Source organism: Pempheris klunzingeri, chromosome 22, assembly GCF_042242105.1.
Source record: "Pempheris klunzingeri isolate RE-2024b chromosome 22, fPemKlu1.hap1, whole genome shotgun sequence".
Taxonomy (NCBI): Eukaryota; Metazoa; Chordata; class Actinopteri; order Acropomatiformes; family Pempheridae; genus Pempheris; species Pempheris klunzingeri.
The window spans coordinates 14823991-14957077 of record NC_092033.1 but is presented as its reverse complement, the minus strand read 5'-3'; the positions used below and the strand labels follow the sequence as shown (position 1 = coordinate 14957077).

The 133087-nt window shown below is 41.8% G+C and overlaps 6 protein-coding genes across 12 annotated transcripts; 3 read left to right on the top strand and 3 right to left on the bottom strand.

Annotated features, from left to right (window-relative positions):
• Positions 1 to 21925: 21925 nt before the first annotated feature.
• sfmbt2 (Scm like with four mbt domains 2) lies at positions 21926 to 68252 on the bottom strand. 5 transcript variants are annotated; one of them, XM_070853681.1, is made up of 21 exons: positions 68079 to 68252; positions 61072 to 61252; positions 59510 to 59604; positions 52231 to 52471; positions 49633 to 49653; positions 40361 to 40449; positions 39908 to 40157; positions 39121 to 39218; positions 37458 to 37559; positions 36372 to 36602; positions 34878 to 35004; positions 34566 to 34679; positions 34430 to 34472; positions 32664 to 32731; positions 29248 to 29381; positions 28679 to 28788; positions 27192 to 27367; positions 26865 to 27034; positions 24289 to 24609; positions 23513 to 23635; positions 21926 to 22910 (listed from the first exon to the last, which is right to left on the bottom strand). In XM_070853681.1, the coding sequence occupies exons 2-21, from the start codon at positions 61160 to 61162 to the stop codon at positions 22770 to 22772; spliced, it is 2745 nt and encodes a 914-aa protein (XP_070709782.1). In that variant the 5' UTR covers positions 61163 to 61252; positions 68079 to 68252; the 3' UTR covers positions 21926 to 22769. The 5 variants fall into 5 exon arrangements, with proteins under 5 accessions (XP_070709782.1, XP_070709785.1, XP_070709783.1 ...); XM_070853684.1 differs by having other exon boundaries at positions 24337 to 24609; XM_070853682.1 differs by lacking the exon at positions 68079 to 68252 and adding an exon at positions 66625 to 66643.
• A 4554-nt stretch (positions 68253 to 72806) lies between these two features.
• tmem110l (transmembrane protein 110, like) lies at positions 72807 to 82827 on the top strand. Its single transcript, XM_070854042.1, has 8 exons — positions 72807 to 73020; positions 75697 to 75745; positions 76040 to 76135; positions 76220 to 76341; positions 77819 to 77931; positions 79049 to 79132; positions 79269 to 79400; positions 82117 to 82827. Exons 1-8 carry the CDS (start codon positions 72831 to 72833, stop codon positions 82234 to 82236), a joined length of 906 nt encoding a protein of 301 aa, XP_070710143.1. The 5' UTR covers positions 72807 to 72830; the 3' UTR covers positions 82237 to 82827.
• A 1785-nt stretch (positions 82828 to 84612) lies between these two features.
• Positions 84613 to 98456, bottom strand: itih5 (inter-alpha-trypsin inhibitor heavy chain 5). The gene is made up of 14 exons (XM_070854174.1): positions 98273 to 98456; positions 98154 to 98198; positions 97313 to 97476; positions 96254 to 96355; positions 94164 to 94444; positions 93739 to 93908; positions 93355 to 93471; positions 91611 to 91782; positions 90961 to 91270; positions 88201 to 88883; positions 87359 to 87412; positions 85840 to 85956; positions 85350 to 85727; positions 84613 to 85068 (listed from the first exon to the last, which is right to left on the bottom strand). Exons 1-14 carry the CDS (start codon positions 98384 to 98386, stop codon positions 84809 to 84811), a joined length of 2967 nt encoding a protein of 988 aa, XP_070710275.1. The 5' UTR covers positions 98387 to 98456; the 3' UTR covers positions 84613 to 84808.
• Positions 98457 to 99612: 1156 nt separating this feature from the next.
• Positions 99613 to 107897, top strand: itih2 (inter-alpha-trypsin inhibitor heavy chain 2). 2 transcript variants are annotated; one of them, XM_070853708.1, is made up of 21 exons: positions 99613 to 99708; positions 100502 to 100534; positions 100834 to 100872; positions 101942 to 102114; positions 102194 to 102298; positions 102377 to 102539; positions 102622 to 102729; positions 103392 to 103520; positions 103603 to 103719; positions 103846 to 104014; positions 104120 to 104245; positions 104397 to 104578; positions 104804 to 104989; positions 105213 to 105352; positions 105581 to 105753; positions 106232 to 106372; positions 106488 to 106601; positions 106940 to 107138; positions 107246 to 107418; positions 107550 to 107661; positions 107750 to 107897. In XM_070853708.1, exons 1-21 carry the CDS (start codon positions 99613 to 99615, stop codon positions 107895 to 107897), a joined length of 2826 nt encoding a protein of 941 aa, XP_070709809.1. The 2 variants fall into 2 exon arrangements, with proteins under 2 accessions (XP_070709809.1, XP_070709808.1); XM_070853707.1 differs by having other exon boundaries at positions 106223 to 106372.
• Positions 107898 to 108134: 237 nt separating this feature from the next.
• On the bottom strand, positions 108135 to 111810 carry kin (Kin17 DNA and RNA binding protein). The gene is made up of 12 exons (XM_070853790.1): positions 111602 to 111810; positions 111418 to 111512; positions 111207 to 111250; positions 110991 to 111113; positions 110352 to 110536; positions 110216 to 110264; positions 110084 to 110135; positions 109870 to 109996; positions 109653 to 109781; positions 109450 to 109549; positions 108844 to 108944; positions 108135 to 108444 (listed from the first exon to the last, which is right to left on the bottom strand). The coding sequence occupies exons 1-12, from the start codon at positions 111713 to 111715 to the stop codon at positions 108385 to 108387; spliced, it is 1179 nt and encodes a 392-aa protein (XP_070709891.1). The 5' UTR covers positions 111716 to 111810; the 3' UTR covers positions 108135 to 108384.
• Positions 111811 to 113014: 1204 nt separating this feature from the next.
• Positions 113015 to 117157, top strand: atp5f1c (ATP synthase F1 subunit gamma). 2 transcript variants are annotated; one of them, XM_070853627.1, is made up of 9 exons: positions 113015 to 113096; positions 113614 to 113648; positions 114190 to 114321; positions 114413 to 114620; positions 115344 to 115487; positions 115605 to 115669; positions 115756 to 115911; positions 116451 to 116547; positions 117018 to 117157. In XM_070853627.1, exons 1-9 carry the CDS (start codon positions 113056 to 113058, stop codon positions 117019 to 117021), a joined length of 882 nt encoding a protein of 293 aa, XP_070709728.1. In that variant the 5' UTR covers positions 113015 to 113055; the 3' UTR covers positions 117022 to 117157. The 2 variants fall into 2 exon arrangements, with proteins under 2 accessions (XP_070709728.1, XP_070709729.1); XM_070853628.1 differs by lacking the exon at positions 117018 to 117157 and having other exon boundaries at positions 116451 to 116551.
• Positions 117158 to 133087: the final 15930 nt, after the last annotated feature.

The window sequence follows — 133087 nt, the reverse complement described above, 5'->3', positions numbered from 1 at the left end:
CAGAAAACACACATTTGTGACTCATTAGATAACAAAATGAACAACACAGTAACAGTAACACTTTATAATATGGCGCAAAAAGTACAAAAAACAGCCTCAAAAATGACTTGCATCACACACAAATGTGGCATCATTCACTACAACAAGGTGCTTTTATTGCAGTGAAGTGCAGTAAATAACTGCATGTCCAGCCCCTGCAGTCTACACATAATTTAGTAATGCAAACTGTGGGAAGTTTCTTTAAGAATCCAGTATCTGCCGTAGGCAAACAATACTGAAAAATGTTTTTTAGTCCTGTATTTAGTCTTTTTCATCATTAAAATGCAAAATCAAAGAGAAATTAGGTTTTTTTAAGACAGGTTTTTGCGCTAAATTCAAGAAAATGCAAATTGATTTCAGAAAATAATTGAAACAAGCAAGTGAAAAAACCCCAATTAGGATTAAAAACTGGTAAAATCATGAATCAGAAATGAATGTTTTGTATTTTCCCCACCAGGAGGTGCCAGTGTTCATGTAATGGCCTTTGGGTTTGCAGGCAGATACAGTGTCGGGGGGGTGGCGTTGAGGACCACACTGAGTGCCACAAAGTTATGCTTGGACCTCATCCAGAAATGAAATGTTCCAGATCTAATCGTAGTTAGAAATAAAAGTAATATACATTTCATTTGTGTTCATAATAAGACTCATCGCCTTTATCTTGAGCGCAATTAAAGGCCCAGATCTAGTTTCCCATCCCTCCATCTATCCATGTATTCACCCATCCATCCATCCTGTTCAGAGGCAGGAGGAGCGGCCCGCTCTCACAGCCAATCACAGTGCAGGAGATTAGATACCTCGATAACACCGCAGCAGCTGTCTGCCGCGCTCACCCAAACTCCTCTTTTAAGATGTTTGCCTGGGCGTCACATCAATCATGTGTGTCAGGCACTAAGTAACGGAGGTTGATTCAAATTTTCAATGCAGAGCAGTGCATGAAGGCCTTTGTGTGCAGTGAACATGTTGATGTGGTCACACTTCCCCTTCCTTTAACTATATATATAATAGCTGCGTGTTAAGCACCTTTTAGTCCTGCTCACACACACACACACACACACTAATTACAGTTCCTACAGAGAAGAATTAAGTGTGTGTAATGTGGTATTTACTCTAGCGTGCACATGCTGATAGTGCTGAACTGTTCCTTGTGCTTACAGTGCTGTATCATCCTTTCCTGTGCTTCTTTGTATTGTAGAGCCTTTTACTGCGCCCTCCTTAACTGCGCTGCCCCCTACTACAGCGTCCACCCTGTGTCTTGGCACCCCCTCGAGGGGTCGCGAGATAAATCTGAGGCCTTCATGAGAAGATTAACGACATAGGAGAAAAAAAAAAATAATTTCTGCTACAAAATTGCTTTTCTCCTCGCTGATATTTCTCTAATCTTTTCTTTGAGGTGATTAGCAAAATGGAGAAAAAGAAAAAGAACGTTTGTGCAAGGCAAAGTGTATCTGTCGTTCTGTCTTCTACTGTCCTTTACTATCTTTTACTCATCTGCCTTGTACTATCCTCTGCTTCAATGTAACGTCCTGCAGTTTTCTGTGCTGTATTCTATTGTGCCGTCTCTCTAAGTGCTGCACTGCCTTTTATTGTGTTCTCCCGTCCTCTACTGTCCTGTACAGAGCTCAGCTGTACTATACTGCTGTGTACTGTATTAATGTCCTGGACATTATTGTTTGTATTGTATTATTGAGTCCTATGCTGTTATGTTCTGCCCTATATCCTCCTCTAATGATCTGTACTGTCCTCCACTGCCCTCTATTGTCCTCTGCTCTACCATGATGTCCTCCACTGCCCTCTATTGTCCTCTGCTCTACCATGATGTCCTCCACTGCCCTCTATTGTCCTCTGCTCTACCATGATGTCCTGTGCTGTCCTATATGGCCCTCTCCTGCCCTCTACTGTGCTGTCACCAGCGGCTTAACAGCGGTGTCTCGTGGGAGCTATATTTACCTGTTCAGAACAGAACAGTAGTTCCTCAAACAGCCAAATATTATTCTTGGCTTGTAGCCCGTCATGTACTAGATGTTGTGAAACTGCTTTGAATTTCAAAACCTCAGCTTGGAGCCCAAAGAAACATCTTTTGGGATTAGAATACTTTTGAATATATCTTAAATAATGTTTCTGTTAGTGGTTTTATTCATATGCAGATATTATACTGCAGGAAAAACCATCTGGATAATGTTGGCAGTGGATGGACCGCAGATATTTACTGTGCAACATGAAGGCTCTGGCTGATGTTTGAAGAAAAATCTAGGTGCTGGCAGTGTGACATTTCCCCAAAGCAAAATAGATATAGACATGAATATAATACAGTCTCTCCAAACAGGAAATGAACAGCCAGCCGGTACACTTCTTCACCTCCTCATTCTTTCTTGTCATTCTGTGAAGGAAGACAATCACACAACAGCGTGTTTTCTCAATTTTTAATTCCCTCCAATTTAGACCAAAAACTCTGCAGGTGCTCGGTTTGTTTGCAAAGATCAGCTCCCTCCTTTTTTTCACGTCTGTAACGTGAAGCAATCCATCAGGTTTCCTGCCAAAACCAACCTGCTGCATGTGGTGCAGAGGTCGCTCAGGGCTGACAGTCTTCACAACATTGGTCTCATTCATTTAACTCTTCTAGATTTAAACCTGTATTCTATCCAGCACTTACAAAAACATGTTGGGATGCCAGTTAATCATACAGAACAATTAACTTGCCAATCAGCAAAAAGAAAAATACAGAACACATTTAATACTTTTAGTTTTTGCCCTACATTCAGTACATTCACAGTTAGATACATTCCTTCCTCCTCACAAAGACACACTCCCAATTTAATTCAACTTTAAATGTATTTTGCTTAATTTTATACATATTTTTTTGACTTTCCTATGTTTTTCTTTGTAAAAGATTTCTACATTTAAGTTCTGTGTTTCTGAACAAAGCTTTTCTGTGTAGTTTTTAATGCAGAACATGTTGACACCATCAAACTGTCTGACGACATTAAACTGGCTGCAGGTCTGAGGGTGACTCCATGTCACTTCCTTGTGGAGTCCCTCTGTAGGTGGTTTTTCGAAAACACTGAACTATTTTTGCGAGCAGAACCACAAGAGTTCTTCAGTGGGTTTCCCCGTGCGTAACACTAAATTCATCCTCCTGCACGAGCTGATTTTGAGCAGCAGCAAATCCAGGACGAGGCTTTTCCTTTCTCAGATCAGTTTCTGTGGAGAGTGAGAATTTAGATGAGATCAGTCGAAGAAATCTCCTTATTCTGACACACTGATTTAGACTGATGAGAGTCTGCATATTGTCTATTAATAAAATGCATATTTTAATACCCCCATTTTCCGTTAAATATGTTTTAAAAGAAAACAATTGATATAAATCGCTCTCAGTTTGAGTTAAGATTAATGACAGACAGAAGGAAGCAGAGAGAGCGGAGGGCATGTAATTGTAAAACGTTATTCTTTTGTATAGAGCATCAATACGGGACTGAGGGACGGAGCCTGTACTCTTTTTACACACGTTGCCATGGAAACCAGCCCAGCAGCCAACCAGCTGCTGCAACAATCCAGAGGAACCCCCCCCCTCCCCCCTCCACCTCCATCCTCCTCCTCCTCCACCATCCAGCCATCTTTTACACACACGACCCCCGCCTTCTTTTCACATTCATATTACATACCAGCACACGGATTATTATAAGCTCAGCGTTTTTTTACTGTTGGAAAAAAAAAAAACTACAAATGAAACTGAGGAAACACACACAGCTTCTACCTAATTACAATACACACGCCTGTGCACACACTTGCGGTGCACAGAGCCAGTGCATAACTAGACTGTGACATGGCTGTGCAGCGGTTGGTGATACAGAATGGAGACACAACAGGAAATGAGTCAGCTATTTGAGAGCAACATTTAAACACAGGTGAAGTTTAATCTGCCAGAGTGTCAGGTTTTTTTAGTTTTGAGTGAAACTACGTGAAAAACAGGCCACAAAATACGCCCTACCCACACACACACTCACACACACACACACACAGTGAATGCCTAGGCTGTATGAGAACACGTGCACACAAATAGAGCATGATAATTGCAATGCCTCGCCTTAAACATCTGGGCAGTCTTCAGCGCGCAGAGTACAGTACAGTACAGCACAATTCAAGTGGACAACTGGTGGTATAAAAAGAGAAGAGTGTGGACGGGCGAACAAAAGAGGGACATTTAAGCGAAAGAGAGAAAATGAGGGAGAAAAAAAAACGAGGGAGAGAAAAATCAGAAAGAATGATGCATGAATAACTTTTAGTCTACATGCACATCACTGCATGCAGTGGTGAGAGGAGCAGTGAGACCCTTTTACTGGAGTTAAAGTCCTGAACGTATCAAAAGTATAAAAAGTCTCATTATGCAGAATACATCATATACAGTATATTACATTTTGTGTACTTTTATGGATTCTTCCTATTGAAATCTGTCCTAACCACAGCTGCCACAGAAATGTAGTGGAGTGAAAAGAATAATATTTTCCTCTGAGATGTAGTGAAGTAGAACACGTATTTGTACTCCTGTTAGGTTCTTGTACCTTATTACAGAGTCAATGTACTTTGTTACTTTTCACGAGTGTCTGTGTGATACCATATGACTATCTAACACAGTATGTTTTTCTTTAAATGTTTTCTGTCTTGTATTTGTGAAAAATACTCTAAAACAGTATTTAGATCACTACATTGGTAGTTGGTGCTTAGTTACTCTGCTCATAATGTGTATGATGTTCTAGTTGGTGCTGAAACGATCAGTTATTGGTGTCATGTAGTGGGGAACACTGCTAGGCACACTGTGGTTCCAGCATCACGAGGATTTGCTGCCAATTTTAAATTTGTTTAATTGATTTAATATTTTTGGGCTTTTGGCCTCTTGGTCGGACCAGACAAGTAGCTCCAATAAGTCAGTTCAGGCTCCGGGAATCCTGGGAAGCATTTGTAGTTTTTTTTTTTTTTAATATGATATGACACTTAAAAATCTCCAATTAAAACCTGTTATTAATTACATTCAGCTTTTTCCTCAAAGTCCAGGAACGTCTGAGAGATACAGTGTCAACTGAGTTAAATCACAATCTGGTGCAAAGAAAAAAAAAAAAGGCCCTCGCAGGTTCAACGAGGTATTTTTTTGCGGTTTTTATTCAGAGAGAAACTTTCGTGTCATCAGAAGTTGATGACACTGACGGTCTGATATCTGATCTTGAATAGAAAAGTCAGAGATCAGCCAGTTATGTTAGCCCAGTCTTAGTTTGTTATGCATGCTAATGTGACTCCTGCAAGGTTTTAAATTTCCCTGACGCAGCGAGGAGGAGGAGAGCTGTGTTTCATCGACCTTCCAGAGACGGACCCCCCGACCATCAACACGGGCCTGGTCTCACATTACTGACAGCCCTGCCCCTCAGGGCCGACACACACACACACACACACTCACACTCACACACAGCTAAGCCCCCTCTAAAGCGACTGTAACAGGACAACATGACATTACCATCTCTAATAGTCCACTCATGTTCTTAAAAACCAGTGAAGTGAAGTCAAACTGTGACTTTGTGTTGGTTTGGTATTTGTTGAGGTCCAGAGGTGCGAAGTAGCGATGAGTACATTTACCAGGAACAGTTTGAGCTCCTGCACTGCACTCTAGTACTTTCACTCAGGGAGACTTTATAATAGACCCTTAATATATAATATAATTGTATAATATAATAGTGTATCAGTACGTTTTACCCTGCTAAAATGATGTGACTGCTTTAGTTCCTGCTATAGTTTTCATTTACATTTTTAATGATCTTGTTTAGTTGTTTTAGCTCGATGGCAGGGTGACTTTTGAATATTATCTAAAGACTTTTAGAGTTTTTTTTCATCTTGTAGAGGAATATGTGATCCTTCAACCAAAAACTTAAACTTCCAATTATGTCGTTTTTATTTTCACGACGTATCTTCAGTTATAGCAGGATTGTCATGATATCATCAGTGTTATTGGTGCGTTAACAGGTGCATGTTAAAGTACGGCTTTCTGACATTCAACTGAATGATTTTACTTCTTTTATTTTACTTAAGTACATTTTAAAATGAAAGATTTGCACTGAAGTATTTTTACGTTCTTGAGTGTCTAATTTTACTACTTGCTGTGTAGAAAAAGAAGGAGGTCAGATTCAGAATGTCAATTCAGAGAGACAAAAATATCGTAGATCAATTTTCGTCTCTGACTACCAATCTGGTAGTGTGTCAGTCAGTGTCATGCCTCTCCGATATGATATGAGGATATGAGGCAGTTTGATTGATGATCATACAGATCAATATCACACTGGAAGGCAAAAGAAAAACCTTAACCTGGAGTCAGTTTCTTTTAAAAAACACAGAGGATGATCTAAGATCGGTGGTAGAATTTGCATTTACATACTGATTATTGTCACGCACTTATGTCATCAGCTGCCATTAAAGCCAATCCACAGTGGATTAAAGGGATAGTTGGGATTATTTGAGGTGGAGTTGCATGAGGTACTTATCTATAGTTAGTGTATTATTTACAGTAGATGACGGCACATCACCAGTTTGGAGAAGCAGACAGGAGCCCTGACAGAAACATTTATTTTAGTTATCTAAAAAACAATTCCTTAAAAAGAATCTATATCTATATCAGTGTATGCTATATTAAGAATATTTTAGCCACTTTACATTTCATCAGACAGCACTTTTCATCAGGTAACTGAAGCCGTTGCATTACTAAAATGCTCTCTTTAAAGCTGCCAGACCTCATTGACAAAAACCGTAATTTAACCTCACAGAACACAGGAGTTGCCGGGCTGATGCTGCCTCAAACAGATAGTTTGCTTGTGTTATTGTGCGTCTTTGGTGTTTTTAAATAGTTAGTACGGATCCTAACTAACATGTTAGTTTGTTGACGGATGTAGCAGCATTCCAGCAACTCCCAATGCTCTGCGTGGTAAAATCGCTGGTTTTGCTAACTGGGTCTGGCAAAGAGCATTCTTGCCATACAATGACTTCAGTCCCCTGACGGAAAGGACTGAAAATACTGTAAAAACAGCATATAATTAAACTTGATGTTTATTTATCTGTTTGTTTGTTTAGGGGGCCCTTTTTTCAGGTGTTTTGCTGCTTACTCCCTCCACAGCAATACATTTGTCAGCTTCTGTGCTGGTGCTCCTGTGTGCTTGGCATTCTGACCACTATCTGCTGTCGGTAAAACACCGACTATGGTACCGCATACAACCCCACCTAAAAAAAAAATCCCAACTATCCCTTTAAGATGCATGTTTTCCCAGCGGCTTCCTCTCCTCAGACCTGAATGTGGATGCGACCTTAGTGACATGAGCAAGGAGGCTGGAGAGAAAAGCTGCGGGGGTGCTATCTCAGCAGAGGGATGGGTGCTTAGGCAGAAGAGGAGGCAGTTATTATAATCTTTATTTTTTACATATCCTTAAGCGCTTCTGTAGAATTCAGTGTCCCATGTTTTGAGACAGTGAAGTAAGTTCACTTAAATACTTTCTATACTGTTTTTATGCCTCAGGAAGCTGTCAAGCTGTCACTGGAATCTTATCATGGTTTCACTTTTACCTTTTACATTTTACAGAGCGTGGAGGGAAAAAGTAAATGTATTTCCAAACAAAAATTATATCAAGCAGTCAAATCCCAGTTCTATCTACATATCCAGCAGCTCTCTGTTGAGAAACTCCAGTGAAAATTTTGTTAATCAAGCAGAAGTATCAAATTCTGCAGGAACACTGAAACTTGCTGGTTACTGGTTTTCTAGTTTTTGCATGAATATATTAAACTTGCACTCCCTGAAAATAGGCACAAAGTAGTGGTCGTTATGTTCCACTATTTAATGTCTTGATAAAGTTTTGACCTTTTTTGTCTACTGTGATAAAGGTGTTAATAAAACAGTGAATGATTAATAAAGCTAACATTGAAATTGCAAAAAAGAGAAAACTTCTCTGATTCTTTTTATATCATTTCCTGTGTCAAATTATTCAATGTGAATTACAATGTAGGCAGACTGCTTGGCCAACTCCTAATTATACATTTCTTTTCCTTTTTTTTTTTTAAATTCCCTCCCCTGCCACCCACCCGCAGCACTCAAACACACTTCTTTCTTCCCACACCAGTCCTGTAGTGTCCCAGTACTCTGCTGTCTCTGTTCAAAGCAGCAATTTATTTCCAGTTTTATCATTTCATCCATTCCCCCAATGATAGCATCAACGAATGCATTACCTTTTGAAGGAGAGATGAAGGGAGCAAAAAGAGATGAGTTTACACCTCCCTCTGCTTCCCTCTCTCACTCCCTCTCCACATATCAGATGTATGCCTCGCTTGGTCGAGCCAGGCATATGGAAATGGAGCCGTAGCAGATGGGAGGGAGTCCCACAGGCAGTCCAGATGACTAATGAATAATGAACAATAGAGAGGAAAGTGCTCTGTCGTATAAACAGAGGTGTGATGTTCAAGATAGGCCACCGTTCAGCCCCCGCTAAACATTAATCAATAGTGAATCGTGTCTCTCTGTCTGAATCACATGCACGCGGCATCAATTTGCCTCCACTCAGACGTTTATTAGCTTATCAAAAGCTCAGGGAGCGCATAATTTATGAGACATGCCTTGCAAGATTGAGATTGTGATCTGTGGATGCAGGGGATACATGCATCCCTCAGTGCAATTCATTAGAAATAAAGACGGATTATTCCCAGGGGATAGGATTGTGGAGAAGTTTGGACTCAGTCTGTAGGAGCAGAAATTAGCCGTGCAGAGCAGACTGCACTTTGAATTTCTGGGAGCCATTTTTTAAAGTTGTTGGTGGGTGTGTGTGTGTGTGTGTGTGTGTGTGTTTTGTATTCATGTGGATACAGGCCGTATGTAAAGGACTGCATGGAGAGATTTCCATTGGAGCTACTGAATAATGCAGTTTGTTCACAAGCTGCTGTATAACAGCAGTAAATTTGAGGTTTTACTGTCCGTCCCAGAGTGGAAAATGGTGAGGGGTTCCTTCTTGAGCTGCATTCTTGAGCACATATACATGTTACAGATGTGCAGAGATACTGGTGTGAAAAGTGATGACACAAGACTGCAATAAAATGTAAGTTCTACACTTGATCCCTTAACATCCAGTTTCCTTTTATTTTTACCTTTGTGTTTGTAAAAAAGAAGTCACATGATATATTATTTAATGCTATCTGACAGTATCATTTATTCTTTATCAGATTGTTCCTACACTTTGTTGAAGCTATATGATGTCTATAATATTTAAACCCAAGACAAGACATGTTTTTTCAAGGAAATATTCCAGTTATCAGGCATCTTTTTATACACATTCTCACAGTCTAACCGGATATATATTTGGTATGTTGGACACTTGGATTTCCTCTAGAATTTAAAATAATGTTCCAGTGGGCTTGAACAATGTCTGGCTGCAGGAGTTTGTACTGACTGGCGCGCTATTGGTACAGTTGGAAGAGGATTAAAGAATTAACTCACATGATTTCACCTGAGCCAGCTCCATTTACTTAACCAGGAGATGCAGACAAAGAGCTGTTTTTGCAAATTTCTGTAAAATAAGACATAAAGTCATTGCATGTGCCCATCAAGTACAGTTATAGAGTTGTGTTTAAGAGAGCCTGACAAGATTACATTATTCAAATTAATCAAACATTACAACTACCACAAAACAGCTCATCTTCTTTATTTTTGGGGCTTTCTGGTACAGAAATGTGTTTTTATGAGCCTTTTGTTTTTTTATATGACAACTTTTCCACCTCAAGTAAGCATAAAACGCAATATTTGTGCTATTTTTTGTCAAATATATGTTAATTCTCAGGCTTTTTTATGTACAAATATAAGCAAGCGAATGGAAACGTACCTACTCACTCACATACTGAATCTGCTTTTCGGGCTGGTTCACCATCATCCAGACTAGGGGCCCTTAAAACAAGCAAATTACAAATTGTCCCGTTCATTTTTCTGTTTCTATTTTATGTATTGATTCAAGTAGTATGTTTGTACCGTTTTTATTTTTGTACTCTCTACAAGCGAACAAATCTGTTTCCGTGACTATCATTCCTGCAGCACTTATTTGTGAGACCAACTTTCCAGGCTTCAATGTAAATATCAAACGTGTTTCAGATATTGTCGACAAATGAAATGCCACTCCTTGATCTTCACACATTCTTTCATTTCATCTTCAACTCTGACTCACTTCAGCTTAGTCTGATCAGATTCCATTCTTAAAGTGATACATACAATACTGTATCGTCAGCATAATGATCACGCTTGATAGAGACAACAGCGACTTTTTCTCAGCTAGAGAAGCTCTGCTGTCTCTTTGTCTGCTCAGACTTCTAACACAGCTGACTGCAACAAGTTCACACATTTACTGTCTTTAGAGAAACTGGCTACAACAGCAAAGAGCGTTGCAACACCTCATCAAAGAACAACTTGTGAGAGGCTGCGAGCGCTGAAACACTGATTAAATCTTACAGTGTTTTTAAAGGCAGTGGATTTCTGCTTTAAGGTTTTGGTGAACAGTCTGAAGTCGTTCAGTGGTGAGCTGACAGATCGAGCCTCGTCTTCTTCACATTTGATTGTTCTCTCTCTCTGTCTGTCGAGCCTTTAAATGCTCTGTGTGTGTGTGTGTACCATGACCTAGATTTCAAGCCTGCAGTGCAATGCAAGTGATGGTTTGTGTGCGAGTGTGTGTGTGTGTGCGAGTGTGTGAGAAAGAGACAGAGAGCTCAGTCTATGGTTAACCATACACCTCGCCTTCCCCCACATCTACTCACCTACATACACACACAGACGCACAGACAGTCACACACTGAAATTACCTTCATCCAGCTGTGCCCTGTCACACACTCAGGGTTTGAGTGTAAATTGTGTTTAGTCTGTTCTCAATACAGGTTTGATATCTCTTTGATTGTGAACAATGGTGGGTCTGAATTTGTTTTGACCTTTTTTTTCAATGTTGTTTTCATGATTTCCAGCTCCCTTTTCCCTCTATAGGCAGTCATTACTGACTTAATCTTTCACCTCTGGATTGGATTGATATAACAGTGATTGATTATTGTAGATTTGTGGATTGGTAAAATGAATTTGGACTTGGTTACTGTCAGATTTCTCTCCTTGGTGAATTTCTTGCCACTATGTGTACTGTTTTATTGTGCACCCACTATTTCTTTGTTTTTTGCATTCTGTGGATCTAGTGATATGTTTGTTTCATTTTATGGGTGAACTGTGCCAAATTTGATTATTTGTCTCAGTTGTTTGTGATTTTCCTCCTTATAGTACAAAGATATATTTTTGGCCATTTTGACTCAAAATAAGGGGCAAGAGGGATGGGTAACAACGCACAGCAAAGGTCTGTGGATGTTTGTGGTCATTTTGCTTAGTTAAGTGTGATCATTGAAACAGCTGGTAATGTTGTGTGAACTGTAAAAATATTGTCGCTATGGCTATCCACAGTTTATTACACCATGCAAACTGATTTAGAACTGTTGTCCTGTGTGTTTTCTGTGGCTACAGTTAACAGGCTAACAGATTCTAGCAGGGTTTTTTTTTTTAACACATTTCACTGGATTAAATGTTGAATTTGAGCAGATAGGTGCTGAATATAATATAATTGATATGGTAGACTCTTCATCTTTCCACATTCTGGCAGGGGCTATTTCAGACAGCATACTGTCTGAAATAAAGGAAAATCATAAAAATATGTCTTTAGATTCAGTACATACGGCAAAGTTTTGTGTTTGCTATTGTGGCATATTTAATTATAGTGTGACATATCGCCCAGCTTGACTCTGATCTATAGTAGACCTGTGTATGCACTCATTATTGCATAAAGCAACAGTAACATAATGTCCTGAGTACCTTGTAGAGTTTATTTTCATAGAGGATGGAAGATACCAGAGTGCTGGATCTGATGCCTGACATGTTGATGATAAGATTACTTGATTACTTGTCTGGCATCTCACCAACATGTCTGCAAAACATTTGTAATCAATCAAAATACTTTATATGCACCATATTACAGATGGACAGCACTGAGTGGATGTGTTATCAAATATAAATATGTTGAGCCTGATACTTCACTTGTGACGAATCAGCTGCCAACAAAACAATCTCAAATCAAAGTTCACCGACTTGCCCATTCAGTCTTGTAGTCTTTTAGTGTGAAGCTTTTTTCAGACGTAGAATATTTCATCTATCTTTGATTTCATCTTTGTTTTTCAGACATAAGTGACTTACAGCTTGATTCACACATGAAACGTCTTCTACAGAAAGTGTTCGCATACTATTTGGCACCAGACAGACGCTCCCCTCCTCCTCACACAGCAAATCCACTAATAGATTTTCAAATCAATTTCAACATTTAGGTTAAAGAGTGAATCCTGCTGCCTGATTTATAATATATGACTGGGTGCACTCATCATATGATTACGCTGGCAGTACTCTTATTTGCTCACATGCTGTACGTAAGCAGTTTGTTAGATAATTATTCATCCATGCAGTTGGCATTAACACAAATTTAGTATATCAGATGTATGAGAGACTATTTTTAAGGCTCAGTAAATAACGAGGTTTGAACCCAGCTGAATGACTCGGAGCAGGTTAGGAAAAAGTTCCTGTTTTCTCTCAGACGGAAACAAGCAAATATCAAATCCAGGCAGACAAATGAAAACTGGCAAAACACACCCGAACAGGGGTCAGGCAGAGGATCATGTGGGTTAGGGCAAGAGATGATTCCATCACAGATACTCAGGAGGATTATATCAAACAAAAAGCCCTCCATGTACCTCTCTGCCCTTCAGGTAGCTGCTCTGGATCGTAAGTGCTCCAATACAAATACAAGGTTTAGACGGAGATCACGTGTGTTGTTGATGTTGACTTATTGTTTCTTACGCAGACCCCCAACTGAGCTTAAATAAAATCTAAGAGGCAACCAATTAAAATAATACCAATAATATGATTGTAGAACGTGTTTGATATTTATTCACCGGTGCCTAAAATCCACTAATATCATCTACAGACGTGTGTTTTCAAAAAACTTGTAGTAGGAGTTCTGGCCCATGGACAACTTAGTAGCCTGTCCTCTAAATAATTATAACTTGCCTTAGCTAATTAATTAATATCCAACTAAAATCAACAGAGTAGAAGCCAAGTCACATTATTATTTTTTAGCTAAGCATAACTCTATGCCAAGAATGTAAATAATACTAAATCAGATCATCTAAAATTAGTGTTGAACACAAGCCCATGAAGACATAGCTTTGCCTGAGCAACACTTCAGCGGTGACTTGGCGTCCATTTAGCTGGTCACGCTTGGCTGTTTCGCAGCTTTGTTGCTTGTAGTGTGAACACAGCATAAGCTGTAAACACAATAGACAATCTGGCAAGGCATGAGAGGAACCTGCCTGGTATATAGCATGTACTGCAGGGCTGATGAGGGAAAGCAGGAGCAGGTTTTATCACCTGTTTTCGCTATGCTGGCACCGCGAGGGGAGGAATAGTTTTTAAAGACTCCACAACACAAAATGAGCCCTTTCATCATTTATCAAACTAGCTGTATACTCTTTGTGCACAAGAGATGGAGATAGAGATGATACATTTATTAAAGTGATCTGAGAGGCCGCTGCAAAATGCACATTTCTGTCCCTGCACGTTCATCTGTGCTGCTGAAGACTTCACATTAATCACATTCAGTTCTTCCTCGTGCTGCTGAGTTGAAAGCGATGCGGGAAAGTCGCAAAGTCCGACCCAGTCATATGGCCGCCAATTGTAAGTGGATTTCCCACAAACTAACTTGGGCGCCGATTCAGATATGAGACAAACAGTTGCCACCAGATTAAAGTAAAGCGGTGCTTGCCTGAAAGGAAAGAGCATGTGGTAGGTATTAAATCTCCACCACAAGCAAGCAACCAAACTCTGAGCTGAAACCAATGACGACTGGGTCCTGCAGGTCAAACTGGGCCTCGGGACCCGAGTGCCTTCACAGTATGGAAAAGTATGGAATTTGATTTTAGTCATTTGCAGGTTTAGGATAAGTATAGAAAAAAAGAAAAGAGAATGTGGAAAAATATTTTTCTTTCCAGATCTATTGCTCCTTTTCTGTTTCCTAACATATAAAACTCAGTTTCTACAATCGAACTGATCCTACAAGCAGAGTGTTTTTCATGGCATGTGAAGCAGGCAGCCAGCGCAGCCAAAATGTTTCCCGCTGTGTGAGAAAGCGCGGGCCAGAGCGAGAGCGATGTTATCCAAAGCAAGGCAAGAAGTGTGGCGTACAACTGAACGCACACTCCCCCAGAGAGCCGCCTGTACGTCACAGCCAAAACGGCTTTTTCCCACTTTCCTTCTAACGGTACCAAAGCAGCATTCGCCACCAAATTAGTCTGACAGAAAATGTATCAGTGTCTTGGGGCCTCATATTTACACAGCATCACAAATAACCACATTATTAAGCTTGTCTGAACATTTCTTGAGTTGTGCAGTGATGTTATCAGAGAAGTCTGCATATGGAACACGTACCTTTTATGGGCTGCATCCATCTTTGTTTCCATGGACACGGTGAACAAATGAGGCTGCATGTCCATACCACACATACATACATAATACATTCAGTCAGAATGTAGCATGCATGTTAAAGGCTGGATTTTAAAACCGTTCATTTACATAATGAACATCTACCTGCTTGTATTCGCTCTTCAGATATGGTCTGAAAAGTCTACAAAGTCTGGAAATTTGAATTTGGAGCCCTGGCTGTGTGGGGACTTCAGAGTGTAAGATATAGATATGATTATGGACTTCTGGTGCTTTCCATTTTACAGAAAAGAAAAATAAAACATGATACAGATTGAATGAAAACATATATTTTCAATATGAATAACAAAACTTACAACAACTCAGCTTAGAGGCGCCTTCATCAAATATTGTGGACGTCTCCAGGTCTCACATGTGGCAACGATCATTAAAGCTGAGTTTTATCAAAGTCTTACGGAAAACTAGCAATTACATTCACACTCTCATATTCCAGAATAAAAGTTACTATGTTTTATTAATGAGACAAGTCCAAAAATCTAAAGGAAAAAGTTTTTCTTAGTGTGTTTTGGTAACAACTGAACTGAGATCAGATCATTTTTAATAGCAGGGCAGCATCAACCTCATGCTCAGTATCTCCAAACTGATGGATCAGTAAACATTCTCTGTATCGGTCTCCTTTCCAACCACCAGACCTCAGCTCGGCTGCTAGCTTTCCCTCCCCCTCACTCGTCCTCCGGCGCCCTCCTCTCCTTCTTGAACCTCTGCCTCCCACCTTTTTTCCTCTCAGACTCACCCACAGCAGAGTCCTTGATGCTCTTCACTGAGTCGCTCCAGGATAATGACCCGATGGCAGCTCTGCTATGGAGCGTGATGAGTTAGTGCAGTAAAAAAAAAAAGAAGGCACTTTTACTACCAGTGTGATCCCCACACAGAATTGTATTCAAAATAAATACATTTTAACAGTGGAATCCTTAGTACTTTTCTCTTCAACCACTCAGTATTTCATATTCAGTCTGTGAGTTGCTACATTACCCAGAGTGACTCTGACAGCCCACAGAGAGAGAGAGAGAGAGAGATAGGGGGAGAAAGGGGGAGTGATGGGGCACAAGCTTGTTCCATTCAGCTGTGGGTTCACTATGTAGGAGGAGAGAGCGATATAAATATTTTTCCAGTCAAGAAAAAGAAAACGTGTCACACATACCACATACTCCAACTAAAAAAAGGTCAACGTGCCCTCCGACTGCAGTGCATTCTGGTCATTGCATTCTGGTCATTGCATTCTTGGGCAGTTTGGTCTCTGTCTTTAACCACAGAGGTCTGATCCTAACATTTGGATTCAAGTTATTATAGATTCAATAATATTTTATGATAAATCTTTTCTCTTTTAGCTCTGTTTTTGGTCTCTACCAACTCCTGACGAAAATATCTTGTTCCTCAGCTGCTAAATACTGCACTGTGTCCACCAGCTAGTCACTAAGTGTGTGTATTGGCTCTTTATGCAGTTGTGTTTTAGAGCTTTTTGCTGAAAATCACAAAAACACCATAAAGCTCAGTGAAGCCAAGATTCAGGTGATAAATGTCTGTAGGTGAGCGACACCTCTCATAGTTAAGCATTGTTTGCATTAGCATTTGTCATCGAGACAAATCGAGAATCGTTTTAAAGAATCATGCCCAAGATAAAGACTGAGTGGGATATTTTACAGTTAAAAATTCACTTCCAATAGAGACACTCTCCAACATATCTTTGGCTTTTGTGGTGCAAAAACACTGTGCTGTGCAGGAGTCAGTGAGAGTGTAAATCTGAGAATTAGAATATTTCTATATTAAAATAGCCAGCCAACGATGGATCACATATACCTGCTGAACTGTGTCTCATTGACAAACTGCTCCTTTAACAAAGACAAAGACGGGCTTTGATCAGTCAGCCTGGGAGCATGACTGACAACATATGTGATCCCCTGTCAATATTGTTGGGCCGCTGCATCTGTCGCCACCTTTATAACAGAAAGTATTAGAGCCACAGCAGCTGAATATGAAACATGAAGTCCCTGTCTGCTCTCATTCAGGGCTTCCCGTTAAATCAAACGTCTGTTTACTCCTCTGCTGTCATGACTTAGTCTGAATTCACATACAACAGGGGGAAAATCATGCAAAGCAGACGTTTGATATGTGGTTGCCAGGCAACAGTATAAGGTAGCAGCTTTTCAGAGTGACTCAATACAAAGTGTCAGTGTTGGGGAAGTGTGTGTGTTTGTGTTTGTGTGTGTGTGTGTGTGTGTGTGTGTGAGAAAGAGAGAGAGAGAGAGAAAGCTATTAAATTAATTCAACTGCACCCATACAGAGAGCCGGCGAGGCACGACACATCGCGCTGCTGAATACACTCTGAATGTGAATCACCGCCTTTATGAATTTCCATTGGCTAATGTTACACAGGGAACAGTGCAAATGAATCAGCATATCAGGCCATGTGCTGCATGCATGACTAACGCAGCATTACCTCCAATTATGTTGCTGCATGAAACAGCTATCATCGCCACATAGGGGGTCTTTTTTTTTTATTTTTTATTTTGCCACCAGCAACCGTTCCACCAATAAAGCGCCGCCCTAATGGCTCTGTCATCTCACACGCGGAGTTTTAATGCTGCTGCTGACAGCGGCTCACTTTGTTTTGATAAACTGCAGCCTGTCCAAGTCACCACCGTAATGTAATTGTCTTTCCTCGCTTTTGCCCCGAGATCGCTTCTAATAAGATTAGCATGACTGTCAGTGAGGTGTAGCACTCTGAGTTTACACTGTACACAGTTAGTTCATAGTTAGGATTAAAAACTGGTCAACATGTATTAGGCCTGTCTGTCTACAGCAGGGCGTTCTTTCTCCCAAAGGTAAAAATCTGTGTGCCTTCATTGCATAGTGAGTGAAATTTATGAAAGGTAAAGTTTATGCTGAAAAGTCGGCCATTCGTGACTGAATTAATGTTGATTTATGGTGACGATAACGAAGAAACCGCATTTAATCGCTCAGTGTGCTTACAGGCATAATGGGCCTACAGACAATCCCTACTACTAAGAAAGTGGTTCCCAACATGGAGGCCAGCACCATCCCACGGGGTCAAGAGATAAACCTGATGGGATGCAAGATGATTAACAGGACGTGAAGAGGCAAAATACTTGCTGCTCCAAGAAACTATGATTATTTTGATTTCCTCTAATCTTTAATCTGGCTTTGATGATTGGGTGATGCTCAGATGAGGGTATCGAACCTAGAAAATGTGTCTGCTGAGTATCAGACGCTGCCAAGTACTGACAGCAGGCATCAAACGTCTGGTCAGGCTCACGATTTTGTTCATGGTAAGAGTTTAGGGTTCTGTGAGTTAGACTAAATAGCTGCTAATTTTGATGAAATATTTTGGCAATTAAGGAAAGTGTAGAGGAAAGATTTTGGATCGGTGCCAAAACTCAGGTACTCAAACCAAAACTGACTGAGTGTGGTCGCGCATTCTTGACCTTAAAACTAGTTTTAAGCGCCAGATGGTCTGTTCCTCAGAACGTCCTCAGAAGGTGTGTGTTAAGGGGCTGGCACGTTCAAAAAATAAAATACTTGGCAGGTGATTGGATGAACCATCTGTCTATGTCGCCTAACATAGGCCACCTCCAGCCAATCAGATCAATGAACTATATAAAGTAGTTAAAGTCTTGCCAAAGCCGGTCAGGAGAGGTGAGGAAACACTCCTCAGTTCAGACGTGACTGATGCTTCAGCAGCGTCTGTGCTAACCTCTTTAGGAGCAGCCATTGTTATGTTCTAACCAACGCTTGCTTAACCCCGCCCATGCCTCATGCTGATTGGTCCCAACCACCGCGGTGCGGCCACAAACTCATAACTCAGAGCCTGGCGAGATGGACATTTGTGTGATTGTGATCTCGCAAATGCAGTTGCCTCGCAAAGGTAAAAAAAAAAAAAAAAAAAAGTTTAGAAAATAAACTTGGCTAAAGGTCTACTTACTCGCTTTTTCCAGACCTTTCTACCACATCTCAAATCTCACACTAGCTGCGTCAGGGAAACTTCCTCTGCTGACGAAAACAATGCAGTCAAAAAGCGAGTAAGTAGTCTTAGTCAAGATTATTTGTTCAAACTGGTTTGTGTGGTCAGTCTTGTTACTGTTTATTTAACAGGGTGTTGCTGTGCAGTAGCAGCCTGTCAGCCGGCCGGCCTGCCCTGGAAATAAAGCTTAAATAAACAGCAGTAAATCTAGAAAACACTTGTTTGTAGCGTTTGAGCGAAGCTTTGTTCACATAATTTAATGTGTGTGTGTGTGTGTGTGTGTGTGTGTGTGTGGAGAAAAGGGCTTGTATCGATACCCTTTCTATGAAAAGACGTTTCATTTCAAAGAATAGAGAAAAATTACAGCGTTTGTTTTTACACTTCAGTGTCTATTTTTACACCCGGTGGCATTTTGCTTTGTTTTGTTGGGAAAACAGTTTCATTTCATGTGTAATTGCACTGTCTGGTTTTTGTGGAATACATTAGTGTCTGTCAAGTCTGTTTTTTTATTTTTTTTGGGGGGGGGGTGGGGGTTGTATCACAGAATAAGTTAAGAGAAGTAATTTCACGAAGCTCCATGATTTATATTATTCAGCGTCCTACTGTTACCCAGCTGGTGTCCTGAAATAGACTTCTATTTGTTTATGTCTCAAACTGCAGTGATGTTATTGCCAAGCTTGTGACTTGGGTCTTTGATCCACCTCCATATATTGGTCAGTAATTACCAGATATGCTTCTATTATAAGAAAAGAAACTTTACACAGTAACTGAGTTACACACTGCACCTCCCCAAAGTTTTTGTCTGATGTATCACAGCTTTCAGATTTTAACTCGCTGACTGTCCTGACCAGTCATCCCTCAGTTGTTTGGTGACGTTTCTCAGCGTCCTCCTCCATCCGAGTTCTCTGTTTCAGATGTGTGCTGTGAAGCATCATTTTCAAAGACAAGCTTTGCTCTTGCCACGTTTTGAAGTAAACATTATGTGACAACATGTTCTTAAATACGGCCGTTAGAGTCCGTTTGAGTTTCCTGACATCTTTAGATATCCCCAGAATTATTAGAATTGTGTCTGGGTGTTTTTCTGGTGACTGTGGTTGGGGCGGTTTCTGTCCTGTGATGTGTCATATAGAGGAGATATTATACGAACCCTTTTAATCTTCTGGTCCTGTATTCTCAGAAAGTCTACCTCTACATGACTAATTATCAGCTGATCTTTTTGGTGATCCGTTTCTGTGTTGAAGCTAATGGAAACACACAACTGTTCCTCCTATGCACATCCCCCCTATATTACTGCTCATATCACCAGTTCTTTCCACATGTCACACGCCCCATCTAAAGCAAGGATATCAGCAGCGAGACTGAGATCAGAGCTGTTCCTGTGTTCTGTGCTACGGGGTTTTTGTTTTAAGCAAGAGGAACTGGAGACACAATGACTGCACCAATGTTCTTCCTGTAATCTGAAAGATTTATAATTCCACTGGAGGAGATAAAGCACTTGTGGAATTGAAATGAAAATGAAAACATCTCTTCCATTTTTTTTCCTGTTTAAAGGCTTTTTCTTTCGGGAGGTTTTTGGGAGGCCGCACACTTTGCAGATTGTAACGCCCCTTCAGGCAAATTGTGATTTGTGATTTTTGGGCTGTATGAATAGAACTGACTCGAGTACTTCCAGCCATTCATCCCGTGACTTCTCCAACTATGTGGCCTACTTTTAGGATTTCAACTGCAGTTACTTGTAGCTAACATTTTCAACCCTTTATTGATAACTTCAGGCTGTATCTATTTCAACCATTTATCCAGTAATTCCAGCGTAACATTTCGACTTCTCTGTTCACTTGCTCACTGAGATATCATAAGAACTCTGAACACATCAACGCTTTTCACATGCTCTCGCTCACAATTTGTAGCGTTCAGCTGTTCAAGCTTGTGGGTTTTTTTTTTTTTTTTTTTATGAAATCATAATTCTGCTTTTTCAAACTGATCAAGCTACTCCGCTCTTTCCTTCGACTCCCCGGCAACTGTTGAGGTGACGTGGGGTGCAAGAGTCCCTGACTGGGAATCACTAATATATTTTTTCTGACAAAATGAGTGTTGGTAAAACCACTGTTTAATGTTTGATATGCATTTATTCTAAAGTCATTTAATCTAATGTTATATGGTAGAATTATATGACTTAATTATTCACACTCCTTCATAATCAGTTTAGAGGTAATCAGTTAATAATGTGCACATTATGAAGATGAACAGCTCTAAAACTGTCAGTGTGGGATTGTTGCAGCAGAGAGCTGTGCGTTCCTCTTAAGCTGTGACTTTGTGCATCACTGTTTGTTCTGTTAACCACAGCGAGGGCTGACTTCCTATATCTCACCATGCATGAGGGAGCATCTGTTAACCCTTTACCCTCCTTGTCACAACTGTGGCTTTACATATGAAGACCTCGTTTCTGCTCCTGGCAGGGCTACGCTGGAGTCTTACCACTTGTTTACAGGCCATTCGTTAACAGTCAGTCAGGGATGAACTGAGAAAAGCACAATTTTATAAAGAAAAACCATTTCACTGCACATTATACTGTGTATGTGACAAATAAAGAATCTTGAAAAGAAAGTGTCAGTGCAAACGCTGTAAACAAGTCAAACGTTAATTGTTTGCATGTAGGATGCGTTAAATCAAAGCACTTCCATCAGCTGAGGCCGAAGTGCCGAAAAGTGTTTGCTGAAGGAATAATTATCAAGTGGGAAAATAACAAGTGTAGAGTAGAACTGCTTTAGTGCCACTTTTACTAAACGTGAGTAAATAATTATTATTTGTGTCAAACTTCGGGGGTGCAAAATAGAAAATATGAAGTTTTATGTAAATATTCAGTTATATGAGTGTTCCACACTAACTAACAGTTAATTTATCATAAATCATTGTAACAGTTAATCATTAGCCTGTGGCACAAAGTCACTAAAGGCATTTACTCAAGTAATGTATTGGGTTTTGAATGTCTCTTCTATTCTCTGCTACTTTCTACATTAACCTAACTCACCTTTAGTCGGATGGATGGAATAATGTAACATTTATATGACATTACAGGAGCAATTACTACTTGTTCTTTTGATTTTACTTTCACTCTAATGGCAGTGGAGGTGGTAGTGCCTGTAACAGACCATTTTTACATGGTGGTTTTGCTACTTTTACAGAAGTTACGGGTCTGAATGCTTCCTCTTGTGATGTGGGGGAATTTCACAGGCCTTTTGCTTTAATGATCTGGGGTGGACGTAACAGTAGCAGAATGGTCACACAAACACTTAAAAATCAATAGAAATTTATTTTCTCACTTATCAAAAATATCTGCCACACATTTGCATAGATGGACACAAAATAGCTTACATGATTGGTTCATGGGATCGTAACAATGAGAAGTGAGCACAGCTGGGTTAGATCGAATAAAATGCAGATCCTAGTTTCCGCTTGTAAAATAACTTAAAACATCTTTTAGGGGTTTGCTTCAGTGGAAAAAGGAGTTCATGATGACATTGTGATACGGTTCTTCTGTTGTTCTTAAACGGTTCAGTTCTTTTCAAATAGACAGATTACTCCTTATAAATTAGAATAGCAATAAATATTCCAAATATATTACTTCATGGTTTGTTAAATACTTTTCAAATATATGGTTTCAGACCCAATCATGTCACACAAAAAGGGGAAAACTCTTTCTGGTCAATAATTAGTTTTAACTTAAATGCTATGATGCTCCTCTATCACAAATCAAATGGAAATGAAAAGCAAGAAATAAACACTAATGTCTTCAGAAAGGAGTCCTCAGCTTCTCAGAATAACATCTTCACAGATCAGTAAAGCACATGGATCGACGCCGATGTGTTCTCTTCTGCCACAGTGGGCAGTGGGGAAGTTTTTGTGGAGATACCGCGTCACATTTCCACACCCACAGTATCCCAGAAATGAATCCTTCACCTTCTCCCGCTGTAACCGTCCAATGAAAGCTCTCCAAAAACGTTTCCCTTCTTCTGGCAAAGTTGCAAACCTGCAAAAAACTTCCAAAGTTTTCCACCAGGAGGCAGCTAATCCAACGTTTCCTTTCTTTCCACTGAGTGGGTGTTCAGTGGGCGGTCTGCTGATGCTGCTCCCTCATCAGTTGGCGTACTGTCTGTAAAAGGCAACCTTGACGCGCTCTATCTGGTGACACAGTTTGATGGCGGGGCCGAGCTTCAGGTCCATACACTCCTGTACGGTGGGCAGAGTGAGCAACAGCAGGGCCTGGCCGTCGATGTCCTGCACAGGGAGACATGCAAATAAATATTTAAATGGAAAAAGAGAGGAGCTCCAATGATTCGGGCCTCCGAAGCGTAAACAGGCCGACTCCTGGTGTGCAATTTGTTTTCTGATGCTATTCACTGCAGTTTGTACAAAACTAGATCCTCTTCCTTTTAGTTCAGCTTCTGGTCGTAAGAACTAATGAGAGTTAAAGGTGAAAAATGAAAATTCTAAGTGAGTAAAAAACTAAAATAATCAAATGAAAACAATCTGTGATGGTAATGTTTTGGAAATCCAATTTATACCCAGCTTTTTTCATTTTCTTTTTAATCTATTTTTTAAACAAAGTGAAAATAACTTCATCAATGTTGTGATTTGACGTCACAAGCTGATGAAAACAAACATGTTGGCAGCAGAAAGCAGTGGGAAAGAAGGGCATGTCTGCACTAAGGAGGAGTTAAGGATCTTCAGAGGGAGTAAAACAACATTTTTCCGTGTCCAGGCTGTGTGAGGGTTGGGCTTTAGAATTAAGATCAGAATCAGGTCTAGATCAGGGAGCTGGTTGGGGTTAGGCGTGAGGCTGTGATGCTGAGGAATGTACTGGGTCACTCAGTGTGTACCTGCTCCTGGAAGATGTTGGCCAGGGACGCACAGTCAGTAGAGTTGATAAACTGAACGACTTCATCTACACTCCACTCCAGAGGATTTCTGTCTAAAACCAGCTGATCCTCCTCCTCCTCCACCTGACACACACACACAAACAAACAAGACACGCTGTAAATGACAGAATGCCGAGCACTTTTTTGTAAATCACTCTCACTGTAGCATCGATCTCTCTGTTGCTGTGTCACCTGGAGTCAATGCTGTAGAAACTCCTGACCTGATTTAGTTCACACCGACTGTTGTAGCACCATGACACTGGTTGCAAATGTCATACAATGTCACACAGGCTGTATTGTGCATTCATTATACAAGTTATGAACAATAAGAAATTGTGTGTACATTTTCTGGTCACATGACGACCACAAGCATGCAAAGAAACACAGTTAATGTAGCCAAATGTGTCTCCGTAACACGTTTCGTTTCACTTTGATTAGAGGAGCTGCTCATGCTAACCCGCTTAAAAATGACCCATAGTGGTCAAAAGCTGTTTCAGGGAGTAAAAATCATAAAAACAAATAAAACACAATAAAAAAGACACAATATGATCAATACTTATCAATCTATGTTTTAGTTATGTAGAGCTGCAATTTAAGATTATTCTCATTAATGATTAATCTCACTGGAATTAACTATTTCTATATTTTATTTACTAAATATCTATTTTCATGTCAATGACCTAATCAATGCCTGGATTTACTTGTAGCACTAAACAGGACACGTGCTTGTTACTAACCACTGCGAGGGCTGAACCTCCATCAGTGTTCCCTCTCTCTGTCTGCACCTGCATGTCTTGTCCTTTGGGTGGCTGATACTTGTTGCTCTGGTTGTAGGCCGACAGCGAGCGAGTGGACCTGCGGCGGCCCTCGGGGGCCTCCTGGCTGCCCGTGCTGTTTCCCGCACTGAAGGCCCTGCGCAGCGTCGCGGCCCGGCGGGGACGGCTGCTGGTCACCTCTGCGGAGGAGGTGTCTGTGTGGTCCTCGCGCGGCTCCGAGCTGGTGCCTTCACTGCCCGACTGCAGCACCATCTCCTCATCCTCCTCTGCCTCGTCACTGTCCTGAAGGAGGAAGAAACGCTCAGAGTCAGAGAGGTGAGGTGCAAGCAGATCTTTTTTTTAGTCACCATTAGAGCCGCCATGCTCCTACTGCACTATTACAAAGGGCAGTTGTGTCTCAGCAGGTTGTTCATCTTCTGACATCTGTCTGTAAACACAACATTTGAAGCTGAATATCTTTTTGTGTGAAGTGATGCTTATTAACATACCACATTTTGACCAGTTGGTATAAAAAAATGATCAGCTATTTCTGGCCCCCATGAATAATCTTTCCACATTATTTTGTCAAAATCTTTTATAAAAGGCTTCAAAAGAAGTCAGACTGGCCACCAACATTTTGTAGATGACAAGAGTCTTAGTAGACCAAGTTCCCATCGGTTGGTTGGTCGCAGGAAAAAAACAACAACCTCAAACCCCATTCGAGAGCTGAGCCTTGTCAAAATTAGGTCAAAACATGTCTGGCTAGATGGTGTATGAAATGCTAGAGGGCTTTTAATCTGAAATGACGGACACATGGTGTGTCAGTCACAGACAGACATCAGCGTTTACACGGCTCCTCCTGTGGTTATTAGATCGTTATTTACAGACAGTTTATGACGGCAGGAATTCTGAAGAGTGGGATCATTTCTCAAGGTTAAAGGATGTTTTCCAACACATTCAGAATCATAACTGCTTTTGCCAAGGCTGTTAATAGGTGGCTCGCTTTGTGCAAGCACTTGTAAAATTAATATTTTAAAAAGGCACATTTTAAGTGATAGAGTCGGTGGTACAAGTTCAAACGTTGTGTGATGTTTTGAAATAAATCAGCAAAATGTTCAGTCTCTTAGCTGGTTGTTGTGACGCATTCAGAGTCATTAGCACTTTTGCTGTTAGCACCGGCGTTAACACACAGCTCCCTTCATGCGCTTGTAAAACGTATATTTTAATGTACAGGTTTTTGCATTGTTTTGTATGTCTCCGTAATTTAGCACAGTGTTCTGTCTGAGCCCTAAAACCCAAACCATTTTCTGATGCCCCTAAAAATCTATATTTTAATGATTACTTCTCCGACCACTTCTCAGCTCCACTGGTGTGTCGTTGGTGTCACACCGGAGGAGATATTTGAGTGGGGCAGAAACAGAGGGGAGATAAGTCTGAAGTTCCTTGTAAGTGACGTTAGACAAGACTCATGTTATCCTCAGAGTTTCACGTTTCCACTGAGAGTTTAGACAGGAGTTAGATAGGTTTGCCACCCTGGGTTGGGTTCCAGTTGCAGGGTCCTAGTTGGTTAAATAGCCAGATTCATTCAGCTCTGCTCCAGTCTCTTATTGACACTTCACTGTTTGTTGTATTGCAAAGACAAATGTACAAATTATTCAGGGAATCATTTAGAAAAACAGCAAATACACAGCTGGAAAACCTTACTGTAGTGAATGTCATTATTTCACTTACAATATGTTTATGGTTAATAACACTTAACCATCATCTATTTTGATCACCGACCAATAGTTTCAGTCTGATTGTTTTCTTTATCAAGCAATTGAATTGCTGGTAAAAATGAGGTGGTGATATTTTTAAATGTCCTAACGTGTCCACTCAACAGCCTTTTTTTTTTTTTTTTAATTTCTGGATGAAAAAAATTCACAAATGATTAAGCTTTTATCAAAATAGGTGCCAATTAATCTCCTGTTGACTAACTAATCAATTAAACAAGTAATTATTTAAGTTCCATTAAATGAGCAACATTTTATAAACCCAAACATTAATTACTTGGTAAAGAAAATAATTGTCAAAATCAGTAGTGGAAACAAGTTGCTGCCATATTCAGCTCAATCACTTCATTTTATTCTTGGCAATCAAAACCAGCTTCCAACCAGTGTGACCAGTAAACACTCCACATTTTAGTGGTAAAATATATGAAAACACCATAACAGCAAGTCATCACAGAGCTGATCTCTGTGCAGCATCACAAGCGCAAACAAAACTGAGGGCCTTTTAATTGGTGTGACCACAATGTGAATTCTGAGTAAACTCCTAGGCTGTCTAAACTAAATTAAAAATCTTAGCCGAGCTACATTTCCTGCCCGTGAAGCTCCCCTTCTTCCTGCCTCCGTCATTTCTGGGGATGTTTATATTTATATTTATAGACTCCGTGATGACAGTACGCCCAGTATCCGTCTGCTGCGTGAGCAGGAGCTGCCGGGATGCCCGTAAACACAATATAAGAGAGGAAGAAAGAAGAAGGAAAAGGCGGAAAGTGGAGAGAAGCGTTATCCAACCTGTGGTGAGCCAGCAGGAGTGTAGTCCACAGCAGACGAGCGTCTTTTCTTCTGCACAAAGATAGCTTTCCTCTTCTTCCTGCGGCGCGCCGGCTTGGCCAGGTCTCCCTCTGCTGTCTCCTCTCCTCCAATCGGCTTGGGCAGCTTCCTCTTCTTCCCATAGTAATAGGCTGCGGACGCACAGCAGATGTCGAAAACAATACACTCAAAACAGATCTTAGCTACTCATCAGAGGCAATTATACACTCTGCAGCGTCGCAAGCTTTGATTTGAATCCTCTTCGTTGCTGTGGTATAGGAAGTGATGCGTTTAATTACAGAGACTCACTGTATTTGGTTTTTGTCTGAATGGAGCAGTTCTCTGGGCACTTGTCAGTGACGAGGACGGGGCTGAAGAGGTTCGGGCAGCACTGCAGCTTCACACACACCTTACGGCAGAAGTCTGGGATTTGGTCTGCGAGGCGGACTATGCGGATGGTGGAGCGATAGGTTTTCCCTTTATACCTGGGGAAGAAAAAGAGCAGACAGGGATGTTGTGACATTGTCAGCCAGTGATTACACCTTTATTTAAGAGAGCAATGCATAATTACACTATTTTCAAGCCATCAGGGATGATTGCCTATGAGGTAATGATGTGAAATGGGCTGTTTCATGAGAGCCAGTGTGAATTCAGTCTGTGTCTAATTGATGGGGGCTATCCAGGAGAGCAGGGTCAGTTTAACAATCAAATGGCGAATGTTGGGAAAGGCGAGCTGATCTGTTGGTAGCACTCAAGGACAACTCTGACCTGCAATCTGATGTGGCTTTTGTGAGCTGAAGTGACCTGTTAACTTTCACTTCTGACTCAATCTTTAGTCTTCAAAGGTTTTTTAAAAGTTTGGATTGTTTTTGTCTTCACAAGGACACAAGAATAAAGCCATACAAAAGCCAGGAGGAAGAGTTGAAACAGGTTTTGCTTTCCATAATCCTTCCTCCTGCTCATACTTCCTGATGTGTTTTTGATGTAAGCGATAGGGGACAAAAACATATTTCAAAGCTTCTCTGGGGTTAATCATACAAATCAAAGCTGTTTTCCAAAGAAAATGGGAAGTTTCCCTGTTGGGCTAAAGTAGAGGGGTGACTCACCATTGCTTTAAGACAATAGTGAACTTTTTCTTGTTACTTACTTGTTGCTGGTTGGAGGAGAAAGTTTGGCATTTTTGCTTAATAAATAACTTTAATTAATATATTATCACAAATGTTGGCAATGCATTTTCTGTTAATCAAGGAACTCCCTTTTTTCAGCACTCGTAAATGAAAGAAATGCACCCTCAACGTAAATGTGTCTCATCATGAGGATACGGAAGTTTTTGAAATTGAATTAATTAGTTGAATTAATTGAAAAGAAATGTGTACTGAATGTTTGTCTAAACAGTTATGCATGAATGTGATCACTGTGCTCGGCAGCCCACCACAGGTGACTCACTGGAGCCTGTGATTGGCCAATTCTGTCTCGTTTCAGCCAGAAAAACGGAGCCGTTTTTGATTAGAAAACACAATAGCACGCAGCCTGGAGCTGTGGAGTCATGTGGCTCCATGCAGCCAGCAGTGGAAGAAAACGCAGACCTCACACAAACCACTGCAGCAACAAAAAACATTACATAAATTCAAAGCTACAGAAAAAAGACCAGGCTCCTCTGTGAGGCCTGCCACTGATTTTTGACTGTAGGGATGATAGTAGGATTTATTACATTATTACAGATGTGGGGGATCTGTTCTGGCCTATTTTGGTGAACGTTCTCCCTCCTGCCCTTCTTTGTACTATGGTTTCCTCACTTGGCTTTGAGGGTCTCCTCTTGGCAGTCCCAGTTCTGATCCTCCAGCTCCTGCAGCTCCTTCAGGACTCGTCCAGGCTTGTAGGCGGCGTTGATCAACATGCTCAGCAGCTGCAGGCAAAAGCAGAGTTCAGATTAAAAAAAACAAACTCCCGCTTCAACTGAAAATTCTCAGGAAGAATCTGAGTAACTGCGCAAGCATGAAAGAACAAACCCGAAAAAGACAAACAGGGATCACGCTCGTCTTTACAAATCGTGCTCACACACATACACACACGCACGCACGAAGAATGTGTACGTGCGTGCAGAAACAGTCTCTAGAGAAATTAAGAGGCTGTTTTGCTGAGCAGTAATGGCGGTGTGTATGTGTAAACACACTTGACTGACAGCTCCTCACATTAAAATGAAGGCACTGCTGGGAAACTGCAGGTGGTTAACAAGACATGGCTGTCTCACCCTCAATCTTTCACCTCCTCCCTCTCTCAATCTTTGTCGGCCCTCTTCTCCCTTTGAAAGTGTGTAACTCTTTGATTAAACCTGCCCCCCCAACTGCTTTTGACATCAGCCCACCTCTTTGAGGACCAACGTGCACTTCCCGGGTCCGACGGCCTGCGGCAGCTCTGCAATGCGTCCCTTGTTGAGGTAGGGTCCTGAGAAACAGCGGTGGTTGACGAAAATCTTGGAACAGCAGTACCTGCCATTGGCTGAGCATGGGATAGAGGAAAGAGCATAAACCATGTTCACCTCACTTAGGTCTCTTTTAAAAATGTAGGTACAGTCACATTGCTGAATTGAATAATCTGAATAAAGCGCACATAAGCATGAAGTGCGGTTTGCAGGGTCTGACAGCTAAGAATGAAACAAATCTCTTTAGTTCTTTGGACTAAACGTTTAGTCCTGAGCTACTGTAGTAAATCCCAAACTGACTACACACTAAAAAGACTCTGCACAAAGGTTTTCAGAGTAAAAGCCTTTATTCTAATCTTGGACTGCAGAAGTTTTAGCAGCGGCAGTGGCATCACCCTTCTCCAAAAGAGCCCCATCCGTGCCAAACCAGCAAGAAGAGCAGAGAAAAACAAAAAATACAGAAACCTCTCATGTGAAATAACCAGAACTGTTGTTATTTTGGCAGAAAACTAGTATGCTCATGTAGCTGGAAAAATGGGTTTTTGGGGCCTTTAACAGTGCATGCTTTGTTCTTTTACTGCCTTCTTTCCTGTTTTGCTGCCTTATAATCTTTATGTTTCATTGTTCTATTGTTCTTCTTGTATCTGTATAATAAGTGACTGGAAGCATTTCACCACTCAGGTGAACACAGAGTCAAACTGGGCCAAGAGCGCGTCCTTTTCATGCGACTTCCCCCCTCAGAGATGAATTAGGGTCGACATAACGATGCTGCACTCCGCCCTTCCTGCAGCCCCCGACTACTGCTGGCACCTGGAACCGCACCGCTAGGGGTGAATAGTAATTAGGTGGGCTGATGAATATGCATGAGCGAGTGGGTGGTTTTTAAACACGGAGCTTGGAAAAGAGGGCAAGGGTCTCCAGGAAACAACACTTAGCCCGCTGCTCTGTTTGTGCCTGAACATACATGTTGTTTACATGCAGATCCACCCCAAATATAACACTGCCTCTACCAGTGCTGTTTGGCTGATGAAATCTATAAATACTCATAACTTTAGAATGAAGTATTTTTACCTGGGCTCTGTTTTCTCTTTTATTTTGGCTTTAATCGTGTTGGTTGAGACATTTTACCCCTTATTACAATCTTGGGATGCAACACCACTGTGGCTGCTGTGGGATATGCTTTACCACAGATCCCACTGGGCAAACAGAGTTTAAAGGAAAAAAAGGTAAATCCAGTTATCTTAGGCACTTATTTGGAAGTGATTGTAGAACTGTGCACAAGGCACAAAGAACATGCTGAAAAGAGAAACAAAGCCCTTCCTTTTCAGTTACGCATTTTCTTAAAGCATTTTGTCTACAATTATGATAATAATAGTACTACAATGACTACTAATTATAATATTAAGACTTTTCGCAGCACCTTTCATACATACACTGCAGCTCAAAGTGCTTTGAAACAGAAAAAAATATATAATCAATATCACAGGAGTTAAAAGACAGGGAGCAAACTTCAAATAATTAAGAACAATCAAATAAATAAAAGTGATGATGTTAACAAAGGTCAAATTAATTAAAAGCAAAATATGTGTCTATGCATGGATGTGTGTCTTTTAGCACCTTATGTGAAGCATCTCTAGCTGCTTTTGTGTTAGACGGTGCTATACAAATAAAATTTGAATTGAGCTGAAGTTCTCGCTAAAGGGAAAAGTTATTACAGATGCTAATAACAGGTGAAAATATCAGCACATACATTCATTTTCACTCCTGAATAGTTTCCATAATGTTATAACCTGAAGTCTTCTTTAAACCTGTGTGATTGTTTGAGTGGAAGGCTGCCAAGTGCACTTAGTTGTAAAGCTGCTTCTTAAATAATAGAAAATAGACAAAACTATGAGAACTATTTTCTTAAATAGGAGACTTGCTTTAGAACACTTTAAAATGGTTAAAACATTTTGGCTCTGGCTCTATGTTTTTGTTGGTGGGTGTATTTTTCTTGTTCCAGCGGATAAGTGGCCAAATCCAGACACAGTAGTTCCAGTGCAACTACAGTCAAATCTGATGGCAGAAAAATGTTTCTGCTCTCTAATGCATTAGTGATAGATGAGGATTTCCTTTGGAGCGCCATTCAGTAGGCACACAGGGAAAATTCTTCATTTCTGTCTATTTTTGTAGTAGATTGTTTTATGAGCGGGAAAAGCCAAACCTTCACTAAAGAGGAAATGAGACTCAATAGGCCACAGTGCAAACTGTAGCCACAAGTTGCATCTTGTTGTAGCTGCTCTTTGTGTTCTTAAATAACACACACCATTATTCTATCACCAATGTGGCTTTTCCTCGAGATAACTGATTACATTGTCAGTATCACTTTCATTACCTGCATTGTAGACAACACACTGTTACTCTTTGGATTTTGTTGCCAAAAAAACACACTAAAGCCTCTTTCAGGCATGCAGCTTGTTACATAATAGTCCTGGCAGTTTTACATGTTGGTCTCATGACTGGAAAAGCTTTTATGCAAAAGTCACAATGGCAGTTGTACTTGGTCAGCAAAATAAGTCTAAAATCGTCATTGATACAGCCTGTGAGACTACAAATACACTCCTCTTTCTTGATAGCATTACTTTCCAACTCAGCCGTGAGACTTCTGCATACCATTTGGCAAATATATGTTCAAAGCATTAGAAATGTTATAAGGATAACTACAGTATTTTTTACCTGGGCCCTACATATTTTGGGCTTGAAATGACTGGTAGGTACAAAAAGATTTGAAACTGGTCAAGTAGATTCCCTCAGCCAGTGGCTGCAAAACTGGCTCCAGTGGCTGCAAAGTAATCCTTTGGGGCAACTGCACGCGTCAAAGTGTGTCTACTAAAAGTGCTGGACTTTGACACTGACAGGCTCAGATCATTATTGTTGTGTAGTGTTGACAACATTATGGAAAGGATCCCTACAGAACAGACAGGTTTGTTTGTGTTATAGTGTGTCACGCAAATGTTGTTTTAGATCCAAACTAACCCATTAAAACACAATAACACAAACTAACTATCAGTCATTACAAACTCAAAACATAAAAAGGCCCATGCCTAGAACACTGATTTAATGTACATCTTTCTGAGTGATAAACTTTGTGATAAACAGATACATCAAACAACCGGGCTTGAAAAGGAGATGAGGAATATAAAAGACAAAACACAACACTGATAACTTCAGACACAAATGAAATACTAAGCATCACAAACTGGTGATGTTTACGAGTGTAGGAGTATCTAAAGAGCGGGGTTTCCCCTTTACTCTCATCATAGCAGCTCATTAGCATTGATTACAAGAGATAAATCATTTGCAGCGTGGCTTTTTATTACCTGGATCCATGGCGACGGGCTGGCAGTGGTTTACTGGAGTCGTCTCCACTGGCTGGGACGGAGCCAACCTGCAGGAAAAGGCAATCAATACAGTCAAACTAATCAATAAAATTATCCAACTGATCTAATCAGACAGGAAACAACAGAGCAACCAAATGATTGCTCATTCACCCCATCAATCTTCACAACAGCCACTACAGTTTCTGCCACATTTAGAAGCAGGTGGGTTAGAGAGCAGCAGGGACAAAGTGAGGGGGGGTGTATTGATAAAAGGATTCCCCTGAAGGTGAGAAATGGAATTAGTGGTTAGATGAGAGAGCTGACAAAGTGCTGCTGAAGACCTCATATTTCTCCTGCTCTCCAACCACCATTTCCTCCTCGTACTCCTGGGGCTGCGTTTGCCAGCCGATGGTGTAACATGTCATTTGTCAACAAAATCAATCAGCACCCCGGGAAAGCAATTTCTGCCCTAAAAGCCACTGTTTCAATTAATAGCTTTGGCGTGGCATGCAGGGAGAGAGGGGGAGAAAAGCCTCAGGGTTTTTTTTTTAAAAGAAACCTTTACTGAGTTTTATGGCCCTCAGGTAGAACGATAGAAAACTGAGGGTTGTGAATGAAACGGTTTTCCCCACCATGATGGCTGTGGTAAGGTTACAGTGATTTATTGGTCGATGGACACGCGCCCAATATTTTCACTTTCATTTTCCACTGAACTGTCATGGAAAACACATTAAATAGCAGTTTTAATGACTCCAAGGTTCGTATGGGTGCTGGAGGTCCTTGCAATTGCTTGAATTTTAATGTGGTGATTTCAAGGTTTGAAATTTTGAATTAAGTTCTTGAAACTGCTTGAAATTCTAACTACATTAATATAATAAATCTCTAAATCTCTGTCTGCCTGAGTTTGTAGATGAGGAAATAAAATCAGTTGGAGAGAGCCTAATTGATTTGAGTATATTTCATTTACCACAGCTCTAAGGTGCTGGAAAAGTTTAAAAATGCTTGATAAGTGCTTAAATTTGACTTTGGAAAAGGTGTAAGGCTTCAGTAAGTATTTTAAGTTAATCAAATTAGACTTCTGGATTGTCCAAGTGCAAGAAAGTCATTGTTCTATTCTTATTAGGACTGCGGCTACTAGGACTATTATCTTCACTACTTCATTATCACGATTCATGTTTTGGTCAATAACATTTGAGAAAATACAAAACAATGTCCTTTAGCCTGTATCCTTGGTGAAACATGTAAATGGTATTATTTGTGAATGTTAAGAGTTTGAAGAACTGACATTTCAAAAAGTATTGTTCACTTTAGTTCTATGGCAAATATTGCAGAATTAACATTTAAATGCTTATGCGTAGTAAGCTCAAAACACCTGATAGAAGTTGGAAAAGGGCCCCAATTTTTTTTTTAGGGTGAAAATGTCAACGCTGACTTTAAGGCCAACATGGGATGCGTTACATATATTTTATCTAATCAAAACCACAAACCTGGATGTCAGGTGCATGTGGATTGGTAAATCTTTTCCCCTGAAATGTATTGTATACTGTATGTATATTTACATTAGTAAGTTTTCATTTGCACTTGTTACTCATTTCTGTTTTTTTTCTTTAATCTGGCTGTATGCTGTCTGGCTGAAGCTAATGAAAAAGGGAGTAGATTTCAGCTCTCTGTATATAACATCAACTTTTTAACTGCAAAATATATTGACACATCAGTCAAACTCCACTTGTGATATGTTTTGACAGGTAAATGTTTATCTCTCTTACTGTTTCTCTGGCTGGACCACTGCTATCTTCTTCTGCTTCTGGCCTGCAGAAAAAGACAGTTAAAGAGAGTCCGTATTAAGCTGTCAGATCCAAGTAAATATGTGTGTATTGCGTGTGTGTATGTGTGTATACATACAGACAGGTTTGAATGGAGGGGTCAGAGGGTAAGCGTTGGCCTCACACCAGCCGACAGGGAAGATGTCCATTGACTCGACATCTACGATACACTCTGACAGGGGCTTCACCACACCTGGAGACAGGTACACAGCAGAGAGAGGGGGGGTGAGCGAGCTGTCACACACACACACACACACACACACACACACACACACACACACACACACACTCTGAAACACAGCAAGAGTCCTCTGACACTTTATCCTCCGACACTTAATCCTTCCTACACACACACACACACACACACACACACACACACACTCGTCTGTACCTTCGAGTCGCAGCCACAGCAGGCGTCCTCTGACCTGTGTGATCTGAGCCACACACACCTCTGCTGGCCGGTGAGGGTTCACTGCCTCCAGCCACATGTCCTTGGCAAAGCCTCTGTTCAGCCATGTCTGAACACACACACAAGAAAAAGGGTAGAGGACAGAGAGAGGTAGAGTTTATTTTACAATCAGGACATTGATCTAACCTGAGATAACCTAAAGCTGCACTCTGATTACAAGATATTCCAACTGATTTAACCCTGATTTCCCTCTTGCAGGCGAACAGTAGTTGATGTAACTGTGTGCCAGAAGGGTCAAATAAAAACTTGGTCACAAACCTCGTTAAAGTATGAAATAAATCTTAAGACATGTCAGATAATCTTGTGAACCTTTGGTTTGGTTTGTTGATTATAATAGTGTTATAAAATACAACACATCAGACTTTGTCACGTGTACACTGATGAAATTCTGGACTTAGTTTCCAACGTTGTCCTTGGCGTTTACACTGTTTACCAACCTTCACCAAGGTGGAGAAGGCATTAAGTGATTGAACTGAAAATGTCTGAATTCAAGCAAAATACGAGCAGAGAAATGTTCTCATCGTACAATCCCTCGATGCTGCTCCCGTTTTAAAGATGCAGCACAGAAGCAGCGTTGGCCATTTTGCTGGCATTGTTTTTTTTTTTACTTGGCTGACAAAATACATAATTTCATGTGCGTTCTGACTGGTTGGAGTGTGGACGTAGGTCAGAGGAGTCAACATTTGGTCTTAAATTTAGGACACTGTCTTTGATCGCCAAACCTGCTTCCCAAAGCTCTGGAATGCTCCGCTCTTTATTAGAGGTGGGAAAGTTCATTAGACATGCATTTGTCAAACCAACCAGTTAGTCCTCATCCCTGAGGCCTTTTCTCTAGTGGAACCATAAAGCTGATCATTGTGTGGTTAGTCCGAGCATGTGCTCAGTCTTCTTCATCTCATTCTGAAGCACCAAGCTGTAACAAGGCTCATTACTGCCCCCTGATACTGGAGGGCAGAAAACTCCCACTGGTGCCTGACGTTTTGTGAGAACAGTAGTTGTGGTGGGTGTTTTTTTTTCCCTGACTCCATGCCACAATGAGGCCATTCAACACTCAAAAACAAAAGGCTCTCAATGGCTGAGATTCAGCAGAAGTGTTTAGTTTTGGTTTTTACAATAGAGACAACTAACTGGTTGATAAAGAGTAGTGTAGATTCTAACGCAATTTCCCACATGACTCAATCCACTTTAATCTGAGCAAATATTTTATGGTTCAGAATATCTTCAAACACGTTGTGGGAGTGCAGAGCCTTTAATTCTGCCTTGGTGAGATGCCTCATATACAATCTCAAAACAGGCATTTTTGAAAATTCCTAATTCAAATGACAACTCTAATTATCATCATCATGTCTTTGTCAGGACACGGGGTCAAATGAAAATTCTCTGTTTAAAAAGGGCCACTGATCACCCCAGTCTTACATCAGGGAAGCAGGCATCAGGAGCCGCTTCGGTCCCGCTCTGCTTCAGGTAGTCGGCCCAGTCAAAGTCCTGGCCCTTGTAGCTGCTGGGCCGCTCCAGACTCACGCCATTCTTCATACACCACTGGACAGGCAGGATGCCAGACGAGTTGGCGTGACAGACCACAAATTGCGGCTTAGTGTCAACAGAGAGATCATCCAGCATCACCTGGAAGTAGATCTCATTGTACACCTGAAGGGGAAAAACCAAGCAGAAATGTTGAACATCATCATAATGCAACATTTTAATAAACTTACAGAAAAGCACAACAAACGTGTCAATCACTTTCTTTATCATTCTAATTCTTCTTTTTATTGTTTAAGGAGCACTTGCCTGGGTTTGGAGATTACCAATCCAGAAAGATGCTATAGAGGATCTTGGGAAATGTAGGAGCCCCTTTACGTGTAGTATAGCAATAGGGCCATCATCTTTTTTAATTTTTGAAAATATGAATAAATAATAAATATAATTCTTACTAACATTTCAATATTAAGTATTCAATAATAATGAATTTATTGCATTAATGTACTAAAGCAATTATTGGCTTGAATTGATGTTTTGAGTTTCTGTCTTCACAACATTTAATGTGTAATTTAAAGAACCTGATTTTAAATAATTTGAAATTAAAACAACTTTTTTATTGTATGTTTCACAAAATTGGCACATAAAATATTGATTAATACTGGCTTTTACACAGTGAGTCTAACTGCATTATTATGAAATCCATATAAATATAGCACAGTAAAGTCAGATTTATTAATCAAAAGGTGAATCCATCAATCAGAATTGAACATAAAAAACATTTTTTGTACAAGAATAATGAGGTGATATCCAGACATGAAAAAACATTAGTCAGCATTACTGGGAAACATATGAGATAATACACCCAAGGATATCCAGCCACAGGAATCCAGGAACAAGGCTAACTTGTTGGCAAAAACCTACTAAAATCCAATGCCACATTAATAAAGGCAGCTGAGGAATGCTCCGGGGGGGGGGGCTATGCTTGATAAGACATTGTTTTCAGAGAGTTTCGGCGTAACTCACCTTGGTGACAGAAACGGGGCAGATCTGGAGCTGTTCCCACGGAGAAACCATCTCCAGCTTCATCCCCGTCTTGAAGGAGTGCTTAGGCAGGTCTACATGGTCCTGACACAGTAAAGTCAAGACTTTTAGACAAATGTGCTCCACTTTTGTTAATGCACACACATGCAAGACAATGTAGGTCATGCAAACCCTGCTGGGTGGGCACATAATGAATGAGGCTAAATGTCATTCCCGCATTAGTAGTTAACAAACAGGTGGATGAAGTATCATCCCAGGGTGGTGGTGATCATTAGGTCTAAATAAGTATTAATTATTACTTTACTATTTCTTCTTTCTACTACATAGATGTTGAATTGGCTGCTGGATCGTATGTCAATGTAACCAGCATACTGGACAGGGCAAGACTGACCTGTAAATACAGACAAGTGCTGACGTATCACAGCAACCAATCAAAGTAGTGAATGCAGTGCACACATATAAATGTTTATGATGCCAGCTACTCAATACTTCTTCTTTTCATTCTAAACCAAGTGGATGTGCTAACACATCACTTCCTGTATGATGGAGATGTTTATTGTTTCAGGACTGTACCAGACAGTGAAAGTCTACAGGGCTTCATGGAAATAATGATGTGCTGGCTCAGAATTAAGGTCACAATTATTCCCAACTATTTTCTCTTATAATTCTTAAGCAAACCAGTTTTCAAATAAAATCAGATCTGGCCTTTGTGATCTCTTTGTAGCAGAAACAGCTTCTCAGGTTTGGTGTTTGATCTCACATTGTATTATGAAGGACATTTCAGGTAGTGGTATAAATAGTTGGTGTCATGCTCATTATACTTTGAATATGACTCAGTCCTACTTATTTTAGCCGATTTGCTGGTTAGACCATGTTTTTGTCATTTTAACTCGTTTTTGTTGCTAAGAAGCTTTTCCCTTTACCATGTTATTCCCATCTGTCTCATACACACAACATTTGCCTTAGTTTTCCTCAGATAACCCTGATAATGCAAATAATGGCAGAAATGTCATGCTTTAATAAAAAGTACAATTGAAGAGGATGGTTTATTACTTAAGACCTCATCCTCATATAACTTAAATCAGTTTGATCATAATATATGCTTTCTTTTAATGGATACATAAGTCCTGTATAACTTGCTGATTATTTTCTTGGAGGTTTTGTAAATTCAGTGGTTTAACTTGGTGGTGATTATGGGGAGAAAAACCACAGCATTCGTTTGGTACAGCTCTAATTTATTGCTAGTGTAACCAAGAGCACACTAGCACTGACACTTTTCTTCAAGGAGGTACACAATTCAACTTACAGCATAGGGAGATTATAATTTCCAATAATAAATGAATAGTACAATCGGTGCCAAATCACATACTTCTTTCAAGAAAGCTTGTGTTGCCATTTATTAACCCAGTTTCATTGCATAAATCAGCTACAGACAACAGAGGTAAAAGTGGCAACAACTCAGCTCATGCAGGCAGTCCTGCAGTTTGGCACTGTGCCAACGCTACAAATATACACACACACACACACACACACACATATGCACACATACACTGTATGTGTGCAAACGTGTGTGTGTGTGTGTGTGTGCACGGGATGAGCAGAAGTTGTGTGTGTGTGTGTGTGTGTGTGAACTACAGTGACTCACCTTGAACACCTCTAGCGGCAGCGGGCTCTTCTGCCCGTTCAGCCGAGCGTCCTTCAGAGCCTGCTGCCAGTCGGTGGCGCTCTTCAGAGACCTGAGTCCTGCAGAGGGGGGACATGATGTCTAATTTTTAGGATGCACTGGCACTGTGAAACCTTTAACACCTTCAGACAGGTAGATTAGCCTGACATTGAAACTTTACTGAAAAACACAAAGCCAGTTAACACCAGTTATTAACTGCTGACATGATGGGAATTCATCCTTTTAATACTGAGCAGCTTCTGTTAGCCGGCAGTTTTTCATTCCAATCACAACTCTTACTGTGCTTTAACTCCCAATTTTCCCTTTCAATTCCCAATCACATTTTTTTTTAATTTCCCCCAAAACATTATGTTTTGCGCATCATTTTGTACAAGATTCCCCAAAGTCTTTTTGGATTTGACAGAAAATTAAACCAACAATTTTGCTTATCATTTGATTATTCAAGTCATTTCTTCAAAGCAAAGCAAAGCATTTTTTCAGTCTTCCATGATGGTAAATTGAGGATGTTTGAGCTTTTATATAGCTATTTATAGGCGAAACTATTCAGAGATTAATCCAAAAAAAAAAAAAAATCACCTTAACTGATCTACATCTAGTAACGTTAGAAGTCTGGGCCAACATTTCAAGTATCATGGGGTTCCTCAAACACACTGTAATTAAGTTTTGGGAAAATCAAAGTTCCTCCTTGTCACCACAACAGGTTCAGGCTTACAGTAAATGAAAAGGTGTGAGCAGATTAGATTATCACCTGTGGGCGGTTCTAAAGCGAGACGGTTCTCCAGAGCCCAGCCGAGCGGGCGGAGCCTGACGTCCAAGTAGAACAGCCAGGTGTCCTGAGCCTGGTGGTCGTCTTGGAGACCGGCGTAGCGTAGACGGAGCCTCCCTCCGACATTCTGGATGACTCGGACGGGCCAGTAGAGGAAAGGGTCTGAGATGTCCTGAAGCTCCAACACTGAGCCCTCGACGATCAGATCCACTGTGTTCTTCCCCCTCAGGGGCTGACAGAGACACAGAATGTTCATTCATTTAGAGTGTGAGTCAAACCGCAGTGGGCAGAGCTTGTAAACTACAGAATTGTGTGCTACTCTGTATGAGCTGTGGAAGAAGGTGAGAGGTAACAAGGAGAGGAGAAACCCCAACAAATGAGTCCTGATTTCTATGTAATTGATGCCCCGTCTATTCTCTGCGTGAGCACACTCACCCCCTCCAGCAGGTTGGCCGGTGCCGTCCTGGAGCCAGTGAGGTCCTGAACGAGGAACTCTGTCCAGTTGCTGTATTTCTCTTTGATGGCTGCAAAGAGACAAAAACACAGAGCCAAGACTGAGAAACACCCAAACAATCCAAGTGTGGAAAGTGAGCTCACTATTGTGCTGCATTGTCAAGATAAATTATTAATTGCGTGCCACTATGTTGCACTGTTAAGTGTAGTCACCAGAGAATAGCATGCATGAGTAAATACATGCACATACAACACAAACAGCATTTCCACCAATAAAGGGTTTTCAAGGCAGATACTGATTTTTAATTAAAACTGCAGATGTGAAGTAGTTTAACAATGAATTTCTCATTTTTATGCAAAAGAAGTGAGAGAAATTCAACTATTCAGTGTTTTTTTCCCCCCAGAAAGCCTCACACTGCAAGCATTAATCCTCAGTACTGATTTATGGCTGAGATCAGATTTTTTTAGGCTTGCATGTGCAAAAGAAAAGTAGGAAAAGACCTCACATCTGGCGGGTTTTTGCAGAAGTAAACATCAAAAAGAAAAACACTAACTAACGTTGCAGTGAACGCTGTCATTTACATGTTAATATGCAGAATGACAGCTGCAAATTTGAAAGAAAAAAATAGGATAAGTAGGCAAATAAAAGGCAAAACTTTTGATTTGGGCTTTTTGTAGGGCAGTAGAGGCCATTCTCGTGCAGCAATGTGAGATCAGTGATGGGAACAGAAACGGCTTTCATTCAGAATTTCCAAATATCAAAGGTTACCGGGGACTTGTGACTTCCTGCGTGAGCGGTAAATAGTGCATGAATTCAAACTGACAGTTTAGGTGGAGGTCACAAATTGGGTTTGTGTCACTTTTAAGACCACATGTGAAAGCAGCCCCAATCAGAATTGAAAATATCAGATTCAGTGTGACATTAAGAAACGGATCTGGGGTACAAATGAAGGAGGGGATGCTCTGAAACCTTGAATCATGCTAAAATAAATAAAAGAACACTGATGGAGGAATACTAAGATGATATAGATGATAAAAGCCTGTGTAACATGAATCCGTTTCAGTTTTCATTTATCGAAATGAAATCTGGTGGAAATGGGACATTAACACACTGACGCAACAATCTGAGTGAAAGCTTATCAGACCACATGTCAGTTTGGAGTTCAGAGGAAACACGACCTCTTTAAAACAGGTTTAACAAAAACTGAACATTATAACCTTCATGGAGGATTTATTGCAGGACTATAGTATTTGACTGCATTAGTTTTAGCTGGTTGTACCTAATGAACCAGCAACTGTTAGGAGTGCAAGTTGTACTACCTTCTGTACAGTCCTGAAAGGAGGTCTCATCAAGATAAATGTAAACACATGTGCAGGTTTAATATGGGCACCTATTCTTTAGTTTAAATCTCTCTTTAAAGGAGAACTACAGTATTTTTAAACCTGGGCTCTATTTTTTTTTTTTTTTTTACATATTCAGGGTTCTATGGACTGCAACATACAAAGGGTTTTGGAATTGGTCAAATAGATCCCCTCAGGCAGAAAGTCGAGAAAGGGCTACCTTGGTTGGAATATAATTCTTTAGGGCAACTAAAATCATCAAAGGACGTCCACTAAAAGTGCTTGCTTTTGCCACTGACAGAATAAGTGCCACAGTGTCTGGCACTAAAAAAAAAACGGCCTAAAACGGCTGTTTCTGGTTATCTGTGTTAGGATCCTTTTCATTATGTGGCCAAACTCTTCGAATAACAATCTGAACCTGTCAGTGACACAAACAAGGACTTTCAGTGGACATACTTTCATATTTTGATGTTACCAATTATGGAAAAATAGAAAATAACCAAGACATGACACAGGCAGATCTTGTATAGTTGCAAAGCTTTACTATTTAATTATTAGACATTATTGCATTGAAACTGAAAGACTTTCAACAAACACTTTACTTGAAGACCTCTGACTTGAACTTGCAATTAAGGACTTGAACTTGACTTGTGCCTTGCTTGGACAAGACCACAGCCCATAATAAATGTACCTGTGTAACCACCACTCTCACATTTACCTGAATGTAATTCTAACAAACTTTTGACTCCTAATATAATTGAATAATATAATGTACGTTATTATATCCGTTTGCACAGATTTGTGTCCCTACAATGTGACCAATACAAGGACACACGCATGTGAACACACATGCCAGGTGGACCAGAGCTCGGCCTTCATGCTTAAAAGCTGTGCTCCAGCAGATTTGCATGGGGACATGTGGTTTTTTTGTCTATTTCCTGTTCCCCACAGTGCAACAGTGTTATATATATATATTTAATATAAATTCCTGCATTCATGCGTCTTAGCTTTTCATTTGACTCCTGATATCAGCCTCCTGTTTATCCCTGACCCTCCTCCTTGAAAATCCACAGATTACATTCCAAGGCATTCAAGGAAGATGCTGAGGGGCCTTCAGTGATCTGCATGTTTTTCCTGTTAGTCATTTAAAAACAAAACAAGGGAAAAAAAAACCTCCACAAACTCAGACACTTGTTGGAGTCGCTGAAATGTTGCCAAATGAGTCAGAGTTACGGAATGACTACTGCACGCCGCGTGAACTGACATTCCCTGCAGCAGTGATTAGCATCAAGCTGAAGTGAAAATGAAATGTAGTCCTTACACCAACACAGGCAACTGCTCATAATAAACACAGGTTCTGGATATAGGTTGTTTGGCCCAGTGACATGTTTTTCTATCGTTTCATTTGGGTTCCTGGGTGTGAACTTTTGAAGGTAAAGAGCTAATGGAACACATTCGGTCTTTGAGCTGTTTTTGCCAACAGCATTTCAAGTAAGTTCTCAGATGAGCAGGTTAACAGGTTTATTTCTTCGGCTGCATTTTAGTTGAGTTAACTTGTTGGTGAGCTCACCTTGGCAGAGCACACTCACTTTTTTCATTGACATTTTATGATTTCAGTGCTTACAATTTAAAGGACACTTTAGCTACTTTCATTCATGACACTTCAACTGACTACAATTGCTTTCAACACGCTCAGTATAAAAGGATGCTTCAAACAAAGCGCTGAAACCAACATCGGGGCACTGCGTCCAACAAGTCTGTCTGACTTTCCAATTCCAACAATCTGACAACAACGGCCACTTCACACAGCAAATGTAAAGGTGTGTTTTTTTTTCATTCTTCACACAACTAACTTGATCAGTCACTCACTTGTGTACAAATGGCCTCTGCACTTCACATGTTTGGACATTTAAGTGCAATGTCCAAACATTTCTCATGCAAAGCATTGCCATTTTTATTTCATATTACCCCGTTTACAGTGTTTACATCTGCAATCTCCAGCACCAACTATCTAGTCTTTTCTATTTCTTCCTGTTCTTTTGGACACTTCTTTGATACCTTACTAGTCCTACATACATAGAAATATATTCGTACCTTTTTATTTCTCTGTTTTTTGAGATACTTAATTCTTTTTTTCTGTGTTTTTTGGTTCCCTGAATATTTACTGGAAGTCTGGTATGAGTGACGTAATCACCACAGTGAGAAGTTGTGGTTTTTAAGACAAGAAAGTCCGTTATCAGGACAAACACTGTCGAACTCCCAGTGGCATAGAAAATGAAAGCTGAATTCCTCTTCAGCTTCCCCTTTTATAATTTAAAATCCCCACTAGCTTACACATTGTGTAGTTCTTTAGAAAATTTTTTTGACTTATGGGACCAAATCAATAAATCCTCTCTTGGCTCTGGACTCCAGAGGTCCTGCCTGAATCAAATCAACAACTGTGGAATTTGCTGGAAAATAAATCAAATTATATTCCTGTGAAAGTAAGGTGAACGGTGAACGCCTGTGTGGCCTAGATGCTCTCTGTTCGCCTGTTTAATAACTGTTTTTTCCTGTGAGACTATTTTCTTTTCTCTCCTTGCTGCTGCTGGACTTTGTAAGTGGACACACACACACTGTATCCACACTCCTGTGTTGATCTCGGGTGTGCAGAAATAGATAAACTATTTTTACAGATCCTGCTGAGATTAGTCATGAAGCCATTTAAAGCTCAGCCCAATGGTTGTACCAGAAAGCGAAAACAGGCAAACTTCAACCTCCTACACCTTCTATCTCTCTTTTTCTTACCTTCTCCCCCTTTTTCCTCCCCCACCTTGCGGTTTCATTATTCTGTAGCACTTTTTCATATAAATAATGATCTGTTTTTCTTCATTTCCATTGCAAAGGCAGCAACCACGTAGAGGTGAAAGCCTGACTTTCACATAACAATAAGTGCATAATTAACCTTGAGGGAAGAGATCCTCAAAACACCCCCCTCTCTTACTGCTATACCCCCCCCCCCCCCTCCTCCTCCTCACCGAGGCTCAGGCTGCACCTAAGCTGGCTGAAGTCTCCAAGCAAATATCTAGCATTAAAAAAAACACAAACAAATAGGAATTTACATGTATGAAATGTGATATTTGCATATTCTGCCAGCTCCTCTTCTCTGTAAACAAGCCTAGCTCTGTGCACAAGGCTTATTTAAAAGCTTTACTTTAGATAATCAATGTCATAATTAAAGAAGAAAAATCGCCTCTGTGTTTTTAGCCGCTATCACAACAGTGCAACAGATTCTAATCAGAGTTAATGGGAGCAAATTACGCTGGATTCCCTCTCAGTCTTATCCAATCATTATGCGCTGGGCATGGAGATGAACAGCCCTGAATGCACAAGGGTAGAAAGCCAAGTCAATTCAAACAATTACCTACTTCCATTTGAACTGACGGGCTTTCCAATTAGGTCATGAGCATAATGACTGCAGCACACTGGCTCATATAAAATGTCACACAGCACATTTTGCAGGTTTATTGAGAGACGTCTCGCTGTTGTGTTTGGCTGAATTACGCCCGGGCAGTTTGAGTTGCCATATTGTTAACATTTTTATAGCCCTGTTCATGACAGGGCAGGGGATATTAGAGCAATTTGTGTAAATATGAATTACCTTGGTGATGTGTTTGCGGTAAGTGCTTAGGAGGCCCACGGGAACAGAGCACACATACAGTGAAGATGTCTGTGTGCTTGTGTGGGTATTGTCATTGTTTGTGTGTGTCTAGTGTGTCAGTTTTGACGTAGAATGCCCTTGATTTTGTTCTCCATTCATGGAAAACAGACTCAAGTACACACACATACACAAACACTAGCATTGTAAGGTTAGGGAAATCTAGAGGTTGCAGGAGGGAGCGGTTAGTGAAATGTGAACCAAACTAGAGCCGTGTGTTTGACAGCCCACCTTCAGTCACGTCATATCCAGGCCTGTATATTATTCTTTTCTTTATATACTGAGAATATTTCAGAAATTCCATCAATTAGCAATTTTTTATAAAAATTATTATTGGTCACTTAAATTAGGTGCAACTATACAATTTACAATTCAATGGAATCCAATACAACTGCCCTGCTAATAATAAACATGTAGCTCTGTTTGATTGTGTCAGATTTAACAGGTGTTCCTAATGAAGTGGCCACTGATTGTATATCAAGGGATACCATAACCACTCAAAAATGGAAAATAAACGTATTGCCTCTGTTGTCAAATATCCATATAGGATCACTATATCTAGACAGAAATGTAAAATAGTTATGGCTTGCAGCTTCCTTCTGTTGCCACTGTAACTTAATAAGTAGTTACGCTGCAGCTTACATAGCACTTCCTCAAAACTGTGTGGGGGTGATAGCAGCTATGGAGATGCTACGTGGAGACTCTACTAATTGTGATTGGTCAGCTTGGGCTGCTTTTGTTTTCTGCTGGGTGTTTCTGATGCTGTTGCAGTGACGACGACATCAAGCAATGCTCAGGTTACATGGCAACGACTGCGTTGAGACAATCATCTCCTATTCAGCAACGACACAAGGCAAACCTTCGTCTCTGTATAATACATACAAAAAAAATGAAAAAGAATGCAGAATGTGAGCTGAGACAATGAGCTGATTATTCAATTAACTATTTTGATAACTGACTAATCAGTTAAGCAGAAATGCCAAACATTTGTTTGTTGCAGCTTCTAATTTGTGAGAATTGGCTGCGCTTCTGTTTCTTATGTGACAGCAAACAGAATATTTTTTGGATTTTGTTGGGCAAAACAAACGTTTTGAAGCACTTTGCCTTAAGGAAACTGTGAATGAGCATTATCTGACATTGATTTCTCAGTTACTCAAGAAAAGAACCATCACATCAGTTGCAGCCTTAAATCACAATTACTGTGTGCTATATAATTAAAGCAAAACACTTCCACAGAGGTGTTGTGGTGGTGCTAGCAGGAAAAATCTAACACTTAACTATAAATCCATTCCTACGCCTGAGTTATCTGGGCAAAATCTAAATCTTTCAGGGTGCAGGGGTCACACCCGAACTAAAGCAGCCCCTTCTATTTTTCTTGCCACAATGGAGCCTGTAACACCACACCACACCGTACAGCACAACACAACACAACACAACCACACACACGTTTATATCTGAGCATCATCTCCAGCAGGCTCTGGCAGGAAGCAGTGTGGTGAATTCATTATGCAAATGATCTCTGTTGGGATCTGTTGAGAGAGCAGCTACCCCGTACCACATGACCAAACTTGTGATGTAGCTTTAAAAAGCTCTTTACGTGAATGGGTGAACGTATTCTCCACACACACACACACACACGTACACCCACACAAACAAAAAAAATGCACACATGCACGAGAGGCTGAAGCCATTCGCAGAAGCAGCTCAACTCTGTCTGATCAAGCATCCCTCCCTGAACCCAGAAGTTTCGTCTATAGTCAAAATACCCTAAATATATGTAATAGGCTGAGTTACATTTTCCCTGACTGAATCTGCCATCACGCTCTGAATTTAACTGCATGAATTTAGCTGCTTGAGGCTCAAAGACAGATTTTGTGGTTTTACCCCTCAAAACTTCTGTTACATTTGTCATGCAATTTCCTGTTTATAAACTGTATAATGTTTATAATAAATCTACAAAAATCAGTTATATTATTTGCATATAACACCTGTACATTTTAGTTACCACAGACAAATTTATCTTCTTACACTGTTTCTCAAATGACTTTTTAACTTCTAAAAATGAGCAAATTACGCAACAGAAGTGCTTGCAGCGCTGCAGACTCATGGGCCGTTCTTGCAAACAGAGACGCTGATTAATACGGGCGCTGACTTGATGAGCACAAAAGCTTTGCTGAACGCATCAGTTAGCAGAGCAGCACTTGGAGTCAAGGAGCTGAGAGGAGTGGCTGTGTGTGTGTGTGTGTGTGTGTGTGTGTGTAACATTTTGCACCTTCTTCCGAACTAGGTGGGAAAACAAAACATATTAAGTTGGTTATTGAAAGGGAGAGAGAGGTCTGCAAATTTTAAAGTGAGCCTCGTGAGGGACTTTTATGAAAACAGTTGTTCTTCTGCTTTATGTAGAGCAATGTTAGAGTCAACCAATCAGAAGTCATAGTGAAACTGAAGATCTCAGGGTGGGGAAAAAAAAAAAAATCAGTCTCCTCCTAAATCTCTCCTAAAAGCTCACTTTCTTTAATGTAAAAACTAACTGATGTTTTAATCGTTTCCCCTTATTATTACTTTTGTGTTAAATTTTGCATTGACACACTGTTTCATTCTGTAACACTGACACTTTCAAATGTGCTAAATTCAAAGTTGCTGATATGTTATTTTACATATTGATATTTGGCTACTCATTAAAGTAGAGCTGTGCTTCAAGGGTTGGTCCTTGGGCTGGCCTCCATCTAAATACAGTGGAGATAAATGGGATTTTTTGTGGTACTGACAGCATTGAAAAATTACTTGAAAAGGGTAATCAAGAACATCTTTCCAGAAATAGTTTCCCCATTACACTGGTTTCATGGGGACTTTTCCTTCAGCAGAAAGTTTTATCTGCATGGTCAGACACCACTAAAGATGAGCGAGAACGTGATTGTTTTGAAAGATGGATGAACTGACCCTTTAAAGAACAGCACTGGGGCACAGCGCCATTAGACTCAACATCATTCCACTTCCAAATAAGGGTCTAAGCACATATTCTCGTGGATATCTCTTCAGGTTTACATATCCAAAGCCAACGTGGATGAGAGGCCCTTAAAGCCCTCAGAAAAATGGGGATTTGAACACGTTCAATTCAGTGACAACTGGGCAAACTTCATCTGCTGATGGGGATTGTGTGAAAGCTGTAGAACAGCTACTAAAAAGCCCTGTGGTGTGGACTGTTCGGCCAATTGTAGTACATTTTAGAAATATACATATTAAACATTAAGAGGTCTGAGAAGATTCCTTTTGGCTGTTGGAAAACACTATATTGGTATAAGGGAGCACATGGTAGGCATTTGTCAGTATTTTTATATATATTTTATACGATTTTCAGTCATATCACAAGCCAAAAAACCTACATCCTCACATCTCTAACCATACCCACCCACTGACATCCACATAAAGAAGAAATGGAAAAACACTGGGAGAAACAAAAGAAAAAAGCTGTTCTGTAGCAGTCCTAAATCCAAAGCATCTCATGTTTTAGTTTCATTTTCCAAGACTACGTACAGTCCACACATCTTGTCTGGGATGTCTTAACAGAGCATCCGGCATAATGCCATGTTGACATTTCACTAAATAGTCAATTAACTAAGAAAAAATAGACATATTAATAAATAACAGACTCAGCAGTAAAATGTGTGAATGTATTGCCTCTGGTCTGTGGCCAGTTTGGTGACGCACCATGATTTTATCTGCTAACGACACATTTTACACACAGCAGTTCTTTAACTTGTTAACTTGTTGTTTGACTCGTGGACTGGTGACATCTGTTCTGATATGGGACGCAGTTTGTTCGTTGCACATGAGAGGAGGCCCGTTTATCAACACATCACATTCCTCACTGAGCTGCTGCGTTTTGCACTAGTTATCACCCGAGCACAGCTTGGTCTTACTGGAGCAGGCACAAGCAGCAGTGTGTGTGTGTGTGTGTGTGTTTGTTATCAGTCTGCTAAGACACACTCACTCAGCTAGAGAGGAGTCACATGCAAGAGGAGGCAAGGCATAACAACTAAGCTGTGAGGTCACTTCCTGTAGAGAGGTGAAATGAGGAAGAGGAGGAGGAGTAGGAGGAGGAAGCACGCTATACATGCAGCTCTGAGGCTCAAAGTTGACACAGTGTTAAGTTCATGTTAGCCACTAGTGAGCCAAGGCAGGCGAGTTAGTCAGGGGCTCTGTTAGAGCTGCTTACCTTTTCTTAGGTAAATGTTATCTGAGAAACAAAAAACAGATAGAACAGGTAACTGTGACACAGGTGTAAGCACTAAAAAACACCCACTCTTTACTCTGCTCCCATTTTCCAGCTCACTAAGCAACACACACACACACACACACATGCACACAGAAATGTGCTTAACATGATGCAAAGCCTTGAAATGAGGTAACAAAGTACTTTTTTTGGTCATATACACAAATTGACAGTATCTTGCAGAAGCCTCTTTAGGGAATACAGAGCCACATTCATTACATGATCTATGCTTTAGTTTGCATCATTCGACATGTAGCAATATCAGCTGTCCGCCATCATTATTATTATTATTAAAAGATAAAGGGAAACATTTTGAAACATGAGCTTGAATATAACAATTTATTCTTTCTTTTAATTCAGCTGCTGTTACTGAATATGTTTTAGTGGTGTTGGTGATGTGAATCTTGCTTATTTCAATTTACTGAATGAGTTTTGACATGTTTAGTAAACCAACAGAGGATCATCTGATCATTCAATCAACTCATTCTCCTACAAAATATATTGATATAGGTACTATTAACTTGCTTTGAAAGATATCTAAATGCTCCCTGGAGTACGTTCACATGATATTTTTTTAGACTGGAGCATGCTTCTCCAGGCTGCACAGGGAGAAGAATGTACGGACGTTTTTGCCTTTACTAATTTTAAGTAACATTTACATGGTTTTCCTCATCTCAGGACATGGAGACCAGGGTTCACATCCTGGGTCCCGCAAGTTGTTAGATAAATGCAATTTAATGCAAATGTGAAGCCCTTTGGTGAAGTTACGTAAAGATGGTGGTTTTGGTTAAATACTGAAGAGGTGCTTTGTGTCTGTGTGATGACTTTTTCAAACAAATCATTCCATAACGTTAAAATCATGTTTAAGTCAATTTAAATGAAAGTGTTTGAAATATTTACTTCAATGAATATTGATGTGTTTCTATTCTTCAGTCTAGATCTGAAATTATTAGTTGACATCTCATAGATGATTAATTGAAAAATTTTGTTAACTAGGAATACAAAACAGGCAAAAGAACAAGCTATTCTGCTGCAGGATTGGCAGCCAATTCAATCTATTGTTTCCCTGCTTGATACATAATCTAATGAGGAATTAATTAATTTGTCTGCTCCTACAAAAGGCAAAAGAGGAGGCTGGTAAAAAGAGCGACACTGAGTGAAAAGGACATATGGAGCTGGTGTGAGGGCGAGGACACCCGAGTCAGGTGGAAACATATCCAGGTCGTCTCCACAACAACGGAAGCTCTTGCTATCCATCAGCAGGGAAGTGTCGAGAAAAATAAATGGTCTGAACAAGGCTGGGGAGGGTGAGTCATCTATCTGAGGGCGAGAGGGCCCACTGCAGGTGGAAATGTCTGCTGTAAAAGGTTCGGCAAAGTTGTGATACTGTGAGAGGGACAGGAGGAAGAATGGCAGCTGGAGAAGTTAAGGATGACGCTGCTTTTTTGGAAATGTTGAATGATGCTGTAAAAGATGCTCTTACAGAGACTACAGATGGCTGTTTTAGAAAAGAGGTGACCTGTCTTAGGGCTGCAGGACTGACTGAATGTGATGCGGACGAGGGTGATGTGTCTCTTGGATAAATGGCAGTTCAGCCGTCTTGACAGTCACAGCACTTTGAAAACCTGTTTTTCCACTCAGTTTATTTTAAGCAGTCTTTGAAAGGTGAACATATGGGGTGTTCCCATGTAAGAGAGAGAGAGTGTCTGTGTGTGCACATTAAGGTAATAATGATAATAATAGATAATAACTGACCTTTTGCTCTAATAGCTATTATTCTTTTAAAGTTTCACACCAAAGATTTTAAGTTTTCAATTGGAAAAGACTTGATGTGAAATTAGTTTACATTTTCATGCATAGTATCCCTTTTTTTATTAATAATGATAATTGCATGTCATGAGGCGCAAATGTGTTCATAACTGCATATGATCATTGCAAGAAAAATTAAAGTTCAGGCTCATGTCTTACAGATTTTTTTATGCATTACATTTTTTTTTCGTTTACAAAAACAACAACATTACATTAACAGGATGCCGTGGTGACCAAGAGGTTATGGCATCAACTATGTCAGTTTTATCTATATAGCCCAAAATCACAAATTTGCTTCAATACTTTAGTCTAAAAAATGAAAACACAGGTTTGAAATCTTCTCAAATCTAAAAGATACCATTTATCCTTGTTTACAATAAAGTTCTTGCTACAACAAGCACAGCTCAGAAAAACTGAATAGAAAAGGAGCAAATCAGATGAAAAATGCCTCAAACTAATAAAGCGATACAACAAATGGTTATAAACAGAGCTGTTTTCACCTTAATGTTGTATTCACTCGTTTTAACAGAATGTGCCTTAAATAAAGTTTGACTTTAAAAAAGACACTAAATGATAATAAAGTAAAAACTCAACCAAAACCTTGAGTGTTGAAACAGCGGTAGCTGTTTTCTGATTGGTTCCTTTTATTCATGATATTGATCTGACCATGGCATGTGTGAGTAAGAGACCATGTTCAGGCTGAATGCGTGTTTCAAAGTGTTTCTGCCTTACCTTCAGGGGGCATGAGGGTCTTGTTGTTTTGAGTGCACCAGCCCACCGGGTGCAGCTCAGCCGTCATGACATCACACCAGAAGTCGGCCTTGCGGTCTTCGCCGTAGCCGCTGAAGCGCAGCAGCAGCAGCTGGCCACATGTGGTGATAATGGTGGCCACCCAGTACGTGTCCGGGTTGCTCTTATTGGCCACTTCCAGCTTCATACCAGGCTGGAAGCTGCTCTGCAAGCTGATCTCCACCTGAGAGGGACACAGCAAAACATTAAAGGAATATTCAGTCTTTTTTTTACAACCTGGATTTAGTTTTGTAGTTTTCCATTAAGTTTTAACAACATTTTACTCAGCAAGTTCAACATGGCAGCAAGTTTTAAACAAACTCCCAGTTTATCATCTGAACCACTTTATTTGGAGGTGAAACTGAAAGCAAGTTCACCCAAAGTGTTGCTCAATGCAAAGAAAAAGTGTGCACACAAAGGTATGGCAGGCTAAAGGGGAACCAGGGAGGAAGTGTATGCACAGACTGGTTAACAAGTTTGACTTTGCTCTCTCTTTCAAATTAGTTTGGTAAAAGTTGGGGTTTGTTTACAGCTTTTCTGACTGTCTAACCACTCCTACTCTGGGTGTCATGTTAAATGTTATCACAACCTGGAGGAATAATGACCAAATTATGAAAATGTGACCCTAAAAGAAGAACTTTAATTTAAAGCACTTCGAAACCTTGTTTCAAATCAGTCAACAGTCAAAGTTGAAGTTCAGAAATAAACATCCTTAGGTTGTATTTAAGAGTTAAACAGTTTAAAACTCTAATCTAATCTACTTGACAGTGGCCTGGCACAGAAGCAAACAACCCCACAAGAGTCCCAATGGTGCACAGAATCCACTTTCTCCAGCTGAGCTTTTATCCAAACAAAGAGCACAAACACAGAAAATCTCTGATGCAAAATAACCCAAACTGTTACTAACTTTGGCAGAACACCGTGTGTCCATGTAGAACCCCATCGCTCAAAACAAAAAGGTGATCAGGGTCTTTAAGAAGCTATTTTAGTCTGTGTTGCTTCAATTTGGGAACTAAAAATTGGTTTGGTGTTTCAACATATACAGTAGGAATGATTCTGGCCAAACACTGATGTTGGAGATGACTTTCGAGTTATGTTAATACTAGGAAACGGACGTAAAGATAAAAGGGGAAGTCCTATGCAGCCTGTGAAAACAGCTGTTTACTGTCCTCCATGGCCCTGAAGATGCTTCATAAAGGCTGAGAAAATACCACTGATGATGTCATCAGGGCCAACTTGCAATTTAAAGTTAAAACAAAAAGCCTGCGCTGAGGACACAGAGACACGAGTCATCTAATTACAAAACGATGCTCATACGATCCAGTGGTTTTGGAGCTTGTGAGTCCCTCAACTTCATGAAAATGCAATACTAAATTCACTAAACTAGAGCAGTTAAGAACCACAGGGGGACTCGGAGAGAGCAGACCTCCACCAAGGCAAATAGTCCAGTCTTCTTCTGAAAGTGTAACCACCACATTCTGTGTGTCTGGATATATTTTCTAATTCTAAGAATTATGTCAAAAAAATGTTTTCTGTTGTTTTTTGACCACACCAATAAGGAAGCCAATAAGGAAACCAATGTTTCAGTTCAGTCAATATTATTGCTTAGAGACAACTTGTCCCTTGGCTTGTGCTACACCCTCCCACCACGCACCATCAGGCCAGTAGTTTTTTCCTGTTATCCTGCTGACTAACAGCAATGAAAACATAACCTCCATGGCGGAGGTAAATATCTGAAAAATGGGACATAAGTTAAATTGCAAAATTGCACAATTAGAGTTGAAACTTCTCATATTTGCTTAATTCTATAAGTAATTTATTGCCAAACATTTGCTGGCAGAGACATGTGCTTGGGTGGGTATTTTTCACTATTTTCTGACATTCAACAGTATGAACCACTAATCAACTCATTAAAAATAAGAGATTAATTAATAATGAAACTAATTGTTAGTTGCAGCCCTGATCATGATTGCCAAAACCCTGAATAATAATAAATAATAAATTCTTTTGACAGCTCTGTACATCACACACCTTTTACAGCAGGGGAGTGATTCTAACAGATTCTTCAATTACAGTGTTATCAGAAAAAAGGAGGGGTTTAATTAATACTACGTATGATTAATTAAAAATAGCGTAAAAAAAACCTCTGCACTAAACAACAGCCTTTTAGTTTGTCCTTGTGCAGGGAAAGTGATAAATCTGTACGGCAGTGAATGCAGCACAGCATAATGCGTTTCCACTATAGCCACAGGCTGCTATACAATTCTTGAGAACACTACAAGCCCAACAGGATGTTCACATTCAGCACTCACAAACGCACACACTCACAAGTGAATGGAAAAAGCCAACATCTTAGAAATAAACACAATACAAATGGCCCCGTGACTTCCTGCTACAACAATGCAAACGTGCTGTATCACTCTGGTTGGCTTATGTAAGAGAGCTACGGGCAGCCTCGGCAGCAAACACTGCCTTTGTGTGTGTGTGTGTGTGTGTGTGTGTGTGTGTGTGTGTGTGTGTACAGGCCCAAGAGAAATCACTGTTTCAATTTGTCCAGGCAGAGAGAGAGAGAGAGAGAGAGAGAGAGAGAGGGAGAGATGAGGGCTGCACTTTCCTGAATCACATTTTTTCTGGGGAATTCATGGTCTGTTTCCCAGTGTCTCAATCCACTTACCAACAAGGCAATTTAGCCCCCCAAGAGGCCTCAACCGCTCAAATCACCACACAGACAGTTTGTCCGACATCAAGGCTCGCTCATAAAACCCACATATTCTAATCTTGCCCTTAATACATTCATCGCTCCGAGTGATGTAAGAAACTGAAACACTGACACACTTCTTTAAATCTTAAATTACCAGCAGACACACGTCTCCACCTTCGCGGCAGTGAGCCTCATCGGGGCAGACAGCTACTCCATCGGTCAAACACAGTGAGTCAGCTGAGGTGGATAAAGACCTCACATCCAGGATCAACTGCACTTGCCCATCTGGCCCTCTCCTGTGATGTAACATGTTAATGGAGGCAAAGCCCTGTAATTGTTGGTTAACAGAGTGTTTTGTTTTTTTCTGGGAATGCTGAAATGCCATGAGAAACACTTTGTGTTCCCAATCTTCAGCATTACTTCAAGAACAGGAAAACAACACAGGCTGGTTAAAAGAAGCTGGATTAATAATCTATTACCCATAATACTCGTAGATGTTGATTGATTTGACATTCAGGTATTTTACTCCTTGGATTGTTTACACAGTGTCATATAAACAGCAAGGCTCTTCCTACAGGATTAGAGTAGTATTATGATTTTTGATCAGTGTTGCAGTCCCTTGGGGAAAATGCTTGAGATGTGTGAACAAACTGACATCCTGAAAACTGGCATGAGTAAATAGAGCTGTTACAAAAAGCCCTGCAGCATGTGTTAACACTTAACGCTAGTCTGTGGATAAAAAGTGAAACAAGATTATGCTTGACTTCAATCAATCAAACAAACTTTCATATGCTTAGCACCTTTCATACAGGTTACAAGTGCTTTACTGACAAGCTAATAATAAGACGGTACAAACATAAACAGTAAAACAATGGACAGTAATGTTCCAGTTGTGGCAGGGAAACAAACAACTCTAACACGCTGCAGCTCAAACTTTCTTTCCATACTGGTGCCAGGGTTCCCACACATTTTCATGGACTTTTCCATGACTTTTCAAGGACCCACAGTAAAATTTCCATGTATTACTATAGAAATCGCATATAACACATCTCTTTATATCAGAGTGCTTTGGAGTCACTGTCACATGGAAGCTATTGACATAAAACATGAATTTTCCATAAATGTAATGATATAAAAAACAAGAAGCACTAAAATCCAATATAAATAGGTATTTCCCATTTGTCCAGTCTAGTAATTATTTCCGGTACTGATTTTGGGGTCACTGGGTCACATTACATGGGAGCTACTGAAAAAAATAATTTAATTTCAAAATATTTAATGGACATAGATAAATTACACATTAGCAATCAAGTGTGCTAAATGATGGAATCAGTTTATATAATTTTTAATAATATTTTTACTAATATTCAAGTCAGCATGATCGTTTATAATGATCGTGTCTGTTAAACAGTTATTTACTGGTGGTGCCTAAATGGGCCTCCAGCAGTAAAGGCCGATGTTCTGGGAGATGAGCTAACTGTTCTAACACTGGGGGAAACTGAGTTGATACGTGCTGGCTCAGGACTGAATGTCTTTCCAATATCAAATTTAAAGCTAACTTGCGTGCGATGCACAGACATCCAATAACGCCACGCCACGGCCACATGAACATGAAGAGGCATGGACTCTTATTGGAGCTTCATTACGTTACTTAACACTTGTAGAGAATACATATTCCGTTCTGTTATATTAAGTGGAAGGTTATCCACTGAAGATCAACGTCACAATTTCATTACACACAACACAACAGATTTGCAAAACTTTCAAGTATTTTACTACTTCTGCAACTTTTCCAAGTTTTTCATGACCATGTGAGCCCAGTGGAGCCATTACCAAAGCCTGAATATATATTCTTTGGTGTTATAGCCTTTATTGGACAGTACTAAAGAAGAAGCAGGCAGAAAACAGGTAGAGATAGAGAGAGCTATGATGTGCAACAAGGAGCGCCAGCTGGATCGAACAATTGACAGCTGCAACCATGGAGCCAGGAGGCTTGCGCTGTAACCATTTGGCTACCAAAGCCTGACTTGAGGTGCCAAAACAATACTTAAGTTGAGATCTTAGTTTGCTGAGCCTAATTATCTTTTAGCACAAAAAGCATTTTTATTCTTCAAAGGTCAAAATTTCAAAATTGTCAATTGCACATCACTGTGCTACAATCCACTTTAATCCCTGGAGTTACTTTAAATTAAAAATATTCTCGCTGTCTGACAGGCTCATTAATACTTTATATTAAGATGTTCCAACACCCAATTTAAGCTACATGAGGTACTTTTATTCTACTGGTCTTGTGCATCATTTTATACACATTTTTCAAAAATGCAGACATATTTGGCAGCTTTGGAAACTTTAGAATCTCGAACAGAATTTGAAATGAAGCTCTGTGAGTGTAATCAATGTTAGGCTGCACAGCATCAGTTTGTAATAAGAGGCCCATTCTATGAGGTTTTAAAGAGTAGCACAGTGAGTCAGTGCTGCATCTCTATAAAGTTCAGGGACTTTTGAGAGACAGAGGACATCTAGTCCCAGAATACCATACGCTGGATCCTTAAACTTCACCCTTAAACTTCCGAACAGGACAGTGCCTCTCATTACACCCTCCCTCACTGACCTAACAAACACATATTTTAAACATCACTTTTGCAATGCAGGCTTTTTGTTAAAACATTTATCTTCTCCAAACCCAAGCTGAGATAACACGAATAACATGTTGGTCATTTTCTCAGACATTACAAAGCTCGTGTAGAGAAACAGAAGACATCATACAACTGCTTTCACAAGTTGAGTGTCTTGTCATATCTTGTCATCTGCCTTTGACATATAATTGCTATAATAGTGCTAACTTTTGGTACTTTATAGTTTGACTGGTAACCCCAAAAGATATTCTTCACTGCTAACCTTTGTCATTTTCTCTATATTTAGTATGGAATGTAGAAAAAACAGAGTCAAATATACATCTGGCCATTATGAATATATTCAGTTGACCTCAGCTTTGCATTGGAAAGTTAATTCATCATCGTTTTGGCACCGCAGCAGTTCTGCTGAGCTTAGCATTAGCATGAAGGGCGACGACATTTAGTGGAAAGAAACAATTAGCTGATTCAGCATTATTTTGGAAAATAACCCTTGATTCAGTTACTCTGCACCCATGCGTCCTGTGAGCACACAGCAAATACAACATGAAATCAGATACTGAACAGGAACATCTCAACTCCTACACATGTGTGACATCCTGACTGGGCAGAAGCAGCAGGCAGAGGCGAAGCAGGTGAGTTTAACATGTTAAACAGGCTGCCCACTTGGTGATGGCAACATGCAGCTCAGTTGACCTCTCAGCTGAGCTGGAAGTATGACTGTCTGTCTGAACTAACTCAGCCGGCTTCCCTTCAGCTCACTTTGGTATCAGATAGGAGTTTCACCCCAGCGAATCAGAGCAGAGCACAGCTGGCCTGCAGAATCTCTGCCAAAAAAGTACCTTTGCTTTTTTTATACCACAGTCTCCACACTCTCTGCTCCATCAACAGTGATCTTGTAGATTGTAGATTTTAGACAGGTTTTAAGTTATAGCTCATTTCCTTTAAACATGATGCATCATCTTTCTAGAGAATATAAGCGTCAACCTGTTTCCTGACTGATATCTGAGATATCTGACGCCTCCTGTAGAGCACACATGACTACAATACTTTGCCACTTTGTGAAACAGAGATTGGTTCTGCATAAAAACTGCTCACTTTAAACACTTGTTTGGACTTCGGTTTGATGTCTGTCTATTTAATTTTAGCATGCCATTATTCTACATTTCTATTCTTATCATTCTTATCTTTTCTATTCTACTTGTATATTCATATGAAGTCATTAGCAATGTGAGGGAAATTCATAATCTACAATTAAAAATTTGCAAAGAATCTAATTTTGAAACCAGTATTTCCCCACCAGGATCCAGTATTTTATTCCTAGCAGCGTGGAGAGGGCTTTAAAAAATTTAGCAGAACTCTCATTTTCTGTAAGTTTCCTGGAAAGAGCTTTGTCAGATAGTAATTATAACACACATTTTTGAGACCGCTATCTTAGTGTAGTTATTGAGCAGTTGTTGACTTAGATAATGATTTCAACCAAATGAACCATCCAGGAAGCAGGAAAGGCTGGGCATGTGTTACCAGGGCTTTACCCAAACTGTTTGATTCTTCTTTTACATTTCTGTCACTATTTGTTTTGGGAAAATAATGACATCATTATTGCAAATAGAATTATTGTATTGCCTCCTTTTGTACTTCAGTAATTACACTCAATTGTGTTTTCGAAAACCTGTAAAGGTAGTCTAGCAAGTTGTGCGTCATGAGGGAACAAAGCCCATGCGAGAGCTCCAGTGAGCAGCCTTAGCGCTGTGATGCCAAGGCATGGCTCTCTCCAACGTGTTGTTAAAGGATTTCTCCATATGGTACTTATCTATGAGGCTGTATTTAAAGGATCACAGAGGGATGGGATTAAAGTGTGAGGTGAGGATCATACGCAGTCACTCACATGTTTAAAGGTGGTGTGGGGGGCAGCGTTGGCCCCCGTCTCCTCCATGTACTCCTCCCAGTTAAACTCCGCCTCTTCTTCCATGGAGCCTGCATCTGAACAAACACAATCACCTGTTAATCATAGCTGATGAAAAGAGCCACCTTGTCTTGAGGCTAAATATGTAATTTGTTTATAGGAGTGCACGCAGGTTACAATTACAATCTTGATGTTTTGTAAATGCAGCTGATCGAGTTTGTGCACACAGCGTGTTTCCAGTCGTCTTATGTAATGCCGCTCACGTTTCTCCTGTAGGTGAGATTTGTTCACTTTGCCTGCGGGAGACTGATACATTTGAGGTGTCATGCGTCAGTATTTTTTCTCTCTCTGTTTCTGTGTGTGCTGTGTCTCTGGAGACTCCTCAGTGGGAAGAGTGCGGGACTCAGCCTGTTCTGTGTAATGAGAGGGAGCGCGAGGAAGCTGATGTTTTGATGGAGTTTGTAATGTCAGCTCACTTCCACACACACACACACACACACACACACACACACACACACACACACACACACACACACACACACACTTAACCCTTCACACCAAACTGGCACATTTTGTGTCACAAATCCCACCATCAGTAGTATGCAGTATGTCTCTTCTTACACACATACTGCTGGAATCAACACTGTTTACTTTTTTCTTTAATTTAAATCTGTTTAAATTCAATACAGCCCATTAAGCCGTACACCCTGAACTCTGCAGAGATGAAAGAAAGAAACAAAAGCTGAAAAATAGAGCTCAGGTGTACATCAAAGTTAACTCACTGACTCCACTGGCTTCCTATTTGTAAGTTTAATATTGCACAACCGTATCAGTACTCAAATATACTCAGCCAAAATGGAAATAAGAACATTAGAAAGACACAGTCCATAAAAACTCTCTGCTTTTTCCTTTTCATTTTACACTATCAATATATTTTTTGACAGAACTAAGACTCAGAATGTCCTACAGCCATCATGGCCGCTATATCCCTGAGATACTGAAATGCAACACACACTGACACTGTCACATAGCATGACACACATCAAACACATTAACGCACATTGACACTCGCTGAGGACGGGAGAAGTCAGAGCGCAGATGATGGGATGTGATGATCCACACAGTGAATGTAAAAAAAACACGGCGAATAATGGAATTTCTCATTAGTCTAACTTATCCTGAAGATAACCATTTACAAATATAACAAGCGTACCCAATGACATTGCCATAGGCCTGTGAATAAATGGAATGGGACAATGTTAACAGCCTGGGGCACAGCTCTTACTGCAAAATTTAAAGTGAAAATTTACAAGAGACTAAATAGTAAGAATAACATAATAAATTTATAAGCAAATAATAAACAGAGATTATAATGAGAACGCCAAATCCAAAAGTTGTCTTTCCAGAATTCCTCTGTTATCAGCAACAGAAAGGTTCCTTGTTTGCATTTTTATCCAATCTGTTCAATCTGTTGATCTGATGAGGGCAGCCCATAGAACTAACGTGGCCACATATAAGGTAAAGATAAAGCCCCAGGGCCTCACCTGTGTTCACCTCTTCTTCTTTCCCATTGGTCGGATAGTGTGACTTCACTGCGGTGAGGGCCAGTGGCTGCTCCTGGGTGCGAGACTGCATCCTGCACCTCCGCTTTCTGCTGAGCGTTAACCTTTGACCTGAGATGCGTCAATTCTTCTTCACTGCATCGCTCACTTTCCTCAACAGCCCCTGGTACAGAGAAGATCGGTGGAGTTAATGTGCTGATTTATCAAACAGGGTCCAAGCGATTCCACAGTTCAGAAACAATCTGTGATATTTTTAGAAAAACAGTTCAATTTGCTTCTCTCCAATTCCCCTTAAAGTGCCCTAACAAACACTGAAAGTACTGTTTGTAAAGGCTTTGACATTTGCTCAAATAACCACCCACTATTTGGTAAGAATTTCCTTGGACAACTAATGTAGCAAACAGGAAATGATGCACTTTGTAATGCCAGTTTCTTTAGAATAAACAACAGAAGACGTGGGTGGTTAGCATGAATAGCAACGCTCACTGTGGGTGAATAGGCAAAAAGAGAAGAATGCCACATCCTGAAAACTTAACTTAACCAACATGAGATCCAAAGAAAAGACAGTTGATCTCTGGGGAAGTCCAGGAAAAACCCTGCAGCAATAAGCTCTTGGCAGCCAAAGCAGAGGCAAGGTGTAAAAAAACAACAAAGATCTTGCAGTTTTCAACACTCAAACTAATTTTCAGCATCATTAAAGACGAGTAGAGAGTCTGGTATTCTGTTTAATTGCAGACCAGCGTCTTCAGGCTGTGTTCTGTAATATCGGGTTATGCATATTGTCTGCTGGCTGCCTGCTTTTGCATACCACAGCAAATCCCCATCAGATAACCAATAAGAGCCAAACAAAGTAGAAAAACTGGAATGACACGAGCAAGACAACAGGCGGACAAATTAGTGCAACCTGACTCGTGGAGAGAATAATGCAGAAGTGCAGAATGATGCCACTGTAGCTTGGCATGGAAGGGGAGGGGGAAGAGGAAATATAAATATGTATTTGTGAGGCAGACAAGACGGATGTGAGCTGTCTGATGTTGGGCTGTAATCACTGTGATCTATTAAACACAGTCAGGTTTACTAATGAGGTCATTAGTTAACCTAATTAGCGAATCAATTAGCAAATGTTTCGTCGTCAAAATGGACCTTGAAACAGTATAAAAGAAAAAGTTTATTAATGTGAATTCTTGATATATTCTCTGTTTTCCATCCATGTATAGAGATCTGTTGACATTATATCCCTTTACTGTCTTTACAGGGCAGTTCTTTTGGCTATGGAGACGTTGTTCCCCTGGTTTTTAGTTTGTGATCACTCAAAAACTAAGTAGCGTCTGCTCCACTTGATAAGCACTAACTGGGGTCTAGCTGGTAATTATCAAACTGACTTCAGTGTGGTTGGTTTGTCTCTACTTCCTAGACAAGTCAAAGGTTTTATTCTCCCCAGTTCTGCCACTCTGTTTAATGACTGTGAAACAAACGTGCGATGTGATCTGTCAATCAGTTAGTCACCTGCTGAGCAGAATTTGAAAGATTGTGATGCATCTCAATCTCACCTCATTATCAACAAGATGACAGTTTAAACAGCGAATAACGTAAGTGTAGTCATTTCCTCTGATGTAAATGAAGCCTCTTTATTTCAGGCAACGTGTTTCACTTCTGGAAACCCTGATGTGAGAAGTTCGCAATTTAAAAATAGTAAAGTTAAAGGAAATGTCAGGTCAAAGAATGTTTTTCCACTTCATTTCCTGACCTTTTCAGCATCCTGTGACCCCTAATCTTGACCATTTCTGTATATGTATTATTTGTAAGAGTGGAAAGAGAAAGACAAAAATGCTGGTATCAAACCGTTTGTTGAAATCGGGATCCAACTAATGATTATTTTCATTATTAAACTACACAGCATTTTTTAGATTAATTGATCAATAAAATATTTGAAAATGGTGAGAAATGCTTATCCAATTTTCCTCACTCCTTGGTGACATTAGTAAATGTCTTGTTTTGTCCAACATCAACAGTCCAAAACCCAAATATGTTCAGAAAACAGAGAAGACAAGCAAATACTCACGTTAGACAAGCTGCGACCAGAGAATTTTTACTGCCAGAATGGTTAATCGATCAGTGAATTTTCAAATAAGTTCATTTTCTGTCGACTGGCTCAATGACTAACTGTTTCAGGTCAAGTTGAAAACACAGTATGTCATAGGTTTTAACCCCTAAGCCAGCAGATGGCTCAGCACTTGTCAGTTTCTGCACATGCCCAATGCACTCCTCCTACAGCATCATTAAAGTTTTATTAAAAGGCCTGACAAAAAAAGAAAATGAAGTAAACACATGGCAGCCATTTGTTTTAGGGTTGTTTCACAATCTTACAACTTATCTGAAAAACAGCCAATTTCAAGTCTTACAGACAAAAAAGATACATAAGTTCAAGGCAACAACAGACAAATCTTATTTCAAAATAATGAGCGCAGCAATATGTGGAAATAATCATCTCCAAAACAACAGACCCTGTTTGTCACTTGCCTGGCAGCTGTCCAACAGTTGGTCACATTTCTAATGAGTCACTCCTCTACTTCCAACCACTTTCATCAACCTGGCAATTAACAAAGACTGCTACTGTCATCCATTCATCTTCAATCACGCCACAAACAACTCCAGGATCAGCCTGTCACTCCCAACTCTGAAATCAATATCCAAAAGAGCAGACAATATCCTTATTCTGTGATTGGGCATGCCACCCATCCACCGAGGTACCCAGGCAGGGGAAAAGAAAAGAAAAACACTACTAAGATGAAAAGAGGGAGAATCCAACAACCCTCTGTTGAAAATAGACGTCCTGCTTCCAAAAGACCCTTGAAATTCCTGAGAAAACACACAGACGAACAAGCTGCTGTTTTGAGCCGAGTGTATATTTACAGAACTGTGAGGCTACTAAAGCTGTGACAGTCTCCACAGCCAGCCGAGTGTGTGTGCCACCCCCCACCACACAGACCCCTGACGTCCCACAGCGGCTCCACCAAACATCCATTGCGTAAACAACAAGCTGAGCTAATTTGGCTCACATGACGCCGTTCGCTGCCCTTCTCCTCCCTCGCAGCCTATCACTGTTTCTTGCCTAAGTGCTCTACAATTTTCAGCAGCATTGACACGTCGCTGTCATCAGCATGCAGTCCACTACAGCGCTCATTAAAACACATTTAAGTGCACTCAAAAACTGGTATCAAGTAGTACAAGCAGTGGTTCACAGCAGCTCTTGAACCCATTATTTTGCCGTAAAAAAAATGTCCACACACTGTATGACAGTCTCACATAGATACTCCACATCTGCTTGTTCCAACACTTCACTAAAGCTATTTGAAGACTAGGTGACATTAATAAAACCCAAGATGCCTTGTTTTCATGGTTACATCAAGCAGAAATGAATCAGTAAATGGATCAACAAGTTATTTATCGAGAAAACATTCATTTTTAGCATTTTTCACTGTTTTCTAACATTTTATACACTAAACACTTCAAATAATAAACAGATACATTAGTAATGAAAATGGTGGTTAATTGCAGTCCTAATCAAAGTATTCTAAAGGCCATGAAAGTGTTCATTCCTTGAATGCCCTGCATACATTGGCAGTAATGAAGGAAGTATTTTTGCATTGTTTCTGCTCTATGCTCCAGCACAATGAATTTAAAGTGAAACCATTTAATACTATGTGGATTAGGTGCTGACTTTGGGCTTTAACAACAATATCAGATGAAAAGCGTTGGTACTGTGGCCCTGTCATGGTCCTCCTGATGTCCAGAAACTGGACGCAATGTGCATAAAACAGGATTACTCAGTGCACAACACTCTAAAAACCTTAAAAACTTAAAAGTTGTTTCATTTCAGATTCAATGTGTTGGAAAGAGTTCAGTGCCAAAAAAACAGGAAGTGTGTCACTGTCCAAATACTTATGGACTGGATTGCTCATTTCCCCCAAATTCACCCTGGCATATTTATAGGCTTTGCAAACTTTTGGATGTGCTCTGGAATTTAAAAGGTCACATATTTCATTCGTCTTATCGAGTTAGCACCGTTTTCCTGAGGTCTTAAATAATATTCTCATTTTGTGGACATAAAGCTGCCATTAAAAGAAATAAGAGTTTCTCCCATTATGGGGCCTGTAAAACACATTTTCTATGGGTGTGAACAGTTGAGTTTTTTAAGGTGGATCCAGCAGGTTTCATGAGGTTAAGACTATCTGGAAACAAGAGAATTGTAACTTCACGACTAAGCCCACACCCTCCTCAAAGAAAGTCACATACTGTAATTGACTATCTACAAAACCACATTAACAAGTTGACTTTAGTGGGTTTTCTTACACTGTCAGCTCCCTGTGGGAGCAAGCAGAGTTTTTTTTTTTTCTTAATGTTGTCCCTCACAGGTTAAACAAGTTTTATTACCCTCAGGGACAAAACACCATCCACAGGCTTCTGCCCACAACGTGGCTGTCAGTGTCAACTGTTTCACTCTTTATCCCTTAAACAAGCGGACTTTTTGGAGCAGTTTTTTCATTGGAGTTCAGCATTTGTGCTAGAAGCTCACTGGCCTGCCGCGTCCCAGAGGAAACAGCCCAGATTGGGCACTGGGGGATTAAGCTGGTCTGGGAGAGTTAATCTCAGACGCAGGATATTTGTGCCCCTGTGGTCTCAGATTGAGAGGAGGGTTTTATTGATTAGCCCCTGGTGGGGCGTTGGGCATCCACATGTTGTCCTCCTGCCATTCCCTAAACCCATCCATGCCAAAGATTTAATGGGGGATTTAGGAGATTAACTACCACTGCATGGGCTTGGGTTTTATTGCATTACTCCCTATTAGGTTCTCCTATTTTAGACCCATCCAAGAGTTGTTTCCTCTTGGCAACAGGAGGCCTTGATATAACAATTTGTCCTCTGTTTCCTCCTCTTGATTCCTACAGTTGTTAACATGGATGCGTACACAATGCAGCCTGTGTGTTTCATGCCTAATTACGACAGCCTGTGATGCTCACTGAGATCGGCCAACTATAAAATGATGAAGTGCAAACAGCAACTGCCCCTGGTGGATCACAAAAAAAGAAGAAAACAGTGCTGCAGCAGCCAACACACACACATGCACACAACATGGTCTACACAACCCGCAGCTTTGAGACTTTTTTGCCTTCTGAAAACAAGAGGGGTCAAATGTGATATTTGCCTAAGTCCCTTATTCAAATACAGGACAATACTTAGTTTGCCAACAGCAGAAAGAAAGAAAGAAAGGATCCTGACTTCATTATTTCCTGTAAAGTGACCTCCACTGTCTGTTTCTCTATCTTTCCTTCTCTTGCTTGCTGTGTGATTGTCTCTCTGAGGAAACATTAACATACAATGCCTTATCAAAAGCAGCTAAATGATATAAAAATGGCCGTTGGGTGGTTCTTACAACAACAACAACAAAAAGCCAACAATCCAAACCATCAATAATCTGCAGCAGGACTCCTATTGATCTCTCCCAGTGGAGAAAACGGATCATATATATTTTACCTTTATGACCACGCTCTCATTATTTCCCTTAAAAGTGCTCTTTTTTTCTGGCACGTTTTTTTTTTCTTCTTCTTCCACCTACAAGATCCGCGCTCACACATCCCCACTCGCAGCTCTGTGGAAAAAAAATATCTTTGGAGCAACAAGAAGTCTAAAAGCATGATTTATTCATTGCACACCAGCGTCTATCGTCGGCTGCACAACGTGCAGTCTTTATTGTTTCTGTTCATTATGGTGACGAATTTAATCTGGAGCAGGAATCCGCGAATAATGCAAAGCTGTAAAACCCCGGATTTGCAGCCCGCCCGCAAAAGAGAAATAATTAAACAGATACACGCGGTTTAATCCAATTGTCTGCTTAATCATTGCAAAATTATCCACAGAGAGACAATAAACTGGGACAAATATCTCGTCCGACTGTGCAATCATCAGCATATTAATCTAAAATTGCGGGTAAAAGGTGGAATGAAATCATCCTGCTGTCGATGTTATTTGGGGAAACGATATTAATCGGATATAACGCGGTGGAGAAACAGACGCATCGTACGAGGGAGAGCGTTTTTAGATAAAAGTGAAAGAGGAAACGTTAAGTGCACATGAGGAAGATGAGGCTTGGAGGGGTGTAGCCGACCAGCAGGCTGGCTGCCACTCCGGTCATGTACTTTGCACACTCAAAACTGCAGCGGAAAAAAACTCCCACGGAATCGCCAAATGCACACTTCGAATTTAATTGATTAAACCTCGTGTGTGTCCATCAAAAGAAACCGAACCGGACGCTTTATCTGCCGTCATTTTATTTTTTCCTCGTTCAAAGATTTTAAGGCGCAGTTTTCCCCCCCGAACACCACAACCCGCCATGTTGAAAGTGGTTTGACATTTTGGCAGTGTCCGGTGTTTTCCGATGGCTTTTACGCACCTAAGGGTGACGAAAAAAATCCCAAATGACTCATCTGTGCGCGATAAGTCATTCCTAACGTGACATCTGCGAAAACAACTTCGCGTTCACGTCAAACAAAAAATTGCGTCGCGTGTCTTTCAAACACATTAAAAAACGGACCGAAATGAGGTTTCGGCCGCGGCTCCGCGCCGTTTTCCGTGCAGGTTATTAAAATTGGCGTTATTTCCGAAGCAGTTAGTGACATGACAGGCGGAAACAGAGAGGAAAAACAACGCAATAAACCGTATTACCCCGAGTGCCACGAGACAGCGTCCTCCCAGCCGGTGGAAGCTGTTAATTACAGCGCGTGAGAGCCACTTTGAACAACTTGGGCTCGCGAACGAACGCTCGCGACTGTTCCGTCGTTTCTACAGAAACCGCCTCGGAAGACTTCGGCTTTTTCTGGAGCGAAATAAACTCTCCTCGGCTTTATTTCGTCGACATTAACGAAAATAACAAAACGCAAGCAACCCGCTGAAAAGCCTCTCGGGACCGCCGGAGCCGTCACCTGTCTTACCTGTCCAAGTTTTTTTTTGTCGTCTCTCCTCCTCGAGACCCCCTCTGTTTTTTTTTCCTGCCTCTCTCCCTCTTTCTCCCTCTCTCTCTCTCTCTCTCTCTCTCTCTCTCCCTCCCTCTCTTCTCCTCGTTCGCGTGAGCCCCGAGCAGAGCAGCGCGAGCGACGTCTTTCAGCTGCTGCTGCTGCCCCCCCCTCTCCTCCTCCTCCTCCTACCAATATGGCATCTCCCGTCTGCGCATGTGCAGAAACAAATACAGATATTTTCAGGCCAACTCCTTCTCAGAGCTGTTAGTGCTGAGGCACCAAAGTCTGTCCGCAGTCTCTCACAAATGGGGAACTCAAGTGCAGTCGACGCCTACAAAACCGAGCACACCGCCGCGGAAAACTGTGTATTGCACAACGAAACCTGATTTTAAGCTTGCTCCAATGCTATGTTATTAACCTATACTTCAGTGTATATCAATTAATCGCCCTTAATGGCTTTAAAGTGTTTGCAGTCAGTTATTTGATCCAAAAAATATATATATTTCTTTAATTATTTAGTATACAGGAAGAAAAAGATGCCTCTATGATAACTAACCAGACAATAAAAGTGTTCATTTCTAAAGGAAATTCGTAGAAGTACAGCAGAAACAGTCTCTCATTTACGATCTCACATAATCATTTGCTGCTTAGAACAGTTCATTCTTTCCCACTGGGCATTTGTTTCGTTACTTTTGGCAATCACTTTTCTCCAAACACTTCTTGAGAAATAGCCAGGGTTTTAGTTATATCAATAGGGACGTGTTCTTTTTTTTTTTTTTTTTTTATCAAAGTCAACAGTATCCTCTAGCGGTCGGAGCGCAGCGCGCCAGCCAGTCATCACCTCTGGTGCAAAGGTTGGCTCACTTTTCCATAAAGACCTCTATCTGAACATGTCATGTATGAGCAGCACAGCCAGAGGAGGCGAGTTAGTGCCACAGAGGGAGATGTGACATATGATGAGAGTTTATTGGCACCGATCTAAAGTGAACTGTCAGTGGAAAAGAGCCTCTAACCTACAGAAAGTGAAACCTCCGGCTGCTCTGATCACACACGAGGCATGTTGGGGCAATTTTCTGAACTAGGATTCGGTGAAATTAAAGCAGCATGTTCCGCTTTAAAGTGTGGAAATTCTCTCTTGACCTCCGGGAACAGCATGCGTGGCAAAGGAAACTCAAAGGTCTATTTGTCCATCGGACCTTTGAGCGTATGGATTGTTGTGTTACACGCTGCATTTTGTTGGGAATCCCCCTGAAAAATCACACAGATCCTCCGATTTTCACCTGATAGCCGAACTACACAGCAGTGTAGTTCTCACTGGGTCACACATGAATAAGTTATAGCTGCGTAATAGGGGGGAAAATATGATGCATATGAATATTTTTGCCTATTTTAGTCTGTTTGGTTCGGTTTTACCGCACCATTGTGGCTACAACATTCATGTGGATGTTAGAAGACTCACAAAAAATGACACCCTGTCACAAAGTTATGAGTATAGATCCACGTGAGTAACCTACAACTGGTTCTCTGTGACGCATTTCTGATCACTGTGGTTTTGATGCATACGGTTTTCTTAACAGGACCTTAACAGGGTTCCCTCAGAATCTGAGGAGTCAGCAGATGTCTATTTTCCTGCACTTTTATTGCGAAATACTGGACACCTCCACGCCTTCACGCCTCTTACCTTATAATAAATCAATATGAAATAATCAATAATCTTAAAGGGACAAATCAGGAACACTCTAAAAGGTTCAAACAGAAAGTCACCGAGAAAAGGCCCGTAAGAGGCTACAGAATAAGTGCAGGCTGTTGTAATTAACAGTGGCACAATTATTTGTAACTGCAAATGTGATTTATTTCGAAACTTCTGACGGGAAGTTCAGTTCAGTTTTGTTTTTTCCCCATAAAGACACAAAAAGACTCGTGGAGACAGCAGAAAGAGGCGCCCGTGCCGGTGTGATGCCGCTGGAGGAACAGATGGTTGGAGCGTGCGCCGTGCGCCATTAATCTGCCAGAGAAGAAGCTTTTCCAAGCGCGCGAGAGAGAGGATTATGTCCCCCCCCCCCCCGCCACCTTTTTTTTTTTTTTTTTTTTTTTACACACACACACACACACACACACACATGCATGGGTGTGCACGAGCCGGCAGCCTCCCTGCACGAGGCAGAGGACCGTTTTTTGGTTTGGCACCACTTATAAGTGAGTCTGAATCCGGAAGCAGGACCTTGGTATCACAGAGTCTGGACTCCTTTCTGTACTCCAGTAAAGCGAGGGATTTATTTATTCTATTCCACTTCATCTTTTTAATTTAGGACATTTATTTGTGCGTGAATCCAAAGTCTTCCAACCAACCCGGCGGAATCAGAGCCCCACATCCCCTTATATAAATGTTCTAAAGTACACGCGTGGGTCAGTTAAATAATGAGAAAAGTGGATTAGTTTAGTTTAATGTTGTCAGTTAATGAGAACAAATGTCTGCGTGGCCATGTTGCTGTCTGCTCCTGTGAGTGTGGATGTGCTCACAGCTCCTGTCAGACATTTCAGAACCAAACTCAGTTCAGAATTTGGCCGTTTCTACCGAGATGGCTGATTCACAGCTGTGCTCATGAATCCTCACTTACTATTTATATGAAAACACACTCCCACAAGAATGTGTGTGTGGAAGGATCCAAACCAGAACTGACCTATATTTCCCCACAGAAACATTAGTCAACACATTTTCTATTATTATTATTATTATTATTATTATTATTATTATTATTATTATTATTTTCCAACACTGTCTCATTCTGATAAATCAGAATACATCAGTGGGTCCAGCCTCAGTGAAACTAACCAAGCTCCTCTGGTTGGACACTGCAGGCCTCCATGTTGGCTCTGAGCTCACCTGTCTAGGCTCCAGGTCTGTAATGCCCTAAAGTAAACTTTGTAATCACTTACTCCACCATTGGCTCCCACTATTATTCATACCTACAGAGTTAGTGGTGCTGCACCAGGGCCCTGGTGTGGTATTTAAGCGTGGATAAGTCGTGGCTTACCTGACAGACTCTGAATTTAAACATCGCCATTATTACATCTTCACGCGAGGCAGCGATCTGCCTCCAGGACCCACGTGCGCGTGACGGGGCGCCATTGAGACACACAAACAGACTGTGAAGCGGCCTCGCGCACATTCAAGGAATTCTGCCGAGAGAGGCGCACAGACCTGCGTGAAGTTAGCACAAAGCACCACAGGAAGTTAGGTACAATGCTACTTCAAAATAAAAGTCAAGAGGAAAACAAAAGGACAAGAAAAGGGCAAGTTGGAGAAGTTGGCTTTGTTGGTGGGATCCTCTGAGTCATTATAATGAGAAGCTTTCTGATAATAGTGACATATTTCAAAACAATGAGAAACTTTCAAAATAATGACTTTCTATTTAACAATAATGAGAAACTTTGTGAAATCATTATTTTGAGTTACTAAGTTGTCATTTTGACATTCATTATTTTGAGGTGGTAGGTCCAAGATATTTTCTCATTATTTTTGAGAAAGTTGGTTGTTATTCAGGAAAACTGCAGCCTAGTAAGAAGGGGGAAGTAAATAGGAAATAGAAGTTAATGGACTGTACTCGTATTCCAACCATTTCACGTCATTCACATTCACACACCAATAATTTACTGATGGGACGTTGCCAACTCTGCTATCAGGAGGAAACAAATCATTTACAGACTGAATTTCAGTGCCGTGCCCGAGGACACTTTGGCATGTTGACTGGAGGAGCCAGAGATTGAACCGCTAATCATCCAATTGGTGGGCGATCTGCTCCATCTATGAGCCACGCCTCATTAAACATGGGATTTACAATAGTCTTTATTTTGGCCAGAGATAACAGATTCTTGAAATTCCTGTTGCAAACTATTCTAAGAACAGAAAACATGAGGCTTTTCTTTCCTACCTCTGGCAGTACATCAAGGACAGGCCGCAGATATATGTCAAGTGATCTGTGATAAGTGACAAATATTTTATACAAATAGGCTTTCAAATGAGCTACCAGAATGTATTTAGGAATATCTGTATTCACTGTGCCGCTTAAAAATGAAAAAAGTAGGATATTCTCCTCTTTATATTCAAGACAACTTTTAAATAATCGTCTCCTATCTGCATTTAATTGAGCCTGTATTATTATTATTATTATTATTGCTGTTGTTGTTCTTGTTGCTAACTATTGTGAGAAGAGTTGTTTTAGTCTGCTGACTGATCTCTTTGCATTAAGACCTCATCAATCACTGTTAAGTCTGCATAGCCTAAATTTAAAAGTTGAAATTGCCAAATGTGATATTTGTAAAACACACTGAGAAATCTGATCTGTTTACAGCCTGTCCCTCTCTATTTATGCCAAGTTGTTCCAAGAGAAGCAGCTTTTTTTTTTTTTTTTAACAGCTTTTAAACGGTCTTTTATTTTTGAAATATTTCCACCGGAAGCTACACTTACCGTCGTGCCTACTTGACAATACGTGTTTTTTCCGTTGACATAAACATGGATGTGAGTCAGATAATCGATTCTCTTCTCCGCGTTAGTATCATGAGATGGAGCATCAGCCTGTGGAAACACTGAAAGAGAACTTGTTCGCGGACGGAGGATCTGGCGCCGTTCTCCCCGAGCAGAGGAAGGTTTAAGGGTTAAGGTTTAAGCCTCTTTGGTCTCCTTTTGTCTCCGACGGCTGTGGTGTGACTCCCCTCACCGTGTCAACATGGACATGTACGGATACAGCGGGGTCTTCCTGGTGAGGAGGTTCCTGGACGATGGCGTTTTTGAAGTGACGAACATGTCCGACATCAACAAGGCGAACCCTCACGGCTGCGATAACGGAGCTCTGACGGACAGGTTCGGCGTGCTGATCCAGGGACTGCTGGCCATCGTTGCCTTCAGCACGCTGATGTGTGAGTGTCCGATCCATCAGCCCCCCGGGGCGACTCTTGTTTCTGAACACCCCCCCCCCCCACACACACACACACACACTCAGCATCACGGTCTTTTTTCTGTGTTTATTCACCGAGAGGAAGCGCCAAGCACAAAAATACACAAAGTTGCTTTTAAAAGGCTGCACCAGTCCACGTGGCGTTTTGTTGACGTTTGTTTCCGCAGAGCCACAGTAGCTTGGCACCAAATTCCACTGAAAAATATGCAAATTTAACATTTCCGTGCTTTTACACAAGAAGATATGAGCACGATGGGCATTATTAAAACATCACTTGGCTAATAAGGGTCCTCTGTTCGCTTCGGCTTGAATTATGTGCAGTGAACATAACATCTTGTGAATTACTTGAATCTTTTTTTGTTAAGTGTGACCGCCACTTGTCTTCCACGTCCACAAATTAGACAGCTGCTATTAGCGGTAGCGAGCAGTGTGAACAATTAACTTAAGTACACGTTTCAGTCAAATTAGATTCGGCCTGTGACATATCTATACGCCGAATTAGCCCAAAGACCCACATTAACCATAAATGATTAAGAAACACCACACCTCACCGGTGTGTCCGCCTATACACAAAGCAGCATCATAAATTACAATGTGTTTAAGGGAAGTGTCGTCAATGTCTGTCTTAATGGCAGAATGGCAGGTTTTGGATCTAGAGTTTCCTTGTTGTTTCCCGTTAATAACCTAAAAGAATGCCAACAGTGTACTGATGAATTCTAAAAATGTTTACTTAGGTAACATCATTGGATATTGATTATGGTGCAGTCAGTAGATGCAGTTTGAAGTGAGCTGTGTCAGAATTCCAGCCACTTTTTGCAGTGTTTTTGTGCCCCTGCATTAACAGCATAAACAAGATGCTCCTTTACAGCCAGAGAGTGGATTTACTCTGAACAATGGCTATTGACTGCTTAATAACTTGTGATTCTGTGGCAGCTGACTTGGAGAATGTTGGTCATCTTACCAGTGTTGGCTCCACAGGCGACTCTTTTAATGCCACAGTTGCTGCTGAAAGGTGCGATTGTTACTGGGTCAAGTCAGTGCTAGAGTTTTAGTTTCTTTTTCCAATCAGTTCCTTTGAGTAGTCTGCGATAACATTGACCTTGTTCAGCTATCAGGTGTCTTGTCTCTCAAACTATGCCAATTACTGCACATAGAAACGAACTGAATTGTACGTGCGTTAGTTTTTCTGCCTGAATTCAGAGCCTGTAAAAATGCTTAGATTGTTAATTGACCCTTGTATGGGGCCACTGATAGGCCAAAGTGCTCACGTAGAAATGACGTGTATTTATGACGCTCCCGTGCTCGTGCAGCGTGTGTAGCATTCAGTTATTTCATCAGTAGTCCATGATTTGATAATTGGAGTGTAGTTTTAAAAAAGTCAGTGCAGTCATGTTGATTTCGTCAGCTCTAATAAAGCGAAATAGAGCAGCTGAAACCTCGGAGCAGCGGAGTGTTTCAGAATCAGGCCAGGCCTTGAGGGCGAGTGAGATCAATGAGCTCTAACCTCCACTCAGTTACTTATTAGTAGAGAAATCGATACCGCCCCCCCCCTCTATTTTTTCCTCCTTTCCTGTTCTCAGCACAAGTGTCGTTCTTGGTCAAAGCGCATGCATCTGTTAATATTTACACCAGGTTATTTGTGTGCAGCAGAGCATTAAGGGCCCTTCAGCTACACATACAGTGGCGGTATGCCAAGTCACAGCTGAGCCTGTGCTATGCATCCCTCTGCTGATCTGTGTGTAGAGTGCTCTTCCTCAAAGCCCTTCTTGGGAGTTTCCTTCCACCGACTCCATTATTCATTATTCCTGCACTCACATAATCCGGATAAAGGCTGAATATCCAGTGAAGCTACCGCGCTTCTTTACGCAAAGCTTTATGTTAAAAACAGACAAATTTAAGCTTTTTTTGTGGGGGAGAATAGTTTGTTTTCCAGCAGACATTCTTTGAGAGATTTACTGTGATGTCTGGTGTTTCTACTGAGACACACACTTTATGTAATTAATAGCATTTATTATGTGTCCGGCATCCCAAGAACTTCTAATGTTCTGAAAAATCTAGACTTGGAAGCAATCTAGGGCTTTAATTTATGATTATTTTCATTATTGGCTGTGTAGTCAGTGCGATTATGAATTATTTAGCTAAAGAAATAGAACAGAAAATAATGAAAAACGACCATCACACAATGTGCGTGAATGAATAATTACACCGTGCTCTTGTTATACAGTTGTAGAGCCAGTGCTGTTTTCACTTCATACCAAACACCAACTTAAACTACATCCAAATAAAAAAATCCTGAAAAAAGAGCTTCCAGATGTAAATCGTGTCCACAGGAAGCAGCGACCCTGTTTTCACATGTCGAGTCACGTTCTCTGACCTTGTGAGATGGCGAGATAGAGGAACAGTGGACGCCTGTTCACCCTGAGCCTGCGGGGGAGGAATGAAGTGTTGTGGTGTAGAGCGAGGAGGACGCTACGTTTCCTCTGTCCTCGCTCCCCTCCACCCTGCAGAGACGCGAGGCTCGCCGTGGAGGTCAAACAAACTGCAGAGAAGCCGTGTTGCATGTCGTTGGCTGGAGGATGCACACAAGTTCAGTGGGAACGTCATTGATTGATTGATTGACTTTCTGTTTTTGTTGCAGTGAAGAGGTTCAGGGAGCCCGTTGGAATCAGACGATCATGGAGGATCTGGTCAGAAGTGTTTTTTTTGTCTTTTCTCTCTCCATCCTTCCATTTTACACACTTGCATAGATGAGTATAATCTATTAAAAATGTTTGCAGGACTCTGATTTTCGAGAAATCGATCAAATCAATCTGGATAACAAAAAGCCAAAAATCAGAATCCTCGAAAATCCTCAAGAATCAAAATCCAAAACAAAAATCCTCTCAGATGTTGCCGTCATCTTGAATTGTGTAGAAAGATCATTTTAAAGATGTCAGACGCACAAACAAGTAACTTAACACGCTCCATGCTGTCTTTCCCAGGTTTTTCGACACATCCAAGCAGGCCATCGGCGCTCTTTTCATCCACTTTGCCAACGTTTTCCTGTCCACGCTCACCAAAGAGGACCCGTGCTCCCTGTGAGTTACTGATCCGCACAAACAAGTCATGACGAGACGAAGTTCCGACTGTCACTGAGAACCTGATTTCCTGTTTTACCGAAGGTATCTGATGAACTTCCTGCTGGACGCCACGCTGGGGATGCTGGTCATCTGGTTGGCTGTGAAGCTGGTGTCCAAGCTAGTGGAGTACAAGCAGTGGACGCTGCTCGTGTTTGGAGAATACGGTGAGCTCTTCCTTTTTCTTCTTTTCTGAAACTTAAACGCGTGAGGCGACGTGTTTAGGAAAGCAGGAGCGTACAGTGTAGAGTGCTCTTAGGAAAATAACGCCATGCTGCAGCTCTGGTTTCTGCCACTGGAGGGCACTGTATACTCACAGTTGGCAGAGCGGGAGGAGAGCCAGCATCTCCAGCTGCAGGCCCCCCCCCCGTCTGGAAAACATTCCCAGTGGCTTCACAGACGGATTAACTACACGCCAATTATTACGCTTTCTCACTCTACTGTTGTTCTCTCTTGTGCGTTCATTCCTTGAGTGATGGAACATTTCACCCAACTTTTCAGGGCTGATTAGGTCTCCATGTCACATCCAAGAGCACCTTCAAATGATGATGAGTGGTTTGTTTCTTTGTTTCACTCTCTCTCTCCTCCTGTTCTTTGTCTGTCTGTCTGTCTGCCTCTCTTCCTCCCCTCTTCCTGTCTTAATGACAGACCCGTCCTCCTTTGTGTCTGCTGTGGAGAAACACCTGTGTGAGAGTGTGTGTAGAGGTTTAGGCAAGGGTTGGAGCGACCATCCACACATCCCACTCAGAATGCTGAACATTTACTTTACTGAAACACTTAACTTTAACTTTATTAAATAGTGTCGAACATAGTGGTTCAAAGTAGTTTTTAAACAAGTAAGATGTCGTTTTCGCTGGAATTATGTTAAAGCTGCGACCGATTTGAGACGTATAGAAGCTAAAAATCAAAATGCATCAAATGAAATAAAAAATGAATAAGAAAAAAAGAGGAACATTTTAAGAAAGAATTAAGAAATAAAAAAATTCTGGTTTGCCAAAAAAATGATGTAATACAAATTTAAAGGTCCCATATTATGCACAATGCCCTTTTTATGTCTAAAAACTGCCAAACTATGAGAAACAACAGCCCTCTCTGTTTTTCTCACGCTCCATTTTTCACTAAATGTGTGTGAAAACACACCGTTTAGATTTTGCTCCTCTTATGATGTCATAAGGGGATCCGTTGAACCTGTGACCTCCTCCAGCCGGCTGTCCTCGCCCGCTGAAGACCTCCTCAGTCCCCCTCAGTCCTCCATGCTTTCCCCCATTATTTTTACTTACTAACACGAGCTTCTGGCAACACGAGGATGTTGAATGCAAGAGCAAAGCTCACAGATTGTTCTGGACGTTCTGACGTTCAGGAAGAGGCTTAAAACAGCTGCAGCTGCCATGTTATGAGAAACAAAATTGTTTTTTTGAACATTAAACCATGTAAACTTATTCTAGTAGGAGCTCCGAATACAAGTATGAACTTGAGAAAGAGAGAGAGAGAGAGAGATGGGACCTTTAATATGTCTCATATGTATGTTTCATACAATTAAATAATCTGGTAAAGTGCATTAAAAGTAAAGCTTTTGATTTAGACCAGCACGTGTTAGTATGAAACGGCGTCTTTACTGATGTTTTTCAACCTTTTCTCCTCCAGGTGACCCCCCCCAGGCAGCCGCATGGCTGGGTCAGTGTGGCGTCTACCTGCTCATCATGGTGCTGGAGAAAGGCGTGATCAGCCTGGTGCTGCTCGTCCCTGGATGGTCCAAAGTAAGGAACCTGTTTTTACTTCAGCTGAAACCAGGTTTTCAGTCCCTTTACTGTAACTAACAGAACATTTTTACATCCCACACTGATCTTGGCCGCGTCAACCAGACTACATGGAAAAAAATCAGCATATTTTAACGATCTTCTCTCATTTCTATTTTGGCTTTGTTTGGTTTGTCGTTTGAACTTCTCTGGCAGCGCCGAGAGATGGAAGTCATCAAGGCTAGAGAGAGAATAAACAAGTGAGAGATAAAAAAAAAAAAAAAGACTTGCCTTTTGATTCTAACGAAAACACAGAAGCAACATGAATGTATTTGAAGAACGGTTTGTTCGCATGACACTGGGGATCATATTTGTTTATTCAAATTAGCCCTTGGCTTAGCAACAGATGCCTTTCTAAAGGCAGAAAAGGCATTTTGTTTATTTATGTCTCATTTATTCATTTCCACATAGAGAGACTTTTGTTTTGTAAAGCTCTCTGTGCTGTTTTGAGACTCTACTTCCTTTTGTTTAAAGACGGTCGGTAGTCATTAGTATTATTAATAGTAAAGGTATTAAAAGTCAAGTCTTGTCTTTGTTCATCTGCCTTCCTATTTCTATTTGTTTTACGCGTTTATGGCCCATTTCATTTAGATTTAATTCTATAGCAGCGTCAATGCTATTCATCTACAATCTACTACAAGTAGACGTTTATCATCGTGACTGTGATCTTAAAACTGTATCCATTTTGAAATGGACCCTCGGCTTGTATTGAAGTAAGTTTAGCTAAATGTTGGCCTATTACAAACAAGTTCTAAGATGTACAGTAATAAAGTTATACAGCACGGTTGCTGTTGTGAAGAATTACGTTCAGTTATATTGTGGTTAAAAGCATGAACATTTCTTTAGTTCGTCCTTGATAATGTACCATGTTCAGACAATAATTTCTATACCTAACAGCGCTATAAAATTAGAGGAATTCAGTGTTTAGTTTTAGTTTTATAAATGCGTTTCCATGGTGGTACACTAAAGCTCTTTATTTCATTTTAAGGGCCTCCTGCCTCTCAACAGCGTTCTGTTTAAAGTGACCGTTTTTTTTCCCCTGCTGTCAGCATGTTAACCTTTCCTTTCTCCGCTCCAGCTGCAGGAGGTGTTGCTGAGCTACATCGCCAACCCTCAGGTGGAGCTGGTGCTGGTCATGCTCATTGTGCCCTTCATAGTGAACGTGAGCAGCACTCTCATAATCTAGTTGTCATGTCGCTTTATGCGGGCGAGGATCTGTGGGTAATAAGAAGTGAGTTTTTTTTTTTTCCTGCAGCATCAGTAACCCCCCTGGCTTTTCTCTGTGGCTCCCCCTGTAGGCCATCATGTTCTGGGTGGTGGACAGCCTGATGATGAGGAAGTACAAGACGATGGAGAGCCTGGACGACTCCTGCGACGGCTCGGCGAAGAAGGCTGACTCTCTGCCCTGGGCGAACAGCGAGGAGTCACGGGTGAGAACAACCGATATTTATCCATTCGCAGCAAAGTGAGCTCGGCTTAACAGCTGGTTATCGTTTTCAGCCACTCATGGAATTAAAGCACCTGATTCGTTCCAGAGATCATTTCTGTTCACGTTCATTAGATCACTAACTGGGGAGTGATTCAAACAGAGGGTCGGATCATGACTTTGGTCTTACTACACAAATCTTTCTGTCAGAAAGTGTACAGGACTTCATGTTTTATAAGCAAAGAATAAAATCTGCAAGGATAACTCTGAACCCATGTCTAAATTATAAACCTGTGCCCCATTTGACATACTTAGGCTTTGAAATGACTAGTAATCACAAAAAGATTTGGAATTGGTCCAGTAGATCTCGTCTGACAACATTACAAAGAGACAAACCTGTAACCAGACACTGTTGTTATATCGCTCTCTTCAAAGCCACCAGACTCCATTGACAAAAACAGTGATTTTACCTGGCAAACCAGTGAAGTGGCTGGTGTACTGCTGCCTCTGTTACTTTGTTTGTGTTATTGAGTGTTACACAAATATTGTATTGGATCTGAACTAACTCTTTAGACACCAAAGTCACACAATAACACAAACAAACCAGCAGATCGAGGCAGCAGCCGACCAGATTGACCAGCAACTCCCGTGTTCTGCAAAATAAAATGACTGTTTTTGTCAGTGGAGTCTGGTAGGTTTGAAGAGAGCGTTATAACGGCTTAAACGAAAAGGTCCCTCTGTAAAGAACCTTTCTGTAATGTTGTCACTGACACTGTCAGTGGTAAAAACAAGCACTATTAGCGGACCTGCTTTGACCAGGCGCAGTTGCTCCAATTATATTACGGCCAGTTGGTACATTATCCCGTAATTTGTGTGCTCGCTGAACAGACTACTTGAAGAAATCAGACTAAGCCTTTTTGCTCTGGAAATGACTCATTGGCCTTTTAAAGGGATTACGTTTGATGTTATGAAACATTTTTCTAAAGCCTGGTCCCCAAACAAGAATGTGACAGTTTAATATTTCTGCTTTTTGATGAGGAGAACACAGACTTTAATGTGTGTGAAAATGGGTGTTGTTGGTTGATCTACCCACATGGTTACGCTGGGTGTCAGCTGCACCTGTTGTTTTGGGGGATGAGAGCAGCGGAGAGACACACACTCACACACACACACACACACTCACACACATATGCACGCACGCACACACACACACACACACACACACACATTTTCTCTCTCTACACTTGATCTAATGAGGAGCAAACCCAAGCGAATTCAGTCCAAGAAATACTGAGTCAGGCTGTCCTCCCTCATGACTGTTAACTTGGTGGGTCCTGGTTTTCTGTGGAAGAATAAAAATGTGAAATTTTGTAATTCTTCTCAAGATTTTTATATTCCTTTTTTCTGCTTTGGAGAGTATCTCTTTTGTTGTTGTCATGGCAATAGCAAGTCCTGGCAGAAGCCACCATGGTAATTCTTTGCACAGCACATGTTGTCTTGCTTTTGCTGAAACTTTTGTACTGCAGATGTATCTTAGAAGGTAAGCTCACACAAATCACAAAAAATATGTGTTTTTGGGGTGTCCACACACTTTTGGCCATGCAGTGTGGGTCTGAAATGTGACACATCTGTTTTGTAAATATGGTGAATCAAAGAATCATTTTTTACAGCGTTTGTGCTTGTAAACAGAACAGGCACAAGAAATTACGAGGAGGCGTATGATGGTGATGACATGTGACCAAAATCTAACTGTGTGTAACACTGTGGTCACACACACACACACACACTCGGCCAAGACGATGCCCACATGACCAGACTTTTGAATGGTCCCCTGTGAGCTTTGAGTGCTGGATTGTCTTGTCTGATAAAACTGCAGCAGGCCTGTTGTGTTTTCGGGAATTGCTCTAATAGCCGCCTGCTCCACACAGCACAGACGCCTGTGTCGTTGCTCCTTTCCCTCTCTCGGGAACGATTTCACGGACAGACTTGAGGACAATTGACTGCTAGGGTGCACGACCTTCGTGTTCAGTGGGATGAGAGTGTTTACCCCTCCCTCCTCTTGCCTTTTTCCTGGTCTTCTGCCAGGCGGCCATAAATCAAGCCTTCATCCCGGGAATAAAAGTGACATTTAGGAGTCGTTTTCCACGCGCTGATGTTATGGAAAGCGGAGTGAAGTGGAGGAGGATGACAGATACAGAGGCATTGACTTGGATGAGTCCTGGTGGGGGTGGCGGTTGCAGCTTTAGCCACAATGCTGTTGTTGTGGCCGGTGTTGCGGCCTGTGACATCAGGGTTATAGAGGAGATGACTAAAAGACACTGTGGTGGACAGTAAGGCACGCTGCTAGCCCCATCTTTATCCCAATATCTGAATCTGTACCGCTCTTTGAAATGGTCTTTATATCAGCTGTCTTACGTGGCAGGCAGCATATGGAGCTTTATAACTCTGTAAATGTCATATAGTTATGGAATTTTGCTCCTTTGGGCTTTGGATCCCTGCTGCTGCCGGAGAGAGTCTTCCAGGCTGCGAATAAACGGAGATATTTTCCACTTTAGGCTGGGAATGCAGAACTGAGCTTTTTTTTTTTTTTCTTTTCCCGCTTTTCATCCAGGATGTCAAATCCAATCGCACAGCAGCAGATCACTGCCCGACTGTACGTTTGTCCTGCGGCTCGCAGTTTGTGTTGCGCTGCGTTGATCGAAATCTTGTGTCTCTCTCAGGTGCTGCTGACCGTGGAGACGGACACAGACGAGGCTTCAGAGGGGGAGGAAGATGTCGGACCCGTCCCTCACGTGCAGTATTCCGGAGGACCACTGAGACCCAGCTGGGTGGAGGTGTAAACCCAGGTGATGTGACCTCTCACCCATCCATCCACTATCCACACACTACACACAAACCACTATTCAGAGCCTGAATATGAGCAAAAACAAACTGTCTTGCATCCTTATCTCCTCAGATTAAAGGTCTAAATATTAGCCTTCTTGTTAGCAAAGGCACAATTAAAGGTCATATAACCTGTGAATGTTGAACACTAGCTGCCTTCCTCTGCACTCAAGGTGCGAATAGTTACAAGTGGAGCTTGACTCAGTGTATGCATGCAAATCAAGTAGCATTCTGGGAATTAGAAGCTCTTTATCCGCTCACCTCGCTGCCTCCGTCAGCTGTAAAGAGAACATCAGAGTAACCACAACTGAGCGCGTGTGGAGGGAGATTATTAAGGAGCGCCGCACCCGCAGGGCAAAATGTGCGGGTGGCAGTGACAACGAGTGATATAAATCTGTCTTTTCTCCACACTGGGGACTTTTGGGGATGATGTTGCTCTAAAGACAGTCATTTATCGCATATCATATTCCAAAGAGGAGTAAGTGAGTAAAGTATATATACACGTTTTTATATAATCATGTCAAATCCACCTTTTTAATTTGTAATTATAGTCACCCTCCCTCTGGCTGCTTATTTTAAGTTTGAAAGGTGGTTAATGGTCTTTTTTTTTTTTTTTTTCGGGTTGCTGAGATCATGAAGGACCAAACCTGTTGAAAGCAGCGGTTATGTGGTTTTTTTTAGTTCTATGTAACAGGCTGCTTTTAAAAAAAAGATGATATGTGGGCAAGAAATTGTTTCATGTGATGGTTTCAAAGGTCCGGGTCACACTATGTTTCTGTGATAGTCTGTATTCGTTGTATATGATGGAGTGCTGGGCACACCGCTGGGGAGAAAATCACCAGAGATTTTCAGAATAATGTCAGAATATTTTGAGAAAAAGTTTGAAATGTTATGAGAGAAAAGCCTCAATTTTAAGTGTAAAATGTAGAATATTAGAAGAATAAAGCCATAATATTATGAGACAAATTAAGTCCAAAGGGAATACAATCCATCTACCAGCACCTCTAAAGCTCACTTATTAACACATTCATATCTTGTTTGTTTAATGTGGACAGAATCCTGAGTCAATCCTAATCATTCAACATGAGATTTCACTAGTAGTCATATGAGGGACTACTTTTTTGGCTGGGAGCAGTGACCTCCTGAACCTCCTACCTCTGTACAGGGGCACGCTAGCTGTTCCCCTCTGTTTTCAGTCTTTGTGCTAAGCTAAGCTAACCCTGGCACGGCTGTAGCTTCAACAGAGTTGGGAGTGATATTTTTCAAAATATAACCCCTTCATAAGCCATTTCTTTGTTTTTTCCCCAACAAAATTAACCTTTATTTTTTATTTGTTCATGAACTTATCATTATTTCCATAACATTCAGAACTTTATGTCTAAAAATGTTCTGACTTTATGCTGAAAATGTCCCCAACACTCCATGATTGTAATACTGTCAGTGGGATGATACAGTAGCCGTGTATTAAAACTTTCCAAGCTATGGCACATTTTCTCTTATTTATTCTGTTAAGTATTTGACTTTATATATTGTGGTCCAATCTGTGGTAAAAACATTAAAGAGAAAGTTTTTAGTGACTAAAGCGAATGAGTTGTAGATGAAATCAGTTTGTGATTGATGTGCGTTTCTTTATATTCTCTGGTGTTTATCGTCACAACATTTCCAATCTTCTGTTCACTGGCCTACACTTTGACATATTCCGTCTGTAACGCTTTATTTTGTATTCCAATGTATTTTCTGTATTTTTTTAATGAACCAAATTATGACTTAGGTATGAACATGTGGATAAAATGGCAGAGCACGGCCGGAGGTGTCGGTAACAGGCTGCAGACTGCCTCGGTGCTTCTTACCGAATGTATCTCTTTAATCTGTACCATGAATAAAGATGAGTGACACATGAAGCGGCGTTTTGGTGTTGAATTCCTGCGGCGGCCGGGCCGAGGCAGCGCGATGACAGACAACCTGAGCGGGACCTGGCCAGAGCACACCTGTGTGGGCGGGGCCAGCAGCCCTGTGACCCCCAGCTGATGACAGGGGGACTATGGGGCTGTGTGTGTGTGTGTGTGTGGGGGTGTGCATCTGTGTGTTATGTGTGTGTTCAGTGTACATCTTGTCATTGGTGACGGGACAAGGGGTTAGTTACTGGGGTTGGTCTCCGTGGTAACCAGGTGTGATCTTGAGCTTGAGGCTGCCACGTTTAAAACGTGTTGACATACTGTACATATTTGGTGTGTGAGGAAAACTGGCTTACGCATTCCCAAATGACAACCTCCAAATGTGGGTTTAAATGTTTTATTTACATTTACAAAATTATTGTAAAAAATAATACACACAATATCATAAAAAAAACATTAAATTTTCATTAGAAATAGTAAAAAAATATATTCAAAAGAGACTGTAGGCAGAAAGAGAGCTGAAATGTGAAGCTTTGGTATTTGGAAACATTGGATCTGTTTGGATGTGATATGGATACAGAGAAAGATGAGTTAAGTCAAATAAATGCCACAGCTACAGTTCGTGGCTGGATTCTCACACTCTGTTAGTCCCGTGCGGCCAGTCCCCCGTATCGAACATGTGCGACATCAAATAGTCCTCGTACTGTCCGTCTATCAGCTTGGCTGCATTGTTGCGGGCGAACCAGCAGTCCACGCTCTGAGTGCCGCTGTAGATCCTCCTGCTCTTCTGAATCACGGGCACCGAGCGCTCCTTCACCTTCAGGACGGACGAGGGTTTCATGTCTCCCTGTGCAGGAAGCTCTGCCAGTCCCACTTCCTCATACAGGAACTGACCTGAAAGGAGAAACGGAGGTTCAAGTTATTTAAATCTCAGAGTCTTTGAAGGTCAGCCAGTAGTGTTCAAAAATGTGACTTTGGTTTGGGCTCACAGGACACTAATGACGATGCTATCTGTCGGTCTGTTTGTGCCTTCTACACTACTGGGCAGATTAAAGTTGGATTGTTTCCACTGAAATCAAATGTCTGGATTTCCATGAAATTCACTGTGGATATTCATGGTCCCCAGAGGATGATTTGTGACAACTTCAATGACATAATTCAAGCTCAACACCTACCCAGCAGGCCATGGCAGTTGTGCGACAGCCCCTTGCTCTGCCCGATGTAGAAGCCCAGATGGTCCCTCTGGTAGGGGGCCGGGTTCTTGTACTGATGCAGCAGGATCACAAAGCTGATGTTTCCTCCGACCGTCACAGTCACGTTAGACTTTCCCACAATGGCCACCGACAGAACGCCGCTGTCCACGGCAACTGTGGAGTGGCAGGGCAGCACCATTCTGTCCCGCCCATCCAGGATGACTTTCTTAGGCGTCACCTCGATGTAGGCACGTTTGGGATGATCCACCACGATGGTGATGGTGCTGAAATAGGTGCGCTGCTGCTTGTGGCTGCCTGGAGGAGCTGGGGCTCCGATTAGCTTACCGTTCACCGTCACACCTGGAGACACGTTACACAAATCACCCACCCAAAGCATTAAGGATGTGGATCTACATGCGGAAAGAGGGGTTTTGGTGCCATGTGTCGGTGTTAACAGCATTAAGAGTCTTACCAGAGTACTTGTGGTCAGACACCAGACGCAGGACGTGTCCAGGCTCACCATTGATGTTGAAGCACACGGTCAGTTTACTGAGCGGGAACTCCACCACAAAGTGGGGATCACCGTCCGCTGAGGTAGTTTAAACATTAAGAGGGAGGGAAAGGATAAGAAAACACAGTAACAACTCAGGAATATAACAAGTGGGCCTGAAAGTAGATTGCGTAAAGTGATATGATCCATTTTGAGAGCAGTAAGTAAAAGTATATAAGCCAGGCAGAGGGCGGTTTAATTTAACAGTACATACTAGATAGATGAAGATAGAGTTGTTGGAAGTAATTACACTTTTCCAGATTTTTTTTCTGTCAGGCTGCGATAGCAACCTACTGGCTGACTAAGACTCATTTTATTATCAAATACCATCCAGCAGGTCCGTAAGCTTCCACTGAGGACACAGAGGTCATGTCCTTGGCACACTGGAAAATTGTGCAGGGTTTATAATGATATAAAAGACTTAACACCCTAAGATAACATATGTTGGGTTTTTATGACTGATACTGATATTTTTAGACTTGTGTTTAGGCAGAAACATCCCAACTTACTACCTTTTTAGTATTCTGCACCAGGATTAGATGCTAGGCAGAAGGTCATCATGTAAGGAGATACAATTTACAAAAAATGAATAAATAAAAATTTTTAAATTATTGTTCTTTTTTAAAATGCTTTTGATTTTACACAGTTTGGTTGGTGTTGTTTTCCATGTCGTCGTAAATGAAAAGCTTAAAACTTGAGCTGTAAGACAGGCAACGGCTAATCGGTAGCCGTATCTAATTTGGCAGCGTCTGATTTTCTAAAGACTTCTGTTGACATGAACAGAGAATGTCAGACTGGCTTCTATCTGATAGTTTATATATCTTCAGCTGGAGACTCCTCAGGCTGGTGAGAACCAGCTGAGATGAACAGAGGAGTGATGTGATGAGAGGAGATGATAGAGCAACAGTAATGACAGGGTCATTAGCCTTCACTAACTGCCTCTGATGGGGTCCCTCTCTTTACTGTAACACATGCGCAAACATCCAATTCTCATCTCTTAGCCCCGTCCCATTCACCCACAGCGTGTGTGTGTGTGTGTGTGTGTGTGTGTGTGTGTGAACACGCACTTGCATGTTTAAAGTGCCACGTAGTGTTTGTGTTGGTATTTCAATTAGACCCTGTGTGTTCCTTCCTCTTTTCAGGTCATGTTCAGAGGCATCCCTGAAGGCCTCGCTGTCTGTGTGATCACTGCTGACTGTATGACGAACATCCAAATTACAGGCCGCCCACACAGAGAGTGTAAAGAGAGAGAGAGAGAGAGAGAGAGAGAGAGTCTACTGTACATTCCCCCCGTCTCCTCCCTTTCAAGTCTCTCCACGGGGCCTCGTAACCACTGCATATGTGCTTACAGTATATAGAGTTCAGAGGCTATCGCATGAAACAGACGTTGGGGGGGGGGGCGTACAACTGTTTACATGAGAGAGAGAGAGTGGGGAGTCACCTGATGTTTTGGAGATGGTGATGGATTTCTTGGCTGGTCTCCTCTCAGCTTTACCTACAAGGAAGAGAATATTTATCTTCTGCAATGCGTCAGAGGGCTGCCATTGTTTAATGCTTCCTCTGAAAATCTTCCATACTCTAAGAGTAACATTAACTGTTGGGTGGGGCCGTTATTAGTGCAGCACAGGGTGCCTGAAGACAGAGCAAAGTTATGCTGGTGCGTGGTCTGCACGCTCTCTGAAAGGAATACTCAGTATCGGCCCGTGTAGGGCTTTTCAGAGCAGCTGTGGTTACGATGGCTTCCAAAGAGGAACCATTTAATGATTGAAAAAAAGTATAGAAACTTCTCAAATAACTCCTGCAACATAATACGCCTCCCTATGCTATGTACTTATGCTCAGTATCTTGAAAATACTTATATTTTAGCCCCATAAATACATAAACGGAAACAGCTAACCATGCTACTGACAAAAGGAATTAAGTCTGTTTTTTATGGCTATACAAAGTTTTATTCATCAACGTGTTAGCTGCTCACCTGTATGTTGCATCCTAGCAACAAGCAGAAGCAGTTTAATTTGCTATAATTTGGAAAAAAAGATCTGTATATTGGGACTGTATGGATTATGGTGCAGGAGTGGTGTTAGAAGATTCGATACTGGACATCAAACAGTTGGAAACCATTCTTACTGTTGTGACACTCCAAGTCATTTCGGTGGAGTATTGTTTTAAAGAAGTTGTCGGTTTCAATCTCACTTGAAACAATCAGTTTTTATCCTTGTGTACTTGTGGAAGCAGACGTTTCAGACACACTATACGGCTAAAATCCAGGAGACACAACCTCACCAATGGTGTTGCCCAGAGCTGAAGATTGGCTGCCCGGCTTCCCGTTGGATTTCTGTGGCTTTCCGTCGTCCGTGTCACTCGGCAGCTCATTGGCAGCTGAGGCAGCCTCACCAGCTGCTGGGGTGATGGTGGGCACTGGGGCCATGGTGCCGTCAGCCAGGACCTCAGGCTTCTCCACCACCAGGTTGGTGAGGGGGGTGAGGAAGCTGTAGGTCAGAGACAGATTAGTGGCCTGCTGGATGTGCTCTTCCCTCTCCTTGCTGGTTTGGCTACGCAGCCGCGACCGTAGCCCCTCCTTGACACTCAGGAAACCCCAGACACGTTCCACAAACTCTTCCGCTTTTGAACCCAAAGCATCCCTTAGTCCCTGTGTGACCCCTGACCCTGGAGTCTTCGCTCCAGCGGCCATTGCTGCTGTGGCTGCCTTCACATGTTTCTCAGTCTCCATCTGTCGGTGCCGCAGTGGAACGTCGGTCTCCAGGATGATGCTCTTGTCATTGTTGCTGGCTGTAACCTGGACGTGGAGTGATTCTGCGCTTTGGTTGGTCAGCTTGCCGGCGATGACGATCTCAGAGCCGTTGAAGTAGTTGGTGAACAAATGCTGAGTGACGTACTGGACGGAGTCCTCAGTGTAGTTGATCCTGATGTCAGACAGCAGAGGAGTTCCTATCTCATCATAGAACCTAGAAAGGAACAAGGACATTGAGGAGCAGTCTTTTGCAAATACTCTAAGGACTGACATTTATTTAAAAAAAAAAAAAAGCAGTCTCATTCATTTCAATGAGACTCCAGCATTGGAGAATCAATGGTGCGAACATTGAGCAGTCAACGATCCTGATCCTGCACTGCGATGCTAGGTAAAATACATTATAGCATGAATAACAGTTCTTTATACCTACCTGATAGAAAGAGCTTGTTTATTACTGCCTTCCAGAACAACATTAATGAGTGCTGCTCTGTATCTGTTCTGCCGTTCCTTTTGGCAGACCAACATTGATTGTCAGCCCCTTACACAGATGATTCAGATGAGCATTTTCTGCAGCCTCTATAGTTAAGCTGTGGTTAGGGTTATGACAACTAAAACTTTTTAGGTTAAGTTTAGATTAAGTTTGTTCTCTCGAACCTCCTTAAATAGTTTGTCTTATTTCTAACTGCTTATTTTCACACATTATGGATACATCATCCAAAGCAGACCGATAACCAACCAGTCACATGTTCAATGCTTTTGCTCAAAGGTACATCAGTGGCAGTTTTTGAGGCAGAAAAAGTATGTATGTCTTTACAGATTTCATCAAATGTCTTGTTTTTTCAAACAAACCACCTTCCGGCCATAAACCTGCTTGTCTAACCCCTCAAAGCTACTGCCACCCCACTTGAGAGTGTGTGCACACATTCATAAAAGAGTGTGTATAAAGCAAAGATTGTGTGTGCGTGTGTGTATAAGTCCTCTGTCCTGTCCTTGTTGTCATGCCGCAGTAAACCTCCTCACCCCTTAACCAGCGTGTTTGTTCAAGCAGGACGAGGGCTATTATTTGTGGAGTCTATCTGTTAACCCCAGGTACATACTTAGATGCATGTTTCACAACGCACACACATTCCTGCTCGACTGAACAAACACCTTGTGTGTCCGAGTGCGGAAGAGAGAGAGAGAGAGGAGGGTTGTGTGTAAAGGACAGAAAAAGGGGGCCTGAGAGAGAAAGAAGGTGGCTGTTGTAGTCTGTGGCTGTCACATGTTCAAGTTGATTAAAGAGGTCTGTTGTCAGCACCGTCACATTTGCCGTCTTCGTTCTCTCATAGCTTGATGAGAGATGGAGGGTTACAGGGGAAGGACTGAGGACAGCTAATTGCTTAATAAGAGGTGAATTATACACATGTAAAGGGGAAACTAAACAATAATTTCTTATTTAAAGTAATATATAAAAGTACGTTGGTAAAAGTATGTTGGCTCTGGTCTGAACCAGTGGATGACTGGGCAAACTGGAAGCAAATTCACGTTGGTTTCTTTTCATTCAAAAAAAGCCAACCAAAATGCATCACTAAAACATAAGAACTCTTCACTCTTCTCGTTGGTTAGATGCATCTTTTGCAGGAGCGAGAAAGGAAACACTGGAAGAAAAAAATAATTCTCTGGCAGCGGCTAACAACCGTTGATTTTCCTCAATCACATCCCAGTATGCAAAGCAGCCGTGTAGTTGGGAGGTCGAGGTCGGATCCCATTCCCACCGCAAACAAACTTCTCCAGAATTTGTTTGTGACTGGACTGAGATCATTTGCTCCAAAGGGTCTCGTGGTGTGGTTGTTTTGATCTTAAAGTATGATTGCTCAGTTCAGATCTGCCCAAATGAATTATACTGGGGGAGGAAATGGACCAGAATCCTATTGAAACTAGGCAGGTTTGAAAACACCCTTAGACCACATCCAGACCACATTGTTAAGACAGTTTTAGGGAAGTTTCATGCCTGCTTTAAGATCTGTTTAAGACCTGTTTCAGATCATTTACGATCTAGTTTCAGAGGTAAAAAGTAGCTTTCTTCTCTTGTTGTAAATAGTACCAAGTAATTTCTCCCTATATTAGCAGATGTACCCACCAGAATCTTAAGTGTAGGTCACCTAGAGGCTGGGATAATCGCTATTTTGGTCACCATTTTTATAAATCCAAAAAGGCCGCCATGTCTTGGAAACTGTGATTACTAGGGTAAGATGGCTTATAATGGAAGAACATGTAGAACGGATTGACAGGGATAGAAAGCACACTCGTACCCTTTGAGCATGACGCTGGCATCTGCCTCCTCGTTGATGCGTCTCATCATCCCACAGTTTTCCAGAGACATGCGCTCCAGCAGCCGGTAATCCACGTCATTCCCAAGCCCGATGGTGAAGATGCAGAACTTCTCCTGCACGGCTGAGCGAGTGTTCCCCAAGATCGCAGTGGACTGCATCTCCCCGACTGTGGGTCGCCCGTCCGTCAGGAAAATAATGAGGGAGACGCTGTTGGGGCTGGCGTCAGAGCCTGAGACGTACTCACGGAGCAGAGAGGAGCCAGTCTGGATGGCACCATCGATATTTGTGCCTGCAATGAAGAGACAGTATGGCAGTTTATGGCTTAGAAAAACAGTCAGTAAAGTCTGCTCTTCTTGCTCTGAGGCAAGAAAATGATAAGCTGTTTTTCTACTTTCAACTCATAGTTTGTATTTCTGTCGTGATCTTTACATTTAAGCAGAAAATGTAAAGATCTAAACAGAAAATGTGCATTCTCTGTTTCCCATAATGCACCGTAAGTCTTTAAAGCATTTAGATGCATACATGTTGCACAACAATGAAGCATTCCAGCTGCTGATAACACATTAATTCAACAGTTTATCTATCTAAATATAGGAAGAGGACTAGCCATAGGGATTACAATGTCTCACCTCCAGTGGTTGCCAGCGTGTAAATAAACTTCTTGGCGTCTCTGACATTAAGGGGCGTTACAGGCACGAGACGATTCGGCTGCCAAACTTTGATCTTGTTGGAGAAGCTGATGAAGTTAAAGTGATCGCCAGGTCGCAAATCTCTCAGAATGGTGAACAGAGCATCTTTGGTCTGAGAGAGAATGAGTGTGAAAGAGAAGTGATTAGCTGTACTTTAAATGTTAAAGGCTGCTCAACATACCATCACGATAACGACCCTCAGGTGGACAGTTGCAGCTTTAATCAATGACCGACTCTGTTGCCGATGATTTCAGGCTATTTTTTTTAAAAATCTTGTGTCAGTCTCTGTCATATTCCTAAAGTTATATAGTTATAACAAACTCTTTCCTACAAGAAAATTATGTTTTACTCTGTATAAATTTGATTTTCTCTCTCTTAGATTAAAAATGTAAATTAAATCTTAAATTGAATAAGCATTAGTAACTCTTGACTGTTTTCTGGTTAGCTTTGAGTCTGTGTAAGAAAACAGACAAAGCAGAAGTACGTCGCCTCTAAAACTTCTTCCCTCTTTCCTGTTGTGCAGCTCCATAATCCCAGCATCTCTGCAGCCGTGAGTGTGGGTGTGATATATAATTTGGCACTGGGGGGTTAATGGATGTCTATATGGGCTGTATACAGCTGGGGTCAGAACCACAGACTGACATACACTCAAACCCTCTATTGTGGAGCCACATCAAACACACTTATTGTTCTGTTCCTGCGGGCCTCCTGGGGGCTGGCGATGGGTGGGGGGACGGATCAAGGGGTCGAGGGTGCTGTTGTCTAGAAAGTTCCATTACCCCATGGACGCTGACCTTCCTCCTTCACAGCGCAGCCTTGTGCTGTATGTTTCCACTTTTCTTTCTCACTGAAAATCTGTTTTTCAGTTTCTCTCGTCCTTTTTCTGTTTCGGCACTCTTCTCTCATGGCAGCTGCAGAGATCAACTCTGAGTCTGGCCGAGGGGATTATCCTACTATTGCAGATGGAGGAAAAGGTCTGATATTGATATTCCACTGTGGGCGTGAGGAGGTGGGGTGTCAGGTTTCCCATCCAATACAGCCATTGAATTTCTGCTTAAAAACTGGGTAAACTGCTTCAGGTGGACGGCAAGAAAATTCATTCGATTTTGTAAAAAGTAAAGATGAGTTCATATCTGGCATTTGTGGCACTTTTAGCTGCAATAGATCAGACTTTAATGTGAAAATAGGCCAAACCCAACAGCCTAAATCCCAAATTGTTGTTGCAGCTGATAAAAGCTTCGAATACAATTCTGGAGTCAGGCACAGTGTGAGCATTAATAGAGAACTGCTCATTGGGAACACATCAACAGGAAGTGACTGATCCAAATGTAAAGGACCACAATCTGGACCTTTTTTCAAAAGCCATAGTTTTTCAAAGATACATTTGAATTTCCACCACAATGAAGTTTAATTTTAACCCCATATAATATAATATAATAATAAGTATACAAAGTTTTAATAGGTGGGCTAAAACATGCAAAAACCAGACCTTTAAGAGTAAAATCCCACACTTTCTCCTATGTTGAATGGAAACCCTATACTGAGAAAGATGTGCGGACAGAGAGCGACTGAATTTAATGGCACCTCAGAGAATAACATGGTAATGAAACAATTGGTAACACATTCAGCCGAGGCTTTAAAGTCACAGCGGTTTTCTAGATATCCGCTGAGTGTGCTGCTTTACCTGTCTGATCTTAGTCCCCAACATGGAGGCGCTGGTGTCGATCACAAACACCACATTCTTGGGCACGACAGGCAGGTCTTTGGGGGCAAAGTAGTGGACAAAATGGCCATTTAAAACCTGGGAGGGGAAAGAAGTTTACAGACATGCGACAGGCGGTGAGATCAGTGGTGCAGTCGTGTGTGATTGGCAAAACATAGTATGGTTTAAGGACGGACAGAAGAGTTTGGCAGCGAAGTGACTGCAGTGGCAGGAAACCAGAGAAATTAATGACTAACAGGTGGGTGGATGAATGTGTGTGTGTGTGTGTAGTTGGATAGGAAATATGTGTCCACAGATACAGAATATGAAAACTATTTTAATGCTCATTCACTGTCTGTCTCTGACCTGAATGTCTCCAATCCCCATGTCTCTCTGCACATCGTAGCGGATGACAAAGTCTCCCAGGAGGCCGTTGGTAGTGATCTTGGCCTGCTGGACGATGTTGGGGCTAAAGGTAATCTTGCAGACGTTCTTTTCGTTTTTGATCACGGTGGTCACTGGAGGCTCGGGCTTGGCTGAAGCACAAAGAGAGGAAGTGTGTTTGTCTTTGAACTGGCTCAAGAACAAAATCCTGAAACGAGTAAAGCCTCCACAGTGGATTTAAAAGCACGGCGCAGTGGCTCTAAAAATGATCTCTGTGTACTTCTTTTGAGCTGGGCTAAGACAAATGCAGTTTTAACAAGAATTATTTAAACTAAAACAAGAATGAAAACTACAGGAAAAGAAAATATGTAATAAGATTAACCATTGAAATAACAAAGTGTGTAAACCTGGTAGCTTGGGCGCATTAGGCCCAGCTGCAGGGTTGGAAGCACTGTTGCTCTTGCCGTTGCGGAGCGGCAGCACCTGGAGGCCCGTTATGGGTGCGTGGTCGACGATGGTGACGTCCAGGCTGAGGCGGCTGACCAGCTGCAGTGGACGCAGGCTGGTCACGTGTTCGTAGTGTCCCAGCCGCCGCTGCAGAAGCTCCTCGTAGGTCAGCATGAAGATGGCCCGGTTCCGACCTGGGATGTTGGCCGCCATCCTGAACACCTCCACCTCCGGCTCAGGACTGGACGGGAGGAGAGGAGAGGTGGAGACGATGCGAGGAAAGGTCACTTTCTTGCAGATATAATTCAGTACATCTCCATTTTGTGAGGCCAGTGTTGGACTTTTACTCATCATTTCTGATACTAACACTAGATGGCACCACATACTGAAGTGGCTTCAATTACTTTTCACCATTTTACAAACCCTACCATTCTTCTCTGAGTTTTAAATGTCCTATTTTCCATGTTCCATGCTGCCATTTACTTCCATGGTTTCTTGTGTGGTATAAATATTAAGTTGCAGATTACAGTTAAATTAAGTTAAGTACAGTTAAACATGCATTGAAGTCAGAAATCACTATCTGGGAATTATTTGTAGTAACTGGAAATATAGGAGATTGGTCCTTTAACACATTGTGTTGTAGTTAGATTTCACACAAGCTAAATAGTAGTTTCTTCTTATAGTTCTCGTTGTTTTATACTTATTGTTCAGGATCTTAGGTTTCCATTTTTTAGACGTTTTATGAATATATCTGGTGATATATTGAATGTTTAGTGTTAGACATCTAGTATTAGTTTGAACTAAAATTAGACAGTCTGGGTGTAAAGTGATGAGATCATTTCAGTGTCTTTTTGAAACTATTACAATGTGAGAAATGTTCAAATTCTACACATTGTGACTTAGATATTAGAAAGTTTGACTTTAAAAATGTAACTTTGCTTTGTTTAGCCAAGATTTATCTCGGTTTAATCTGATTCTCTGCTGGTTTAATAACGTATTTTAGAGCTTTTTTTATATTGCAGGTTTTTTTCCGAACTCGTTGCTCTGATTCATCACCGTTCCTCAGTATTTGTTTAATATGATTTTGAATGCTGCTTTTGTAACCAATTTAAAGGTTAAATCAACGGAAATCTAAAAAGCTGCAGCTGCAAACAGGAATGTATGTAATGTAGATGAGGGAAGAGGACAAACATCGGAGCAATTAGGCAAGAGGAGGAGTGCAGAAGAGGTGGAGCGGTGCACTGAACGGTCCAAGTGGTGATATCATGAATGTGGAAGCACTGCCCCTGCCCAATCTCACATCTTCCATTCCAGTCCCGTCCTTCCTCCTCTGCTCTGTCCTTTACAACGGACTCACTGAATCACCAAGTCTCATTTAGTGAAATGTCACTTTTCGCATGACAGCTGGAAACGTGATGTCACTTCTTCCATATGTCACTTCTCAGGTCACATATTTATATGACAGTCCTCGTCTCTGGAGCGATGACTTGTTTCTGCTTACACACACACACACACACACACACACACACACACACACACACACACTCGATTTTCCCTCTTGTGAGGCCGCACACACACACACACACACTCATACTTGTACCTCTATCTTTGTGAGGACACTCATTGGCAAAATGCATTCTCCAGCCCCTTACCCAAAGATTAACCATCACAACTAAAAACCTTAACCTAACCCTAAACCAAATTCTAACTTCAACATTTAAACCAGGTCTTAACCTAAGTTTTGAGGACAGGCCAAAATGTCCTCACTTCCCAAAGAAGTCCTCACCCTGCTTTAAAAAGTTTGTTTCTATTCCTCACTATGTCATAGGTGTGAGAACACACAGACACACACACACACACTTGCTCTTTGTGGCTGTCTAGTTGTGGGGAAAGAGCTTTAAGTTGGGATATTATCAATCTGTGTTTGCAAAATAGGAACATTAGAGGTTGGGGATGCTGCTGTGTAATTAGGAGGAGACGCCAGACCATAGGAGTGGCCCCACACACACTGGAACACACACACACACACACACACAGAGGTTTCTTTTACCTTGCATCACCTGACTCTTTGTTCTTGGGTTTGCCGTTCTCCTGTTTGACCCTCTTTTCCTTCGGCTTGACCTCGCTCTGGTAGATACGCCCTCCAATGATCCTGGTTCGCGGGGTCAAAGGTCGGGGATTAGAGCGGCACTCATATTCAGGAGCACCTATTGTCACTTTTCAACTGGGTTTTCTCAGACAAAAGACAGGATTCATGGACAAAAATCCTGTCGTTACCTATTTATGGGTGACAGTCCTGCTCATGAATGAACTCTGGACACTGTGTGTGGTAACAGCAATAGAAACGTTTTCACCCTTTCCTTCCTTGCTTACGTCTCCATAGCAACCGAAACATCATAAATCCTTCTGGCCACTAAACGCCTTCTAAAACTTCCAAATCTGCGTAGTTTTACTGATTTCTGGAGACAAACTGCAGCAATGACTGACAGGATGATCGTATTATTTGTTGTCTGACATCCAAAGTCGTATCAAAATGTTCAAAATGGTGCAACATTTCCTGCAGAAAAGTTTTTTTAGTTTAAACATGGCTTCCAAAAGGCTGAATTACTTGATCCCTGTTTTCCATTTCAGTAACGATGTACAGTATCAGCTCTTCATAACTGTTAGTATGGTAATTACCCACTAAAACTTGGCAAACCTTAATGAGAGCAACAGCCTTTGTTACACCCTCAGGAATTAGAATGAACATCTTAATGGGAACCCAATTAGATAGTAATTATTCAGCAGAGGTTCCCAAACTGAGAGCCAGGCCCCTGTGGGGGTCCCAAGATAAAACTAAGGGGTCACAATGATCAGAAAGAAAATTGAAATATTTCTGTTACAGCCGTATGATTAGTCTTCTGACTTTGCTCTAATTTTTGCCCTGTAATAGTGACCACTTTGATCTCTTTAAGCCTCTAAAATCCCTTCAAATGAAACAATCCAAGAACCTGTCAGTACTGACGTCATAACCTGCGATGATGGGTCACAAATGGACTGATAAAATCCCAAATTTCATCCTGATTATGCCTTGATCGTCTTATTATGATTTAGGCCCACTGTCGCTTACATGGTGAAGTTGGAGACGTAAGCACCAGCGGGGATCTGAAACTGGAAGACGCCCTCGGTGGCGGCGGAGTGCCGGTTGAGCATGGCGCAGTACACCGCGGTGAAGGCATAGCGGGAGATGATGGTGGTCTTGATGGAGAGCTCCTGGATGTGAGGTTTGGTCTCCTGCAAAGGGGACGTTAAAACACAATTACTGCAGAGCCACCAACACCTAAATGTCACCAGTTTTTGAAACGCCAATTTGGCACGGTTTTACGCGTCCCTGCGGTGCGTAGTGAAACCCCCTCTCCTATTTATTTCTCTTTATCCAGAATATCTCATTCAACGGAAACATGAATTTCCGCATAGTTACAGTAACCAAGCTGAGGCAGAGGAATCTGTTCCCAGGAGCTGAGATCCAGTGCATTACAGATACTCTGGCACATCTGCGCGCTTGGCGGATCTCCTGTGCGTTACGCCCAAAGCGCACAAGTTTAGGATGACAAAATATGCTTCTGAATAGCTTAAACTAGGTCATCCATTCTGAGTCACTATGAAAAATATAAAGTTCTGTTTAATCTGGTGTTTTCCTAATGCCAGGGAGGTCAGACCACTGTAAACTCTTTGAGTATTAACAGATTAAAGGATGTCAATATTTATCCAACTCACTAAATTATCATACTTAAGACAAAAATAGGACACTTCTTCTATTTGATTCAAATAAACTATTTCAAATTTAGATTTTTTTTCTTTGAAGTAAATTTAATCTTAAACTTAACTCACCCATTTAGCCTCTAAATATAAGGAACAAGACTGGACATGATTCAAATGGCTCCCTATGTCTGTAGCAAATTTGACTTTACCTTGGTTAGTATAGTTTTCACCTGCCGTGGGACCCTGCGTGGCGCCTGTGTGTACAAAAAAGGGAGTCAGATAAGGAAATCCAAACACCACGATGTGCAACACCTTTTAAAAGTCTTACAATGTCTAAATCAAAGTCTGCGAGGTCGGAATCAATATCATCTCCAAACTGGGATTCCTCCTGTTGCCCCAGTGCACTCGGACTGAAACATATCAGTAAAGTCACCAGCAGCATCTTGCAGTCCTTCCCCAGCAAAACTCACAGAGATGAATGGGACATTATTTCCAGCGCGCAGCGTCTCCGAGTGTCCAGATCCAGTGAGCGGACACACGGTGCGGGGAAGGAAAATACGCCCACCCGCTGGAGGAGAGATGCAGTGACTCCAGCTCCACTCCCTGAGTGGCAATTTGGGCTGCTGCCTTCAGGCACTAACAGAATCTTTGCATTTATGTGTACCACCTCTCAGCTCTTAGCTCATTGGATAATTTAACAACATGTCTATAAGTGAAGGAAGCTGACAGTTTATTCTATCTATCTATCTATCTATCTATCTATCTATCTATTTATCTATCTATCTATCTATCTATCTATCTATCTATCTATCTATCTATCTATCTATCTATCTATCTATTTATCTATCTATCTATCTATCTATCTATCTTGCAGCACAACATACTGTAAGTAGCTGTAAGAAGCAGAAACAGACTTTACAAGGGACACTTGAAGGCAGCATGGACCATCATTAACCACGATGAGAGTGTTATTTTAAACTACGTTTGAACTAACCCAATAAAGTGCATTTATCTTTATTCCTTCTTTGCATTTACATTACACGAAAGAACAATTAAATGTCACACTGTTATTTCCCCCAAATCGAGCATTTAGTCAAAATCAGACAGGGAATTAAAAAGATCTGCTCTTAGTTTTCCAAAGTGACTGAGGAGACAGAGGGGCTTCAGTGTTTAGACCTACTTTGGTGCCATCATGTGGCCAATTAGGCATAATGCAGCATCCCACCCTGTAAACTGGGGATGTGCGCCATGTTCATGTCTGCACCTTTGTATTGGACCTGTGCTCTTAAGAAAGATCAGAAATACATCAAAATGCCAACTGGCCAAATGGGCACCAGTTTGTGCCTTTTGTATCAGAGTCCCAGATCTTTAATGAATCTGTCTGATGTTTAATCTATGAATGAGTCAAATCTGCCCTATTTACCTGCCCACCCCCCCAGGTCAAGTTTCAAAGTTTCCTTCTCCACCACTGGGTTACATGAGGCACAACAAATATTGACTGGGGCTGGGAGTCGATCGGTTCAGTGGATGTTAACCTTCAGTCCTCAGCTCGGCTGTGTTTCTACGAGGCTCCCTGCAGAAGGACCGTCTGTCTCCCAGCAGCTGTTTGTTTTTTTTTATATGTGTGTGTGTGAGGGTGTGTGTGTTTGAGTCCTCAGGCCTGGAAACATGAGGCGTCTGCTGCTGCTGCTTCTGGGGCTCCTGCTCCTCCAACAGGGCCGCTGCTTTGAGTTTGTGATAGATGGAGAATGGGAGGAAGAGACGGTGAGTTGGAGGGGCGCTGTCTCTGAAAAACACTGTCTACACAACTGTTTATTCACAGAATAGAGCTTAACCCACCGTTTAAAGTGATACTGGTGATACCAAAGAAAAGACCAGCTTAAAAGAGATTTATGAATTGAAAAAAAGCCTAAAATACACATTTACTTTTTGTTGTGTTTGAATAGAATTGGCATCTATTGCTGTTATTATCTCTTATTTTAATCTCTGACAAGTAGCCATGACTTCCTTCTTATTCACGTCATTTGTTTCTTTGGGATTTTATGATCTTCACATTAATTAAAATGAGAAGTGAAATGAATAAAAAACGAAACTAAGTTAAAGAAAACAAAGTTTATTGTCTCATCAAGTGAAATGTATATGGTTTAAGAGCTTTTAGGTACACACATGCATTTATTAAATAAAATCTAAGTGCTTGTCTTGACCTTTGACCTTTAAACACCCATTTTTAAAGCAGAAGGTTTTGTTTTTTTTGCCAGTGTTTTATGATCTAATTGTGATTAAAATCACATGAAAGATACGAGCAAATACTCTCTGAGGTGTTGGACCAAAAAAAAGGATGTCTTCTATATATTATCGTCATTATTACTAGCAGCTCTTTTTCTTTTGTACGTATCATTTTGTGAAATGAAAATCTAAGTGCTCGCCCTGACCTTTGACCTTTACAAGCAACTTCTATTCGAATGGTCACAGAAAGAAAATGCATGTCACGCTCACTTTTCCACACTAACCAAGTGTTACGTCAGATTTTCATCATCATTTTCTTTTCCGCCACCAGTTACCTCTGGAGGATCATCGGGAGAGACACAAGGTGAGCTCTTCTCCCAGACATCCTGACTTCTTATTCAAATGCGTGTCTACCTGTATGATATATGGCAGGAATTGTGGGTTCATGTTGCGCTCACTGCAGTCATCGATCCCTGGACTGCATCTCATTGATTACACAGAAATGAACAAGGCTTCATCAAACAAACCCACTCGGATCCAGACTGATCCTGTGTCGTTTGTGACTAAATAGCAGCAGTTTGGGATTCATAATCTTCTCTCAGGGAGTAGATTAAGACACTGTGCAGCTCATGACTTGTGTGTGTGTGTGTGTGTGTGTTTCAGAGAGCGATATTGACCAGCGAGGAGCAGGAAGACTTTGAGGTATGGCTCTGCGCTTGTTGTTGGAGGCCTCTGCACTGTGACAGAGTTTAACCTTATCTAATAGTCAATATGCTGCTGTTTGAAGAGATTCCCATGACTGACGGGTTATTGACTTTGTTCTGCACTAATCCTGCTCTGTCTAACCTCTTTTTGCGTTTTCTCTACCTGTATTTGTCTTTATATAATCTCACAATGCGACATTTGGCTTAAATTTGACTCCCGGCCAACTAAGAGATGGAGCACTATGAACCAACGCAGCCACTCATATTGATACTTAAAAACGTAGCCTGCTTTGAGTCAAATAGCGAGACCAGATCCAAAGAGATCAACCAACTCAAGAGTGAGACCAGACCACCTGATTAAGACTAAAAATGACTAAAACTAAAAATGTCCAGTGTCAACTCCTTTTGGAAATTAAAATAAATGTGTTGTTTTGTGATAAAAATCAGGTTCTCTGTGTGATAATATCTAAATACTCATGTTGAATTAATCAGTGTAGTAAAGGTTTGTGAAAGATTTATCCCTTCATGTCCTGAAGTACTCACTGAGGGATCAACAGAACCTTCCTATAGAGCACTTTAAACCAAAGCCATTAACTTGATCTTACAAAACCACCATCATATTCTATGCACTTTGTTTTTTAAAGATTACAGAAAGAAGATATAACATGTTAATTAGTGATCTTTAGAGTTGTTAGGTAGGCAGATTTTTTTTTAACTTTTGAACAGAAGCAGGCTAGCTGTTTCCCCCTGTTTTCAGTCTTTATGCTAAGCTAAGCTAACTGTCTTCCAATAACAGCTATGAGAGCAGTATCAATCGTCTCATCTAACTTTAGCCCAAAATGTTGAACTATTCCTTTTATCTCTTGGCATCTCGAAGTGCCCGCTGAGAGAACCTGAGAGAATATTCGAGGAAACACCTGAGAGAGACTTATCAAGCCAAAATAAAAAAAAAGTCAGGTCAATGGAAGTAAATAATTCTAAGTAAGAAAAGTCCAAAATGTCCTGGAAGCTTCATCCCTCCACACCCAGGTCTTCCTCCCTCACTCATTCTGTCTGTTCCTCCTCAGGCCATCCGTGGAGATGACATCACCGTCAAGAGCTACAAGGTGGAGAGCCGAATCACGTCCCGATTCGCCCACACCACCGTCAGAAGCTCGGTGGTCAATTCGGGCTCCAAAGCCCAGAGCATCGGCTTCAACGTCCAGATCCCCAAACGAGCTTTCATCACCAACTTCACCATGTGAGCCCAGTGTCACACAGCCCCACGCAGCCCTCTAAACAGAGCCCGCAGAGGTCTAACTTCACGCTGTTTGTTGCAGGAATGTGAATGGGATAACATTTATGGGCTCGGTGAAGGAGAAGACGGTGGCCAGGAACCTGTACGCCCAGGCCAGAGCCAGAGGCAAGGCAGCAGGAATAGTCAGGTACTGGACCAGCCCTCTGGATTTCAATCCTCTGTAGCTCCGCAGCTTCACACAGACTGGAATGCCTCTGCCTTACAGGGCCAATTCCCAGGACATGGAGACCTTCAAGACCGAAGTCCACGTTCCTCCTGGCAGTAACATTGAGTTTGAGCTCCACTACCAGGAGATGATGCACAGGAAGCTGGGTTTCTACGAGCACTCCCTGTACCTGCAGCCTGGGAGGCTGGTGCCACAGTTCCAGGTAGGAATATCGTGACAGTCGAGTCTTTTCAGGCGCCTGTGTGTTTGTCCTCTGAGCCATCCCTGACCCACTCTCTTTGCAGGTGGATGTGTACATCTTTGAGCCGAAGGGAATTTCTATGGTTCAAACGCCAAACACCCTCGGAGAGCAGTTTGCAGAGCTGATCAAAGTTACGTCATCCAAAGATAAGGTGAGTCTGGACAAAAACTCAGAGAGCCAGGACCTCTGCCAAGGCTGCACAATTCTCTGAATTGTTATTCTAGCGATGGAAAATGTTTAGACATTTGAATTGAGAAATCTGGATCTGCATCAAGGTACACATAGCTGTCGGGATGATGGTGCCTGGGTTTTTGGAGAGACACTGAATGCTGTCTGGGGAAGCAAAGTCAGGGACAGACATGTGTCCCAAATGTTGAAGAAGAATCCCTTCACTCAGATGTATATTTAACTTGGAGTACAGTCAACAGTTATATGAACAGTTTGGAAGTTTTCTGAAATTTTGGAATGTTGGAAAAAAAGGTTTTCCAACTCACTTTAACATAGAAGAAAAAAGATTATTTGCATAATTTCTGCAAGATTTTTGCAAAATCATGATTCAGGAATGATCAGCTAGAATGTAAAGTGTCCTATAAATTGCCACACAATGGTGCTTTTTGCATCAAAAGTATCAATCTCATCTTGATTCACAGGCCAGAATTCACTGAATCTATCAAGTAGTTTGTGACATTTTAGGACACCGAGTTAATGAATGATACTCGTCCTTGGCAGAGATAATTATTGTCTCCTTTTCATGTGCGGACAGGCATCTTAATGCCCAACCGGCTGTATCACGCACTGTGTCTGTGTCCTCAGGCCCACATCGTCTTCAAGCCCAACCTACAGCAGCAGAGAAAGTGTGACAACTGCACCACAAGCGCTATAGATGGCGCCTTCATTGTCAGATATGATGTGAACAGGGACAGCAATGCTGGGGAGCTACAGGTATCACGCCCTCGTTCAATTCTGCACAACGCTAGTGACAGTCTGGACATTATCACTCAAGCCTTCGCTGTTTTTCTTCCAGGTCTCCGATGGCCACTTTGTCCAGTTCTTCGCCCCCTCCAACCTCTCACCTCTTCCTAAAAACATTGTGTTTGTCATTGATGTCAGTGGATCCATGTGGGGCGTCAAGATGAAGCAAGTAAGTGGTGATGTGTTGTGCACTTTGGCCCCTTGAGCCACTCTCCTGCTATTTCTTCACTCCTCACCCTGCTGCCACCGTGTGGTCGCTCTGCACGATGCATCTCACTCCACACTTGTCTCGCAGACAGTGGAGGCCATGCAGGCTATTTTGGATGACTTGACCGTGGACGATCACTTCAGCATCATCGACTTCAACCACAACGTGCGTTGCTGGAGCGAGGACCTGGTCCCCGGCTCCACCATTCAGGTCGCAGACGCCAAGAGGTACATCCAGAACATCAAGCCCAATGGAGGTGAGGCGTCATGGGAATGCAGGAAAGGGTGGATGCCGCAGTTAAATGAGGAAATATACTTAACTACTAAACCGTCATGTGTGAATGTCTGACATGTGATCTCAGGTACCAACATCAATGAGGCACTGATGAGAGCAGCTCAGATGCTGGTGAGGGCGTCCAATCAGGGCCTGCTTGACCCTCGCTCCGTCTCCATGATCATCCTGGTGTCTGACGGAGACCCCACTGTGGGTAAGACTGACTTTCAACCCCAAATAATTCAGATTAAAGGGTTTTAAAAAGACATCATATTAATAGTTGGCTACAAAATGTATCAAGGTGTGTTAGATAACACACGGTCTCGTCCCTTCAGTCTGAACGATGACATGCTGATTTACTGCAGGTGAGATCAAGCTCAGCACCATCCAGAAGAACGTGAAGCGAGTGATGAGGGAGGAGTTTTCTCTCTTCTCACTGGGCATCGGCTTCGACGTGGACTATGACTTCCTGGAGCGTATTGCCATGGAGAACAGGGGCATGGCTCAGAGGATCTACGCCAACCACGACGCTGCAGAACAGCTACGGGTACAAAACTGATACCTGATAGTTTCAGGGCCTCTGTCTCGTTATTCAATAACCCAATCAGACCGTATGTCTTGTGCATCAGCAATATTTGCCCCGTGAGCTTTAGTTTGCTTCTGTACAAGATTTGGAATGTTTTATTGTGACATTAAGGGACTCTACTAGAGATCAGGGTTTGGTTTCAGCGTCTTCCACATTCCCCTGAGTCTCCCTCCTCTCCTCCTGCAGATGTTTTACAGCCAGGTCTCCTCCCCTCTGCTGAGGAAGATCACCATTCAGTTCCCAGAGGACACGGTGTCAGACGTCACCCAGAACCGCTTCGATAAATTCTTCAGCGGCTCAGAGCTGGTGGTGGCCGGGAAGGTGCTGCCGTCCGAGAGCAACACCCTCACCAGCTTCACCACAGCGTCTGCAGTGAGTATAATGAGCACAGACGTGCGTTTACACAAATCTAATTCGTTCATTTCCCCTGTTGTCACTATGAGCAGCCAAAGGTGGTGGTAAATCTCCATGTAAGGGAAGGGCTAACCATCCAAACTAACAAGCACAATCAGAAGCTGAGGGTTCAAAGCCGTGGGTGAAGGGAAGAAATGGGACTTGGTACCACGAGTGTCCTCTGTCCCATCTCGTCCTGCAGGCCCGTCTTGACATCTCCCTGGGCACAGAGGCCGACATCGTGGAGCTGGACATGGAGCTGGCCAAGCAGCAGCACTCCTTCACGGGCTTCGCCAGACAAATGTGGGCTTACATCACCATCAAACAGCTGATCTCTGAAAGGTGAGAGGATCGAGAGCACGTGGAAACAAACACGAGGAAACATGGCAGGTTGATAAGAAACCGTTTTCAAAATCAAGAAACAAGAACCTTCATTGGAAATCAATGCAAATAAATGAGCTCATGGCGTCTTAATATAAATGAATCACCTAAAACTAAATGAGAATAACATAGAAACACAATACGGCACAAAGCTGTCAGAAATGTGACAGAGCTGTGGCTCTCCTGCAGGGCTCTGGCTCCGACAGCGGCCAAGAAGAGGAAGATCACCCAGCAGATCATGTCCCTGGCTGTGGAGCATCAGTTCGTCACTCCTCTCACCGCTCTGCTGGTGGAGAGCGACGACGCCAAGGAGAGGCTGCTGGCCGACTCCCCGAAGGACCCCAAGCACGGGTGCTGCCCAGGTGCCTGACAGAAGATATGCTCTTTTATTTAGTGCTGCCTGAGGGCCCCATATAAACCTGATTTTAATGGGTTTGGTTTGAATGTAAAGGACCTATTTTAGCAAGATTTGGAAGAAAAATTTGTAAATGTAGAATACTGCACTGCTTTAGTGAAGGGGACAGAGGTCAAAATCTATGTTAGGTAGAACATTGTAATGATTAAACTCCTGGATGATTCATTCTTGACCATGTAGGTAACATTTGGAACTTTATATAGGACACAAAATGGCAGGATGATGTGACTGGACTGATTATCACAATATTAAAGGAATATTTTAAAGGTACTGAAACATGTCACAACAGAGCAACTGTAAAATGATCAAGTCAACTGATTCAGCAGATTTACAGCCAGGTTTCTATTCCCTTGGAAGTGTTTCAATTTTACATCAAACATATGAACAAACAAATGATATTAACCTGTGTCATGCAGGAATAGGAGGAGGCTCTTCGTCCGCTCCTCTGACTCCAGTCCGAGTTGTCTACCAGCCTCCACCCTGGGTCCAGATGACCACCACGGCTCCCCCCAGTCAGGCTGAGAAGGGTCCAGAGGAGTGGGCCGTGCCACAACGGGTCAACTTAGGTAACACTCACACACACATTTCTGCAGACTTCCACAAAATCACGAAAACTCGTCCAGCTGCAGTGCAAAAGTGAGCAGTACTCAATGTGTAATGAGCTCAGTGTTTCTCATCCAGTGGATAACGACCCTCACTTCATCATCCACCTGCCCAGAAGTAACATGGACGTCTGCTTCAACATCGACTCCAAACCCGGTCACATCCTCAACCTGGTGTCCGACCCTGGAACAGGTACCGGACTGGAGTACAACCAGTAGAGTATCATCAACATGTGGCATTTTAGCATTGTTCATTACCACAGCTACTGTTTTTGATGGCATTTGTTAAATTACTGTAAACACACAAAGCAGTGAGTGAAGAAACGGGGTTAGGGGGTTAAAGGAATAGTTCAACATTTTGGGAACTATATAGTACGTGGATAGTTTATTGTTGAAACTCAGTTCAAAAGATGCTCAAAGTGCCACAGAACTTTTTGCACCTACCGGTCATTTCATACCCAAAATATGTGAAAATGGGGCCCAGGTTTAAAACTCCCTCAGTCATCCTTAACCGTCTCTCCCATCCTAAAGGCGTGGTGGTGAATGGTCAGCTGATTAGCTCCAAGCAGATGCACAAAAACAAACTGAACACCTACTTCGGCACCATCTCAGTCTACTACCAGCCCGATGGAATCAGCGTGGCCATCAGCACCGTGGACATCACCATGACCGATGGCAGGAACAACCACACCTTCACCTGGGGGGCCACGGCTGAAATCACACAGGACAGGTAACCGCTACACTTCTACAAATAATTAATCAATGACCGCAGCAGCTTCCTTTCTGCCTTGACGTCCAGCTCACTGTGTCTCATGTCGTCATGTTTCTGTGTTCCAGCGTGAGGATTTCCATTGTGAAGAATTCTCATGTTTCCATCATAATAAATAATAACATCCAGGTGATGGTGTTACTTCACCGCGTGTGGAAGAAACATCCAGTCAGCGTTGACTTCCTCGGTATCTACATTCCCAACGACAACCAGTACTCGCCTCTGGTCCATGGACTCATAGGTACGGCTCCCAAAATACCCACAGCACCCAACATCACTGACTGAATTGTAACCACAGCTTAAACCACACACACTGATCCGACCTCACCGGTAGATTTGAAGCTCAAAGCGTGCGTGTGTGTGATCCTCCAGGGCAGTTTTCTAGAGAGCCTGAGGTGAACGTGCACGACATCCATGAAGGAGTGGACCCTCTGAAGAAGGAGGCCACCATGGAGGTGAAGGGCAACAAGCTGCATGTCACCAGGTACGTCTTCACTCATATGGAACCAATTTCTGAACAAACTAAGATCTTATTTTTCATACAGACTCATGAGTGTGTGTGTGACTGATAGGGGCTGGCAGAAGGACTACAGGTACGACAAGAGGAACGGAACAAACGTCTACTGCTGGTTCGTGCACAACAGCGGGAAGGGCTTCATCGACGGCCACTACACCGACTACATCATCCCAGATCTCAACAGCTTCCCCCAGATGCTCTGAGCGGCCGGAGACACCTTAAGTTACCCCGTGCTGCTAATAATCCCCCGGCGTCAGCGGAGCTAGCAAGAAAATTACACCCATTTACAAGAGAGAATGAATAACGGGAGAAGAGAGAGAGGGAGACGTGCAACTATGTTCCACTGGTGTCTGTATGCAACGGCAGTTCCTGATTTCAGTTTTTCCTTTAAAAACACGAAAAGTTTCTGATTGTTTTCCAAAGAACACCAGAAGTCGCTTTTGTTGAATTTATTTGGAGAAAATGTACATCTACAATTTTAAGATCAACTTGAATATTAATACAAAATAAAAATAAACTAATTGAACACATTGCTTTAGGTTTGTGTGTGACACAGCAACTGGAACTCACTGGGATTGCATTGTGGGATGTGTGTATGTACAGGTGAACCTCAGGGAAGCGACTCTGACACAGTAGAGTCCCCCTCAGCCGAACAGCTGCCTGAGGATAAAACAGGAAGGTTTTGCCGGTTCAGGCCAGTTTAGAGAAATCCTCATAGGCGACGCCTACTCTCTTCCCCTTCAGCTGACCCTAAAAAGGTGAGAGAGACTTTAGTCATGGCTGCAGCTGCAACATAAGGCAATGTTGCTTCCATATATTCATTTCTCCGTACAGTTATTTCAAAGAAAGATTGAGATATTCTGTGTAGCATCCAGACAAACAGGAACATAGTTTGAAACATTATTTTGCAATCTTAAATGTAATTCTTCACAGCTTTCTGCATGGTGAGAAAACCTGAGAGACGTCAATGACAAAATATGCTTTATGGAATTTGGGTGAACTGACCCTTTAAATTGCTGACTGGAAACTATGTTTGAGTGGTCCTAAAACTGACAGTTGTATTAAATACTCACTTCACAGATATACAGAAGGAAACACAAACCAACGACTGACATGTGACAGGCTCACATGGAGCCTGGAAATACTCACAGAGGTGAACATGAGCGTAGCGCTGAAGTTTTTTTCGTCTATTCCCTCCAGCACGGCCTCTGTGCCTCTGTACGTCCCGTTCAGGATCAAAACCTGTTTACCTGCAAGAGGAGTGACAACAAGGTGTTGAGGGGGACAGAAAGACACGGCAGACGTCTATGATGTCTCCAACATAACGGGACCTCGAGCCGCTGATCAGAGCGGTGTAACCAGTGGGTTAGCCAGGTGTCACGAAGGTGGCCATCACCGCGGTAACACATGCTGCGAAGGTTAGAGGGTCCAGAGAAGGTTATGTTCGGAGTGTAGGTTTAAATCGTCTGTAAAAAGCGCTGCCGTTGATTCCCTGACGGTTCCCTGTCCGACCCGTCCTACTTGTTTTTGAGAACGTTTGGTGAACTTGTGCAGAAGAAGAGTCAAATCATGCATCCAACAGCCCTTTTACAGCTGATAACCACTGTCATGACAGCCGTTATCTCTGATTGTTTCTGAGGAAGCCTGCTGCTTTGTGCTGCACCCACAGTTTGGCACTACTATATTAAATGATCTATAGAGTGTTTTTTGTTCTTTCCCACTGGTTGTGAGGGCAAAAGAGTTTCGGTGGTTTACCTGGTGCAGGTATGACTGTCTCTACGTGATTCTGGTCCAATTTCAGCTTGTCTCCGGAGTCGATCATCTTCACCACCGCTCCATATTTGTCTCGAATCTCCTGCGAACAAAATGATTCCACGGCGATTATCTTCTTTATTCACCCCCCCCCCCACGCGCACATAAACATGCTGCCACCCGACATGAACGCAAAGCCTCGTTACCATGACGACGCCCTTCTTCTTGTGGTACTTCTCGCCCAGCCTCTTGGTGACAACTTTGACCACGATGTTGGGCTGCAGCCAGTAATCCGTTCTGACCGACTGCTGCTGCTGCTTCTTCTTCTCCTCCATCTGAACAATAAAGCACTCTCCTTCAGAACACCCAGCCGGGACACATTCAAACCCAAACGCACGCACAGGACAAAACAATGGCCTCTACCTCCATGATCTCCTCCAGGGCAGATTTCTTCTTCTTCTCTGCTCTGGAGTCCAAACCGGAGGACGTGTCTTTCCTCTTGGTGGAGGACGACGCTGCTGTTTTCAGAGCGGTAGCACCCAGACCAGAGCTACGAGAAGACACAGTTACAGACACAATAATAACTCAGTTGATAATCAAGCAACAGGATTAGGAACCTGCTCGGAAACTTCTTTACCTCGATTTGGAAGGGCCGGCTACAGATGAAGAGGCGCCCAGGTTGAAAGCAACTGCAGAAACACTCGAGAGTGAGCGGAGAGAAATGCAAACTCACAGGCTAAATTTGGTGTAAACTGTTTTATTTACTTACTTTTTTCTTCTTCGCTCTCCCGTTTCAGCTCTGTGAAAACTGGGGTCTCCTACACAGCAGAACAGAGAACAAAACATCTCAAGTCTCTGTCGGTTCCCCCTTTAGCTGAATTGAAGCGTGTCCTGCTGGCACTCACGTCCGTCTCCTTGCTGTCGCGGCCCCTGCGGACCTGCTCCTCGATGAACCTGGCGCTCCTCTCCTCGTCGTCCAGGTCCTGCTTCTTCTTCCTCGCCTGCTCCTCTTGGCGGCGGATGGTCTCCGGGTCGCGGTCGATGTACTGGATGTACCAGCCTTTGGGGGTCTCATCCACCTTACAAAACCCTACGGGGAACATTGTCCATCTTTAAGGTGGCGGTGCCTGCGTTTAGTTTGCTCTCTAAATATTGTGTCTGCTGGCCACAGTTCTTCATTTCCAAACATTTGGGCTGAGATCTGTGTTGGGTAACAAATCAGTCGCCTTTCAAACCAAAGTCATTTCCAATATTTATTAAAGAGATGGGATTTTTTTGGTTGTTGTTGCCATTTACACATTTAGTGTTTTCAAACTTACTGTTAAAGCAACACCTTTTACAAGCTTGCTTGTTTTAAATCTGTCCTTTTCAAGTTTGTCACTTGTTAACTTCCACTTGTGAGTTACTGCTGGACCAGTTGTTTCCTGTTTCTGTCTACTCTGTATATATCTTAGCTCTGGCATATTTGATTGTCCTAAGAGAGAAGATGCCCTCCTCAGGCGTGTAGGTGGGGTTGGGGAGGAAACCCCCACACGCTGACTCACCCTCTCTGCCGAGCCACTTGGTGAAGTCAGTGAGAGTCTCCCACTGTGTGGAGTTCATGTGGACGTGCTCTCTGTCGCTGATGTATTCATTGTAGACAATGTTGTTGTGCACTCTCTTCGTCCCTGCGGGCGGAAAAAAAGACAACAGTTTCTGGGTGCTGCTGGTGAACAGCTGTTCCTGCTGCTGCACAAACATCTGGACACATCAGGACTCACCGAATCTCCTTCTGAGCAGCTCCACGAAGTCGCTTTTGAACTCACTGGGAGAAAAAGGGAAACAAGAATCAACTCTTAAGTCCGTCACTAATGTTGACATGATTTTCTTCTCATGAAAGTGCAGCCGCACACACACACTCACACACACACACACACACACACACACTCACACTCACACTCTCTCCTCTCTCTCACACACACGGTGACTCACTCAGAGAAGTAGTCCATGAACTTGTTTGGGTTTTCTGAGGCCAGCAGCAGCTGCCTCTGGTGAGACTCGGACATGCAGTGACATTTGAAGCCGTTCTGTCAACAAGCAGAAAACACGGATAAGTTCAAAACATCAACAGCGACAGCAAATAAACTAAATTAGACGGATTTTAGGAGCAGCTCACCTCGTCTCGGCACTGTTTTTGACACATCTGACAGTACCATCTCAGCTTCTGGAGACCTTTGGATTTTATGCGGTTGGCTATCGCCTTGGGGGAGAGAAAATCAGCTTTTCCCATTCCGAGTAGCAACAATAAACACACAACAGCTGCTATTTACCGGTTAATATCACTTAGACTGATGAAGAGGTCCGCTCGGACGGCAGCTCCACTACGGACACTACTTCCGCGTGTTACAGCGTCATAACCTCGCGCGACGGACTAAAGCGCGCGATACCTTTAGCTGCATTCAGGGACTCACTGTGAGCTTCGTAATTTGTGTAAAAGTGTTTTGTTTTTGTTGAGACAAACTTTACATAGCCCCAGTTTGTGGCCTCCGATTGAGATTTTTTTGTTTTATGAATTACATTCGCGACACAGAGCTCATAAAGTTTTTAAACGCTTTTTAAACCTTTTTTTTTTTTTTTAAACCTTGAAAAAAGTCTTGTAATTTATTGAAAAACACTGCCACACTTTCATCCATTTCCCAAGTCAATTTACTTAGTAAACAAAAAAAAAAAACAAAAAAACACGTCAGTGAGATTAAACAAGGGTTATACACATGTTATATAAGATAATAAAAGATAAATAAAAATAAAAAATTATATTAATAATTTGTATTTATTTTTTTAAAATTTTTTTTAACGAATCTGCCTATAAAACATCTCATATCCACACTGCCTCGCACAAAGTGGGAAAGGAAAATGCCCGTCTGTCATTTTGGCGGGTCAGAAGAGTCGCAATGTTGGAAACAAATTGAAAACCCCATCAGGTAAAAGTGGACAGGTGAGTGTTTGAAAACTGCTGCTGAAACCTCAAAACGACGGTGAGTGTTTATTGTTTTATTTGTTTGTGTCAGTGCAAAAGTCCCGTCGTGAAAACTGTGATTCTGTGAGATGCCTGCATTTGTTTCTAAGTTGTTGATTGTTGTTGTGTTCTTTGAGTTTCGTGTCTATGGGGTAGCTCCAGACACTTTTGCCTGTCTCTTAAGATGGTGTGAATATTTCAGTGTTAAAAGAAAACCTGAACTTGTAACATGAGTATAAAAAGCGAGGATTTACATTACAAATCTATCAATGCGGGTAAAGTCTGGAGAAAAATGAGACAGTTCGTCTTAAATAAAGCTTTACAAAGACGGCCGTTCGGACTAAAATTAGATAAATGTACGTAAACAACAGAATGAAACCTAATGTTATTAAAACATGTCGAAGATGTTATTAAACGTTCGACATGTTTTACAACATGTTTAAAAAAAAACACCAAAATGACCATTTCAATCGTTGGAGAAATTATGGGTTCGTCCATGTGAGTGGAGCTCATTTTAACGACATTTCTGGCAGTCCGTGAAGATCGCATTCGTCCATTTTGCCTTTAAGCTGCGCCTGCGCAGTCCTGCGCGTCTGACCTTCATAGGAGTAACCATGTTCGCCAGGACCAGCGCGTTGGTGTTCTCCCCACAATGGTAAAGTCAAAGTTATTCAAACACTTTTACAGCAATCTTAAAATGTATCATCTGAGTATTAACTAAATGTAGATACATGAGTAGAATAAGTGTGTAACAAGTCTGTAATGCATGCTTATGATTGCACATTGAAGGCAAGGACATGCTAACGTGGAGGCCGCGGCTAATGAATGACAGCGGTGTGCTGCACTGTGTTTAGCCGGCTAGAAGCTAATGCTAGCTAAACTGACACTGACAACGTAGCCAAAGAGAGTTCCTAATTCACTTGTGTGTTTTAGAAAGTCATTCATATCAGGCACGGCTATAGTGTTAGATAGGGTTCACTGTCAAAGCCTTTTCTGTCCAGTGAAGACTAAGCTAGCTGATGCTAGCGCAGTTGCAAGCTATAATTCAAATTAACGTTAGTCTGACATTAACCTAACTAGGACTTGCTTTTAATGTTGGTCTGTGTTTCTGATGCTGCTCCATGCTGATAATGTTTGCAGCTAAAGCTCACACGCACTATTTCTGTTCACAGTGGGCAGGTCAGGAACATGGCTACCTTGAAGGACAGTAAGTACTTTTGTATTCCACTCTCTTACTGTGAAGTCAACAGCTTAACACATTACTGACTTATGCCCCGCTGATAACACACAGTCTGAATGATTGCTGCCAAAATCCTGCACTGTTTTGAGGGACAGGGACCCATCTGTTAAAGTTTACAGGTCTTTACACGGAGTTCACCCTTTTGGCTCATGAACTTTAAATATGATCTTAATATCTTCTATAACCATTTACATGCAAGTCACCTCATTCCAGGTTACATTTAAAAATGTTTTGACTTTGACGATGTCACTGTGATCTTGAGAACAAATAATTTCAGACAAATTTAAACATGTTATTGAACAGCAGAGATTATCTCAAGTAAAAGTTGAGTGTTCACTAAAGTGTGCCTGTTTGCAACTAAAGAAAAGCTCAAGTTGCCACATGTGTTGGTGTGCTGCTCTCTCATGCGTGTAGCACGTACCACATTCACTGCACGTGATCCTCATCATCCCAGCTGACTGTATTATCCCCTACTGGATCAGACTGAGAAATTGCCTCTTCTTTCTAGTCACCATTCGGTTGAAGTCCATCAAGAACATCCAGAAAATCACTAAGTCCATGAAAATGGTGGCTGCTGCCAAGTATGCTCGTGCTGAAAGGCAGCTGAAGCCAGCCAGGGTCTACGGCACTGGTGCTCTGGGTACGTACACCTTGCCTCCATGTTATTTGACACTTGGCTTGAGTAGGATCTTGATGGTTTTTTTAATTTTTGTTTCCTCTCTGCTCTCCAGCCCTGTATGAGAAGGCTGACATCCAAGTGCCGGAGGACAAGGCCGCCAAGCATTTGCTCATCGGTGTGTCTTCCGACCGTGGGCTCTGTGGTGCCATCCACTCTGGTGTGGCCAAGGCCATTAAGAGCGAGGTCGCCACCCTGACTGCTGCTGGCAAGGACGTCATGTTGGTCAATGTGGGCGACAAGCTGAGAGGCCTGCTACACAAGTACGTGCAGCAAGCCTCCTGAAGTTTACCTTCGTAACACTGATGGCAGACACGAGTCAGGGCTGGTGTTTGGCTTCACTGAGCAGCTGTTTAGTTGCTGTGTGTTTAGTAGCGGGAATAATTTGTGATGATATTTAGCTAGTGTTTTAGCTTTGAGGGGTTCAGAATAACTAACCTCTAATTGCAAATCAGATGAATTATAGCTTCCATTTTCCCAGTGTTGGTAATAGCCACATACACAGTAGCTATTTATAATACCAGCAATCAGTTTATAATGCCTAACTTCATACTGCAGTTATTATTTGGTGATTATTTTTGATTGTTTCTCGGCTCTGGTAGCATAAAAGCGGGGAAGGTCAGCATGCTTTATTCAGTACAATCCTACTGGGTTAATGGACAGTTTTGATGCAGATTTTTGGAAACGGAGGACGTACATTTAATTTACTTTCATGGCCAAAATTTCCCATTATTGATTTATTAGTAAGTGTATCCTCTGCAGGGTGCAGACATAATTAGCACAGAGTTTCAGGACGCCTTTCTGCTGAGAAGTGTTCAATTTAAAATGGGTTAAATGGGCATGAAACAGCTGAGAACCTGTTTCAGACTAACGTGGGCGTCTTAAATCACAATTCACATGTAGCAGAAATCTAAATGTAGATGAGGGAATAAATGTTCAGGCGGCAATTGTTTGCCATGCCAGTAACCCCCGCTGTCCCTCATCAGAACTCATGGAAAGCACATCATTCTGAACTGTAAGGAACTCGGCCGCAAGCCCCCCACCTTCACCGATGCTTCAATCGTCGCCACCGAGCTTCTCAACTCTGGATATGAATTCGACCAGGGTTCTATCTTCTACAACCGATTCAGGTATTTTCAGTCTAGAGCTGATGAGCATAAGCAGAGAGGTTGACTTGTCTGTTTTTAAATGGATGAAGTCGCATGTTGTCTTGATCACAAAATACAATCTCCCCTTTTCTGATGCAGGTCTGTCATCTCGTACAAGACGGACAAGAAGCCCTTGTTTTCTACGGAAACAGTTGCCGGTGCAGGTAGTGTTGTGTTTTGCTTTACGCGGATCGTCAGCCATTCAGCCAGAGAGATGCTGAACGTCTGTGTGTCTCTCCCCTCTAAACAGAGAACATGAGCATCTATGATGACATTGATGCTGATGTGCTGAGGAACTACCAGGAGTTTGCTCTGGTCAACATCCTCTTCCTGGCCCTGAGGGAGTCTGCCACCAGCGAGCAGAGCGCCAGGATGACTGCCATGGACAGCGCCAGCAAGAACGCCTGTAAGTCTCTGGACTTCCTCGCTAACACATTCACATTCCTGCCTTTCAAGAGAACTGTAGAGTACAGTATTGGGGAGGGGGGGTATGCACATTAAGTGCACTGTGTTTTGGTATTTTACTAACATGGAACACTTGCCTACTACCTGGCAGGGCAGGAACGCGCACTTTAGTACTTAAGACACTTAACTGTGAGGGCCGACCCTGAATCTTCTCTCCAAGTCTTGAGTTTTTGAATTGGTGCTCAAATGTAGAAGTTGGTTTATTGTTTTTGGTTATTTCTCAGGCAAAAATGCCAAACCTTCTCTGGTTTCATCTTTTTAAAGGTGGTTATTGTTATTGTTAACAGAGCATTTGATGTAACACTGATCACTCATGTAGAAACAAGCCAGCATGTAGAAAACGGCAGCTTAATATAATGTCACGATCATCACTTTTCACGTCTTGTTAGGACGCACATTAAATGCTGAGCCGTGCTCTCAGATTTTGCTCCTGCACAGTAAAGTTTTACACGTTGACTCTGGATTTTTCTCTCCCTTCAGCTGAGATGATTGACAAGCTGACCCTCACCTTCAACCGTACCAGACAGGCCGTCATCACCAAGGAGCTCATTGAGATCATCTCCGGAGCTGCTGCTCTGTAAGTTTCTTCACTGTCCGCTGTGTTTTCTCTCCCTCTGCTTCACCCCCTCTCTTCTCTCGCTCTTTGTTGTGTCCACCACTTTTCTGTCTTCCTCCTTTCACCGGCAGATTTTTGCGCAGTGACTCAGCCCTGTCATTATATACCGCCATCACTCTGCTTACTTTTCTGATCTTTTTGAGATCACCTCCTTTTTTTATTCCTGTCCTTCAAAAGGTTCCATTTTCTCAACCATGCATGTCTTTTTGTTTTGTTTTTTCCTTCATCCCCCGCTGAACTCAGGAACTGAGGCTTGTTTTAACAGAGGAGGTAACATTGTAGAGTAAGCTATAATGTTAGGATCATCTCATTTTAGAAGTGTGTACCATAAATTATAGTCTAGCTGCCCTTTAGGTGAGTTTTGAGCTTGTGACCCAGTCAAAAGGTGTTTGTCTCTGTTCTTACCTTTTTTTTTTTTTTTTTCGTTGCAGATAAATGGGTGAGATCTTCGTTTCCTTTGCCTGTAGCTCTTCAAAGTACTTCGGACACACGTTGTCCAGTCTATGAACATTTGTGCTTCTGTTTGTAAAATATATGGAGAAAATAAACCCCTTACTGATTCCTCACACTTCATCAGTCCCTGTATCTGTCTTTCTTCACAATAAACACTGATGACTGAGAAAGATGAATGTTGGTGCTTCACTTGAGTGGACTTCATCCTTCCAGAGGTGGCACTTGAAATGGACGAACAAACGATATAATACAGACCGTCGCACATTATTACTAGTTTCACTGAGGTAGGATTTATTAAAGGAATAATAAAGTGAGTGGCCGTTTTGACATTACAAAATTCAGTGTTTATGCCATTTGTTATTCGCCCAGTCATGTTGGGTGATCAACTTGGTGCTGTGCATTCCTGTCCTTGTGTGTTACCTCGCATTAAAACAATTCTTCTGGCTGAAGTTTAAAATTTATGGTAAGTTTATGGTAAGCCATGACCATAAATGGTCATTTATGCAGCAGCTTAAAAGCAAGGTCTTCTTGATGTTTTAAAAACCTGAAAACAGACTTAAGAGATGCCATAATTACCGAAGTGTATATATGAAATCAAATATAATATTTTGGGGAGATGCTACTTTGTCAGTAACTGTTTCTCACATTTTCCTGCTCTATTTGTGAGGCCATGAAACAAACAATTGTGCAAAATGTTGATGCTACAAACACCAAATTCATAGACGGTATCAAGACTCCACAACTCTTTTGTCTCCTGCAGGAAGGATGAGTTCAGACAATTCAAAGCTAATGTACAGTATAATAAAGTTCCTCCAAACTCCAAAAGATTGACATTTTTTCCATCTGAGATTGATATCAGAAGACTGATTAAAGTCAGCGTTCTGTTATCAAGGCTTGGCTTAAAAAGTTTCTCAAATTAATTTTATTCCCAAACCATTTCCATTTGAAACTAACACAAACTATTCCCAAACTCCCACTTAAGTCTTTCTGAGTTCCTCAAATTTCTGAACTTTTTATCAGAGTTCCCTTTTTTGGCTGCAGAAAGTCCAACCTTTGCAGCAACCAAAAAGTAATCAAACCAACTTCTTTTGTCCTATGATCGACTTTGTTGGCATTTATTCAGGCATTTATTCAAATTTAATTTTGCATCCAAAGGGAGGTTACCAGTGAGGGTCCTAGAAACATAACATCCATCACACAGAAGCGTCCTTATGAAAGGCGCCCAAGGACACAAACTGTAGAAAAACACCAAACAGTTGACCATAACTTTTAGTGCAAATGGAAATGCATAGAATATCTGGACAGGGATCAACGAAGAACGCCCTTATTTGTAGCTTCATCTAACAGGAGCGTCGCTCACTTCTCATTTGAAGTGACTGGTTTGCAGTTCATTAAAAGTCCACCAGGCGGCGCTGTCTGATAAGAAATGTGACATCTTTTCTGGTCTCAGTCAACATCCTGCATGTAAGTGAAACTCCAAAGGAGCCAACGGTGTGTAACAGCAAAACAACACATTCATCTTTATTGTAAGGCGTAGGGTTTAGTTCTGGCCAATTGGGCCACTGTATTCAGATTGAGTATCTAATCTGAGTTTTTTTTTGGATGGGTGATGTGGTTTCTCGTGTCAGTGAAGACCAAAAAGGGGATGCTTAGGCTTCTCGCAACAGTTACTGACAAAGACAGAACACAAGACAGAAAGTGCTTGCAGTTTGCATTTATTACGACATGCATGCTCGCATCTGTGTGTGTGTGTGTGTGTGTGTGCATAAATGGCCTGCAGGCCTTGTTTGTCTATTGTATTTGTGCTTGTTATTGTTTACTCCAGAGGGGAGTGGGGAGCGATTGCATCTGAACACTGAAATTACAGCGATGCCAGACTGTGATAAACGCAGTCAGAGAGCAGCAGCCTTCTCATCTCCCCTTTGCTGGCGAGGCCCTGCATGTCAACATCACATGGATGTGGGTGAGGGAAGAAGGAGGGGAGGGGGCTTCGTCATTTTGGGAATTCTGCCGAGCCGGGGTCACAACTGTAGAAGATGAGAGCAGGTCAACCGTTTATTTCTGTCTTTCTTTTAATGCTTATTTTGTGGGAAAGTGGGTGCGGGATCCCGGCGACAAGAAGAAACAGGAATCAGGAGCTCCAGTTAAAAGGCTTATCAGACACAAACAGTGCACAGTGGTTTCGTTCTCTGTGGAAGGATGGTACGAGGCCTCAGCGGCAATAATTCTCTTCTCTGTCTTGATACAGACATGGCGATGCAATAGCAGCGATACGAGTCCAAGTCTTTCTGACCATTGCTGGACAAAAAATTCTTAACAATTCTTTTTTTTAAATGCATGGGCTTAATAATGTAAAATCAAGGCATAATGCTCATTTAAGTCCTCTTTGTGAGTTACTCATTGATGCCTTTATGCATTTTATTGGCCCACACATATCCGTGCAATTACAGTTGCATACTTGGGGGCACTGCAACAGCTGAGGAATAAATACTTTGTTTGCTCTCTAAAGCTGTGGTTCCAACCCAGGCTGTGGACTGGTAAACACTGTGATTCCACAAATTCATAGACCACTTGTGCGATAATTACGTTGAACACAGCATCATGCTGATATTGAACAGGCTTAGATCATTAAAGGTGCACAGTGTGGGATTCAGTGGCATCTAGCCATGAGGCTGCAGGTTGGAGCCAACAGAATACTCCTCGCTTCACCTCTCCCTTTCCAAGCGTTGTAGGAGAAGGAGAAGCTACGGTGGCTGACGAGGACTCACGCTCCTTTGCTTTTTCCTGTGCTGAATGATAAGTGTGATCCTCCGTTTGTCACAACACAAAATGGTGTTCCTATTCTTTCCTCTTTGTTTTCCCACCAATGCAGTCACCAATTTCAAGCTACCACTTTAACTTAAAAACACAAAAAGGTTGTGATTGTCCCTTCTGGGCTACTGTAGAAACATGGTGGACTTTGACGAAGAGGACCTGCTCCCTATGTAGATATAAAGGACTCATTCGAAGCTAACAAATGTTAAATTTTTACCAATAGATCCCCCTAAATTCTACACAATGCACCTTCAATACACAAGGTAACCAGTCTTCCATCACCTGGTGATCATTACCGAATCACTCTCACCATTCACTGCATCTTATAAACACCATGTTGTTCCGGTGTGCACCGAAGTCGCATTACGGCATCATCACCTGTTGTAAACAACAAAAGTAAAACTGTATTCTAACACTTGATAACAGATTAACAGTAAATAGAAGCGTAACCTTAAAACAGTGCACTGTTTAAAATATACATGAGCTATCGCCTTAAATAATTAGACCATAAATAACATAATAACATTTTACCAAACAAAGATATGCTCAAGTGGCTTCCTCACTGCACAGCAAAACTCTACTGCAAACTACGGCGAGTGCACTGGGTCAAGTTAGTCTGTAAAGTCATGCTACAAGGGACAGTTTGGTTAGTGGTTTTACTGTTTGCCTTTATTTTCTGTTCCAAATAAGTTTTGATCGTCTCGCTGCTGTTTTTTTTTTTTTTTTTTTCACCTATCACACTTGTTTTTAGCAGTGTTGCCGGATTGTCAGATCTCCGCAATTAACTTTGGCTACAGGAAGCAACGATGGCCAAAACTTGGCCCCAAGTTCTGCACAATTTTGAGTACAGACAGAGGAGAAAGAGACTCATTTGCTTCCAGTCAGATATTTAAAGCAGCAGCCAGTTATAAGCCACCAACTTAGACTGCTTCAGACAAAGCAGAGAGGAAAACATGATCCACTCTCATTCTTCTGTTATGTTTTACGGTGAAACTGTGTAGCTGTAATGTGATGGTGATTTGACAGTCGGCGCCCAAAGGAAATGACTCAAACATCTGCGCATGAAAGACTGAAGAAAAAGGCTAAAAGTGTGTGTTTCTGCGAGCGAGTGTGTGCATACGCTTCTGCATTAAGGAGTGTATAAAGGTATAAAGGTGTGTGTGTGTGTGTGTGTGTGTGAGTGAGTGCGAACGAGTGAAGACATCTGAACATTGTGTTCAGGGCCCGGGCGCCGCTCTGTATTAGCTTCACCTCGTTATCGTTATCGCCCTCCTCCATTGTGGCATGAAGGGCGGAAAATGATTAGAGGAACAGGTGACAAAGGAGGCAGAGATTTCTGCCTTTACCCGGGGCAGCGCCACTGTCAGGTACAGCAGCATTACACTCAAAAGAAAAGAAGAGGGGCGCCGCACAAAAGAGCTCCTTTCTGACTTTAAAACACTCACGTCTTCTTCAGGAGTGCAGAATGGGTGTTCGTGGGGGCCAATTGACTTCCTCCATCCCTCCATCCGTCTCTCAGGTAATCACAGAGAGAGAGAGAGAGATGAGAGCTGTGAGGGGGAAAGACTTTCCACTCCTCCTTCCTTCTTCTTCGCACTCAACTCCCTCCTTTTTCCGATCAGAGAGGAGAAAGAGGCAGAGATAGCGATGAAGGAGGGAAGACAGGAAGCGAGGCCGAGGCTGTTTCCCACGGCGACGGCTGTGCGTGTACTTGTGAGCGACACGGACTCTGATGTAGTAATGCCAGGGCATTATCTCATTCAACCCCCCCCCCCTTTCCCTTCTTATCTCAATGCGTTCCCCTCCTTCTTTTCTCCTCCCCCCCGCCTCCCCCCCAGCCTTACACAAAGCTATCTGCTCTGTGGACTTTTCTGACTATTTATGTCGGACAAGGTCAGGATCGTTTAAACCGCTCTGCCTCTCTCAGCCCCTGCAGATGAGATAGGAGGGAGAAACGATCGATTCCCGCCGCCACGCAGATTTATTCCCCTCCTCCCTCCTCCGTTCCCCCTTCTTCTCCCCTCACTCTCCCAGTGGGGCTTTGCAACGAGCCAGGAGGGAGGGTCACCATTGCCTCTGCCGCCGCCGCCACCAGGCTCATCAGTCTCTTTAACACCCGTGGCGTTTAAAATACAGTAGCAGCCCTTAAACTGGCCACTTTTCTCCTGGTCCAAATGAGAGCCGTCCTCCCATCAATCTGGCCGGCTTGGGTTTCAGAGGGGTGTGAATGGTGAGGCCTCTCCAGACGGAGAGAGAGGGGAAGAGATTTAGACAGGGGAAGTGGCGGTTTGCATCATTCACAGGGGTGTTTTACAAATGAAGTGAGGCACTTACTCAAGCTGAAGGCTTGATTGTGAGGCGGGAAGTGACTGGGAAGTGGGACACTAACCAGTCAGGAGAATATGAGTTTAGACCACCCTCAGTAGTGGAATGGTTACATCGTGCGGCAAATGGTCGCAACTGTTGCTGGTTCGATCCCAGCCAGCCGCCTATGTCGCATGTCTGTCCCCCATTTCCTGTCTGCCTCTTCACTGCCGCCGTCTAACAAAGCTAAAAAATACAAATAAATAGTTTTTCAAAGGCCATTAAAGGATGAAAAGTGCAGATAGCTGCCAGTGAGGCTGCTGAATATCTGTAATATGGTAATCCTCTACTGCTCTGTAATTCCCAGACATCACATGCAAGTCAATCAGCTGCTTAGTAGTATGTCATCTTTTCTTTAGGCGTCTTTGTAACTTTACTCAGACTTTCTGTTGAGCTGTGGTTTTTTTTTTTTTTGGTCTGCGTAGTCCTGTTTGGCCATCAGAGAAGATTCTTGAAAACCACATCAACAAGCCACCCTACCGATAGTGTTAGCGAGGCCAGCTAGCGCTAAGCAGGGGTTATTACACCGTTAACATACAGGCCACAGTTAGCTGAAGGTTTGACGCCGTCATTAAAATAGATAAATACCTTATTATTCAGGAAGATCGTCTGTCACCATCAAAAAATGGGAACTATGAGACAATACAGTCTGAGGGAAAGAATGTTGATTATTCACTGATGAGTTACTAAAAAAAACTAGGGATATAAGTGCCCAGAGGTGGAGATGTCGAAGGTGACATCTTCAAATGTCTTGATTTGTCTGAAAGACAGTCCAAAACCCAACCATATTCAGTTCATTTTCTGAGCATAAAGAGAGAAAAACATCAGCGTTTGAAAAGCTGGATCCAGTGAAAATTTGCAACCCAAGATGACCCAAGATTTTTTTTTTTTCTTTTATCTTGTCAGAGCAGAAATTGTCATAATCATTTAGACCACAGGACACTGAACATCTGATGGTAATAGCAAAACCTATTCATGCGTACATGTGTGGAATCTGATCAAAATGTCTCATTAGACTCAGCTCGTAACGAGGGTTTCCCATAGACGGCCAGTGTAGCGTGACGTCGGCTTTGTCTGAGCAAGTGTTTTGTTTGTGAGAATACTTACATATCTTCTTCGCTGCCTCTGCGTGTGTACGTGTGTGTGTATGTGTGTGATCCCTGCCACTCATGTCTTGGGTTACTGTGTTTCTAGCTGTATGATAGATGGCTCAGCCCAACCTCAGAGCCCCGAGCCTGGGCTGCCGGACAGCATGTCACTGCTAGTTTCCGCCAACTGAGTGTGTGCGTTTGAATATGACACTGTGTCTGTGTGTGCGTGTGTGTGTGTGTGTGTGTGCGTGTGTTGGCCTGGCCAGTTCCGACCCCCCACTGCAACAGGATAGGTGGGTAAGGATGGCCTGGCAGTGTGTCTGCATATGTGTGTGTGTGTGTAGTGTGAACTGCCCGAGGTCTGCGCCCTGCTGAGTGTGGCGGCCCCAGCCCTTTCCTGTCCAGACCACACGTCTAACCAAAACCCAATGTGTGTCTGTGCGTTTGCCAGAGTGTGTGTATTCATGAGAATGTGTCCAGGACAGGCTTAGTCATTCATAATTCCATTTAAGGCTGCAACTACTGAAATTTATCTGTTCTACTCATCTATTATTTCACTAATAATCTATAATCTGTCAACAATTTGGGAAAGATAACGAGATAAAAAGGAGAGTTCTGTTTGACCAGAAGTCCTGAACCCAATGTTGCTAGAGCCCACAGTGGCATTGATTATTTTTTTTTTGTCCAACTGATTAATTGTTTAACTTTAAAATGTTGTATAACTAACTATAAAATTGGGGAAATGCCAGTCACAATTACCCAGAGCCTAAAGTGATGTCTTTGAATTGCTTGTTTGTCTGAACCAACAGCTCAAAAAAAGATAAACCGAAAAGGGAAGAGAAGTAAATCCTTATATTCAATGTACTAAGACAAGTGATTAATTACTTTTTAAAAAGAAATAATTTATTAATTGGATTGTGTGATGCTGGCAAAAGCTCCAGAGCAGCTACTAAACGGACTTTGCTGTATTGTTTCGTCGTCTTCTATCGCTTCCAAGATCCAAAAAAAAGACTTTTACCTTAACTTTTATGCCAACGTGGATGAAAAGTGCTAAAAAAAGAGTGGACATTCCATGACAAGAGACAACTTTGTACAAGGTGAGGTTTTAAAGTGTTTTTTTACTGGATACTTTCCGTGAATGAATGATTGTCAACTCGTTGATGTATTTTATTGATGGATTAATCAGCCAACTGTTGCTTTATCCTTGTCCCTGTCCGCCTTCCATGTCCATCTCAGCTCATGTGACCATCAGCAGGCCCATTGATATTTGACATGCTAGAGCAAAAGTCCTTTAAGTGCTCCAAAAAGGGAAATGCGAAAACCTTCGATTCCCTGATCTTCGATGAGGAAGATCATGTGCTATGATCAACAGCTCCAGAGCAGCTACCAAACAGAGATTGTGTTAAGAATGAACATTCAGTCTCAACAGTGAATAATCATTTTATGGTTTTTTTTTTTAAGAGAATTCCTGCATGATGAGCCTTGGCGGATAAACTTTTTAAACGACTAATTGCTTATTAGAATATTTGTTAATTTTCTGTGAAAAGTTATTGTAAAAGTTTGTCTCTACGTGGTCCTCCCTCATCTCTCCATCATCCCTCCCCGTCATCTAATAATTTCATTTTACAAACTTTTCCCACTTCTTCTGCCTCCCACATTTGCGCTCCACCTCTCGTTCCCAATCTGTGATTTTTCTTAAAATAGGTTCTGAGATTTCGCCGCCGATAGCAGACAAACGAACGGCACCTAGAGGAGAAGGAAAAATAACTAGTCAACCCCCCCCCCCCTTCTTCCCTATTCATCCTCCCTCTCTCCAGTGCTGCCAGCAGACAGTGTGTTTCTCAGCGTAGTGGAGATTATAGCCGGGAATGACAAGCACGCCGTCTGATACCATATCCGCTCTGAATTACAGATCAGCCCTTTTTAAATGATATTTTAAATACTTGCTGCAGGCTGCGAGTTTTCACAGGGTCTTATTTCATTGTTATTATACTAGTACCATATTTTTGTTAGAAAATCAGTGTTGGCGCTTATTTAAATGAGGGAGAGTGGAAGCCGATATACACTCCAGTGTGTTATTTTACTGTGCCACTTTGGAAAATCCCTCACTACACCCCCCCCCTCCCACTATACTCCTCACATATACCCACCACCCCCTTTTTTCAGTGTGTTCTTGGTGGGAATTAAAAGGGAACACTGTGAAAAGGACAAAAGAGAAAGGACAAATTGTAATTAGTTTGATTTTGTGTGTGCAAATGTATGTGTGTGTGTGTGTGTGTGTGTGTGCTTGGCTGTGACGTTGGTGTAGCCCATTAAGGGTTAGATTCCCACACAGAAAGAAGACTGTGGCTTTGATTACCTCTCTCATGTGTTGGATGGGGTGGGGGTGGGGGTGGGTTTTTCAAAACCGGGCGCAGATTTGACTTGAATTGTTTCACCGTCGCTCATTTTGATCATTGAATTAATGTGGGGTAGCAAAACTGTCCCTTTGTTTTTTCTTTTTTTTTTTTTAAATATGGAGACAGGCAGGTCTGGATGTAGTAGAAGAGGAGGAGGTGTGTAGTACCCGTGACGGCTTGCTGGGTGGCGCTGTTGCCCCAGCGATGCTCCCGCTTTTGGATAAAAGGTCCCTTGGTTTCAGTCGAAGGCTCTGAGCTCTTTGTGCTTTGGCGTTTCATGATGGGATTCTCTGGAGAGCAGAGGATGGAGAACGACACTCCTTCCCCCTCTAACCCTCTCTCTCTCTCTCTCTCTCTCTCGCTCTCTCTCTCCCTCCTCGCTCACCCTCTCCCTCTCTCCCCCTCTCCCTCGCTCTCTGCTGGAATACACCCTAACCTTGACATATTGAGAATGAAAACGACGGTTCCACATCCCATGCTCGCTTGTTGACAGCGTTAACACTCTTTTCATGTGTGTTTTGATAGCTGAAAATGAACCATATTAGACTGTTATGAGAAATTATGTTTAGTGCGTGTGTGTGCGTGAGGACATGCATCGCCTTATGTGTGTGTGTGTGTGTGTGTATGTCCACATAACTCAATTTTTTTAGACAGAAAATCATTTTCTTTTGCTCCCACACTCTTAATTCACGTGGACACACACACACACACACACACACGTAGACGTACATGCACAGCACTAATTGTGCTCTGCGTCTGTTCATGAGGTCTGAGAGAAAAGCATGTAAAATAGACATGTCCCTCTCAGCCTCCGTCTCACCCCTCTAACCCTGTCTCACCCTCCTAAACCCTTGTCTCACCCTTCTATCTTTCGTTGTACTCGTCTAACTTCTCCCTCACCCGCATCTCCTCCTCACCGTAGCCTCACCTCATGGGTTCCCTCTCAACTGCTGCCTCACCCGTCGTTACTGCAGTCTCACATTTCTATACCCTCCTCACTGTTGTAACCCCTCATATGTTCCCTCTGCATGTCTATTGTAGCTCCTACACCAGATCTCCACCAACCAGACCGCAGTGTGTGTTTTACATGTGTTTTAAACATAAATTGCATTCATCAGAATACATCGTGCCAAATTCAGACACGCACAGCTAACAAATTAAAATGTGTCTGTGGAGGGTTCAACTGATTTGGGTGTTTGAGGGCCTTTATGATACTCACATCTTCTCGGCTGAAGCTGCTAAAAGCTGCTTTATGCTGGTATCTCGTGTCTTTACTTTTGACCTTTTTTTCATACCAAACACATAAATACATTCTAAAAACAGACCGTTACACTTCTGAAACTAGGATTTGACCAGGGGTCTATAAACCTGCTCCAGTCATGTTTTCACACATTACCACGTCACGCTACATAACAAGTACAGGCGGCAGATTGCATCAGCATTTACAGAGAAGCGAAAGCAGCTACCACAGCAACAGTTGAGACAGTGGTGAGTGGGCTGCTAATATGAATGCTCACTCTCATGTCGACATTGATACTAATTTTGACGCTACTGTATGTAATGCTGATGCTAAAACAAGTACTGTTATTATGCTAATATCAGTGCTAAATTTTATAGTAACAGTAGTGCCACTATTAATATTAATGCTAATACTTCAATAATAGTATGCTAACTTTGATATAAGTATTTTTGTATACATTTTAAGATTACTACGAATACTGCTTTTGGGAATGTGATCAATACACGGCCTCAAATTTAGGCTTGATTCTTCTCATAGACAAACAGCAAAAATAAGATAGATTCTACAGTAGAATGAAGCAGCAGGGCCTCATCTTTCAGACTGCATCTTCACATAAAGAGGTGGCCGACTGACAGAACCAGGTCTGTTTTTAAAGGGTTGGTCTTAGGGTGAATAATGCAGTGAGCAGCTCCACGGAGAGTGGGAACTACTGTAAACTGTGGCTCCGGTCCCAGTCCCGCTCTAATGATGCTCACCTCATCCTAATTTGTGAGTGTGTTTGTTTATATGTGGCTGCGTGTGTGTTTGCCCGTCTGTGTTTATGCCATAATTGAAGCTGTGGCCCCTCTCCCCTTGCCTTTTATGAGAGTCATTATTGTACAGTAAGTGCAAAGGTATAAGGAGATATTATGTCTGTCCTGCATCTATTTAGTTTAGTGTGTGTGTGTGTGTGTGTGTGGAGACAAACTGAAAGCATTCATAACCTCAGTCAATGCTTCATTTGTTCACTAGTTTTTGTTTTAAAAATAAGGCATGTCTCATCACAAGGAAATGACTTCCTGCAGGTCTGTTCAAGGTGCGAGACAGAGCGGAATGTTTTTTACTAAGCAGTGCGTTATGAGTGTGGGCGAGTGAATGTTTGACAGGAAAACTGTTACAAGTCCAGCCATTTTGCACTGGAGCTGCTGATTGAAAACATGTGCTGATATCTTTGAATTTCACCTTTCTCGAACCCCAAGATATTTCAGAAGATTATGTTTTCTGTAGTTTCTACCATCTAGCAGATTGGGCAATTTTAATCCTTGTAAGGGTGGAAAAGTGCCTAAATCAGCATTTACGTCATGGGACACCAACACTGTCTACTCAAACCTGTATTGATGAAATTCTTTTCAGATTAACAGCTCAATATTGCAGGCCGATATCTGATATTTATTGCCATAATACAAGTGTGTGTGATGCAGTGACTCATCCATTGATTTCTTGACTTGTGTGCATGTTGAACACCAGCAAACACATTACTGCATCAAATAGGGCAGACTCTTTCCCTTTCACCTCCGTTCTCTCTCACTCTCATCTCACCATTTCAATTTTCTTCTTTCTCCTTCCCGCGCCTCAAATGCTCCATCTATCTGCCGCCGTCCTCTCACCTCTTCATCAACTCCTGCTCCGAGGGTTCATTTTCCTTCTCCAAGACTCCATTTTCTCTCTCATTTCTGTCCCTTTACTTCCTGTCCTTTCCTTTCCTTGTGCACAGAAGGGATGGCTCCACATGCACGAACATTTATATACATAAAACGTACACATGAAAGTGATTAAAAGCCAAGACGTACACTGTACATGAACTGATCCCCGGGTTGAACCATCACACACAGAGGCTGTATTTTTCGATTGAAGCTATGGATCACCTCGAGGCCTGAAATGAAAACCCATTAAATCGGACATTTTTCACTTGCATATTGTCATAGGTTGGTGAGCACTTGAATTTTAAAAAATGACAAATATTGAGAGCTATAAGAGGAAAAAAATTATTTGAGGTGTAATTTTTGTAGTAAAAAATCCTGAATGAATGAATCCTGAACCTACTGAGAAACACAGAACATGCAACCGGGTATCATATAAAATTCCGTTCATATGCTTTCAACCAGAAATGTTTTTTCCATTTGCGTTTTGGAAGACATGCAGATGATGCTTTTTCCAGTACAGGAAGTTCTACATTTGTGGTTTTGGTTTAATGTTGACAAAATATACATGTCCTGTCGTGCACTAGTGGAAAAAACAGAATAGAATATTTTACAAAACATGTACAAAAAGTAAAGATGAAAGTGCGTCACCATTACTATGTGACATTTTCAAGTGAAAGTGGGGGTGGGGGGAGGTTAATGAAAAATATGTATATGCTGATGATGTTATGTAACAGACCTGTTCAATTAGAGAAGACATTTAGACTGCAAAATAAAGTGCGTTAGTATGTCAACGTAAACGCATCACATCACAGAGCCCTCATGTCCCAACCAACAATACGCTCCTTTAAGTTTAGGACCTGTGCATGCAGTTGATTAGAATTATACAACTGCCTTCCTCAGTGTAGCCTCACCAAGATTAACCAGAAAAGAGGTCAAAACTCAGACAATGTTCCAAAAATAATCGAAATAATAAAATAAAGATAATAATTAAAAAGGGCTATGGATGGAGCTATGGGTGCAACAAGCATTATTAGGCTACATAAATAAAATAGTCTTCCCCTTTAACGCCCTTTAATAAATGTAGAGTACATGGTCACGTATAAACAATAGAAAAAACCCACACATAAAAGAGAGCAGGTGCAGTTTTTGCACATCACATCGTGCACGCACACAATGCTGTATTACCTAGCAACGTTTTTGTGCTTCACAATCGCTATGTTCAACTTCTTTGCTCGATCATTCTCCATACATAATCGTCACAGAGATAACAATTAAAATCAGTAAGATATGATTTTATTCATATTATAATTTTTAGTAATTTTCAGGAGACATGTTTACCTTTTTAGAATTTCATCAATACAGGTTTGACCAAAGCTGGACTTTTCAACAACAGGATTTAGCATTTTGCTGAACCTTTAGCGACATGACTGGCAGGGTTGTCCTTTGGTTCACTACTGTGGTCCAGACTGAAATATGTCAACAACTAGCATGCTAACATGCTAAACTTAGATACTGAACATGGTCAACATGATGCTTGCTAAATATCACCATGTTAGTCTGGTCAATGTGAGCATGTTAACATACTGGCCTCGCAGATATTCAATTTCTTTGACATTTTTTGGACTACTAGATCAATTTTCCTTAAGTTATTTTCAGTAAGAGTAAAGAATGATACTGTCGGTCAATAAAAGCAAAATAAGTGATATGGATGATGATCTGATGTAAACTACTTCAGTTTGACTGCTTCCCAGAGACAGTCAGTGTTCAACCAAAAACTAAATTGGTTGTCTTCATCTTATTTTCTGGAAAACAAATACATATTCACACCACACAGCTCTTAGGAAGGTAAATATTCAAAGCCTGTAGCTTTTCGTTCCCACACTCATTCACCTTTTCTCACCGCCTCAGTGTGTGAAGTCCAAATGAAACAGAAATATTCATGGCTCCTCTTCATGAGCATAAAGACCTGGACCTCCTGCCCTGGCCATTCAATTAGCCACACTGGCCAGTGTATGTGTGTTTCTGTGTGTGAGTGTGAGTGCAAACTATTGCCCTGTCTGAGCAGCCAACCTCAACTAAGGGCCAGGCTCAAACACCGGCTTAAGGCTAACCAGGTCACAGCTGATGGTGTGAGAACCGGGGCTGTGCACGGTTTAGTGTGTATGTGTGTGCTTGAGGTAGAGAGAAACGGCTCAAATCACCCTCCTGTCCCTTCTATACGTCAGTGTTCATGCAGGTGTGATGCCAAAAAACAATACCTGCTACCTGACAGTCTTCCCATGATGTCAGTGACGGGTAGCGGAGGTGGGTGTTAAATGTACGGTGCGACTTTTGTGGTGAAACTTTGTGTGTGTGTGTGTGTGTGTGTGTGTGTGTAGTTTGTTTTCTAGCTGGAAGTGGCATGCGTACGTGCCGGCCCTGGCAATGCAGCCACGTCTTTCAGCAGTGCATGTGTCTGTTTTCAGAGGCAGTCAGGCTACACAGATTTCCTGAGGTAGTGGTTGAGTAATCACAGGCGAATTCTGTTGAATCACTCCCTCTTAACACTTAGCCCTGAAGGCAAGTTATGACTGTTTAACCTTTAGCTACATGACAGCATTATTAATAGAGCATTTACAGGGAGTGTAGGTCTATTTGTTTTTGGCAACATCTGTCCTTTGTTTAGTGTGGTTTAGTTTGCTTTTCTTTTCCAGCAGAAATTTACAGGTAGAGGTGTGTATCAGTGCAATTGGAAATTGTGAGTGAAATGATGGGGTACATCATTGGACTGAACTGCGGGCCTTAAGCTTCTGAATACTTTGAAATTACAAAGTGGTATAAAATGAAGCACAAACGTGTAATTTTCGTGCTAATTATATGCCAATTTACCAATGTGTCTTTTTGACGGAGTACAGTGTTCATCAGTGACACAATGACTAATTGTCATTTCGGTTCATTTGGGGTAGGTTTTTATATATATATTTATATATTTTTATATATATATATATATATATATATATATATATATGTAAGGTACAAATACCAAACATTTTCCGGTGAAAGCTTCTTAAATGTGAGGATTTCTTTATTTTCCCCCATTTCTTATCTTTGTTCATCTTTTTTTTCTTTTTTTTTAATTTTGTTCAATTATAGTTCGACATTTTGGGAAAAAGTGTATTCGCGTTTTTTTCTGAAGTCTCGTCATGCCCATGAAGTTGCTGGGAAACCATCAGAGACTTCAGGAAAGTTACTGCACCTGGTTAAGAAATAGTCCCGCACATAAGCCCCCTTGTAAGTACAACTCGTCGTTTCTACGCTTTTGTTGTCATAGGGATTAAACAAACAAGATACGAAGTGATTAATAAAACGCTTTAGTGGTGTTGGTAGAGCAGAGCAGAATCAGACTCAGAGGAAACTGTGTCCAGCAGTTTCTCTAAATTTCTTTTGCTGACTCTGAGAAGCACGCCCACGCCAAGCAGTGGTTGTGGGGAGGTTTGTTTGTCGTTCTTCACACAACTACTTGCGTCACTTTTTGTCGGCACAACCAAATGTGAGTGGATGAATGCCTTTGATGTGCCAGAAATGAAACTAAAACTTTATTTCAAATTCCAGTATCGATCCCAGAATCTCTTTTGGTGTTCAGGTATAATCTATATGAAAAGGCAAATATTTTCATTTGAATCCATGGTGCCATTAAATAGTGCATCAATATGTAGCTTTAATGAAATGTTGGAACAAGCTGACACATAACTCAGAACTCCTAAATCACTAACGTGTTAAGAAATCTGTGATGAAGAGAGTTAAAACCGACTTTTACTCATAATGAAAATACCTCATACTGCTATTTCTTTCATGCCCCGATGTGAGCTTGAACCCGGAGAAACCATCTTCCTCTTCCTCACTGACAGGCATTTCCCACCATCAGAAACCGTATAGTGTGTGTTTCTATAGTCTGCCATTCCCAAAGTTGGCGGAGTGTGAAGACATATAATTGCTTCATGAAACCTAACTAGATGATATGAATAATCTGTCAGTGGAGGAGGCGACCCAGCCTCCATGCCAATCACCGAGGTGTCCCAGAGTAGCGGAGCGTGGCCAAAACCATACCTGTCCATCCGGAAAAAAACATATCTGTCCCTCAACTTCCCCTTTTCCCCCTAAACCTCTGTTATCAGACCAAAGGGCTGAATGTGCGTGGATGTGTGCGTGAATTCATTGGAGACCCTCTATATGCCACCATGATCAACTCCACATCAGATAGAGAACTAGCCGCTGATTGATGTGTGTTTGTGTGTTTGTGTGAGTGTGAGTGTGGGTGTGTTTTTCTTACTTTGATACAGAATTTGAAATACTTCACAAGACAGGAAGAGGAGTGACTTAAGGGAAGCTGAATGGAACTAGTTTTTAATAAATGTACTGATCACGCACTTCCAAACTGGTCTAGTTTCAGGCCAACCTTTTGGCTTAAGTGCATCGTGA

Coding starts and splice junctions, on each gene's coding strand:
- sfmbt2 (XM_070853681.1), bottom strand. CDS start 61,162: ATGCAGTCTCGCACCCAGGAGCAGCCACTGGCCCTCACCGCAGTGAAG. Junction 32,732..34,429: donor GTGGTCCAGCCAGAGAAACA/GTAAGAGAGATA, acceptor CTTTTCCTGCAG/GTTGGCTCCGTCCCAGCCAG. Junction 29,382..32,663: donor GCCCGTCGCCATGGATCCAG/GTAATAAAAAGC, acceptor TCCCATGCTCAG/CCAATGGCAGGTACTGCTGT.
- tmem110l (XM_070854042.1), top strand. CDS start 72,831: ATGGACATGTACGGATACAGCGGGGTCTTCCTGGTGAGGAGGTTCCTG. Junction 76,136..76,219: donor AAAGAGGACCCGTGCTCCCT/GTGAGTTACTGA, acceptor GTTTTACCGAAG/GTATCTGATGAACTTCCTGC. Junction 77,932..79,048: donor TCGTCCCTGGATGGTCCAAA/GTAAGGAACCTG, acceptor TCTCCGCTCCAG/CTGCAGGAGGTGTTGCTGAG.
- itih5 (XM_070854174.1), bottom strand. CDS start 98,386: ATGCTGCTGGTGACTTTACTGATATGTTTCAGTCCGAGTGCACTGGGG. Junction 98,199..98,272: donor CAGACTTTGATTTAGACATT/GTAAGACTTTTA, acceptor TTGTACACACAG/GCGCCACGCAGGGTCCCACG. Junction 93,909..94,163: donor TAATGCGCCCAAGCTACCAG/GTTTACACACTT, acceptor TTTGTGCTTCAG/CCAAGCCCGAGCCTCCAGTG.
- itih2 (XM_070853707.1), top strand. CDS start 99,613: ATGAGGCGTCTGCTGCTGCTGCTTCTGGGGCTCCTGCTCCTCCAACAG. Junction 102,115..102,193: donor TTCATCACCAACTTCACCAT/GTGAGCCCAGTG, acceptor TGTTTGTTGCAG/GAATGTGAATGGGATAACAT. Junction 107,662..107,749: donor AACAAGCTGCATGTCACCAG/GTACGTCTTCAC, acceptor TGTGACTGATAG/GGGCTGGCAGAAGGACTACA.
- kin (XM_070853790.1), bottom strand. CDS start 111,715: ATGGGAAAAGCTGATTTTCTCTCCCCCAAGGCGATAGCCAACCGCATA. Junction 111,251..111,417: donor TTCATGGACTACTTCTCTGA/GTGAGTCACCGT, acceptor TTTTTCTCCCAG/TGAGTTCAAAAGCGACTTCG. Junction 109,782..109,869: donor CCCTGGAGGAGATCATGGAG/GTAGAGGCCATT, acceptor TTTATTGTTCAG/ATGGAGGAGAAGAAGAAGCA.
- atp5f1c (XM_070853627.1), top strand. CDS start 113,056: ATGTTCGCCAGGACCAGCGCGTTGGTGTTCTCCCCACAATG. Junction 114,621..115,343: donor CTGAGAGGCCTGCTACACAA/GTACGTGCAGCA, acceptor GTCCCTCATCAG/AACTCATGGAAAGCACATCA. Junction 115,488..115,604: donor ATCTTCTACAACCGATTCAG/GTATTTTCAGTC, acceptor TTTCTGATGCAG/GTCTGTCATCTCGTACAAGA.